The 139,448-nt window shown below is 46.4% G+C and overlaps 1 protein-coding gene and 3 long non-coding RNA genes across 10 annotated transcripts; 2 read left to right on the top strand and 2 right to left on the bottom strand.

Moving 5' to 3' along the window:
- Positions 1–27,170: 27,170 nt before the first annotated feature.
- On the bottom strand, positions 27,171–35,524 carry LOC138845472 (uncharacterized). Its single transcript, XR_011382757.1, has 3 exons — positions 34,334–35,524; positions 32,032–32,250; positions 27,171–31,262 (listed from the first exon to the last, which is right to left on the bottom strand). It is a non-coding gene; the product is annotated as an uncharacterized lncRNA (long non-coding RNA).
- Positions 35,525–46,119: 10,595 nt separating this feature from the next.
- LOC138845473 (uncharacterized) lies at positions 46,120–63,820 on the top strand. The gene is made up of 3 exons (XR_011382759.1): positions 46,120–48,688; positions 48,853–59,267; positions 59,348–63,820. It is a non-coding gene; the product is annotated as an uncharacterized lncRNA (long non-coding RNA).
- Positions 63,821–68,544: 4,724 nt separating this feature from the next.
- Positions 68,545–111,204, bottom strand: RAB11FIP2 (RAB11 family interacting protein 2). Of its 7 annotated transcripts, XR_011382756.1 has the most exons (7): positions 110,959–111,204; positions 110,285–110,589; positions 104,541–104,983; positions 103,376–103,844; positions 78,804–78,849; positions 69,921–72,970; positions 68,545–69,776 (listed from the first exon to the last, which is right to left on the bottom strand). XR_011382756.1 is itself a non-coding variant. In XM_051824211.2 (6 exons), the coding sequence occupies exons 2-6, from the start codon at positions 110,377–110,379 to the stop codon at positions 72,749–72,751; spliced, it is 1,275 nt and encodes a 424-aa protein (XP_051680171.2). In that variant the 5' UTR covers positions 110,380–110,589; positions 110,959–111,204; the 3' UTR covers positions 68,545–72,748. The 7 variants fall into 7 exon arrangements, 4 of the variants coding, with proteins under 4 accessions (XP_051680171.2, XP_069914407.1, XP_002718728.2 ...); XR_011382755.1 differs by lacking the exon at positions 110,959–111,204 and having other exon boundaries at positions 110,285–110,893; XM_051824211.2 differs by having other exon boundaries at positions 68,545–72,970.
- A 1,013-nt stretch (positions 111,205–112,217) lies between these two features.
- Positions 112,218–128,059, top strand: LOC103351436 (uncharacterized). Its single transcript, XR_011382758.1, has 4 exons — positions 112,218–112,833; positions 126,728–126,833; positions 127,077–127,318; positions 127,593–128,059. It is a non-coding gene; the product is annotated as an uncharacterized lncRNA (long non-coding RNA).
- Positions 128,060–139,448: the final 11,389 nt, after the last annotated feature.

The raw sequence follows: 139,448 nt of genomic DNA, 5'->3' as shown, positions 1-139,448 counted from the left end.
ACTTGTAGTCAGCCTACTGGGAACGCAGGCGAGCCAGCAGGGTGAGTCCCAGGCAGAATCCGAAGGCCTGCGAACCAGGGCAGCTGCCGGTTCTGATGAGTTGCTCAGGCCGGAGGCCCCAGGCCCCAGCGGCACAGTCAGGCAGAGAGAGAGGATCCAACCCTCCCCTGCTTCTCTGACCCAGTTAGTCCCTCGGTGGGCCAGACGATGCCCTGTCCCACTGGAGGGGCGATCGGCTGTCCTCGGTCCACCAACTGAAATGCTAATCTCTCCAAGAGATGTTTGATCAGACAGGGTCACACTCACATGTCCTGGGCCACAGGACGTGGACGTATGTTGACGGGGGCCGCTACTCGATCCGCAGCGGTGAGTGATGCTTGTGGAGGGTCATCTGAGAAGCGCCTTCCGTGTCCCGCCTGCGGCTCTAACAGCTCACGCTTTCTTCAGACCCAGGCGGATCACCAGCAAGGGCATCCCCAGCTCTGCCTGCTTTGGGTCCACAAGGAAATGGAAATGCTCTCCTGAGAAGCACAGTGCTCAGCGCTTGCTCCTCCTTGCTGGGAGATGCTGACGTAGAGGAGCGGCACGCCAAGTGCGTCCCTAGACGAGTGTCGGTCCTCGAGGCGCGCGCTCACTGGTCCCCACAGACGGAGGTGGGCGGCTGCTCCCTTTAAAGCCCGTTGAGAAGAGCTGCTGGGGGGGGACACTCTCCAGGGGCTTCTTGGAGGAACTTTCTCTCATCGACAGAGACCATGTCAAGCCAGAGGCATGCAAGCCGTCTCAGGACATTCATAGCTAAAATTTGTAAGCGTATTGATGATGAAAATGTTCTTTTTTCTTTTTTTTTTTTTTTTGACAGGCAGAGTTAGACAGTGCGAGAGAGAGAGAGAGAGAGAGAGAGAAAGGTCTTCCTTCCGTTGGTTCACCCCCCAAGTGGCCGCTATGGCCGGCAAGCTGTGCCGATCCGAAGTCAGGCGCCAGGTGCTTCTTCCTGGTCTCCCATGTGGGTGCAGAGCCCAAGCAGTTGGGCCATCCTCCACTGCACTCCCTGGCCACAGCATAGAGCTGGACTGGAAGAGGAGCAACCAGGACAGAATCCGGCGCCCCAACCGGGACTAGAACCCGGTGTGCCGGTGCCACAGCAGGCAGAGGATTAGCCAAGTGAGCCGCAGCGCCGGCCGATGATGAAAATTTTCAAACATAAAACATTGAGAGGTATGGTATGTATAATATGTAATATCATATATATAATTGTCATACCTAACAAAATTAATAATAATTCCTTACTTAATTTATATTCACACTTTCCAAATCCAAACCATTGGGTCTTAACACTTGGACAAAACAAAACCCACACATATCATTTGGCAGTTACAGCTTTCAAATCCCTTTTCTTAAATAGTGGTCTCTGCCTGTTTTATGAAATGGCCTTAAAAAACGTCTTTTAATCTCCATGTAGACAAAACAAAATGCAACCTCAGTTGGATTTGTCCCAGGGGCTGCCATTTTGTAATCTCAGATTGAGGCCCAGATATTTGTGTTCAACTTTTTTTCCCCCGCGTTTGGCTTCCTGTTCTAATTTCTGTGTTCCCTGGTGCGGTTCTTTTTTATTTATTTATTTATTTATTTATTTATTTATTTATTTATTTTTTACTTTCATTTATAGGTCACCGCTTCACTGTATGTGTTTTCGCCATACATTCTCAAATCCTTGACAGGATGATTTGGGATAGAGGTTAATTTCTGCTCATAAATAGGCATTTGTGATAGCAAAGTTCCCAGGAAGTGGAATCCCAGGGTTTGAAAGTCATCCCAAGCGCTTAGCCTGCCAGTTCACCAAGTGCTAATCAGATCTGATGGGTAACTTGCTTAAATCAGTTCCCAGCATGTGGTGGGGCCCTTTGGAACACCAGTAATCCCTCTGCTGGGAAGGAGGCAGAGCCAGAGGGGCGCCTCTTTTTCCTCTTTGTTTTGCGGTTGGGAAGAGGGAGCTCATGGGGTAGAAACCAGATTCTAGACTTTGGCATTTATGCGTGCGCTCACCAGCGCGTTTGATCTCAGGCTCTAGTGAAACCAACAGAGTTGGGGTAAGGAGCCAAGATCTCACTGGATTTTTATGGCATTAATTGCAGATCTTCAAACAGTATTCAGCAGAGAAATAAAATTATAAAAAAAAAATTCAAACAAAAGAAAAAACAAGACTTTCGATAAAAGCTTTTCTGTCGTCCCCCTGTTCTGAGAACTGGGACGTTTCCAAAGCCACTTTAGGATGCTTTTGTTAAAAGGGCCACGTGGGTAAGTGCAGAGAGAGGCTCTTCCCTTAAAATGATTCATGGCATGCTCTCCCGGGATTCATACGAAGTGTGTGCATGTGTCCTGACAACAGCTTAGGCTCTGTTCAAGTGGGAAGAACAATTAACACACGTCTGATTTTGACAACAGGTGTTCACTGGACTCCTGCTGTGTGCTCAGTGTTATTCTAGCTTTTGGGGGTGATTCAAAAAGTGCGAGGTAGTTTTTGCCATCAAGGAATTGACAATCCAGGTGGAGACAGGAAACGGGTGCCTGTGCACAGGATGCTGACTGGTGGAAGGAGTGGTAGAGAATTCCATGGTGTTCCACGGCCTCTATCACACCCCCAGTCCATCCCCAACAAGCTCCCCGGTGGGTTCATTTGAAATGAACATCTGTCTTCTCCCTCCAAGCCTACTCCTTCCCTCGTGTGCACTCACTGGACACCTCCCTGTTTCACTTTATTTACCTACTTAGTCTCCTACTTCCTCCTTTCTGTCACACACACACACACACACACACACACTCACACACACCACGCTTAAGCTTTCTGAAATATCTCCTCCAGGAGTTTGCATGCTGTTCTCTTCTGAATAGAGGATCCGTGTAGGTCAAGAAACAAAACAAGCTTTGGACCCAAACCATCCTGACCTTGAATTTCTAGCTTTTCTGGGTTGTGTGACCTTGGGTGATTCCTTCCAACTGTCTCCGCCTCAGTTTCCCCATCTACAGGGTAAGGATAAGAAGAATGTCCCCTCAGGGTTGAGGAGACGGGACACAGGTCACGTGTCCACTGCACGTCCTCCATGGCCTTGGACTTGGCCCACAGTTTGCTACTCCTGGCCTGACCCTACTGACCCTTCCTTCCTCAGCCACGAGGTCTAGGAGCATGACTCCAGACAGGAGAGTGAGGGGACCCAGGCCTGAGGCCACAGACTAGGAGAGCAAGTCAGAGACCCAGGCACACGATGGAGGTTCAGACCTGAGGGTCAGCACGGGGGAGCCCAGGTGGGCGGTGCGGTGCTGCCCCGGGCGCTGGTCTCCGCATTTCCTGGCCTTCTGGCTCCCTGCCACCCTCGTCCTCGTCCTCCTTCCAGAGGGGCCCATGTGAGACCCCCAGAGCAACCTCCCCTGCATTCTGTGTTCCCTCGGGTCTCTGCGGGGGCTGCTGACAGCCCTGACGTCGCCACTTGACTCCAGTTCTTTCAGAATCCAATTTCGTAACAGAGTGATGCGATGCCAGCGGCATTTGCGAGGTGTGGCTGCCTGTGCATAATCAGGCCCAGACCAGTGGGAAACGCACAGCGAGCATTCTGCTCCAAAGCCTCCAACAGCTTCCTGAGCGCTTCCTGTCTGTGGAGTCAAAGGAAGCAGCAAGTGCAGGCCTTGAAGTCTGGGACGGAAGTAGACGGCAAGGAGTCCATCAAGAGCTCCGATACCATCTGAGCAGTTACAAGCTGTGCTGAGACTCAGAGCTAACTCCTCCCAAAAATCACCGCTCGATGCTGGTATTACCCTGGATCTTACACACAACAAACGCAGTGTAGACAGCTGAACGTCTGGCTTCGTGAACCCCCTTTCTGGTCACGGCTAACAGACCGTGACCAGAATGACACATAGGATGTTCTTCAACAATGATCAAAGCCACAAGAAGTGATTCAGGTGAACGCTGGCACACGGCTCTGGTTGGAGATTGTGCCCGAATTTGGCCCGGTAGCAACAGAATTAGTCTTGGAAATAAAAAAGAGATTAAGGATCTCTGTGTAGCTCAGTCTTCTTGCTTCATTTCTGAGGTCACTTTTGTGCCATAGGGTTCAGTCATCATGCTAGAAGACAGCAGGGTGGGCTGTACTCCCCCCAGCGCACCAACAGTCAATAGCCCTCATTTCAATCCATTCTATGCATCAGGAAGGGGCCCAGGCTCCTGGGACTGCGCTCCTCTTGCTAGTGAGCGTTCTTTAATGAACACGCAGTGTCTGCACTTCTTCTTTTTTTTTTTTTTTTGACAGGCAGAGTGCACAGTGAGAGAGAGAGACAGAGAGAAAGGTCTTCCTTTTGCCGTTGGTTCACCCTCCAATGGCCGGCGTGGCTGGTGCGCTGCGGCCGGCGCACCGCACTGATCCGATGGCAGGAGTCAGGTACTTATCCTGGTCTCCCATGGGGTGCAGGGCCCAAGCACTTGGGCCATCCTCCACTGCACTCCCGGGCCACAGCAAAGAGCTGGCCTGGAAGAGGGGCAACCGGGACAGAATCCGGCGCCCCAACCGGGACTAGAACCCGGTGTGCCGGCGCCGCAAGGCGGAGGATTAGCCTAGTGAGCTGCGGCGCCGGCCAGCAGTGTCTGCACTTTTTAGTGAGCACATCATATATGTCAGACCCAGTACTAAGAGGCTTCCATCATGGCATTTGAAGCCAGTGAGAGGACTAGTATACAGTCGTCGATAATCATTAACACGGCAGCCGAGAAAGCTGAGATGCAGGAGGCTTGCAGGCTGTCGCTCCCCCTCTTCATGGAGGAACGACACTAAGTCCTGTCTAGGCTTCACATCCGAGTCACGGCACCATTATGTCGCTCCCCCTCTTCGTGGAGGAACGACACTAAGCCCTGCCTAGGCTTCATATCCGAGTCACGGCACCATTATGTCGCTCCCCCTCTTCGTGGAGGAATGACACAGGACCCTGCGCTGTTCTTTTCGTCTGCTCGGCCCTCCCCGGGTTTGCTGCTGGTTCTTCCCGGGTTGGCTACCATCCCTTCCACCTCCGTGGAGGGGCGGGCCCCCTGCCACTTTCCCCACTTCCGCGGGGGAGCGGCACACCGCCGGCCGGCTCTCTGGGGGCTGCACAGGTGTTCCCCTTAGATGTTCCCCCTAGCTGTTCCTGGTGCATGCCGTCTCTCTCCTCCTTTATAGTCCTCCTCCGCCAATCCTAACTCGGCTGCCCACACGCCGAGTACGCTGCTCTCCAATCAGGAGCAAGTCCTACAGTTTATTGGTTGAACTGGAGGCAGCTGGGTAGAAGCTGTTTTCTCCTCTCCCAGCGCCATATTGTAGGAGAGCAGATGCATAGAATAAGTCTTAATTCCAGTAACTTAGTCCAGTCCGAGCTGCTCCCCACAGAGGAGAGCAGATGCATAGAATAAGTCTTAATTCCAGTAACTTAGTCTAGTCCGAGCTGCTCCCCACAGCAGGCCACATGGATAGAAGAAGGGGAGTTGAGGATTGGAAGAACACAGCAGTCCCCTTGGAGGCTTCAGTCTGAGAGCAGCCAGCACAAGGCCGGGACTCACCAACCGAGAACACCCACCCACGCGGCCGTAAGTCCGCCAATTTGACATAAAAAGATGTCCAGCCCCCAAGCACCAGGAAAACTTCATCGCCCGGTGAGTTCCTCAAGTTCTATGAGTTCTCAAAGTGGTAACCTCATGGTTAGCTGCCCCGCTTCCTGGTCAAGCACCTTGGCTCTCTTGCTACCCATGACGTAGCTGCTGCTCACTGGGCATGGCCTGCCTCTGGTAGTGACTTCCGCCAGCATTGACAATGGGGCCCTGAACTGGGCTGTCCTGCCTTCCTCCTCATTATTCTGCCCGAAGCGCAAACCAGGCTGTGTTGGTCGGCCAGAGCTGCCATGTAACAAACAGCAAAGTCTAGGGAGCTTGAACGACTGCAAGCTCTGCCTTCTGGTCTTGTCCTCACACGGTCTTCTCTCTGCGCGTGTCTGCGTCCTAATCTCCACTTTTCACAAAGACACAAGTCATATTGGATTAGGGTCCACTTTAATGACCTCAATTTAACTAAATTACTTCCTTCAAGACCCTATGTCCAAACACAGTCCATTGTGTGGTACTGGGGATTAGGACTTCAACATAGGAATGTGGGGTAGACACAAGCCTGCGACAACATGGTCCCATCCTTTAATTTCCATCTCAGAGCTGCCACTATTCTCCCACTTTTACTATGACTTAGACAGCTGTTTGGTGAATGCGTAAGAAAGCACAGCTGTGACACCTGGTACACAGGGCTGCTTTCAAAACTCCTTAGTCTCAGGGCAAGTGTTGTGGGACAGTCGATGAAGCCACCACTTAGGACACCCACATCCATATTGTATGCCATACTGGAGTGCTCAAGATCAAGTCTCACCTCCACTTCCAAACCAGCCTCTTGCTACCCACCTTCTGAGAGGCAGCAGATGATGGCTCAAGTACTTGGGTTCCTTCTAGACATATTGTAGACCCAAATGGAGGTCCTGGCTCCTGGCTTTGCCTTGGCTCAGCCTTGGCTGTTGCAGGCATTTGGGCAATGAACCAGTACAGAGAAGATATTCTCCCTCTCTTTTCTAATTTTGGATTTCAAATAAATAAATAAACTTTTAAAAAGTGCAACAGAACTGCTTGTTGGGCTTACTAAAAATAAATATTCCAAGTCCAGGCCAGATGCCCTGGCAGCTTGTAAGGATGTTGGCTTGCTTGAAACACAACCTGTCTACACTTTTCAGTGGTCACTCTCACACAACTGAAATCAAAACTGCAACTGCAGCTCTCAGTTCTGACCCAAGCAGGAGGACCCGATGGTGAAACGTGTTTCTCTGCCTCTTTGCTCCGAAGTCTGCTTCTCCAGTTCTGCCTTCCTCTAGCAGGAGCAGCCTGGTCTAGGGTGACTAAGGGTATGAATAGCCATTCCTTAATGGACAAACATACCTACTGTACCCACTAGAGAGTGGTCTTCTTTTACAGCTCTTAGCTGGGCAGCTTAATCAGAACAGAACAGTTCAACAGCAGTGCCTTTTCCAAAGTCTAGACTGCGGACTCCAAACACCAAGTGTGCTGAACATGGCGGCAGAGACTGCTGGCCGCTCCCAGAGATTTCTGTTCCCAGCCTCCCCACCATGACTGATTGACCTTCTCCAACAGGATGTGAGTAGAGTAGATGCCTTTGGGGCTGAACTGGTTACGAAGCAGATGAGTCTTCTGCCCATCTTTCCCCACCCCTGGGCAGACATGAAGTTCTCCGAGACCCTAGGGAAGGGCAGAGCCACAAGGTGGGTCTAGGTCCCTGAATCATCACGTAGAATGTCAGGATTCATATACAGGTACGTTGAGTTAGACTAAGGCAATTCAGGATTGTCATGGTTCCTTAATGGATACAAGCACCAACAGAGCAACCTGCTTGGACCCTCACAGGCTCAGGTCCAGTTTCTCCCCTGGTCCTCTCCCACCATGATGACCAGTCACTTGTCCCTCATGCTGTCTTGCAAGTCTTTAGCCATGAAGCCTGTAATCTTACCTAGAAAACACACAGCTCCCCAGAGACAAGTGGTACGGTAAAGGCATAGCCACTCTGTGAAAAGCACTATGCCGACCCTGTGCATGGTCAACATTTAATGCTTGCCTCTCAGGAAGGTGAATCTTCTTATAGATCTAAATAACTGTTCACTGTAGTTCTTGCTTTGCATTTTTGTCAATCAGTGTGTTGAAAAGTCTTGCTACAGATGGACGATTTGTGTTCCCCTGCTTCACAAACTCCTTTGTCAAAGCCCTGACTCCTCCTGCAATGGTGTCTGCAGAGTGACGAGGCTGAGATGAAGTCACTTGGATGGAGGCTGCAGGACGTGACGAGCACCCTTACAAGAAGAGAGGCAGGTGTTGTGGCCTAGTAGGTTAAGCTGCCACCTGCGATGCTGGAACCCCATGGGGCACTGGTTTGAGTTCCAGCTGCTCCACTTCCAATCCAGCCCCCTGCTAATGCATCTGGGAAGGCAGCAGAAGCTGGCCCAAGTGCTTGATCTCCTGCCATCTAAGGAGACCTAGAAAACCTGGATTTGGCCTGGCCCAATCCTCGCTATTGCAGCCATTTGGGGGATGAACCAGTTGGAAGATCTCTTTCTCTCTCTCTCTCTCTCTCTCTCTCTCTAACTCTGCCTTCCAAATAACAAATAAGTCTTGAAGAAGGAGGAAAAGGACAAGGCGGAGGAGGAGAAAAAGAAGACAACAGGGACGCTGAGTAGAGTCTGTTCACTCTCCTTCCCCAGCCTCAACTCCACCATTTGAGGACACAGTAAGAATACGGCCATCTGCAGGCCAGAATGTGGACCCTGATCAGGAACTGAATCTTCCAGCACCTTGACCTTGGACATCTGAGCCTGTGAGAAACAAAAGTCTGATGTTTAAGCCTCCCAGTCTATAGTATTTTGCTGTAGCAGCCTGCACTAAGACAAATCCTCCGGTGAAATCCTAGCAGAACTCTGGCGCATTCTGTTCTTGGTGGAGATGTTCGCGTCCTGGGAGCTTTCTCTCTGCACTAGCTTGCTGAGTCTGTTAGTTCCCCATGGCCACCAGAATCTTAACCAAACAGACACGTCAATGGCAATGTCACCTTGCCATTTTGGAGGTCAAGATTCACTGAACTATCAGCAGTGATGTTCCTTCTAGAAATCTTGGGGAGAATTCGTTTTCCTTCCCTTTCAAACTTCTAGTGGCCACTTGCATTCTTTGGTCATGAGCGCCTTCTCTCGTCTTCACTCTTGGCAATGCTGGACTAAGCCCTTCGCAGGCTCTCTGCAGCCATCTCTCCAGCCCAAGCTCTGAAGGACCCTGGTAACTACACTGGGCTGGGGTAAATAGTCCAGGACCATCTCCCCACCTCCAGGTCTGTAACCTTAGTCACAGTTGCAAAGTCTTTTCCCGTGCAAGGTAACACATGCACTGGGTGAGGAGGAGGACACCTCTGGGGCACAGCCATTCATCCTCTCCCTAAACCAGTGTGTAAAAACCCAAACCAAAAGAACCCCCGGAACTCCCGCACCTGCACCTTGAATCAGTATCTGGGCCTCAATGTTCACAGAACTTTGGAACAGAACCCATGTCTACCCAACACCCACATGGTCCCCAGAACATGCAGAGAGGCAGGCGGGGGCCCAGGGACTGTGGCCTTGTAAAATGAAAGCGGAGATTGGAACTCTGGGTTGCATTTCAGGATCAATCCTGGGTTTCCTCCTTTGTGAGCTGGGGAGGCAGAAAGGGTTGGCTCCGTACCTCTAAGGCCTCTTCCATCTCCCGGCCTCCAGCGTCTGTGACGCACGGTGTTTGTGTTCTGTTCGCACCTTATGACTCTTCTCTCCACTCCCCCTTCTTCTGCTTGTCCGCTGCCATGGAAACACAACTTCAGGGTCCTGCTTCCATCACTGTATTCTCCCCTTTCATTTCCCAGTGCTTTTTTAAACTTGCCTCCTGCCATCCATTTCAATATCGTCTTCTGGATTCATTCCTTGCATTTTTTGTTTTCAAAGCCCCTCCTGGGACTTACACACTCACTCAGTTCAGGTGCCTGAATCATTTGAGACATGATCCCTCTATAATTGTGATATGCCTGGGCTTGTGCTTTCTGTATGATTAATCAGCAACACAGGCCTGTTCCAAACTTTTATAAGATGCCTGGGAGAGCCAACGCTATTTGGGGGAAGATATAAATAGGAATTGTTCATTTAAAAGTCCTCCCAGGTGTTGAAAAGCAATCACCCGGTAACACCAAGGTACAGTATTAATATTTTTGCCAGAAAGACTTTATGTCTACTTGCAGATTTGCAGATCTCATACTTTGCAAAGTTGGATGGAAGTCTTCATCCTCACATCAATCAACACTTATCTTTCAAACAACCTTCTGGGCCCAGGTCAGTGGAAAATTAATTTCATAATAGAACCATGGCTTTCTTCTTGGGAACTTGAGATGTTTGTTCATTGCCAAGAGCAGGGTTGTAAAAGATAGTCCTTCGTGTAACAGATCCTGCTTCATAAACGTGAGATCAGGGTAATCCCTTAGAACTCGGGGAGACGTTTCTAAAGTGGTGGAGCTGAGGGCCGCCGTGGGCCCTCTCTCTGGGTGATTGCCTCAGGCAACAGCCCACGCTCTTGGCAATGACTCACTCAGCAGTAACGTCCACACTTGGCGCTTCCTCATCCAGCACCAGCTTCCCTTGGGAGGGTCCTTCTTGCTGTTAGATTACTGGGAGCCTATCACATGGTCAGGAGAGTCAACATCCTGAACACCTAATCAACAAGTCCTGGGGTTTTCACCTCGGAGCGTTCTGACATCCCCACGTCAAGCTTCCTCCCGGGGCTACTCAACTTGGCCACTTCAGTTGCTTTGGTCATTAAGCCTCCTGGTTATCACCTGCCAGAATGTCTCCCCTAAGATCCGTGTGATAAAATCAGCTTCAAACCCAGCATTTCCCCATGGCCTCTCCGACAATCGCTCACCGTCCGGCCTCACTGGCTAGCACGGCCCATCTTCAGCCCTCGAGTCCAACTCTAGGCCCCAGCAGTAGGAGAAGTCAGGATTCTTTCATTGCCCTCGCACTTTGGGCCTGCCTGGCCTTTGTCCATGCTGATGGCTCCATCTGAGGTGGCTCCGCCCCCTCCTCTACCTTTTATATCCTCACCCTTCAAGGCCAAGATCCAATGTCACGTCCTCTGTGGCCTGTGACCCAGAGGTCCTAACTCTGCCAGTCACCCTTCCTCTGTAGGCCTGGGTCAGAGTTCACAGATTTGGAAAGCTGGGTAGGTGACCTCATTCTTTCTTGGGGTAATGACTTTGACTGTTTTCCAAGGCCTCTCAATCCACTCCCTCAAACTCTCCACAAAATTAAAAATAAACACACTAATCCACAATTACATTCCTGGGGTACTACCCCTAGACACAGAACTCCCTAGAACTTATGGTGAGAGCACATACACACATACACACGGGGAAAAAGAAGTGCCGATCAATAGCAGAGCAGCCGAATGAACAGCAAATCCATGGAATATTATAAAAGCACTCAAAAAAATGAGTCAGACCTACTGTAAGTAGATTTGGAAGGAATTCCAGTTTATGCTATTAAGGTAGGGGAAGTAAAAAGCTGCACACTCACACACAGAGCAATGTGAATAACATGACCACATTTTACCAAAAGAATGAGACAAGACTCCCAGGCCCTGCGCCATGGCTGCACAGGTTAGAGGAGCACTGAGAAAGGGGTACAAGGATGCACACCAGACTGTCAGCAATGCGGCCAGGCTGCAGGTTGGATGGGAGGTGGGGGAAAGGTGTTTTTTTTTTTATCTCACTGATTTTTGAAAATAAAGGGATATAGTATTCATTTATGTAATGTTATTTTTCCTGGGGCCAGCATTGTGGCACAGTAGGTTAATCTGCTGCCTGGGACACCAGCATCTCATATGGGTTCTGTTTGAGTCCCAGCTGCTCCACTTCCAATCCAGCTCCCTGCTAATGCACCTGGGAAAGCAGCAGAAGATGGCCCACGTGCTTGGGCCCCTGCGTTCACATGGGAGACCCGGATAAAGTTCCTGGCTCCTGGCTTCAGCCTGGCCCAGCCCCAATCATTGTGGCCATTTCTGGAGGAAACCAGCAGATGGACAGTCTCTCTCTCTCTCTCTCTCTCTCTCTCTCTCTCTCGTATCTCTACCTCTCTCTCTCTTCTCTCTCTCTCTGTAACTCTGCCTCTCTCTCTTTTCTCTCTCTCTGTAACTCTACCTCTCTCTCTCTCTCTCTGTAACTCTGCCTCTCTCTCTTTTCTCTCTCTCTGTAACTCTGCCTTTCAAGTAAATAGAGTCTTTAAAAAATTATAGTTTAAAGGGCTGGTACTGTGGTGTACTAGGTTAAGCCTCTGCCTGCGGCACTGGCATCCCACATGGGCGTCGGCCCGAGTCCCGGCTGCTCCATTTCTAATCCAGCTTAAGAAAAGTGGTTACTTGGAGCCGCTGCTGTGGCATAGAGGGTAAAGCTGCCGCCTGCAGTGCTGGCATCCCATATGGGCTCTAGTTCGAATCCCAGTTGCTCCACTTCCAATCCAGCTCTCTGCTATGGCCTGAGAAAGCAGTACAAGATGGCCCAAGTCCTTGGGCCGCTGCACCCACGTGGGAGACCCGGAAGAAGCTCCTGGCTCCTGGCTTCAGATCAGCACAGCTCTGGCCATTGTGGCCAACTGGGGAGTGAACCAGAGATGGAGGACCTCTCTCTCTCTCACTCTTTCTCTTGCTCTCTCTCTCTCTGCCTCTCCTTCTTTGTGTGACTCTGACTTTCAAATAAATAAATAAAGGATAGTGGTTACTCACAGTGGCAAGAGCGCAGACAACGCTGACTTTTCACCCTCACCCTGTTTGGAACCATTTGCCTTGATCTCAGTGAGTGAGCACGGATTGCGATCAGAGCAGCAAGGTGCAAAAGCACAGGAAGCACTCCCCACGGCTCGCAGTGGCACCTTCTAGAAAGCTCTAGAAAGCTCTCCTGTGCTTCTCACAGCCAAGACTCCACGGCATCGCTCCATCACCCTCAGTTTTCAAATGAGGAACCCCGTGGGAAGGTGACCCAGCGGTTAGGACTCAGACACCTGCGTCCCACACCAGAGCGCTCGGGTTTGATCCCCAGCTTCTCTTCCTGACTTCAGCTTCCTGCTAATCAGTCCCTGCAAGGCAGCAGCAATGGCTCAGACACTTAGGTCCCTGTCACCCATGGGAGAGACTGAGATTGAGTTCTCAGTTCCTGGCCTCAGCCTGGCATAGTCCTGGCCATTGGGGACACTGGGGAGTGAGCCAGTGCACGGGAGAGCACCCTCTGTCTGTCTTTCTTTTTGGTCTCTCTGTCTCCCAAATTAAAGAATGAACTTACAAATAGCGAATAACTAAAATAACATGAGGAGCCAGCACGCAGAACAGATCATTAACTTGCCCAAGTCACAGCTCACACCTAGTAATGAACCCAGAGTTCAGCACGAAGGTATTCACCATGCAAAACTGCCCTGCCATTTAGAAAAAGACACGAAGGCCACCTTCTTGCTGGGAACACACACACCCTCCCTCCTGGGGCTTCCCTGGCCTTGTGCCCTTCGTGACAGGTCAGTGCAGCCCACCTGCCAGATGCCTGCTTTGAACCGCCCAAGGGCGGTCCCTTGGCTTCTCCCCACCCAGCCCTGGGCACTGAGCCGGCTCCCAATAGAAGCTTACTGCAGGCAGATTGCTAATCCTCACTCTCTCTTTCCAGCAAGATGATGAAGCTGGGGAAAGAGTCTGAAACACAATCTCCCTAGTTTATGAGAACTCATATACATACAGAGAAAAAAATTGGTTTCTAATACAAACCTTATTAAAGTTATTACTGGGTTTTAAATTGCATTGTGAGGACTGAATCTAATGACTAGAGAAAGCCAGTAAGCCTTTATAGAGAGTGGAAGTTGTTATTTTTTTAAATGCACCTGCTAAATAACATACATCCTAAATGAGGGCGGTCAGAAAAACCGACGATTTTACAGTTGTCATTTATGCTGACTTCAAAACCAAGCCACTTAGTGCAGCTCCTGCCCGGGCAGCAGTGGTGTTGCACCCTGCAAGCTCGTAGCTTTGCTCATGTAAGCCATAATTAGCGTTGAAGCAGGCCTAAAATTATCGCCATTTATAGGGTGGTGAGTTAGCAAGGAAACTCAGGAGCTCCACCACAAACATCAGGTGGAAGCCTGCTCCGTATTAGTCACTGTGACTTTTGCCCATTGCAGAGGCGCTTGGGAAAAGCTGCAGTTTGAACTGGGGCCCCAACACGGCCCCCGTTGCTGTAAACCCAACAGCCCGATGGACTTGCTGGTGGAGCTGCTTCTGACGGCTCATCCTTCCTCACTGGCACTGAATACAGCGCACACAGAACTCCTCGCATTTCCTGCTACACTTGCATTTTAGTCCAAGTAGGAGTTAGTTCCACATCATCCCTCTTCCATGCCCCTCAGCTCTTTCAAGTTCTGGGATTCAAGTCCCTGGTAGGTCTGAGGCTCTTGTATCATCCGGTGTCATCCTCTCTTCATCACTTTCTCCTCTGCTCCATTCTCACAGCTGCACCCAAACCCAGGCCCCTTCTCCCCCATCCCTGGATCCCCACAGCATCCCTGAAGCTCTTCCCACTGTTGCCTGGATGCTGACGTCATTTCCTGAGCCAACCTCATCTCACACCCCTGCTCCAGATGCCACAGGGACTCAACGGACAGCTTCACCAAGGCTGACTTGCCCGTCTCCTCTAAGTCCCACATCCCCTGGTCTCAGACCACCCAGACAATCCTGCAGCTCCCACCCCGCTCTCTCTCTGTTCCTCTCAACTCCTCCTACTCCATTATCTCCCTACTGTTATCCAGACTCTGGTGCCTTTAATTATTTGGTTTTATTTACTTAGAACACTGTCCCGCTTGCTCTTTGCTTTTCCAACTCCTATCCAACACCATCTAATAGAAATAATTCTAAGTCAGGAGCTAGAAAACTTCAACTCAACTCCCAGAAACACATAATGGCAGTCATCTGTTGCTAAATAACAAATTATTCCAAAATGTAGGGGCTTAAAACAAGTCATTTGATAAAAATGCCATGGTTTTGTGTTACAGGTTTGAGGCAGGGCTCAGCTGGTGATTCTTCTGCTCACCTGGCCTGGGCTGCGGTTTCTTGGCATATTCAGTGAGTGGCAGAGTGTCCACGAGACTCTCTGTAGGACACAGCCCACATGTCTTGTGCCTTGGGGGAAGTGACTGGAAGTCTGGACTCAGCTGATCTTGTCAACACATGGGATCATCTACACAAGGCCCTTCAGCAGGGCGAAACCCCATCACGTTCACAAGTCCTGTCCACACTCAGGGAAAGGGGATTATACAGGCATGTACAGCAAAGGGGCAGGAAATGGGAGGATCTTAGAATTCTGTCCACCAATCATCTAGAAGGAAGTGACAGTGCTGTGATGGGAAGCCTGATGCACTCAGCATCAAGGTCTGAGTCCAGAACCACTCAGGAATACCCAAAAGATTAAGGAATGCTTAGGAGAACACCTGCAGGCTGCTAAGGGGATAGGAAACAGGGTCAGACATTACCATTTGTCATCTATCAGGGCCGGCGTGAATCCTCTCTCCCCTTCCCTGTGCCTGTCAGACCTCCCTGATCTTTGGAGTTTAGCCCACCCAAACTCCACCTTTGCTCAACTCTATTTCCTTTTATACCAAGTAGCTCACTTTCCCCTTTGTTCATTTTGTCTCCACATAAGTCTCTGCAGTAGGTTGAATAATGGCCCCCAGTCCTCAAAAAGGAGGCCTTCACAGATATGATTAGATTAAGGATATTGGGAGGTGGGGATGAATCCGAGATTATCCAGAGGAACCCTAATTATCCTAAGTGTTCCTGTAAGAGACAGGTAGATGGAGAAAACATCTACTGGGGCTGGTGCTGTGGCATAACAGGTTAAGCTGCTGCCTGCAATGCCTGCAACCCCTATAGGTACTGGTTCGAGTCCCAGCTACTCCACTGATCCAGCTCCCTACTAATGTTCCTAGGAAAGCAGTGGAAAATGACCCAAGTGCTTGAGTCCCTGTACCCACATGGGTGACCCAGATGAGGCTCCTGGCTCCTGGCTTCAGCCTGGCTCAACCCTGGCTGTTGCGGCCATTTGGTGAGTGAACCAGTGGATGGAAGATCTTTCTCTGTCCCTCTCTCTCTCTCTCTGTAACTCTGCCTTTCAAATGAATAAATCTTTTTTAAAAAATCTGAACATTGTCACTATATGGAGAAAGTTGCTAACTTATTTTAAGAGAAGGAGGTTCTGGTGGCTTCTTACGTGCCTTCCCTTCCTTAGTTATTATGTTGGTAAAGACAAAGACCCAGCTGGCCTGCGCTCTTACCCATGCTCAGCGCATCAGGCGAGAGAGGGGCCAGAACGGTCTTGCTAGCCACTGCTCCTTTGGTGCTTGGGACAGAGCCCAGTGCATCCAAGGGGCTTGTTTAAGAGATACTCCTTGACTGACAGTAGCAGGTGGATGTGTCTTTCCTTGAACAGTGGAGGTGAGTAGAATGCTCTCCCAGAGCCGGCTTGCAAACAGAAGACTCCCATGTTGACTGGATTAAGTAGCAGGTACTGTGGACTGAAAGTGCCTGTCCCTCTCCCCAGATTCATACATTGAAACCCAGACCCCAGTATTAGGGCATCAGGAAATGGGGCCAGTGGGTGTGACAGGTCATGGGGATGAAGCCCCCACCACTGGGATTGCATCCTTACACGAGTAACCCCCAGGCGCCCTCAGGCTGGCTTTCAGTCCACAGCCAGGAAGAAGGCCCTCACCAGAACCCCACCACGCCCGTCCCTCATCTTGGACTTCCAGTCTGCACAACTGAGAAAGAAGTTTCTGGCACTTCTGAGCCACCCAGTCTACGGGACTTTGCTACGCTGGCCTGGAATGACAGAGACGGCAGGAAACAACCAGGCAGGTCACGCGCGGTACGTGCAAACCTGCTAGTGAGCGATATCTGAGATGCTGGCACATCCTCCCAGATGAGCAAATCTTTTTCAAAAGTTTTTGGAGAGGAGGGATGGAGGGGCTTCCCCAGCAACTGAAACGCTGGACGGAAGTGTGTGAAAAACAGACCTCCTCCAACTTCAGCTCTCTCTGATGCACAAAGACCAGGCGGTGCCCAGCGAGGGAGTAAGCTAAAGATCTTGCTCAGAAAAAGACGGAACAGCCCCCAACAGGAGTTCTGAGAGCCACACAAGGGGAGCGAGCCTGCCTGTGGGCGCGCCTGCTGGCTTCCCCAGCACTGGCCACCCTGGCACTCTGCTAATATGTACGAAACAAACTCACGCATGAGAGTCCCGGATGTCCCCTGAGTGGTGATGAGAAGGGATTTCCACGTCCCTGTCTGCCAGGGGAGCAGGCACCAGCACCCTGTGGGGGACCCAGAGGTACAAAGAGTGGACAGGATGCGAACACAGCAGCGAGGGCTGAGCCCCCTGCCCCCCGCGGGGCTCCTGCTGGCCGGGGGCTTTCATTTCCCCAGGGCGGCCGCTGAGAGCTCCGGGGGCCGGGGCCCTGGCACCCAGTGATCCCTGAAAACCGTTTGACCTTTGGCTTCTTGATTTCCTCCCTCCGAGAGTAAAATGGGGAATTAAGAGTGACTTCCCATTCCAAGCTATTATTTACGGGGATTAACTAAATAAGACTTCAGCCTCCAGGCCTGAGACAGCAGGACGCTGGGGGGGATGTGCTTACCACCTGTGGGCAGCACGCTCACGTGCAGGGTCCATGCCAACGAGAGGAGCTCCCCAAGCCACACAGAGACTCGGTGGGGCCACACTCATGTCTGCAGGGAGCATGACACACTAACAGTGGTGCAAGCAATGGTGGAGGGAGGCAAGGACCCGTTTCCAGAAGTCCCAGCAATCCCTCTGATGGAGAGAGTGAGGCGGGGTGTCCAGGTCCCCATCCTGGCTTTGACTTGAGCCTGAACTCCAGAGGAAATGGAGTGGCTGGATGAGAGCTGGCTGAGGGCCCTTTCATAGACCGTCAGTGAGCTGTGGGCAGCACAGGCATCTCCCAGAAGCACGGGGGGCCAGTTGTGAGCCACACCGCATCCCAGATGGATAACCTCATCTCAGACTGCATAATTTGAGTTTTCCAGAAAATAGAGTTTGGAAACAGGAATGCTTTTGGAAGCAAAGAAGCAAAACGAAGGCCTGAAGTTAACTTGTTTTCTTCTGCTTTTTGGTTTAAAACAAAGCAAAGTAGCAGCAGGATGGGAATCAACAACCTTGGCGCTCTCGTTGTGAGCCTGGGCTGGAAGGGTCCCTGGATGATGGAACTTCACTGAGGGCTTCCCAAGACGCCCCTGGGAAGGGGCTTCGCAGCTGGGGCCGCTTTAATATTACTAGTTTAATTAATTAATAACAAAAGCACATGATTCTCAAGGCTTTACAAATGCAAAAAATAGAAATTTCTCTTCACGATACTTCTAATTCCTAAATCCTTCTACTACGAAGACAAAAGCCTTATATAAAAAAAAAAATCAAAAGCATAGGGGCTGGCACTGTGGCGTACTGGGTTAAGCATCGCCTGCAGTGCCAGCATCCTATATGGGCGCCAGTTTGAGTCCCAGCTGCTCCACTTCTGATCCAGCTCTCTGCTTAGGTCTAGCAAAGCAGTGGAGGATGGCCCAAAGCCTTGGGCCCCTGCACCCTCATGGGAGACCTGGAAGAAGCTACAGACTCCTGGCTTCGGATTGGCCCAGCTCCGGGCATTGCGGCCATTTGGGGAGTGAACCAGCAGATGGAAGATCTCTCTCTCTCTGTCTCTTCCTGTCTGTAACTCCGCCTCTCAAGTAAATACATAAATATTTAAAAAAACAAACACACATAATGCTTTAAAATCCAGATTCATCCCTGGATGGCCATCCCAGGAGTCCTGAGCACCCGAGAGTGTACATTTCACCCAACCATCTTCCTGCTCAGTTTCAGTAGAATTTAGCTCAAAGCATGGCAGCATCTTCAGAAAAGGCCAGCAGGGGCGAAAAGGCACGTGTCTACCGAAAACGCCCACGCCCGTGACACTGTCAGGCTGTGACCACGCTTGCAGCCTTTCCGCGAGCACGCGTGGGCCAGCGCACGAGCCTGTGCCCATGCGCATGTGTGTTGCTTCCGCCCTCTGCTCACGAGTGGAATCGCCACTCCTGCAAGCCGGCGGCCGCTGTCTCCGCGGGGCGAGTCCGGGGCACTCCGTGGAGGGCCAGGTCCCGGGAGTGCGCAGGCTGGCAGGGGCGTGCCGAGAGCGGAGAGCAGCGTCACTCAGCTTCAGCCGAGTCTAAATTAAGAGGCACGGCCGGCACAGGGGTCCCCGCTTGGAGGGCAACCTGATAGTGAGGCTAGGATCTCGGTCTATCGATGTACTAAATTGATGGCAATGAAAAGAATCCTCCGCAGACACAAAAGTACACTTGTTTTCAGATTAATGTATCCTGAATGCGAGCTTTTCAGCCCAGCTCTGCACGAGTGCACGCGTGCTCGCTCCTGGGCCCAGGCAGGGCCCGAGTCGTGTTCTTTGCGAAGGTATTTGCTCGCGGAGATGACCTGGCCGCTCGCTCATGAACGCACTGAAGGCCTATTCTTTCCGAACATCCCGTGATGCCAATTCCCAGGGACGCTGCAGAGCCGGTTTCAGTCGGCGGCGACACAGGGACAACCCGGGGAGGGGGGTCTGCACGGGTTCAGTCTAGAATCATCTTGGGGGGCGGGGGCGGGGGCATTTCCTCCTTCCACTTGCTGCAGGGCGTCTCAGTTACCTGCTGTTAACCATCTCTGTCTTATCTTTGTGTAACCAATGCCTGTTTCTCTTTTCCAAAATGACTAACAGGAATCCAGGGTATTGTGCAGAATTTTAATGGGTTGTTTTGTTTCTCACATGCTAGCCTGGCAGAGGCCCCATGGTGCCTTCCGCTCTTCCGTTCCCTTTAAAATAAGATTGGGGATCCTCAAGTCTGCTGATGCTGACCGGCATCTCTGTATCTGCCCGGAAGGCTTGGCGGTGTAAGAACCCTGGGGGACATCAGGTAGGAACCACTATGTTGGGTTCTTTGAAATGTGGAGTTGGCTTGAAGTTATCAAGTGGGCAAGGCTGGGGCGTGCAGGTGTGTGCAGGTGTGCCGGCCTCCCTCTCGGCAGATAGTGAGGGTTGCTAGACTGATGTTCCACAAGGTGCAAGAGGAACCTTGCACACTTTTTATTAAAGCCATCTCTAAGCAGGTGCACACTGGCGGAGCACGGACATGGCTTATGGAAATGTGTGAGCTGAGGCACTGGGCTTCCTCCCTCTCTCCCCCACCCCTCCATTCCTTCCCTCCGTTCTGTTCTTGAGAAACTACACCCAGGATTCCATTTTTAGGTATCTGAAATTTCCTCCATTCCATGTCACAAGAAAGATCCTGCCTTCCACGGGCTTGGCGGAGGCTGACCAAGGGCTGTCGCTGTGCCCCTTGCCAAGCTGGCCAGGAGGGACTGTGCCCCTGACAGCGCACGCAGGGCCCATCTTTCCTCTCGACAGAATCTGTCTCCTCCCAGGTGTTCAGCGAAGCCCTGTTGTTCTGGCGTGGAAATCGGGGCGGGGGGGGGGGGGGGGGGACAGGAGAATCAGCCCTCTCACTTATAATTCTTGGAGGCTTTTATATCATTGAAATACACTGTGCGGTAGTGGTTTTAGGCCATGAGACATCTCTTTTTACATTCATTTTAAGCCATTTAAAGTATTTTTTTGGGGGGCTGGGTAAACCATAACATTATTTAATGCATGAACGATTTTTTTTTATTGCTCAAAAACTTCTATGGACAACCTATATTTTGGACAAATAAGCCTATTTAGAGAGAAACACCTTTCATTCATTCAACAAATAATTACTCGGAGGATTCAATTTCCAGGCCCTATTGATAATTCTTTCTCTTTCCCGCAGAACTGTACCAGGTCAGCACCCCTCACACATAAATAGTGAGGAAAGGGTCGCTCGCCTGGGGTATTGCAGGAGCCAGCATTTCCCCATGTCTCTCCAGAAACCACTCCACAGCCCCTGCCCACTACGTATTCCAAGCAAGAGATACAGCTAACCCAAGTTCTGGCCAGAAATGTTCAATGGATTCCATCCATTATTAGAAAATTAAATAAAAGACTTGTGTTTGCTTTCACAGCCTTTGTAGCATGGACCAACAACCTCCCCATCATCTTCTCCCTTCTCCCCCTTTCTGAAGGTAAGGCCTTTGTCTTGCCTCAAACAGGTCCCACGCTTTCTGTCCGCAGCTTTCTGTTTCCGTCCCTTTCAGAGGTCTCCTGTCTTCTCCCTCCTGCTGGCTGAAATCCCACCCCCGCCCCCCCACTCTCCACACTGCAGTGGTCCATGGAGACTTCCTAACGCCCCTCCCAGATGCCACCTTGCCCTGCTTTGCCACCAGGGCTCCTCCTTGTCTTGCCCTTGGGACGGCCCTTCCTTCGCTGGCCAGAGCACGCCTACAAGATACACACACTGCAAAAGACAAGGTCCCCGTGGCAGTGAGTAGGCTCTCTGTCGCGTAGAATGAAACAGCACCACAGATAGCAGCAAACTAATCCCCTAACCTGGCCCAGCGTTTGATGCTCAACTTAGATCACAACCTCCTGAGGGCTTTTTCAAAAGACACAGTCCAGTGTCTTCACTCGTAGCCATTTGAAATATGGCTTTATGGGGGAAAGCACTTGACCTAGCACTTCAGACACCCGTGTCCTATATCCCCTACCGGAGTAGCTGGGTTCAATACCCTGCTAGAACTCCAGCTCCGTGCTAATGCACGCCTGGGAAGGCAGCAGTGATGGCTCAAGGAACCGAACTCCTGCCACCCACATGGGGACCTGGACTGACTTCTCAGCTCCCTGCTTTGGCCTGGTCCAATCTTGGCTACTGGTGGCACTTGGGGAATGAACCAGTGGAGTGAAGCACTCTGTTTCGCATGTCCTGCCTTCCTCTCTTCCTCCCTCTCTCTCTCTCCCTCTTATATAAAACTTTTTTTTTTTTTTTCAAAAAATTACGCACACTCATACATACACACACACATACATAAAATATAATCTGATTATTTAAAATGAGGATGGGGAGAAGAAGAGAAAAAGTGACAGTCCTGGCTATTGCTGGTGTGATAGAACAGAAAGAGGGTGGGCTTCAACATCAGATACACCGTCATTAAAAGCTTACCCCTAGGATGTTCCTCGGCCTCTCTAAACTGTAACTCCTCCACTTACCAATTGCAGAAACCACCTGTCCTAGGAGTTGTTGGACAACATAAGTGACAGGAAGCCTGACCTCACCCAGCAGGCCGTACAGTACACAGTAGACACTCTACTCTTCCTCCTCCCTCCCTCACAACTCCGTACCCTGTGTCTAACACAATACCATGCTGTAAGACCTCAGTGAGTAAAACTAGTGTTCATTCATTCTCCAAAGCGAATCGGGAGCTTCTATGGCTCTGGCACTATATTAAACAACAGTAACTCCCACTTCAATCCAAACATTCGCTTAATATAATTTAACAATGAATATGAAATTATGTCCCTTTCTGGAAACAACTGTCAGACCCAACACCTATCAGAAAGTCATCAGTTTTCCTAATGGGTGCTCTTGTTCACGCTGATGCATTTTAAATCAGCATGATAAGGATGAGTGCTTTTTTATATAGAAATAAAGGCATGACTAAGGCTTCAGGATTCTGGGAAGAGAACATTGTTGTAACCAATTCCAACTCAGTCAGCTTTTCACTCAAGCACCCCTCTCCCTATCTTGGCCTGGTCTTTAATGAAAGGTTTGTGAGCTTCTGTTTTTCTTATTTGGGAGACCAGAATCAAACTGAGACCACCATTTCCACGCATCCAAAATGGTGTATGCGAGTAGACTGCACACATTAGGACTTTGTAATGTGTTTCCTAATATCTATTTTCTTTCAGAGATCTACTTTGCTATTGAAAATTCAATCGATTTCCCCCAAATCTTGTTTTCAAAAATGTGTCAGTTCTTGGCCAGCGCCACGGCTCACTAGGCTAATCCTCTGCCTGCGGTGCTGTCACCCCAGGTTCTAGTCCCAGTTGGGGTGCCGGATTCTGTCCTGGTTGCTCCTCTTCCAGTCCAGCTCTCTGCTGTGGCCCAGGAGTGCAGTGGAGGATGGCCCAAGTGCTTGGGCCCTGCACCCACGTGGGAGACCAGGAGGAAGCACCTGGCTCCTGGCTTCGGATTGGCGCAGTGCACCAGCCATAGCAGCCATTTGAGGGGTGAGCCAATGGAAGGAAGACCTTTCTTTCTGTCTCTCTTACTAACTCTGCCTGTCAAAAAAAATATGTCAGCTCCTAGAATGTGTATTTTGCACTATTGTCAGGAATGGTTAAATTGATCAAATGTTCTTTGCCAACTGTTCCATTGAACCAGTTATTGGGAACTGAGAATGGCTTCATGTGTAAGTCTAGCTCTGGGGTCTATTCTCAATGTTGTCAGGTGCAATCATAAAATAATTCTAAGTTGGACAAGTAAAACTGTTTTGTACATGATTTGCTTCAATCTTATACCACCCCATTCTTTAAAATACCAACTAACACAGGGATAGCAACAGCAAAAGCTCTTTGCATTTTTCAAATGCTTTTGTATTATTATGAACTTGGTTGATTTGTCAGTCATCTAACAATTATTTGAGCATTTAGCTGTCTTTCTGGCACTGTGCTACGGGCTGGAAATACAATGATGAAAAAAAAATGGGGAATATGCCAGAACGGTCCTTGCCCTCCTGGAATCATCTCATGAGAGAGAAATCAATAAATTAATATATTACATACACTCCACGTAAGAATGGTGAATGGAAGTTTGGCAATCACAGAAGGTATTCAATGGAATAATTGAACATCTATAGGTACAACCAAAAATGAAACTTGACCCAAACATCACATGTTATATAAAAATTAACTTGCAATGAGTCATAGGTCTAAAAGTATAAAACATTAAGGAAAAAACTCATAACAATATATCTTTGTTACCTAGGATTGGGTGGTGTGTTTTCAGACATATCAAAACCATTATCCAGGCCTTTTGTCTGGAACCACTGTCTTCCAGTAATTCGCCAAGGTGACAAACACAATGGGAAAGAGGAGAGGCACCTGATATGTGTTCTCCAGGCCTTTTAGAAAACATGGAGTTGTTCCTTTGGCCACATACACGTGCAACTACAAAAAAAGGTGACATCGTAGACATCAAGGGAACAAATGGGTACTGTTCCAAAAGGAGTGCCCCATAAATGTCACCATGGCAGAACTCATAGAGTCTACAACGCTACCCGGCACGCTGTTGGCACTGTTGCAATCAAACAAGTTAAGGGCGTGACTCTTGCCAAGAGAATTAATGTGCATATTGAATACAGTAAACACTCTAAGAGCCAAGATGGCTTCCTCAAACCTGCGAGGGAAAATGAGCAGAAAAAGGAGGAAGCCAGAGAGAAAGGCACCTGCGTTCATCAGAAGCCCCAGCCTGCTCCACCCAGAGCAGCAGCTTTGTCCGTCCCACGAGAAGCAGCCTGAGCTGCTGGAACGTTTTCCCTGTGAATTCATGGTATCCATGTAACAACCAAACCAAACCAAAGCAAAACGAAACAACTCGCCGGAGTAGTCAAACAAACAAACACAATAAACACGTCCTCCAGAGAGTGAGAACTTAGCCTAGCCCGCATCCCATACCAGAGTCCCTGAGTTTAAGTCTTGGCTCTGTTCCCGATTCCAGCTTCCAGCTAATGCAGATGCTGGGAGGCAGCAGGTGGTGGCTCAAGTAGTTGGGTTCCTGTCACCTACGTGGGAGACCCAGATTGAGTACCGGGCTCTCAGCTTTCGGCTGGTCCAGCCCCGGCCATTGCAGATACTTGGAGAGCTGGAGAGTTAACCAGCAAATGGGAGTTGGCTCGCTCTCTTGCTCTCTCCTCCTCTAACTCCCTCTTTCTTTCTCTCTGTCTTTCTGTCTCTCTGCCTCTTAAATAATAAAATAAACATTTAAGAAAACATTATCTGTAAAATGAAAATGTATAAATTGGAATTAAAAAATAAAGAACTCTTGCTCTGAAAAACACCCTCTTGGAAAGTAAAAGACAAACCTCAGATTGGAAATAAAATATTTGGACATCACCTATCTTACAAAGGACTTGTATCTAGAATATATAAAGAACACTGTAAATTCAACAGTAAGAAAACGAACATCCCCATTAGAAAATGGGCAAGATTGAACATAGAGATCCATCACCAACAAAGGCATAGAAGTGGCAAATAAGAACATGAAAAGGTGTGTGGCGTCATTAAGCATTATGGTTATGCAAATTAAAGGTGTAATAAGACCCCACTGCACACCTGTTAGAATTGCAAAAACAGAAAACATTAAAAAAAACCCTGTGCTGAGGCTTGGAGCAGCTGCATCTCTCCCACACTGCTAGGGGAGAACACACAATGGAAGAGCCATGTGAGAAAACAGACTGGCAGTTTCTTATACATTTGAGAGAGCTTCAAAAAGTTCACGGAAATGGAAATAAAAAAAATGGAAATAAAAAAAAGTTAGCACTCCATGCACAGCAAAGACCTTCAAAAAGTACATGAAAAATGTGTGGCATGAAAAACTGTGAATTTCACATGTTTTGTACCCACCAAAATAAATTTATAGTTCAATTCTCTCCAGGAACTCCCAGAAGTACCCAGTGTACACTTGCTATACCACCTGGCATTTGCACTGCCTAGTAGTTATCCAAGGGAAATGAAAACATGTGTTCACACAAAAACCTGCCCTTGAATGCTCACAGAAGTTGTATTTGTAAGAGTGCCAATCCGGAAACAGTACAAATGGTCAACAGGTAAACGGAAAGCACACTGGATACATTCACACTGAGGAGCTCCACTCAGCAACAGAAATAACTGATACACACACAACCTGGATGGATCTCAGGGGCTTTGTGCTGAGCCTAAGAAGCCATTGCCAAGGGGTTCCATGAATCCATGCACATGACATTCCCCAAGCCACCAAACTGCAGTCAGTGGCTGCTCAAAGGAGAGTCCTTGTGCAAAGAACAGTTTTGAGTCCTGCCTGTGGTGACAGTAGAATCTACAGTCTCATAAACTCACACACACACACACACACACACACACACACACACACAGAGTATTTAAGTAAAGCTGTTGGGATCCCAGGAAGCCTTTTACCTGAATTAAGAGCAATGCACCAATGCCAGTCCCTCGTGTGATGACACACGGTGGTTATGCTCCACGTAGGCACTGGAGGGGGCTGGGTGAAGGTACAAGAGAATCCTCAGCTCTAGTATTGCAATTCTTGTGAGTCCCACTTATTTGTTTAGATGTATTAGAACTATCACATAAATATGTATGGAACTGCCATTCTGTGACGTGCGCCGGGGAGACCCACAATGCCACAGCAGCCTCCGATACAGGGATTGACCTGGCCGTGCAGGTCACACAAGACTGGAAAATGAGAAGAGATCTAAGGGAAGGGGAGAGGTTAATGAGGTGCAAAGGGCAGGGAGGTTGAGTCCAATTCTCTTGACTCAGGAAAAGTTCAATAAGGTAGGAAAATAGTTCCCTCCGTGAACTTGCAAGGGGAAACCCGGCTGAAGACGCACAAGCAGTGAGGCCTCCCCGTAGGTGGGCTGCAAAAGAGGGGTCCAGGAGCCGAGAAACCCCCAGGCTGCTGGGCAAACTGAAAGGGCAGGAGAAAGGGAAGAGAGGTGGTGGGGTGGCCCCACTAGGGCGGCTCAGGAGCCCTTGGCGCCAGACCCAAATCACTGCAGAGCTGCTGGGGTATCTGGTCACCCCTAAGTGCCCAGCCACGTTTGTGACAGGGAGAGGCACTTGGAGGAGCAGCCTGCAAGCTGCTCCTGACTTTGTAGAGAGCTAGTGAGAAGAGCGAGCAGAAATCAGACTTGTGGACTTCGCGGTGCACCTTCCCTCCTCACACTTCATCCCCCCAGCCTGGCCATCCGCCCCGGACCTCAGACGCTGTCCCAGCCAGCAAGTCGCGTTCCCTCTTGGGACAACACTCTTCCCCTCCACAGAGTGAATTTAGGCAAACGACCTTGCAGGCCGACTCAGTCCTCGTGTGCGGGGATTCTGCTCTCTGACTTTGACAGCTGTATTCAAACTGCACCTGTGTATGGCCTAACGTTCCCCCCCGCCCCTTTATGAATCCTGGGTGAAGTCGGAGGGGGACTGTCACATCTCTGTTGTAGGTGAAGCTTCCTTTGTGACCTCTGTGCATCTGAGTTCCTTGGTGACCTCAAGTTGGGTACGAGACACAGCCTGGAGATGATCTTCTTCGGTCAAGTACGAAGAATTGCTTCACTCATTAAGTCCCAGTGAAGGCTGAGAAATTGGATGGACCATCATAGAGCCTTCTGACTCCAAGAGAATTTAAACTTTCTCTTAATAGCGATTTTACTGAGCTAATATTTATACATTTAATAAAGTTTTCAACATTTTAGCTAAAATGATATTTTTCCAGTAGTCCTGCGATCAGGAAGATTTCAATTATGTTCATTAGCCGTGTCCTGCTCCATGACTGGAGCCATAATGCTAGGTGAGCTCCACTGACGGGCACAAATGTATTTGCTTAGTGTTAAAAAAAATAATAATGAGTGAGACAAAGGCAGACCTGAATAGGTTTTTTTTTTTTTTTGGGAGAGTGACATTTTTCCACTGATTTCCTGCTTTTCCATCTAGTCTGATAAAATATTCGCAAATATTTTGAATGCCTGCATTGAAAGACGGATTTAGAACATTCAGGGCTCACAATGGCCAGGTCCCAGGGTGCAGAATGGTTATGTATGGTTTCATTTTAACTCTCAACCAACCAAAACATGGGTGTTTATCTTTAAGCCTGTGGAGCAGAAGCATCTAATTGATCCCACTTGGGAGACAGACTATGAATAATGGGCCATTATATTTTGACGAGACACACAATTGCCTTGAACTTGTCAGGGTTCAGGTGTGGGGATCCAGCTACCTGGGGCAGTTGCTGGAATGTGATGGTTTGCTCGCGGCTGAGCACGCATCTGCCGGCTGCAGCCCTTGTAGGGCTCGGTTCCATTTCACAGGAATAACTCACCTATTCATGAACAATGAGGTTCAAATTGTACTTTTCCTTAACACAACATTAACTCTCAAAGAGCTGGAAATTCAGCACTCGGTTCCGTGAGCTTAGATTGCAAATCAGCCACTGAGAACATTATATGAGCAGTAATCCCATTAAATATATCATCTTGCAAATATCTAAATCCAGTTAATTAACTTGTATTGCAAAAGAGCTTGGAGATAGAGTTTTCAGAGAGCAACCATACATTTTAGGGCCCTAATTATGCTTAAAGCAAATTTCAGGCTCTACTTTTTCTACAAAATAGGTGGAAAACTGCCTTCTAAGGAAAAAATAGATTGATGGAGGGCTACACTTATGAGATTTAAACAGAAAAGATATTTAAACATCGCAAAAATTAACTGCTTTCTTACATAAACTTTTTACTTGCATTGTAGGGAGGTTTTTAATAAAAGGATTAAATAAAGTCTGCTATTTTAATTAAAATTCATAGCAATACAATGTCATCTTTACAATGGTTGTAGAAATTAACTAGCTCATGGATTTAGCTATCCTTCAGAGTTCATACTAATTTGACTTTAGCAAGATACCAAACCCATAAAATGTGTAGATTTTAAAATAATCACAGCATGGATTTAAAAATTAAAAAAATGATAATTTCTCCTAATGAAAATCCCATTACTGAGTTAGAAATAAACCACAACCATGTTTTAATATCACTTCAGTCAATAACCATCTGCAATATGTGTGTGACAATATCACTGTATGAAACAGTCATACACAAGGGTGCTTCAGAAAGTTCATGGAAAATCAGAATTAAAAGACCAATTTATTTTGATGCAAAGACATTGGGACCTTTGCATAGTTTGTTCATAATATGCATTCTTTGGGAGCTTTTTGAGAGAGAGAGAGGTTTTCCATCCACTGGTTCACTCCCCAAATGGCTGCAACGGCAGAAGATAAGTCCATCTGAAGCCAGGAGCCAGGAGCTTCTTCCAGGTCTCCCATGTGGGTGCAGGGGCCCAAGGACTTGGGTCATCTTCTGCTGCTTCCCCAGGCCACAACAGAGAGCTGGATCAGAAGTGAAGCAGCCGGGACTCGAACTGGTATCTACATGGGATGCTGGCTCTGCAGATTGCGCCTTTACCGACTATGCCACAGGGCCGGCCCCTATTCTAAATTTTCTTTTCCATGAACTTTTTGAAGTTCCTGGGTTTATACATGTATATATTTTGCATAAAAGTTGCATGAATTTGTGTCTAGCAGTACCCTCTCCTTGCACTGCACTTTCCCCATTCCACTCATCTGCAGTATTTGTCAATCAATCCACCCCACCATGCATGCTTTTCATTACATCTCATGACAAACCCACACCATGTGAGTGTGAAATTCAAGAGTGACTTATTTTGCAATCGTTTAAATTGTGGTTTCTCTAGACTATTGTTCAACACAGACATAAAAAAGAATAGCAATAAAATATGAGAATACTTTAAATATAAATAGTGCTTTTCTCCCAAATAGTTCAAATTCTTATCCTACGTGGAGATCCATTTATATGTATGAAGAATGTAAGAAATAAAATCTTTTTTAAAATGCTCAGCTCCTATTGAAGTCTGGGGCAGATAGCGTTTTGAAGAGGTGTCAACAGGATTGGATTTATTCCTGCTAAAATCCATGACCCCATTTGGGGCATCATGCTTCATTGTTAGGAAGAATAAAGTCCCGAAGATATTCAGAGATTCTTTGTAACACTATCATTCGCACTATCCAAATGTCACCGACATAAAACCACTACTCTTAGTAGGCAAATGTGTCTTACTGGGTCTTTATACAAAGATGTTCGAAGAGCTTATGGTATTCAAAGGGAAAATTTGGAAATAGAGAATTCGGTTCAGGCTTCGTCAGGTTCTCTGTCCCTGGAGTCCACAGAAGGTGAGCAGAATTTAACCTCAGAAGTAGAGAATCAGCTGGGGAGGTCTTTTATTGTGGCATCGGCAGGCATTTTTAATAGGTCAGTAATTTCAGGAAAATGTAGATCCCCCATAGGAAAGGCTTAGAGACCACAGCTTCGCCACTATTTTCTGAGTACTTGCCATATGCTTCCCAAGTGCTGTTTGGCACCATAAGCCAATCACGGCACTGCTTCCTCTGAACAGCTTCATGAGGCATTTTTTTTTTTTTTAAGATTTGATTTATTTACTTGAGAAGGAGAGTCAGAGACAGAAAGGTCTTCCATCTGCTGGTTCACTCCCCATTCGGCCGTGACAGTGGAGGTGGGCCAGACCAAAGCCAGGAGCCAGGAGCTTCTTCCAGGTCTCCCATGTGGGTGCAGGGGCTCAAGCACTTGGGCCATCTTCCACTGCTTTCCCAGGCCATAGCAGAGAGCTGGATTGGAAGTGGAGCAGCCAGGACTCGAACTGGCACCCATTTGGGATGCCAGCGCCACAGGTGGAGGCTTAGCCCACTCCACCACAGCATCAGCCTCTCTTACTACACTCCACCGAGCAGAAAACCTAGATTTATGTTATCTACTCGAAGCCAAAACCCTAGCAAGTTAAGAGGCTGGGATTCAAATTCAGGTCCATCAAATTCCAAAATCCACAGTTACAACCTCTGAGCCACACCAATCCACGAACATGGGACCCTAAAGTTTGTGGAACCCAACTTCGCTCTCATAAACTCACACTAGAGCCAGGGACACTGGAGAGCTGATGCTTGGTTGGTTAGTACCCAGTGGCGGGGTAACTTTTTTTTTTGCTTGTTTTAACATCTGTTATGTGCAACACGGGAAGCGGGGCGCAAAGCAAATTTCAAACTCTTGGGCTCCACTCGCGCACTCAGATGGAGTTGTGTCGAGGGAAAGGGTTAAGTGCTGCTCAGCCTTCCTGCCCTCACGTCTCCTGGATCATGTTGTCTGAAGGCAAGGCTCCCCGCACCACGGCAGACCCAAGCCGTATCCTAATGACAGTATAATTAGAAGTATCATTGTGGTAATGATTCTTTTCATCTGGAATACGGGCTACAGAGCAAAGGGCCCTCATTCAGCTAATTCCACCTGCCTGTCCTGCCTCTCCCGGCTTCTCCCCTTAGGTCAGCTGCGCAGGGTTAGTGCCAGGTGTTTGACAAGTCTTCAGACTTGGGGCTCATCAAACTAATTAAAGAGAAACACATCCAAATTCTAGTGAATTCTTTTACTTGAAAAAAGGCTGCCCATTCATCTGGCTTGGTGGGTCTGATTAATGAAGACGACAAAGGCGCTCTTGTTTCTGCAACCCACAACCACTTGGTTCGGGTTCAGTGGGCCCAGGGAGAGGCACCCGTGCCTTAATCTGGTCTTTCTTTCCGACTTAAAAATCCAAAGGGTAGAGAAGTTTCTGATTTTTATCAGACACGCCGAGGCAGGGGAAAAAAAAGACAAAAACCATCTTGATCCACTAACTTGACGTGGCCAGAATTTATTTGTTTAGCTTAAACACTCTTCAGAAGACTTCCATTGTTTATTTGCCACACGTGGAATAACACGAGCCTTGAGAAGAGAATTAGAATCATCAACATATTTTTAATATCCCTAAAACTGATAAACCCCAGAGAGAAGTTTGCCCCTCGGAGAAGCCTTGCAAGGCCCTGTCCCCCAGCACTGGGTCAGGGCCCTGCCTTGGCATCGCCGTCCCTCCCCGCACAGCCCCAGCCAAGGTGCACATAATGACTGTGGGAAGGGAGGGTGGAGGTTTTCATTCTTAATGAGAGATCTTTTTTCTTTTAAATCAAGAGTTTTAATTCTTATAGACAAACTGGCATCAAAAGTACATCTTGGATGGAGCTGTTTGCCGCCTTAGCGGAACGCGTCTGCATAATTAGCTAAGTGAAGCATTTGAAGACAAATTTGAGCATTTAGATTAAATTTAGATTAAAATGCATATGCTCCTGCCAGGTTAAAAATAAAATCCAACAGACAACTGTACTAATAAATTTAATATATTCAACAAAGCATGGCTATTTAAGATGTTGCTTTTAATAACGTTAACCAAATTCATCATGAGATTATGCTTTTAAAATTCATAAGCCCTAAATACTGGCTCCAAGTCTCCAAACCCTAAAATGCCAAATTATCCAATCTAATACAGACCCATTTGGTACTGAGACATTAAATGGCACTTCCGAATTACCTTTGAAATAATTATTTAGGAGTTTGAACTTCATTTTGAATTCCATCATTTATTGGGTGTTACAATTGAAGAGACATTTTCTTTCAGCAACTTTCTCTTTAAAATCGGAATTTATTTTCATGAACTTACCTGTATTGTTGATTAAAACTGTTTAATGAAAAACATCTTTTCCTTTTCCTGTACTGACTACAAATCTAGTCTTGTCAAGAGCACCTCGGCAGCTTGGACTAACAGTGACGATTATTTTGTCTGAGAAATGAATTCACACTTGGGACAGTCAATAGTTGCCAAGTTTAAGCGTCTCATATGTGATCAGCAAGCCCATATTCAGATGATTCTCTTGTTTATCTGAAAAGAAGAGAAACTCAATAGATAGTAAAATGGGGTCCCTTAGGGCACAATTTCTTACGGAGTTTTGAGAAATGGTAACTATAGAATATTATTAGGTATTGTGGGAAAAATGTAAAATCATTTTTCTTTAGCCTATTATTATAAATATTTTAAATATACAGACCAAAGAGTAAATAGTTTAAAAAAAAAACTGCAGGGGGCGGCCACCTGCAGGTAAAGCCTCTGTCTGCAGCGCCAGCATCCCATATAGGCGCCAGTGCGGTTCATGTCCCCTCTGCTCCTCTTCTGATCCAGCTCTCTGCTGTGGCCTGGGAAAGCAGTGGAAGATGGCCCAAGTCCTTGGACCCCTGCACCCGCGTGGGAGACTGGGATGAAGCTCCTGACCCCTGACTTTGGTCTGGCCCAGCCCTGACCGTTGTGGCCATTTGGGAGTAAACCAGCAGATGGAAGGTCTCTCTCTCTCTTCCCCTGCCTCTCCCTCTTTGTAACTCCACCTTTCAAATGAATAAATACATCTTAAAATAAAACAAAGCAAAACATGAAACCCTGCAGGTATGCAAACCTAAGAAGGTTCATTCATTACAGTACCGCTTCAGGGCCTTAAATATGGACAGTTTCCCAGACAACAGAAAAAGCATCACGTTCCAATTTAATTTGCAGCATCTTGCGCACCTCGTGTGCTCTGCAAGATACCTGAGAAACGCTGGCTTAAGGTAAGCTTGGAGGCAATATTATTTCCACGGAGAAGTCGACCCAAGAAAGGAGGGACCCTGATGCCAAACAAGTTTATAAGAAGAAAGATGCTTTGGAAAATCATGGTTTACAACTTGACAAACATTTGACAGGTTCACAGCGTCAAGTTTCTGAACGAGTCTGGAGGCATTTCAGTATGCTACCTTTTTTTTTTTTTTTTTTTTTTTGACAGGCAGTGTGGACAGTGAGAGAGAGAGAAAAGTCTTCCTTTTGCCGTTGGTTCACCCTCCAATGGCCTCCGCGGCCGGCACGCTGCGGCCGGCGCACCGCGCTGATCTGAAGGCAGGAGCCAGGTGCTTCTCCTGGTCTCCCATGGGGTGCAGGGCCCAAGCACTTGGGCCATCCTCCACTGCACTCCCAGGCCACAGCAGAGAGCTGGCCTGGAAGAGGGGCAACCGGGGCAGAATCCGGCACCCCGACCGGGACTAGAACCCGGTGTGCCGGCGCCGTAGGCAGAGGATTAGCTAAGTGAGCCACAGCGCCGGCCTGCTACCTTGTTCTACCCGGCAAAACTCTCCCTTCTCAAATGAGCCCACGTTCTCAAACCCAGGCAAGGATTTGAAACTGGCGAGCAAATAACCCAAACAAATAAAGTCTTGTTTCTCTTTCATCCTGCCAGTGACTTATGAAGTCCTTAACAACAACAGAGAAGGTGGAATGAAGCAGATTTTTGAATTTAATGTGAGCATTGCAGTGGAATTGCTGATGGTAAGTCAGCTAGAGGTTTTTGGCAAAAGCTGTTTTGAAATTCTCCATTAATTCTTGCTCCACAGCGCGGAACCCAGTCAGTGGAAACCATGCGTACTCCCACTTCTCAGCGTCTTTGCTAACGGTAAGAGCTGATTTTGGGGTGCATGGGTTTCCCAATTTGTGAAATTCTGTAAGACACAGTAAGGAAACCATCATCGAAACCTTTAAATAATGTTTTTATCATGATTTTGTCTCACTTCTTGTCACAATCCTAACAGGTACAAACTCAACCCCAACAAACGGCCTCTTAAAGAAATTACTAATACCTAGAAAAAAGATTAAAAAGAAGTATCTTTCACTCTCATTTGCATGCCAAACTAGTTTGTCTTTAAAATAATTTTTTTCCAGGATCTTCTTTTACCATCTAGGGAACAAAATCCCAACCATGGATTCAAAATGACAGATTTGGTGGGTTTTCCTTTTCAGAGATGATGTCATTTGTGGGGAACTGTTGGGTAAACCATACGCTCTTTTCAGAAACCTGCAATTATCTCTCTGAATAAAGAGATCAATGTCGTGTTTCTAGAAATAATGGCTAATGATACGTCTCTCGAAAGGAAGTGGCGTTATTAATTACCTCACTGTGAACACACAGTTCATAGACAGCTCAGAGGGCCACTCGCCCAATTAAGTATAATGACTGCGGCTTCGGTTAGTCCATCTGGACAGCCCCGGGGTCAGCGCGCCTGCGCCTGTGCAGGGCGGGAGGCATGCGCAGTGAGGAGGCTCGGGGGCGGACCTGGAGAGCTGACGTCACCGCTGGGCCCCCAGCTTTGCGGCGGTGTTAGCTACCTTGAGGTTCATCACCCCCTATTTCCAAGCCAGGGTGTGTGATTTATAGTCTACATGCAAATACATACTTATGCCAAGAATTAGATGTAGTATATGTTTGTATATTAAATATGTATTTAGAAGTGCATAACTGTATACAAATGTTCACGCTGTTTGCACATTTATATCTAACCATCTACGTACAACCATCTACAATCTGAACTGTGTTTATACACCTGTGAGAACTACAGAAGCATGCAGACTATACGATCATTTACATAGCATAGTCTACATTGGCATAGAAGTTATACAGGTGATTATGCAAGCGTATGTGTGTATTCTTACATACTGCAGTATATAAAATGTAAGAGAAGGGTGACCACAACAACATACCATAACCCCAGGGGACCAAGGTCAGAGCTGGAATTTACCTCGCCAAGGACAAAGCCCAGAAATTTGTAAACATTATGCTACAAAATATCCCCACAAGCATCCCTCAGTCTCCTGGGGGCTTGGGTCCAGGACCCCTGTGGATACCAACATCCAAGAACCCTCAAGTCCTTACATAAAATGGCATAGTATTTGCACAGAACCCACACACATGCTTCCTGTATACTTTAAATCATTTCTAGATTATCTACTAGCCCGGAAACAATATGAATGCTATGTGCATAGTTGTAACACTGGGTTATGAAACAGTGTGCATTTTACAGACGTAATTTTTAAAATATTTTTGATCAGCATCTAGCTGAACCTGCAGATGTAGAACCGGGGCTTATGGAGGGCCTGCTACACACACACACATGTATACACGCACATGCATGTACACACGTGCACACAGCATTATTAAATGCCCTTGTCCTTGTACGAAGGGACGCAGGCTGATGACGAGGGCCTTGCACACAAATCCATGTCTGTCATGGACGTCCTGCCTCTTCCCAGCAGTGCATCAACACCGTGCAGCCCGGTGGGCCTGGCCTGCCAGCTTCCTGCCCGTTTCCTCATTGACTTCAGAAGCGGCATGTGGAGCTCTGAAAATGACACAGGACCCCTATGGAGGGGGGGGGGTACTCAAAGGGTGGGGGCACGTGGCCCCCAGGACCTGGGCCTCATTCCCAGGCTCCCAGAGATATGATGTGAGCCCCATAGCCTGGATTTCAGGTCTCAGATCGTCCTCCGCTGCCTGGCTACTCTGTTCCCACAGTGGATCAGCCTGGCACTGGGGTCACCTCCTCCCCAGGGCTTGGGTCCGCTCCGCAGTACTTCCGTGAAGTGTCTGAAATCCTGCACCAGGAGCACCAGGGGTGTTCCCCGGGCAGGCACCAATGGGCGGGGCTGACCTCTCCCCTCCTGCCCTGCCGACTGCTGCTTCCCTCGAGGTCGTTCCAAAGGTCGGAGAACGCGCTGGCTCACTGAGGCCGGTGGCTGTGGCAGAGCTCGGGTCCTGCTGTGTGGACCAGGTACGAGGACCAGCAGGCAAGCGAGTCACAGGCAGACCCCGGAGCCTGCGGGGCTGTGTTTGCTTCTGTGGTTTGGCTTTGGTTTTAAGCAGTCTCCCACTTCCTGCCTTTCTCCTTCTTTTCATTTATTCACAGATCCTGGCAGGGCACCAACCAGGTGCCAAGCTCCGCCCACAGCATGGATCAGAAGGAATCTTGGGGCCAGCCTTGTTGCACAGCAGGTTAAGCTGCTGGCTTGAGACACTGTCATCCCATGTCAGAGCCCTGGCTCGAGTCCTGGCTACTCTGCTTCCTGTCCAGAACCCTGCTAGTGTGCCTGGGAAAGCAGAGCAAGATGGCCCAAGTACTTGGGCCCCTGCCCCGATGTGGGAGACCCAGAAGGAGCCCCGACCATCAGGCTATTTGGGGAGTGAACCAGTAGGTAGACACTCTGTGTGTGTGTGTGTGTGTGTGTGTGTGTCTGTGTCTGTGTTCTGTCACTCTGCCTTTCAAGAAACCTTGATGCAAGATTGGGGAATCACCTTCAGCACCCACTGCCAGGGACCTGGGATAAGCATCTCAATCCCTGTGAGCCCCCACTGTGGCCGCAGAATGGGGACAATGTTCTCCCTGTCCGAGGGCAGCTGTGATGAGCCCACGACACAACAAAAGACCGTATGTGAGGTGCCTGACGGTGGGCTGGGTACAGCTGGAGTCCTCAGCCTCTGTTACAACTTACAAATAACTGAAGTCCCAGGGTTGGGGGCAAGGAAACATGATGGCATGCATCCCTACATATAAATCTCAGAGAGGGGACAGTAGGTTAATCCTCCGCCTGCAGTGCCGGCATCCCATGTGGGCACTGGTTCGACTCCCAGCTGCTCCACTTCTGATCTAGCTCTCTGCTACGGCCTGGGAAAGCAGTGGAAGGTTCCAAACACACTCCTGAGCTGTGTCGGAGGTTCCCAGGTGCTTATTCATAATTGTTCTTCAATCTATTCATATGTGCTGTGTATACACACGTGTATGCTATATCTTACAGTAAACACTTTAATATTTCCCATTATATTTGATTTGTAAGAGTCAAGACTTTCCTAGGATAAATTTAAAGACATACGATCAAGGGTGCTCATTAAAGCATCATTTACAGGAGAAAAAGGAGAGAAAAGGGAAGCAGTCAGACTATTGGCATTTATGGAAGTGGTTCATCAGTTATGCTGCAGTAACTCTGTACCGAGAACGATTGGCTAAATACAAAGCTGGAAAACGAACGAGGCTCCCACCTTCATCCAGTCCACTCGGGAAAGACGAGGCTAGAAACTGGGAGGTGGGATTGCTCTTGCTGCCGGGACGGGACTATTTATCCACCAGAAATCTTCTCTTAAACTTGAATTCTGCCTCCTTCTCCAGCCACAGGAGCGCAACGGCAGGTGTCGCTAAGATCACTCTAGCGATCATGTTATTGTTGGCAGACACTTCTTACAGGCTTTCTTGGAAAAAAAGTCATACACAATCTAGAGAACCAGAGTCCCAGGCAAGAGACAGAGCCGCTGCCTGTCCCCGCAGGGTGGAGGATGCTGGGAGTGCAGGCAGCTGAGTGCAGGCAGGCACATCAGTGAAGGACAGTGGCCTGCCGCCTGCCACCTGCCACCTGCCGCCTGCCACCTGCCGCGAGAGGAGAGGCACGACTGGAGTTGGGAGACCCCGCAGCAAGCACTCTGAGACCAGCAGGTTCTGCACAGTCTGCTGCTATAACAAGACACCATGACTCGGCAGCTTATAAGCAACAGAAAAGCATTCCATCCCGTCTCAGCGACTGGAAGTGGAAGAGCGGGGCACCAGCACGTTCAGCCGTGATGAGGGCCCACTTTCTGGCTCACAGATGGGGCCCGCTCCCTGGGTCCCCACGAGGTGGAGGGGCTGAAAGAGCTCTCAGGGGCCTGGTTCCTCAGGGCTCCGCCCCCGAGACCATCACCTCGGGTTGGGATTTCAGCACAGGCTCGAGCTTAGAAAATATTTTTCCCTGGAGGTTTTTTTCTTTCGGTGGGAAGTTCTAAAGAGGGGGATGAGGAGGAAGTTGAGGGGCAAAAAGCACCACTCTCAAAAGTTTCGCCTTCGACAACTCTGGTAATATTACTTAGTGCTATTCCTGGCAGAAAGGGGAGGCAGTGACAGCTGTGGCAACTTGGTTAAATCTACAGAATGACATATCTGGGAATGGCTTTTACCAACCAGCTATCAATGGAGAATTCATGTTACTATAAAATAAAGAATGCTAAGCCATTCATTTCTTTACTGTCAGATTGAGATTTGATGGAAGAAACAAGCAGGCAATTAATTATATTTAGGAACCATGCATCTCGGCTTTGAAGTTAAACGTATTTCCCTGTGGCTTTATATTGGGAACAGCTTTTATTAAATTCAATTACTTTTCCCTCTGGCCGGCTCTATAAAGGTGCACTCGCTCACAGAATAGGATGGCCCTTAGCAGAGCTATTTCTACGGAAACGGTGGTGATGGCATGGGTTTGGTCACTACAAAGGGTTGGTTCTTTACAGGGAAAATAGCAGATGAGAAGGTAGGTGTCTGGTAGCCTTCAAGGTTCACCACTTTGGCATAAGCCAGCAAAACAAGTAACAAAATGGAAGGGACTCCTCGTTCACCACTTTGCCTCCTTCGTGCCTATGTGCCCACCTAATGCCCTTGACCTTCCCATTGTGGGCACGGGGCAGAGCCCTGCACACCTGCTCTGTGAAGCTCACTGGAATGTAAGTCAGCTCTGGCCTTGCTCTGCCTCTGGCCGTAGGAGACCTGGACATTTTTGTCCCATGAATCTCCTTCTCACCACCTGACCAGCAGGTGGGCATAACTCCACGCCTCCCTGTCCCATAGGGCTGCTCCAAGCATCAGACACAGTGGTGAGATAATAAACAAGCGGTAACTGCCAAGCCTTGATAGGATGGTTAATAATAAATTATGGACCAGCAAATTTCTGTTTTAATATCATTCAAAATAAGCTGTGGCTTTGTTTAATAATTTTCTTGCCCAAGTGTGCTGAGGTGTCTCTAAGTGGAAGGAAGGAGTGATTTTCACTCTCTCGAAGCAGCACAGGCAAAGATATTTTTAAAGTCTAATATATTATTTGGTTAGAAAGTGACTGTAAAAATTGACTGCATCATTGGCCAATCAGATGGCAGCTCCCAATGAGTGCATTTTCTAACTAAAGGATAATGTATTTCTGTCATAAAATGACCAAGTTTACAAGTCCCGAGCATTGCTTTAAAAATAGCTGTATTAGGATCAAAAGCTTTGGTGCCACCTGGGACCAATAAGTGGTCTGTTTCCTTCAGAAACTAGACCTCCTTCAGCCCTGCTCTTATAGTTCTGGCTTAGTGAAATTAAGAAGCCCCCCCAAAAAACCCAGGGCAAGCTCAAAGAGCTTGCAGAAGTATTATGTGGGTAAAACTTAATATTATGGGCAGGTAATTTTCCTCTAAGTTTGTCACAGAAAGGAGCCAAGATCTGAGTACGCCTGCTCCAGGAAGGTACTTCCAAAGCTGGATTCAAAGCCTCAGCAGCAAAATCTATAAGTTCCTCAGCCAAATGCCACTGCATTTGGTTGTCTCGGCTAAATGCCACTGCATTTGGTTGTCTCAGCTAAATGCCACTGCATTTGGTTGTCTCGGCTAAATGCCACTGATTTGGTTGTCTCGGCTAAATGCCACTACATTTGGTTGTCTCGGCTAAATGCCACTGATTTGGTTGTCTTGGCTAAGTGCCACCGCATTTGGTTGTCTCAGCTAACTGCCACTGCATTTGGTTGTCTGGGGTCTGCAAGGCTCTCTGTTTCCAGCACTGATGCTGTGGAAATGAGTTCTAAGCAGCGCCATTCCATGATGCGTGTCACTACCGTTACTTAGAGAAGACATCCCTAATGACAGAACATCATGAAGCTGCAGCGTTGGGACTTCAAGTGGGTGGGGTGTGTCTTCTGGTGCTTTCTTCAGGGGCACCGGGCTCTGCAATGCAGTCGGCTCTCAAAGAACGGAAAAACTTGGGTGTTCAGAAGTGCTGACATCATAGCACTGTGACTGATCACTGAAGAGCTCTGTACACAGGCAAACAAGGTGGTCCAAGGCAGAAAATCTGAAAGAGTTGGCAAAAATTCTTGTAATAAATAATTACAGGAATGTTGCAGGATATAAGGTTAATATAAAAAAGGCATTTGTCTTTCCATATACTGGCAAAGAACAGAACTTGAAATTAAAAAACACATTACCATTTGCATTAGTAACCAAAGAAATGAAAGTATCTTTAAGAAACAGTGGTAGAATAATTGGGCATTCACACACACACACAAAATGAATTTAGACATAGACCTCATATCTATTAGCAAAAAACCAACTCAGAATGTACCACAGAACAAACTGTAAAATGAAAAACTTGAATTCCTAGATGGTAACATAGGAGAAAATAGAGATAACTTGAGGGTAATGAATTTTTAGGTAAAATACCAAAAGTATGACCTACGAAAGAATTGTTAACAATTGTTAACATGAACTTCATTAAAGTTAAAAACTTCTGCTCTATGAAAGACACAGTCTAGGAAAAATATTTGTAAAAGACATATCTAAAAAAACACTGTTATCCAAAGTATACAATAGGTAAAAAGGACCCAATTCAAAAATAAGATATAAACAAGCTGATTAAAAATGGGCAAAAGACCTGAACAGGCCCCTCACCAAAGAAGATACAGAGGTGGTAAATAACATAGAAAAATAATTCAGCATCATATATTGTTAGAAAATTGCAAGTTAAAACAAGATACCTATTAGAGTAGCCAAAATTCAGAACTGACAGCACTAAATGCTGAAAAGAACATGAAGCAACGGGAACCCTCATCTGTTGCCGGTGGGATCCATAATGGTATAGCCACTTTGGAGTAGTTTGACAGTCTCTCATAAAACTAAACATACTCTCCCTATATGACCTAGCAATTGAGCATTTACCCACGTGAGCTGAAACCCTGGACCCAGATGTGGACAGCAGCTTTAGCCATAACTGCCCAAGTTCAGAAATAACCAAGACGTCCTTTGGTATGTGAGTGGATGAATCGACTGTGACACAACCAGACAATGGAATACTATTCGGAGCTAAAAAGAAACGAGCTATCAAGCCATGAAAAGACATGGAGGAACCTTAGAGGCAAGTTACTAAGTGAAGGAAGTCAGTTGGAAAAGGCTACACCATGGAGACAACGAAAAGATCAGTGGTCACCAGGGTTTATGGAAAGGAGGAAAATGTAGGCAAAGCACAGCGGATCCTAAGGGAAGTGAAACTATTCTGCACGGTGTTGTAATCGTGAGTGCCTATCATTGTATATACGAGGGCACTTCATAGAGTTAGTGGGAAACTAAAAGACAAGTTTATTTTGATGCAAAAAATCCTCTTGAAACCTATGCATGATTGTTTCATCTTATGCATTTTCCATGAAGACTCTTCTACACTTGTCAAAACCTTAGAATATGCAACGGCAAGAGTGAACCTCTGGATGTCGGGTGACAATGATGCATCAATGCCAGCGTATCAGTTGTAATATCCACCACCCTCTGGTGCTGCGTGTTGACAGTGAGGGAGGCAACACATGCGTGAGGATAGAGAGAGAGAAGTCTGAACCTTCCACTCCAATTTGTTGTTCACTTACACATTCTCTAAAAAATAAAGTCTATTTTTGCAGATAAATAAGTCTGACCAAGGTCTTGAAGGGGAGGCTCGCTATATATTCAAGGCCACTTTCTTCCCTGTAGCAGGACATCACCTCCTTTTAAAAATAATTTATTTTAATTTTATTTGAGTGGCAAACAGTGAAATAGAGAGACCGTCTATCTGCTGACTCACTCCCCCAATGACCACAGCTTCCAGGTCTGGGCCAGGCTGAAGCCAAGAGCTTGGAACTCAATCTGGGTCTCCCGCAGGAGTGACAGGAACCCAGGTACGTGAGCCGTCATCTTCTGCCTCCAAGAGTGAACATTAGCAGGAAGCTGTTTCAAAAGTGGAGAGGCTGGGACGTGAACTCCGATATGAGATGCAGGCATCCCAAGGCAGCTGACCCATACACGGAATGCCCGCTCTGGGATGTTGCCTCCAAAGCACCAGGAAGGTGTAGAAGATGCCATTCTGCCTTCCAGCAGCTTCCCACGCAGGACCGCGCTCAGCACACACACCATGAAAGAACTGCCGTGTGCCTGAACACCCCGTGTGCCTGCCTGGGTGATCTCTCCCCGGGAGATTCCCTTAGCCTGAGCAAAGATCAAGCCTCAGCCTATGCTCCACCTTGGAAAGAAAATGACGGAAAATAATCACTTCACTTGGAGCCATTCTCATGGGTCATCCTCTTCTTGAAGTGGTATCACTTGCCTTCTGAGTTGTTTTAACAATTCTGTTCAACTCTTTAAAATCCCTCCAGATTACATATGTCAAAAAAATCACCTAGTGCTATAACGCCAGGAACTACTTATGATCAGCCAGCTGATAATTCTATTTCACAGCGTACAATTTGTCACAACTCTTTTAGTTGGAATGTGAGCAGACGTAGTTGGAGACCACTGGTCTAACTAACATAATCACATTTCACTATTTAACAGAGAAAGGGAGGGTGGTGGCAGGAACTTGAGAGGGTGGTCCGACCCAAGCAAAGGGCTGAAGGGTCAAACCAGTAACAATTTCACCCCCCAAGGGCCTGGAGGATTATATTATAATTATAATTATATTATAATTCCTTGAGCCCCTGTGTCGCTCCCCCTCTTCATGGAGGAACGACACTAAACCCTGCCTAGGCTTCCTATCCGAGTCACGGCACCATTATGTCGCTCCCCCTCTTCGTGGAGGAACGACACAGGACTCTGCGCTGTTCTTTCGTCTGCTCGGCCCTCCCCGGGTTTGCTGCTGGTTCTTCCCGGGTTGGCTGCCGACCCTTCCACCTCCGTGGAAGGGCGGTTCCCCCTGCCACATTCCCCACTTCCGCGGGGGAGCGGCACACCGCCGGCCGGCTCTCTCGGGGGCTGCTCAGATGTTCCTCAGGTGTTCCCCCTAGATGTTCCTGGTGCATGCCGTCTCTCTCCTCCTTCATAGTCCTCCTCCGCCAATCCCAACTTGGCTGCCCACATGCCGAGTACGCTGCTCTCCTCCAATCAGGAGCAGGTCCCACAGTCTATTGGTTGAACTGGAGGTAGCTGTGTAGAAGCTGTTTTTACTCCTCTCCCAGCGCCATATTGTGGGAGAGCAGATGCATAGAATAAGTCCTAATTCCAGTAACTTAGGCTAGTCCGAGTTGCTCCCCACACCCCTGCACCTGCATGGATGACTGGGAAGAAGCTCCTGGCTCCTGGCTTAGGACCGGCGCAGCTCTGGCCATTGCGCCAACTGGGGAGTGAACCAGCAGATGGAAGACCTCTCTCTCACTCTCTCTACCTCTCCTTCTCTCTCTGTATAACTCTTTCAAATAAAATAAACAAATCTTTAAAAAAGTTTCCCAGGCAATAAAGGGACTTATTGCTTATATAAGTAAAATGTTTTACAGGTGTGTGAACTCCAGGTATGGCTTGATCCAAAGGTTCGTGACATTCTGGAAGGATCAGCTGTGCTTCTCTAAACTGTTCTCCAGTGGCGTGTGTGCAGAGTTCCTAACTGCACGGCAGTTAACATGCCATGCGGGACGCCTGCATCCCATGTTGGAATAAGCGGGTTTGAGTATGTGGCTGCTTCTAACCCCCTTTGCCTTCTAACGTGCACCCTGGGAGGCAGCCGATGATGGCTCCAGCACTTGCGTCCCTGTCACCGACATGGGAGACCCAGGTTGAGCTCCTCAAATGCCTACAACTGCCAGGACTGAACCAGGCCAAAACCAGGAGCCAGGAACTCCATCTGGGTCTCCCATGTGGGTGGCACGGACGCAGGCACTTGAACCGTCATCTGCAAGCCGAGGAGCTGGGACTAGAACCAGCAACTCCGAAATGGGATGCATGTATCCCAAGCAGCATCTTAATCTGCTGTGCCACACACCCTATAATTAGCCCCATTGTAAAGATGGGGAAACTGAGCTTCAGAGAGAATCAGGGGCTGCTCAGGGCTACACAGCCTGTCAGCATCAGAGTCAGGATTCAAATCCAGAGAGTCCACAGCCTTAACCACTGTGGCTCATCATTTTCACCCAGATTTCTTGGAAGAAAATTCAACAACATCCCTCAGCAATATACCTCGTGATGAAAGACGCCACTGACGGCCAACACAGGGTGCTTCCCGGGCAGGTGGTCTGGGCGAAGCACACGGAACACAAAGCTGTTCGTGTAACACAGCCACGCTAAGGAGGGAGGGAGGCCTAGGGATTCGGAAACTTGCTCCAGGCCACAGAACTCGTTCATAGAAGATCCTGGATTTGAACTCAGGTCTCGCCACTGATCCCAGAGTCGTGGCTCCTGGCCTGTGGGAGGGTTACGTTTTGGCCCCTCGGTTGGGCTTAGACTGAGGAGAGGACTGGAGGTTCTCTATTAGGAAATCTCGTTACGTTACCCATGACCCCAAGAGTTTGCAAGACCAGAGTAAGAGCGCTGGGCGCTTAACATTTCCCAAAACAGGCTCACCGAGCGCTGGCTGCTCCGAGGCTCACTGTGCGGATGGCACCAGCAGGCTCCGCACTGATCTCCGTCTCAGAGAGTCACGACCCGCTGGCTTCACAGAGGAAGGCGCATGTCCTCCTAACTCCTACCCAGTTGCGACAGCAGAAAGTCACACGACTCGGGGCACAAATCCGTGAGGCCCAAGCAAGAGTCCAAGCAGGGGCCTGTTAGGGTTCAGGCCGACCACTGCCAGCACAGGACGTCAGAAATGAAATAGCACGAAAGGAAGCGAGGGCCATTTCAGAACGGAGAGGGGAGGGTGAGCCATTCACGAACCACAGAGCTGCACCTGCTCCAGTGTCAGTGGGGACTGGCTGTCTCCCAGCTGCCATAACCGAAGCCCTTCCGAATCCGAACTTGACCATCTCAGCCTCCTCACTGTTCCTCCCCGGTCTCCCCCGCCTCAGGGAGGGCTCTACCGTGCTCCCACTCCCAGCCCCTACATTTTTTATTTATTTATTAAAGATTTATTTCATTTATTTGAAAGACAGAGTCACAGAGAGAGGTAGAGACAGAGAGAGAAGTCTTCCCTCTGCTGGTTGACTCCCCAGATGGCCGCAACGGCCAGAGCTGTACCGATCTGAAGTCAGGAGCCAGGAGCTTCCTCTGGGTCTCCCACACAGGTGCAGGGGCCCAAGGATTTGGGCCATCTTCTGCTGCTTTCCCAGGCCATAGCAGAGAGCTGGATCAGAAGAGGAGCAGTCGGGACTTGAATCGGCGCCCATATGGGATGCCGGCGCTTCAGGCCAGGGCTTTAACCTGCTGCACCACAGCACCGGCCTCCCAACCCCTACATTTTAAAAACAGAGGGCTGTTCCCCCTTCTCCTTCATGTGCTTTCTGCATCCGGTGATGGGCAACATCGACAAGTCTATCTGCAAAGTGCGTCTTGGCTCTGCCTGCTGCATCTCCACCCGCATCCCAACGGCTGGTGTTCCTCCTCAGATGACAGCAGTGCCCATCGCACTTTTCTCCTGGCTTCCCCTCTGCTTCCCTCCAATGTCTTTGCCAAGCTATGGCTGGAATCATAGTTTTACTATGAAAATTCCATCTATCGCCCCATTCCTAGGCTTCAAGTGCTGTAACAGTGAGACGGTCTCCCGAGTTAACCCTGGTGCAACTCAGGATTTTTTTTACTTTTGGAAGGAGCAAAAGTGAACCCATACAACCACTGTTTTTCACTTTCAGGTCAGTGTTCCATAAACTACATGGGCTAGTCAACATTTTATTTTTAAAAACCCATTATAAAATGCTTTTCTTTTATTTGACATGCAGAGTTTGACAGTGAGAGAGAGACAGAGAGAAAGGTCTTCCTTCTGTTGGTTCACCCTCCAAATGGTTGCTACGGCCGGTGCGCTGTGCTGATCCAAAGCCAGGAGCCAGGTGCTTCCTCCTGGTCTCCCATGCAGGTGCAGGCACCCAAGCACTTGGGCCATCCTCCACTGCCTTCCCGGGCCACAGCAGGGAGCTTGACTGGAAGAGGAGCAACCAGGACTAGAACCCGGCGCCCATATGGGATGCCGGCGCTGCAGGCGGAGGATTAACCAAGTGAGCCACGGCGCCGGCCCCAGTGCTTTTTCTTCTTTTAAAATACGCTTTGTGTTAGATGATTTTGGCCAACTCGCAGTTGCAGAACGTAAGCGTTCTGAATACGCGACAGGCTCTAAGCTAAGCTACGGTGAGCAGGTTCAGCCTCTGAAGTCACAGAGGTTTAACCTCTAGTCCTAAGTAATTGCATGAAGCAAGAGGACACTTAACCAAGGTGTTTAGGAGGTGGGTCTAGTGGGACGTCCTTAGGTCACTGGTGGTGTGTCCTCGGAGGGTCACTCTCACAAGCGGGTTGTTATAAACGCCTGACTTGGGCCCAGCCTCTCCCTCTGCTTTCTGGCTTACCACATGAGCTTCCCTGGGTCATTGCCACCTGCAGCCCTCAACAGAGGTCACACCAATGGGGCTGCCAGTCTTGGAACAGAACTTCCAAAAATAATGTTAACTGCCTTGGGTACTGCACGGTGGTCATGAAGATCTAACAGCATACGGGTGGGCTGATATGGACAGCACCACTGTAAGTTACAGGGAATCTGCATTTCAAACAAAGCTCATCCCCTTGGCCGTGACCTAGCAGCCCTGCACGGTCTGGCCACAGCCCGCACCCCCACTGCTGTCTGGGTCCAGTCCCCCAGCCCCTTCCTCTGAGAGGCCCCGTTCTCAGTCCTGAGCTTTCAACTCAGGGCCCCCTTCCTGGCCCTCCCCTCACCCTTCAGGCCTCAGTTCCAATATGGCCTCTTCCGAGGGGCCTCTGGCCATCCCGGTTACCAGATAAAACACGGGACAACCAGTCCGATTTGAATTTCAGATAAACATGTATTTTTTTTTAAAGATTGTATCTGTGTATTTGAGAGGCAGAGTTACAGACAGAGGAAGAGACGAGAGAAAGGTCTTCTGTCTGCTGGTTCACTCCTCAGATGCCTGCAATAGCCAGAGCTGGGCCAATCTGAAGCCAGGAGCCAGGTCCTTCATCTGGGTCTCCCATGTGGCTGCAGGGGTCCAAGCATTTGGACCATTTTCCACTGCTTTCCCAGGCCATGGAAGAGAGCTGGATCAGAAGAGGAGCAGCCAGGACAGGAACCAGCGCCCATACGGGATGCCGGCACCACAGGTGGAGGCTCAACCTTCTAGGCCACAACACCCGCCCCAAGCATGTATTTTTAGGATATCCAAGTCCCAAATATTTCATAGTGCACACTTACTCCCAAAATGTATTCATCGTTTACCTGAAACTCAAATGTAACTGGGTATCTTGCATTTTTACTTGCTAAGCACCCAAGGGGTTCCCCAAATGATTGCAGCCACATCGCTGTTTCCTTCATTCATCTGCCACGATGCAAAAGCATATGAGGAGTCTTCAAAAAGTTCACGGAAAACACACATTATGAAAAACCTACACGGATCCCAAACTGCTGTTGCACCAAAATGAACTTATCTTTTTAAAAATATTTATTTTATATAATTATTTGAAAAGCAGAGTGTCAAAGAGGGAGGGAGCGAGACAGGGAGAGGGAGAGAGAATCTTCCATTTCCTGGTTTACTCCCCAAATGCTTGCAACACCCCAGGCTGGGTCAGACCAGGAGCCAGGAATTCCATCACATCTCCCACATGTGTGGCAGGTGCCCAAGTACTTGGGTCATCTTCTGCTGTCTTGCCAGGTGCATTAGCAGGACTCTAGGTCAGAAGCAGAGCAGCCAGGACTCACACCAGCGCTCCTATGGGGTGCCAGCATCACAGGTGGCAGCTTAACCCACCGCAGAACAATGCCAGCGCCATCAATGTAGCTTTTAATTCTATCTGTTCACAACCTTTTTACAGTCCACTCACTTATGATTGCATTTGCTATTTTATTCTGCATCCCCACCTAGACTCTAAGCTCCTTAATGGGCAGCACCTAGGTTTATTTTACTGATTAGTCTAAACTCAGTATTTATCATAAGACTCAATAAGTGCCTAGCACATAATGAGCGTTCAATAAACGAACACATTTTATTGTAGCTAAAGAGCTAGCCTCCTTGTCACTTTCAACTTCTTCCCAGGTGATGTGGCAAGTTTTCACCTCACTGAAAACACACTTCACGGACCAAAGCAGTAGAGTGTGCAATCATAATCCATTTAGCTTACCAATTGCACGTTAATGTGAGTACGCTCAGCAGATGGTGCGCTGAAGAGACCAGGTGTGAGTCATGTTAATGCTACCCTTGACATCTTTCCGAATGAGAAAACCACTGGAAGGAAAATCAAAGAGGAGGACAGCGAGGGTGGAGAGATGCGTGCAGAGATAGCGCGGGACAGGAAAGTTCAGGTCAGCGGTTCAACACGAGAGAGAAGTAAACAGAAGTAAACACTGCCGCCAGCCGAACAGAAACACAGAGAACTTCAGGGCCAACGAAGATCAAGAGAGCAGCGTACAACGCCCAGCCAAAGCCAAGATCACAGAGAGGCTGGGGGAGCCAAGGTTGATAAGAAAAGCCAAAGCCCAAGCAGGAACCCAACCCGGTAAGTGGCGGATTTTCCCAGGCGAAGGGGAGGGAGCAGAGGAGGACGCCAAGAGAGGCGATGACTGGAGGCGAGAGCTGTGCTGGCAGCATCCGATGAGCTTGCTGGGTTATCACGGGGAGGTGAGCACAGGTGTTCAGGTGTTCAACGCATCAATTTTCCAGGAGTGGCTGTCACCCCAATAACAAAGAACTTGCTAAATTCCTGGCCTCTTTCACTCCGGCTTTCAAGACAGCGCCAAAACTGTCTCTCATCGAGACAGTGACAGCACGGAATTTACGCACCAGGGACCTAGAGGTTTGTGCTTGAAATGTTATTATTATTCTCTGATGGATGTGGGGTTGTTTCTGTGGTCGAGAGACGGATTTGCTGTAACCCAGGCAGGGTGTAGCTAATGCGCGTTTATAACCACCTGTCTCCAGGAAAGAATTTGCCGGAAATCCCCTGGAAAGGAAAAAAGGTTCCCTGCAAAACGTGGAACAACCTTGCCGGCCTCGCCCCCCATCCCTCCCAGCAAAATGTGGAACAACCCTGCCGCCCCTCCCCCGCCCGGCGGCTCAGCACAATCCAACCTCCTGAGGTCCCTGCCTTTGACGAGGCTTCTAGGGTTACTTGATTTCACTGAGCAGTGACCAACAAAAATGTGGGGGCACCCAGAAAAGATTCGCTCACTTTAAGAGTGATTTTTCGGGGCCGGCGCTGTGGCGCAGGGGGTTAATGCCCTGGCCTGAAGCACCAGCATCCCATATGGGTGCCGGTTCAAGTCCCGGCTGCTCCTCTTCCGATCCAGTCTCTGTTGTGGCCTGGGAAAGCAGTAGAAGATGGCCCAAGTCCTTGGGCCCCTGCACCCACATGGGAGACCTGGAGGAGGCTCCTGGCTCCTGATCGGCACAGCTCTGGCCATTACGGCCATCTGGGGGAGTGAACCATCGGATGGAAGACCTCTCTCTCTCTCTCTCTCTCTGCCTCTCCTCTCTCTGTGTGGCTCTAACTTTCAAATAAATAATTTTTTTTAAAAAAAGTGATTTTTCAAAGGAGGGCACTTCCTTGGAAGGCAGGGACACGGGGATTACCCCAGGACACCCACCTAAAACCCCAAGATGAAGCCAAGAACGACTCTGAGTAATACGTGCAAATACCAGGGGCAGCCCACGGGAGGACGGTGGGGCTGTGGAATGGGAGGAGAGCACCCACGCCCTCCTTGTAGCAGGCACACCGGGAGCATCCACCTCACCTGGAACAGCGACCGTGGGCTGGGCTCTCCTCCTCTCCTAAAGCTGCCCTCCTGAGTTCGCTCCAGACGTTTTTAATCTCTCTCCACCCCACCGGAAGCACTGGGGGAAGATTCGTGGGGCTCTTTTGGCCCCAGAGGCTTTGCATGTGCTTGTCCATCTCCTTTTTTGTTTTTTTGTTTGTTTGTTTGTTTGTTTGTTTTTTGTTTTTTTGCCTTAGAGCAATTTTGGACAATTCAAATTATATACATGAGTGAAAATGCATTTGAGAAAAAGGAACTCTTACATTAATGATAAAAAGCGTCTTGAGTGACCCAATGCAGTTTGCTGAGACCCAAAGGTGCTAACTTTGTTACTACAGGCTGGATGGGTCAGGGTTCTCCAAGGACACAGAACCAACGAGAGGGCTTCAAACAGTTCTCGGAAAATGGAATTAAAAGATAAGCTCATTTTGGTGCAAAAAACCCACAACCCATGCATAGACTTTTCATGATGTGCATTTCCACGAACTTTATGAAGAGTCCTTCATATATATATATATAGAGAGAGAGAGAGAGAGAACGAGAGAGAGAGAGAGAGAGAAAGGGGTTTATTATAAGGGAGTGGTTTCCCTGATCATGGAGGCTGAGGACCAGAGTCTGCAAGCTGGGGCCCAGGAGATCCCATGGCGTGGTTCCAGGCCGAGCGTGAAGGCTGCAGAACCAGGAGGGCGGAGGGGGCGGCGCAGGTGGGCAGGCAGGTGGAGTGCCCTCCTGCTGGGCCGTTTGGGTTGAGGGTTGAGTGAGGCCCGCCCAGGCGATGGAGGGTGATCTGCTCTTCTCCGTCTGCTGATTCAAATGGACTTCCAGGTCCACCTGGAGTAACATCTACTCAAGATGCGGACACGCAGAGAGCCGGGCAAGTTCTCACTAACGCGGCCACCATCAGCAGCAGGGAGAGGTCACGTGTTCTTCAGCCACTGCTGCATAGATTTCCCATATCTCCAGTTTCACCTGAATTTTCACTAAAATTGCTCATTTATTAAAGTTATTAAAAAACTTTGTTTAAGGCTGGCACCGAGGCTCACTTGGCTAATCCTCCGCCTGCGGCGCCAGCACACCGGGTTCTAGTCCCTTTCTGGGTGCTGGATTCTGTCCCCCTTCCAGGCCAGCTCTCTGCTGTGGTCCGGGAGTGCAGTGGAGGATGGCCCAAGTGCTTGGGCCCTGCACCCCATGGGAGACCAGGAGAAGCACCTGGCTCCTGGCTTCGGATCAGCGCGGTGCACCCGCCACGGCGGCCACTGAGGGGTGAACCAACGGTAAAGGAAGACCTTTCTCTCTCTCTCTCTCTCTCACTGTCCACTCTGCCTGTCAAAAACAAACAAACAAACAAAAAACCCTTCGTTTAAAATAATAAAGAGAAGGCTGTTGACGGCTGCAGCCCCGCTGTCTCCCCAGCTCAGCGGCCGGTGCCACCCTCAAGGGGCTACACCGCCACGTGAGACCGGATACACCTGTCCTGTTTTGCACGTTCTCTTCAACAGTTGTAACCCCTCCCCACCCCACCTGCTGACTGCAGCATGCCCCCGCACCCCACGCTGTTTGGGGGTCTCTGCAGCTGACGATCGCTCTAGAGCGCACGCACCAGCTGCCTTGCTCACCTCCCGCTCAGACAGACGGCCCCGCCTCCTTTCCTCCCACACTTGCCTCAGAGTTTCTTCCGCAGACACACAGCTTCAGCATCGAGTTCCCGATCGCCACTCTCACCCCACCTCTGGGGTCCCATCTTCACCACTAGCTGGCCAACGCACATCTGAGACGATTCGTGGTGGAAATGGGGCTCTGAACTTCTCCCCCATCTTGCTCCCGGCCTGGACTCCCCCTACCTAGCAGAAGTCCAACTCTACGTGGTTGCTTTCATGAAAATGAGGTGAGATGGTCCTGCGCCCCGCTCCTTTCGGTCTGTTGGAACCAGATTTCTGAGAGAGTGAGAGGTGTGGAGGGGGACAGCAGATGAGGACACAGAGCAGGAGAACTGGTCTACCTTCCGAATAAGTGGGAGCTGGCCCTCCTGTCACATACAGACACAAAACAACAGGCTTCCTCTCAGATGGGGCGAGTTGCCAAGCCAGCCGAGGCTTGATGCTTCAGCCCGAGCTTGCTCCATCTTCTACGGGTACTGAAGACCTGGATTTTAAATGTTGGTGATGGCCTCAAAGCACTTTCGTGTTCTGCATGGGCCAAATACCACCTCTGTGAGGGCCTGATGTGGCCCACGTGCTGCTACCTTGCAACCCCTTGTGGGTGTTGTGTGTGTTTGGGGCACTTGGTTGGCACTTGCGACACAGACTTGGATTCCTCCTTCTCAGTTTCCAGGGCACTGCTGTCCCTGTGCCCGGCCCCCGTTTTGGTATTCCTTAATTACATGAGTGACTCCCTTCTAGCCTCGTTCCCCACTCCCGCTGCCCCTCCAGTGCACTGGGCCCTTCTCTTTAGGAGCAGTCCTGTAAGGTGCAGGCTGCTGTTTTGCATACAAATGGTGCTAATTTACATGCATGGTGTGGCTCCCTAGATGTTGGTCTGTTTCTTTCTTGGGGGGTGGGGGCACAGGGCTATACATTTTCAAGTCCTTCTTGCTGTGCCTTGGCCTAGCCTGTGACTACCCCTGCTGCAAAGCACTCACGGTCCGCCCAGGCCAGGCGTGGCCTGCCCACTCGCTCCAGTTCTTTCCAGGTCCACGATGAACAAACAGTGCAGCGAGGAACACGAGACCACGAGAGGCAGGACTGCCGGGCCCTGCGGTACACGCAGCCTGCCGCCCGGCCTGCACAGCAGCAGGGTCAGAAGGTGCCTATTTCTACAACCCCGCAACACGAGGCATTGCCCAGCTGCCGCGTCCTCACAGCCTGCTGCAAAGTGTGATTTCATTGCTTTATGGACCCAATGATACTTCCAAGATTGACACAAGGAACTCACGAAAGACAAAACCTCATTGTGTCCACGCTCAGAGCCGAAAGTAGGCAATTCTCCCCGCCTACTACACACAAGAGGCAGGTGCAGAACCTCTCTGGTTGAAAACGAGAGCTTAGAGACCTACCCCTGCAGCAGGGAGGGAAGAGGACGGCGGCTTCTTCTCCGGGTATGACCCGTTCACCCTAGTATCCTCATCTCCGTCCGGAATACGCTTCTGGACTGGGAACCAGAAGACACACCAGTGGGGGCTTTGTCAGCATCACTGGCGCCCCATAACAATAGCCATAGGCTGTAGGGTCAACCGTTCCAGCCGCCTTTTTATGAAGGAAAAAGTCACCATCCCAGTTCGAGATGACACAGAGAATGAGTGACCAGGACGCCCGGCTGGGTCGGAACCTGATGGCTGTCGCCTGTCACCGTGGGTGCTCCCGGCAGATGCAATCCTCCAGCACTTAGGTACTTAAAAAATGTCCCCCCTAGAGCGGCAGGGAGCGATTATCACGAATGATAAGTGAATTTGTCGGCATTAGCACAGCACAGGCACTCCCCCTCATCTGCACGGAGACGGAGACGCGCCTGCAGCACCGGCTGCCCGCGCCCAGGACGGCTGCTGGCTGGGTGCTGGCTTGTGCTTTCCCTTTGGACATCGCAACAATATTATGTGTAATTTAATATTTACTAAAATGTTGAAAATCCCTTTAATGGAATACATTCGCTGAAGAACGTCATAGGTTTAAGTAGCCTTCCGAGTCACTGATTTCTTTAAGAGGATCCAGCTGTAACTTGCCTTGAGCGTTGCAGGCATTCTTTAGGGGAGCTGATGGCTTTTTTGGTTTTGTTTTTTGTCAGTCTAGTTGAAAATGATCCTCAACCGTTCTATTTATCAGCGGGGAGAACTTGTTTAAACACATTCACAGTGCTGCTCCTGTTTTTATTGAATCTAACTAATCCTTCGATGTCCCTCGTTAAGATGGTTTAAATATAAACACAATCAAATTTGTTCTATGTGAGCTGATAAAGCCCTACAGTAATACAAAGTGGACCAAAATAGCACTCCCAGAATGCATTAGAAATGCAGTGCTATTTATGGTTAAGGCAGGATGATAACACCTGAGATCAAAAGAAGAGTGAGGCAGGACCCTGTTCACCATCAGAACTAATTAAATTCACTCAGAATCCTCGGCTGCGCGTTCCTCTGGACAGGGGACCCCCCCCCCCCCACACACACTTCACAGGCCCGGGGCTCGGGAACAAGCCGGGCTCTCTGTTGGGCAAATGTCCGTCGGCTGACTGTGCCACTGCAGGGGCCACAACAAACAACACCTCTTTCTTTCCAACCTGAGAGACACAGGACTGGCCGACCATGGACAGAAAGTCCTGGCCTTCTGCAAGATGACACTAAGCCAGGAGACAGGACCGCACGCTGCTGCCTGCACTGTACACCAGGTGGAACCGGCTCTCTCCAGTAGGGGCCGCTGGGGCCAACTCAACATCCCCTAGCCATGCCGGGCCTGCCCCGGAGCCCACTGAGTGACGGAGACTTCCAGAAGCCAGGCATCCTGAGGACGGCTGGCTGCCTCCACGCCATGGACGCTCAGATCCCCGTCCCAAACCAGCCAGGCAGCAGGGAGACACCAAGTGTACCCACGCTTTTCCTTGTTGGAGCTGAAAGGAAACCGATGGCTCTTTGCGGAAACAGAAAGCCATGAAAACCCAGGTTTAGTAACGTGGGGGGAGCGTGCATTCAGACGTACGTGTTGCACTATTCTACGTGGGCTTCTCTGGGGCGACATTCTTGCGACAACCAGAGTAAGGCGAGAGGCAAGTCTCTCTCCAAGTAACGTGAACGTTCATTCTATGGCTTAGACCCATGTTTGCAATCTGCCTTAGATGCACATTAAGCCATGTTGTTGTCAAAGCAGTCACTTGATCATACTTTTACTCTCACGATGGCATTTCCCTTCTGTTCGCCACCATGACTTGGTGTCCCCTTTCTGGGACCTGTTGCTGTGGAGACAGCGATCCCACCCTTGGGCAACTATTTAACTCAGAAAACTGTTCGTTAATGACCTTAATTGGCTGGAAAGAGAAATCCTTGTTAGTGTGTGCCTCCTATTCTGTTTTGGGTTTCAGAATTTCCGGATGTGTGACAAATATTAAACAAACGATCACTTTGATTCGGGGATTCAGGCTCAGATCAAAGGTACCATCATCAAACACTTAGCAAGAGGTGATGAAACCAGGCCCGGCTCTGTAGCGCAGAATGCAGACACACAGGCACGGGCGTCCAGGCGCGTTCGCGGAGGGGCTCGGCTGAGATTTAGATCAATGGGGAAGACACCTCGGTGCTGATGCACTGCAGGTGTCCCCCCACGCGCCAGGCTTTGATTTCCACACAGTTCTTTGATATTATCCTAGCCTTGGGTTCAGATCCAGTTAGATTGCTCAAAATGAAAACTACGAGAATTCTGAAAAACACACAAACCTCCTCTCAATGTTTAAAAGGCATTTTCTAAAAAATACTGAGACAGAATGCAAAACCCCGGGCCCCCATATTTTATAATTAGGGAGGCTCTGGAGATCACCAAACCTACCAGCTCCCCACCCTACTCCCTGATATTACACCAGAAAGACACAGAAGCAAGCGAATTAATAACCTGATCAAATTATAAAGCTCATCGGTGAATCGGGGCTGTAACTCTTTCTGGCCCTGATCTCTCTCTAGTAATCTCTGCTTTTCAGACATTGGAAATTTGGGGGAAAATAACCAGGGGTCCAGAGAAGACGATAGTGTGAATGCTACCTGGTTATCAGCATGTGTGTCTCATACCAACTGGTGGAAGTACCGACTACAGCCTGCCGTCCGTTGCAGACCCGTTCCAGCCCAGAGCGTGGCTGCCCCTTGGTTCACACAAAGTCCCAGTGTTTGGCAGCTTTCATTCTTCTCGGTGTTTTTTTTTAAGCTGTAGTCGCCAGAAGATTCCAATTTCAATGGACGGACCACAGGTCCAGGCTGGGACATCCAGGTAGGAGTCGATTTCTGAATTTATACTTCCTTGCTTGAGTGGACCCAGAACCTAAACCATTCCACTGGCTTCAACAGTTGAGGGTTTGTTTGGGGAGCTGATGGAGGGTGCTGGGGTTCAGTGGAGTGACGGGGAAGGTTTGGTATCAACTTTCGGAGTGAAAATGAACGAGTGAAAGCAAGGGTGAGGAGGGCCCCCGAGGAACAGGGCAACAGCACCGCTCCCTGGCCTGAGATGAAGTCAGACTCCGGGGAGGCAGAGAGAGGATCCCACCACAGCCGCCGTGGCACCCGGATTGGAATCTTTGTCTGGAAAGGTAGCGGCAGTCTCAGCCAGGCCCTGTGAAAAGGCCATCAGCAATCCCTTGTCAGCTCACACTGGACACCTGGGCACGCACAGGCCCCGTCCTGGGGGAAGGAGGGCAGGAAAGGCCAAGGACGCGACAAGACACTCCTGACAGCCCCAGAGGGGGAAAAGGCACAGACCTGCCTCAAGAGGCCCAGGAAGCCTCTGCCAGGTGGCACCACCTCGGCTTAATGAGACAAAGGCTGGGGGGCGGGCAGAGACACCTGGGGAGCCAAGGCGGGGAGGGCTGGGGGCAAAGGTTGAGAAAAACAAGCCGCCGGGACCAGTGAGGGAGCACGCCCCCGGGGACACAACACGGTGCAAAGAGGCAGGTCAGCAGGCTCCCAGGAAGCGGATCTGGGGAGGCTGGGGGGGGGGACCTCACCTGGCTAAGGAGGGACACAGCCACAGCAGGAGGGTGGCGGGGGCACATGGGCTTTCCCTGGAAAGTCGTTTTCCTCTTTTTCAAACAATTTGGCTATAAAGCATGTTTCCTGGCAAATGATTTTGTGAAAGCCAAACCAGGTTTTTCCCCTCTCCATGCCTTCACTTTTAAAATATCAAACACACAGAAGAGCCAAAAATACACCCCAGACCCGTATACCCTTCACCTAGACTCACAAATTACCACTTTGCTCGGCTCCTCTTCGCTTTGTACCTTTTTCCTGATTATTTGAATATAAATTGTAAACATCAAAACACTTCACTGTGAAACATTTTAACATGCCATTCCCAAGAATAAGGCTATTCTATTCCATAACCATCAAGGTACCTAGGAAAATTAGCATCAATTCCATCATTCATATTCAGTTTTCTCAATTGCTCCCCAAATGTTCCTTTCTAATCCAGAGTCTAACAATATTGTATAATGCGTTAATCCCTGTAGTCTGTTTTAATTTGAAACAATGCCTTGTGTACTGTTTGTTTTCCAGCACATTGATGTTTGTGAAGACAACTGGCTGGAATGTACCATTTCCTTGTGATTAAATACGGTCTCTGGCAAGAATGCTCACCTACCTACCAGAAAAGTCCTCATGAGAGTGGAATTAAGTCTGTTTCTTTACAATTCACAGGTGGACGCCATGGTCCTGCCCCACCCCACTCCCCAAGATTGACAAGGCACTGTGGTCACAACCAGATCATTAAAAGTTATTATGGACTGAACCCTGAGTTTGATGCTAAGTAAAATTGCAGGCAAAGAAAACAACCTGCTAAGGAAACCGAATTCTAGATCATAGCTAGAATCGGTACAGGACATTTAAAATTGCTGGGCTGGATTCTCCGGGGCATCAGGAGAAACCCTGGCACTCACGACAGGCACTGCCTACCAGGGGAGGGGCCTCGGTTTTCACGCAGAGCCTGGCTCCGGTGGGCCGGGCCCCACGGGTTCTGGATGCCAGATGTGCGCGTGGGAAGACCGACAGTCGTGAAAGCAGAGAAGCTGCCTCCCCGTCCTGACCAGATGGTGAACCACCCACCCCTGCAGGGCAGCGGCTCACTGCAGGCTACATACATATTATTTTCCAAATACAGACCCAAAATTATATACAGAGAGAGCTGTAAAGTCTAAAGCCAGTTACCAATTAATCAAGCAGTCCCGAAGCTGACCGAAAGATGTCTCTTACCGATCCTCAACATGGCGCGTGCATCGGATGGAAAATTAAACCAGATCTAAGGAGTCTGTGACAACATCGTCTCTCTCCTGCGCGAATCCCTAATCATTTTCTTCAGCAATCAGCCTCACCTGGTCTGCCAGGAATGTTCCAGAAAATACACGCACTCAGGTTCATAGTTTACTATACAAATGACTAGAGCACTCACCATAGACTCCTGTTGCCTTTCCCTCCCGCTATACGAATGTACCGGGTATCTGGACACAGGTCATGATGTTTACCAAGAATTATTGACTAGTTGCTTGTTTTCCTGTTTTTTGTTGTTGCTGTTACCAACGATACAGCAAATATGAGTCTGTGTTCACGTTCCAGGACCTTGGTAAGACAAACCTCTGGAGTAAACCTGCTGGAGCGCACGGGGTGTGCACGTAAGGTATTAACAGACACCCTGTTAGCAAAATGGCACTCTGAAGAGCGGGTCTCCCTGTGCACTGCAAATGATGCTCTGAGACCGCCCACGTCTCTTCCTTCTGGCAGGGCTGTGTGTGAACACAGCCGAGCGGGAACGGCAGCATCTCCTTTGCTGTTTTCTGATTTGCAAATGTTGATGAGGCTCCTTGGGTTTCCCCTGTCTTTTGGTCTGTGTTTGCCGAATGCTGTGTCTCTTACGGCTCTACGAGCTCTGCTGAACACTCTTCCCTGCGTTGCCATCTGCCTTTGACTTTTTGTATTTTTTTTTTAAACTGTTGTGTTGTTAAATACGTTTTTTTTATCCTGTATAGAAGTGGGGTTTTGTGGCCGGTGCCGTGGCTCACTAGGCTAATCCTCCACCTGCGGCGCCAGCACCCCGGATTCTAGTCCCAGTTGGGGTGCCGGATTCTGTCCTGGTTGCTCCTCTTCCAGTCCAGCTCTCTGCTGTGGCCAGGGAGTGCAGTGGAGGATGGCCCAAGTGCTTGGGCCCTGCACCCCATGGGAGACCAGGAGAAGCACCTGGCTCCTGGCTTTGGATCGGCACAGTGCGCCGGCCATGGCGGCCATTTGTGGGGTGAACCAACAGAAGGAAGACCTTCTCTCTGTCTCTCTCTCTCTCACTGTCTAACTCTGCCTGTCAGAAAAAGAAAGAAAAGAAGTGGGGTTTTGTGACTTCTCTGTCCTGAGACTGTTAGGCAACAAAACTGGACAAGAACTCCAGGTTTTATCTGCCACTCAGCATATTCTAAAATGTGATCCCTCTAGAATCTCCTTTGGGGTCAGGGCAGAGGGAGGGATCTGAGTTTACAGACGGCATTCAGCTGTCGTGAGCCGTCTTTTCTCACTGATCTCCTGTTTTTCAGGTTTTCAATATAACTGTTTCATGTGGCAAAGGTAGTTATTCCCAAGGAAAAGACTACGTGAGGCATCGTTAGCTCTGTGTATGGAAGAGTCAGTTAGTGTTGTTCAACTCAGAGACACCAGAAAATACCCATCTCATATACAGCTCTAATCCATTCAGCTACCCCGTTTTTTTTTTTTTTTCCCAAACCAAAGATCCTGTGTATATGTTGATGAAAATTTCTTAAATTTACTTTCATTTCTAAATGATGTGGTTGTGATTCCGAGTAGAGAATGATATTGCGTTCTCTGCATTGTGAAAAAGAATCACTATAGTCAATTTACATTACTTAAATTATTCAAGAAGTGCCTCTGTAGTGAAGGTAGTTCACTGTTCTATCAATCTTGCTTAGAAATATATCCCAGGTTTCAACAACATTTTTTTGTGAACTCTGCTCAGGGGTTACCTGGGAGAGTCAGGGACAGACTGCATGTAAGTTCTCTGTTAGGTTTCTGGGCCATCATGGCTAACTCGTTGTCCAGGATCATCACTGGGGAGGCGACCTGTGGATCCCTCCCCACAAGGTCAGCCTCAAGTTTCATCCGCCTTTGCTGATATTATTAAACCAAGAGTACTTAGCTGGTCTGAGTGCATCTTAGAAGATTCAAAAGCAAGGACTTCACCGACCCTGGGCAGGCATCACTAATTGATCACGGCGCCACTTCTTTGTCCATCTTGTTTAACTCTGAATCACTAGTGTTGAGAGCAGTGCTTTGCACAGAGCAGGTTTCCATATGTGCTTGCTGAGTGGAAGGACGGAAGGATACATGCTGGATTGACGGAGGCTGGGTGGGGGGCCCGAATGAAGCCACACCCACTTCCACAGGCAGCAACTGCTGACTGAGTCACTAAGACCCGATGAAGTCTACATACTACTACTACGCCACTGCACTCAGGTCTTACCCTAGATTCATTCTTCCTGACTTCTCAGTGGAAAACACATACATTAAATAAAGCAGAAAAGTCAGGAAAGTCTGTCTTGCTTTAGGTTCTCATCAAAACCATATATAAATATGTACGCTGAGAGGGAGAGAAAAAGAGAACAGGCTCTCATCCACTGGTTCACTCCCCACAGATCCACAGCAGCCATGGGCCAAAGCTGGAGACAGGAACACAAACCAGGGCTCCCATACGGGATTCAACTCCTTGAGCCACCACCACTGCCTCCCAGGGTCTGCGTGAGCAGGAAGCTGGGGTCAGAGTCAGAGCCAAATACTGAACCCAGGGACTCTGATAAGGGACGGGGGCATCGTAACAGGCATTCGTAACCGCTAAGCCAAAGCCCCACTCCCTGCCCCCGATATATACATTTTTGCATCATGATAGAATTAATAGAACGCTTGATGTGTAGGTTCTCTACTACTCCTGAACACAAGTGGGCCAACACACTCCCTCTTTCAATTAGGGACCCCTCAAGGCTTCCTTCTTATTAATCACAAATATGAGTCAAATTACAAGGGGAACCCCTCCCTTCATCAAGGACAATGGAAACATGTTTCACAGTAACTGTGGCTGCGATATTTTATAGTGCAGGTAATTAAAATCTCAGCACGCTGCCATCCAAATCACATACAACCAAAGGGCAGAACCTCCTTTCGCAGTGTCACAGACCCAGCCCTTTTGCTAGCGTGCATCTGCGGGGGCCTCCACGTGGCGTGTGACCCAAAGCAGGAAGCAGGCAAAGGTAAGCAGAGGATCCCTTCCGGCCAGGGCACAGACGAGCACACAAGTAGCTCCTGGAGGTCAGGACGAGCCCTCGCTCCGAACAGGAGTGGAGGCGCTGACGAAGCCTGCTTATCGAACTGTGGCAGACCACCTGTGGATGGAAAAGAGTATTCCTTCCCGCTGGATCCCAGCTCACTTTGGCAAGGTTTCCGCAGCGTTCATTTGTCCCCTAGACTCAGCTCCCACCGCCTGCTCAAATCCCTGGTTTTATTCATTGAAGAGGAGGGTCCCTCTTACGATGACATCGGTGTTTTAACGGATTTCCGGAACAATTCCATGGATTGTAAGACAACTCGACAGATACTGAGTGCCAACAATTTAGCAGGCACTACCTTAGCCGTCTGTGCTGGGCCTACAATGACCACAGGCTTAAAACTCTTCTCTAAGAACTCTGGGTATGTTTATAAAATAACTATTAGACCCAGAAATGGGAACAAACCAAGGCACAAGGAGAGTCTGCAGAGATTAGACAGGCACTCTGTGTACAGTGGGAAAAGCAGGACTGGCAGCAAAAGCCAGACCAAAACGACGTGCTCAGAGGGTACCCCGTCCCACGACCAACTGGAGGTGATGGACAAACACAGGCGGAACTAAACATGATTATATAAATGAGTCAGGACACGGGGAAGTGCGGACATGAGCCTACTAAAGGCAGGAGCAGACGGCGTCATTTAGTCACTCTGGAAAGCCAATGCAAACTCAAAGGCAACTCAGCCCGTTCAGGGCTCCACTTGCTCAGCAAACAGAAAGAGCGAGGCACACGGACAACTGAAGGGCATTTACAAACCCACCGGCCCTCGGTGGGGGTCAGGAGAACGGACAGTCTGCAGACAGTTTAGGTGCATAAGAATAAACAGTGGCAGAGCCTGTAATAAGGCTGGAAGAGTGAGGATCAGACAACAGGTTGAGATAATACACTACTCTCTTAACGTAATACGCATCTGGGACAGCCAAGCAGACACTGCAATATGGGTGGAACACTGCTGTCGTTTTTGGACGGGTTTGCACAAGGAGATGTGCTTTGAGGGATGCCCGTGGGGTGGGGTCACTCTGCTATTATTGTGAGAGCATAAGTAGCAGGCACTAAAGAATTTTAATGGGATTTTAATTCCAAGGGGGTCTGCTGTGGAAGCTCCCGGCGAAGGAGTGAGTACTACAAGTGGCAGACACCGCCTGGGTGCGCGGGAAGCAATGCTGTGCCATGCAAACACCATTCTGGCACATTCTTCCAGGAGGCATCATTACAAGCCACAGCTCATCCAATGGGGTAACCTCAAAGTAACCAGCCTACCAGGTGTAGGGCAGGGCTCCCCAGAACCACTCACAGCTGGAAGGCAGCTGGGTCTACACACAGCCAAGTGAGTGACTTAGGAAATTGCAATTTTCCACCTTTCACAACATTCGTTGCTGCTCAACAAATCCAGAGGAAAGAAAGAAAAACACAACTTCAGTACCCTTCAAGGCCATGCACACCGTTCACCATATCCAAGGCTACAAATGACACCCAGGGCTCCCCCAAACACCTGCCTTCCAGGATGACCCAGGCACCCAAGCTGTCCCCAGGTCACAGCCTCCCTCCTTGGCCTGCTTTACAAAAGCAAATAATAGTTCCCACACACCTGCTACTCCTCTGCCCTGGCTTCTCCCCCTTAATGAAGAGCGCTTGGAAGCACAATTCTAATTAGCATTAATTCCCATTTTATCTAAAATCTTCTCACTTGAAGTGAAAATGACATCTTAATGCCTTCTCAGCACAGCAACTTGACCAGAATAAGGCACCTTCATTTTTGGAAAGACTGACTGCTCCAGTTCAGACATTTTTTCCCTAAATTAAAATCCATGGGCTGTCTCCATCTCAACTCTTCCTGAATATTTCATGTGTTTTGAGCTTTATTTGCTGTATGTATCTTCACAGCGTGCATGTTATTCAAATATTCCTAACAGATGGTCTCAAGTGCCACATATTCTATAGCATTAAGTGAATAGCTTGGTAAACAAATGAGTCAAAGATTAAAATATTTTACAACTTATAAATCATGAAAGATGTTCAATCACAGTATATTAGTAAAAAAAACCCTTTAAGTGTAAACATAAAAACATTAAATGCTGCTACCTTATCAGTCAACTGTTTGTAACACATCAATTTTTATTTAAAAGAGGGGTTTTTCCCATATGGGCTCCGGTATTCTACCCTAAGCTCATCTGAGGGCGACAAGTGTCCCAGAGAGCCAGGCCTACTGTTTCTTCTCCTGCCACCTCCCATGGCCTTCTCTGCCGTTGCCTCCTTTATTAAGCCCTTCCTTCCTAATAGGAAAGGAAAGGAAACTCACAGGCCAAGTTTGCTACTCTTTTATCTTTAGGCAAAATTTCCAAGTTTCAAACTACACGTTCGAAGTAAGAATTCCAAATTAGTTGTGCTTTTAATGACCTGTGTGCCATAGCTCCGCCCCTAAATTGCTTTCACTGAGAGCATGTGCGATGACAACACCATCAAGAAGAAAACACGGCCCCTTCCCCAGTGTTCAGACGTCCCTGAACCCATCTCAAATAGCTAATGTTCCAGACACTTCACTCATGATTAAAAACTAACGAAATACTCTCCCCTGCTGGATGCTCCTACACTATCTTTAAATTATGTCACTTAATCTAATCTACAGCCTTTCTCTGACCATTTAGTGTTCTTAATGTCTGATGTAAGAACTTACAAGATTTTACAATTTCACCTGGGGCTGGTGTTGTGGTGTAGCAGGTAAAGCTGCCACCTGCGATGCCTGCATACCATAAGGGTGTCAGTTCGAGTCCCAGCTGATCCACTTCCAAACCAGCTCCCTGCTAATGTGCCTGGGAAAGCTGCAGAGGATGGCCCAGGTACTTGAGCCCCTGCCACCTACATGGGAGACCTGGAAGAAGCTCCTGGCTCCAGGCTTTGGTGGGCCCCAGCCCTGGCCATTGCAGCCATCTGTGGAGTGAACCAGTGGATGGAAGACCTTCTTCTCTCACTTTCAAATAGGTAAATCTCTTTTTAAAGGTTTATTTAATGTTTTTAAAGTCAAAGTTAGAGACAGAGATCTTCTATATGCTGGTTTATTTCCCAAATGGCTGCCAACAGCCAGGCCTGGGCCAGGTCAAAGCCAGGAGCCAGGAGCTTCATCTGGGCCTCCCACATGGGTTCAGGGGCCCAAGCACCTGGGCCATCTTCTGCTGCTTTAGCAGGCATATTAGTAGGTTGCTGGATCGGAAGTGGAGCAGCTGGGACTCAAACCAGCACTCATACAGGATGCCTGTGTGGCAGGCAGCAGCTAACTCACCAGGCCACAATGCTGGTCTCATAAATAAATCTTACAAAAAATTAAAAAAAAAAAAAACCCTCACTTGTTTCTCTAGAAATGAGATCTTGACCCTGTTCTGATGACAAAAGGAACATGAGTTTTCCATGAACAGGTGATTTGACAAAATGATTACTGCCATGGCAGAAAAACAAAATCAAAAAACACGGGTCAAGTAAAACTTCTCACGGGAATCACAACTGGGCTTCCTTTGGTATCTCAAGGTCCATCACACAACCTCGGGCACACGCTCACGACTTCTTTCTAGCACATTCCTTGTGGGGCTGCTCTCTACTTCCGTTCCTACTCTCTAAGTGTCTTCTAGCACAGGGAAGGCTTCCTCAGGGCCGGGAAAGTTGCCCTTCTTAACCCAACTTGGCAAAGCCACGTCCCAACAGACTGAGGGACATCCTGGTAGCTCTACATTAGCGCCCAGGGTATATTCCCCTCCTTCGCAATCACCAGATCAAATCTTACTGCACAAACAAAAACATGGATCAATAAGCAACAGCAGTTAGCACGAAGCTACTCTGCAGAAGGCACTGTGTGTATCTCAGGAACATTCAACCTGGATGAACTTTCATATTTGAAATTTTTCTTTAAAATACATTCTTTTCTTAAAAAAAAAACTGAACAAAAAGAAAACATGTCTAAACGGCTTCCATATTGGCAAGGAGGCTTACAATAAGCCAACAAAAGAGAGGATTCTTTATACTACACCAAGCTGAAGGAACAAAGTAGTTGGGGGAGGAGCAGTCTTTATCTCGATGGTTCTAAAATGTGGATCTGCTTTAGAACCACCTGGGAGGCCTGTTTGGCCCTAGTGGCCCAGGTCTGGGGATCCAAAATCTTAGCAACTCCCAGCGGCACTGACGGTTGCAGCTCTGCAGACAAAACTTCAAGAGCCAGCCATCTAGACCATCCTCCTCTCCTGAACTGGCTGTGCGAGAAAGGACGGGAGAGAGTTAAGTGGCTGGCGGATAAAACCGAACTAGGGAATCAACGGCCATTGTATTTTAATGAAAATATGTATTCTGCCGGCGCCGCGGCTCAATAGGCTAATCCTCCGCCTTGCAGCGCCGGCACACCGGGTTCTAGTCCCGGTCGGGGCGCCGGATTCTGTCCCGGTTGCCCCTCTTCCAGGCCAGCTCTCTGCTGTGGCCAGGGAGTGCAGTGGAGGATGGCCCAAGTGCTTGGGCCCTGCACACCATGGGAGACCAGGAAAAGCACCTGGATCCTGGCTCCTGCCATTGGATCAGCGCGGTGCGCCGGCCGCAGCGCGCCGGCCGCGGCGGCCATTGGAGGGTGAACCAACGGCAAAGGAAGACCTTTCTCTCTGTCTCTCTCTCTCACTGTCCACTCTGCCTGTCAAAAAAAAAAAAAAAAAAAAAAAAAAAAAAAAAAAAAAGAAAGAAAGAAAGAAAGAAAGAAATATGTATTCTATACCCTGAAGATCACAAGAGAAACATGCACTTGACCTTACTGAAAACCGGCAGGCACCATATGTGGTTTGATCTTAACACAGCACAATGGTACATGAATTGCTTCTGGGGACATTAATGGTTTTCATACGATGTTTTTCAACAGGGCAAAACTGTCACAAAGATACTGAAAAGTTCCCAACCCCCAGGAAGGGAGGTTGCATGAGCTCCCGGGATAGCGTTCTGGAATGCTCGAATCCAGAACGAACGGCAGCCCTCGGGGACCGCATTGGCTTCCCCTAAAAGGCACAGCCCAGTCAGGCTCAGGCACAAGTAAGCTAGAGAAGTTGTTTTTTGCAAGAAAACTTGTCTTTACTGTGGCGGCAGGAACATGTGCCATGAGACCTGTCCGTTTAACAGATGTGTCAATGCCTAGCACAGCGCTGCTGACTGTGGGCATGACGTGGTGCAGCGGGTCTCCTGACCCTCACATCCTGTCTTATGGTCACAAGCACCCCACCTGCCCCTCGCCAACCCGGTTTTTGGTTACACACAAAATCATCTGTTGGGCAGCAAAACCACCACCCTGCTCTGAATTGTTCTTTCCACGACGATGCTCATGAGGACCACGAATGATGCTTCATCAGAAACCTCGACTCTCAGTGGAAGATGGAAAACTGACGGCTCTCAGGTTTTGGTTGCTTCAAAAAAAAAATCTGCCAACATTTGGAACTCATATTTCACACAGAAATCTATTATTTTCAGTTTTCTGGAAAGATTGGGTTTAGCAATTCCGCCGCGGCGTTCGTTACACCAGACCTGCCCTGCAATCCAGCGCCTACCTGGCTCGGGTCTGAGCTGGCGAAATCCCTACACTGCGGCTTGCAGCACAAATGGGAATTTGCTGGGAACTGCACAGCAGGGCGGAATCACACGCTGCTGTTACCCGCCGGAGCCTGACAGAACGCACTGCTGGAGCAGCGATCATCTTGAGTGTGTTCTATTCTGTTTTAAAAGATTTATTTATGGAAATGCAGAGAGAGAGAGAGAGGGAGGGAGGGAGAGAAATCTTCCATCTGCTGGTTTACTCCCCAAATGGTCACAACAGCGAGGGCTGATCAGGCTGAAACCAGGAGACAGGAGTTCCATACGGGTCTCTCACCTGAGTGGCAGGGCTCTAAGTACTTGACCATCAGTGCTGCTTCCCAGGTGCATCAGCAGGAAGCAGGATCAGAAGTGGAGTGGCCAGGACACCAACTCTGATATGGGATGCAGGTGCCCCAGCAGTGGTCTAACCCACTATGCTACAATGCCTGCCCCTGTCCTAATTTACTTTATTTTTTTTTATTTTTTTTTATCTTTTATTTAATGAATATAAATTTCCAAAGTATGACTCATGGGTTACAATGGCTTCCCCCCCCATACCGTCCCTCCCACCCACAACCCTCCCCTTTCCCACTCCCTCTCCCCTTGCATTCACATCAAGATTCATTTTCGATTATCTTAATATACAGAAGATCAGCTTAGTATACCTTAAGTAAGGATTTCAACAGTTTGCTCCCACACAGAAACATAAAGTGAAAAATAAAAACTCAACTGCAAACTTGGGTATTAACATCAATGAGAAGTCAGACCATGAGTTACATCTGAACGCATAGACCATACCTGAAAACCCTGGCAAAGAAGTCTGATTTCACGCTTCTCAGAATCAAGCTGGCTTTTTAGTATGCACAACAAACGACAAAACCACTGAACACTTAGAGACCAAACTTTAGGGTGCACGGAGTATAAGAACAAATTAAGCACTTCCAGTTCATGTAAATAAAAATACTGCCCATAAATATTGCTTCCAATCATCAACAATTTGAAAGTATTAAGTTATGTGATCATGCAAAATTATTCAAGGAAAAACGTAAAATGTTGGGAATTCATATCACAAAATCAAAAATTTCTGATACAGGCACTATGACCTACATGAAAAATGGTCGCTGTCACAGAATATAGCTGTGTACTCCCAAATTATCCCAAGTATCTTTGTCTCCAGAGACGAAGGAGGAGAAGATGTGCAGTGACAGACAGAAAGGACAAGATCCAGAGGGGCTACCGTGGGAAGTGGCGGGGCCGGTTAGACGGGCCTCCGGAATCGAGAGCCACTGGAACCGAGACGTCCCGTTCACCCCGACCACACGGGGATCACATCTCACGACCTGAACAACTCAACCACCCGCCACGCTGCCAGGCGCACTCCTCCGTGGACGTGCATGCACACAGGGGACACCCACGTTCCCCTCCGCTGCCGTCTCACGTGGACAGGTGTGTACCCACTCAGGCTTCTACCGAGGGGACTGGGGCGGCGGTCGACTGGGGGCTTCTGCCAAGCCAGGGGACAGAAAGCGATGAGAAACCCTCACTGTGGCTCTTTCTCAAGCACCACAAATCATATTTCCTCAGTAGTCTTCAGATTTCCTGGGAGACCCTGGACATTCCTTACTTCACAGGGCTGTTGTGAGGAAGAAATGAAAAAAAAAAAAAAAAAGGCAGAAACAGAGCCTGGGCCTGCAAGTAAGCATTCCGACATCACCGGCCACCAATCCCCGCCCCGGGGGGACACATCTTCCAGGCAGAGAGCACGCAGCGCCAGGGCTCTTCTGGATGGCTGCTCGCACAGAGGTGTGTGGGGCATTGCCAGGAGAGGAAGGGGTTCTGTTCTGCAGAGAAAGCCCCTGCTCCACACGCCTGCAACTCACAGGCAAGAAGCCCAGAGCTCACATCTCGTGGTCGGCGGCAACACAGCCACCCAGTGCACTGCCCCACGCACACCCCATGCACTAACACACCACTGAGAGGCGTTCTAAGGATTTATTAAAAGACAAGTAGAACACATTATAACACTATTTTTTCTGCAATAAGAAATGCTGACAGCAGAATTAAGCTTGAACACTTTAATCAACTATAATAAATCAATAATCATATATTACATAAAATCCTGATTCATGCATCAGAATACATAAATTATGCAACTGTCACATTTTACAAGTATGCTTACATACTTTTGAGTTTGTACCTGCAAAAACTGTACACAAGTTACTAGAGCATTTACTTAGGAAGTATAATACTCTTCAGTTATAAATAATGCTTGTATCTTTCAAATACCTACTACATATATACATTCCTAGATCTGCAGCATTTTTTGTACCTCAAAATACAACCCAAATGAAAGCTTCAAAGATGAATGTGTCCAAATAAATCATTTGTTGCAGACTTCAATTCCATTGTAAGAGTAGATTTCTTGATAGAGAAAATAAATTAAATAAAATGTCAACTCTAGTTTAATGCTTGAAGAGCTTCTTCGCTTCTTATTAAATACATCAGAAAACCCTTCATATGCAGATTAATTAGTTAAGGTGCTACCTATTGCATATTAAATACTCCCAATGATTGCATCTGCATTATTAAAGTTACACATCTGTGAAAATGGGACCTTCCACGTGTGCTGACAGACCCTCACATCGGCCACCACAAACCAGCAGCATCCCTCTCACTTCCAAGAGGCCAGGTGGACGCGCATGCTTTATACTTCACTTGCACACACACAAGCGACACCTACCACATCTCTAAGACATGTGAGTACATGAACATCAACGAAGTTTCAGCCTGACTTGGGAATCCGAGGCAGGCTGCTGCCTCTAACAACTACAGAGGAGAATAAAAGCTCTGGTGTGACAATTACTGTAGACACACTAAACAGCAGTTCTTATTATTTAATTTTTATCTTTAGATTCTCCTCGTTAAAGAATAAGCACCCTCCAGGGGTGGTAGGCAAGGGGCATGGGGGGGGGGTGATGGAAGGACATGAAGAAAGCAAGCCTATCACTAATGAGCTTAGTTTTACTCAGGTCTCCCTCATGAAACCCTTTTAAATACAAGGCAACATGTTCACAGCTGGAAAATCACAACTAAATCTTGATTTACTGCAGAAAGCAAGAGATGCAGTTACGTGTAATCTATGGGTAATATACAGTAATGGGAGTATGTGTAATCTATGGGTAATATACATTGATGGGAGTTATGTGTAACCTATGGGTAATATACAGTAATGGGAGTATGTGTAATCTATGGGTAATATACATTGATGGAGTTATGTGTAACCTATGGGTAATATACAGTAATGGGAGTATGTGTAATCTATGGGTAATATACATTGATGGGAGTATGTGTAACCTATGGGTAATATACAGTAATGGGAGTATGTGTAATCTATGGGTAATATACATTAATGGGAGTTATGTATAATCTATGGGTAATATACATTAATGGGAGGATGGCAAAACCAGGCTCAATACAGAGGAACACAGCAGCAGAAAGCCATATTTACCGCATTCCTCATCAACGTGCTGCACATTTTTTATATACAATGCCGAGATAGGACCCTGGTATTCAATAAATGGAATTTGCAGCCTAAGTAGTAGGATGGCATATTTAACACTTTCAAAGCTAAATTTTAGATCTAGGGGTGGTGGGGGGGGGATAACTGGTTGTTAAGCAATACTGTTTTTAAAATAATAGCTTAATGATGTAACCTAAGTAGGTCAGGTTGAGACAGGCTTGTGAGAAATACCAACACTGTGATCTAAAGAAACACTCCTATGATGACAGTGTTTCGGAGCACGCATTTCCTCAGCCATCAGAGTGAATGTGACATGTGTCTTCCTAAGACTCTTGTGCCGGGTACTATTTAACTAGCACATGGCTCTCTATTTCCAACATTTCTCACAGCAAAGATGGATATGTTACTTGGGAACTCATTTTTAGTTTACTTTCTGTTTTTAGTTCATTATATAGACTATGAAAACAGGTAATAAGTAGACTCCAGGTCATGAACGAAAATTCATAAACACCAGAACAAAACATTTTCAGGCAGTGATGAATATAGATCTGATCTTAAATACAATTCTTTTCTCAGATTTAAAGATAAAAACACTGATTCAGTATAATCAAATCACTCATGTACAGGTAAGTCTAATCCTTAATGGTTTTTTGATAGGCAAATAATTTCTTCTCAAATATGAATTTTAAAAAAGCAGTACTTGAACAATACGTTTTAATGAGCTCTATTCATGTAAAATATATCCCCTGTACAAAACTGGTATCTTGGTTGATTCTACAAAGAGCAAATTTAGCCAAAGCATATTAGAATATCTGTAGATATCTGACATAATACTGAAAAAACATGGAATTTGGTTTTATAAAAAGTATAAGAAGAGCTTCAGTAATACTATCAGAAAAAAACAAATGCTAAGAATTTGAAACATTTAAAATAAATGCTAACTTAAAATGGCACCATGTTAAAAAATAACACTTACCAGGACCTCAAATGGGGAAATAAAATTCTGTACCAGATTCTGAAGCTTATTATAGAACTTTAGTTGTAAGTGGAGGGGAACCTTGATATAAGCTGCTTTTCCTTCTCCATTTCTTAATTTTAGAAAAGCACTGCATTTTTGTTACTCAGAGAAATTTTTCATAATTTCAAAATGCACACTGTCATAGGGAAACTAAAGAAACTCAGAAATACAAACAAGAAGAGATTTTAGTTTACAAATATAAGCTTAACTAATCTGATTTTAAAAATTTAAAGTAAGCAAAACTACCATAGTGCTTTTTATTTAACTTTCAATAAACTCAACAAAGATAAATATCAGAAAATGCAGTTTTGTAAAGGACTGGAGGATATAGAAGTCTCTATATAGAGATTCAGTTTTCACTTTAAATTTGGAGACACAGATACACTCAGTGTTTCACGGTAAGTACTTTAGATTCTTAAAGCTGCAAAATAAGAATAGCAATATTCTCAATACCAGTTTTTTCAATTTATATTTCAGAATAATTTTGTGCAAATATATAACAGGCTTGCGGACTCAAAGACATATAATTTGGTGATGAATCAATTCTTTGGGGGTGGGTGTAATGTGCCTGCCAGGCTGGTACAGATCTGCTCCAAAAACTCATTCCTCCTTTAGTAAATCTTGTTTTGGTTCAAGACCCAAAGGCAACCATCTGTTCTATTATTTATGTAACCCGAGACCAAGCCTGATCTTCAGGGCTAGAATGTGCCCGTTGCTTTGCATTATCAGGCACCAGACCATCATCTATTTTTCCCCCCAAGATTATTTTCAGATATAACTTCATATTGTTTTGATAGTGATTTAAAGGCATGCAAAACTGCAACAAAACAAGTTGCATTAGCTTATCATCTTCTTATACCTTACACAAAACTCAAACGTGAAGATAATTCAAAGAAACTGCTGTGAAGTTAATGAAGTTTCCTAAAATTCGTCATTCTTTAAAAAGGGATTTTAGAGCATTTGCAGAAAGTGGAAACTGGACGCTGGCACAGTACCCAGCAGCTCACCTTGAAACCCAGGCTCACGCAGTCGAGAACTGGAGGCAGTCTCCATAGCAAACAGGAGTGACAATGACTTGTCTTGCGTCGATGGAGCATACGCTTTTTCCAGCTATGAAATTGGTATCCTAACCTTAGAGGCAACCAGTTGTTTTTAAATGTTCTAAAAACACATGTATACATGAGGTATATGCATAATTTTATATACAAAGATTCATGAGTGTGTATTCATGTAAATCTATGCATATAAAATATGAACTGATTTTCCGTAGTGTCGTATGAGCACTGTTCCTGAAGCTGCGTGTCTGTAAATTGACTTGAGAAACCAACCACAGCATCAGTTCTGCTTCACGAGAAATCTATTCCTGAGGAATAACTCATGTACTCCTGAAGCTGTTTCTAGGCCCATGGCACATGAGTGGGCTGGCCTAGCACCGAAGAGGATCCTAAGGGACTGCGTATTCACTGAGCATCTGGCCCACTTCTAACTGATTCTAAGTGATTAGCTCCCTTCAAAGGTCACTGGTGAGAGGCCCTGCTAATCTTTACAGGTGACACAGTGTCCACAACGAAGGTGAGTGGTAATGAGACTGGCGGCGCAGTTTCTTTAAGCAACAGTCTCCTTTCCTTCCCTCTCTTGCCAACGCTAAGTGAACTTGCCGGCCTTCCGGGACGGCTCGTAGGGCACTCTGAGGATGCTGGGCGTCTCCTCCATCACCCGCACCAGGAGGTTGTCGATGTAGTCCTCCAGCTCCCGGATGTGCGAGTCCTTCCTCCTCAGCAGCTCCTTGTGCTTCAGCAGCTCCTGCAGGATCTCCTCGTAGGTCAGACCCCGGTACCCCGCAGAGCTGTCAAAGGGGTTGCTGTCCTGGAACGGAAGAGCCGTCACTTCAGTGGGAGCACCACCAGGGATGGAACACTGGCACCTATCTCGAACTTCAACTGATGCTATTTCAAACCTTGACCAAGTTTCCTCCATCTTTGGCCACAACTATTTTGACAGTTCACAGATTGGCCAGCCGGTCTGTGGCAAGAACTAGGGCACATGCCCCAAAGCCTTGATTACAACTCTCAATTCTGAAACTGTTCACCCTGTTGACAATCTCCTGATATCAGAGACCAGCCACATTAATCCCACACTCAATTAAGAAATGAAATGTTCTATAAAAAAATGTAACTGAAATACATTAAAACTAGAAATTTTGAAGAATTAATTCAAATGAACTACAGGAAGTCACTGGAAGCTATCCGTTTGGACGTTAGTGTTCATGGAACTGTTTCTACTGCCCGTGGTTTAACGTTATGCCCTGGCCTTTTACTGAAGGTGGCCACAGAAACAGCCACACAGAATCTGTTTCTCCAAACTGTAATAAAATATCGAGCACGTGGAATTAAATCAATGGGCGTCCTTACACAAAACCCTACGGGAGTCCCTTCTGTCGTAGAGCAGGCAGAACCTTTTCTTCCCCACTTCCTCCTCTGAGTAGTAATACCCACCTAATTGATCTTGTTTCTTTTTTGCCCTGTTTATCAGAAAACTCAGGAGTTGAATTACAACCATGTTAAATACTGTGGCTAGTATGTTTGCATTTTCTCTCATTCATTTACTTAGTTAGCCCTATTCTATTAATGAAAATTCAAAATGTAAATCAAAAAATGAAAAGGCACACATTTAATATAAATGAATTTTCTATCAGAAATTATAATACTAACATCAATAATATCAATGTAATACCAAAAGCTAAGAAATACTTTTCACAAATCAAGAATGGCCTTATAACAGCAGTTTTCACTTGTGTAAAATAAAAATGCCCCCCAAAAAGTAACAATTTTTACACCTTTTTAAAAACAGTTACATTACTAAGCAGGACAACTTAACACAACTGTCACTGCTTTGTTTCAAAATATTTCCATTTGACTTTAAGGAAAATCAACTCAATTATTCAGTTGCTTTTCCTTACTCATAAGGCCCAAGAGTACTAAATCCATTCATTGGAGAACAGGGAATGAGGGACCGACAGACAGACATCTCTCCCTGCAACCTTCCTCCACTGTCAGCACCTGCTTCTACCTCTGCTCTGTGTCTAGGCGCTTCCACCAGTAGCGCCTCGCTCTTCGCTCCTCCCTCCCCGAGTTCACCGTGGCTTTGGAAACAGAAGCCAGAGCACAGACTTCAACCGGGTGTTGGGTCACGGGAGCACACGCCCTTCCCCAAGAGAAACAACAGATATTGCGGGACTGAAAGGCTTCTCCCATGTCATAGTGACTCCGAGGCCTTGTGGAAAGGACACAGCTTGCACGGGGCCTCCAGAGACCGCAGGCAGAAATGCCGACCAGGCGTGCTAAGCAGTGGGGTCTGCTTATTCAAAGAAGGAAGTAAGGTTCAAGGCACAGTGGCCAGTAACGGGCAGTCGGTGGCGCAGCTAGAAAACAAGGCAGAAGGTGGGGAGCAGAGAAGCTGAAATGCGCCGGACTCCAACTAGACCACCAAGGATGCGGAACGCCATCATTTAGGATCTTACACTTCTTGCTATGGGAAGCAGGAAGTCATTGAAGGTTTCTAACCAGAAGAATGACACGATTAAAGCTACGTACGCTCTAGGAAAATTAAAGTGGCAACAGCGGGCCAGATCATTTGGAGGGGCTGACATTAGTTATGGGCTACTGAAATAATAAAGACTAGAGTCAGTAAGAATGAATCAGGAGGGTGTTAAAGGGAAGTCAGTTTACAGTCTGGAAGAGACAACTGGTTTTATTTTGGCATTAGAAACTGGGAACAGATGTAATTTGTAGGTTTATATTACTTTCCTCACTAAAAACATTTCAAATATTACTCTAAACCTTTAAAGGATGATTCTAGGATAAGTGTTGGATTATTTTTTCTTTTCTTCCCTTCAGATCAACTAATCTTTTTATAAGAGTAACTACACACAATACACATACAACATAGCGACCAGTTTATGTAACTGGTCAGAACAGTTGACAAATACACACCTACAAACTCAACGCCTCACTTTGCTTTACTGACAATTGAGATTGCCAAAGTCCTCCTCAACTCTAACATTTTCTGGTCACAAAGTGAAGTTTCTCAACTGTACTTTTAAAAGTAATAAAGTCTGGGGCTGGTGCTATGGCCTAGCGGGTTAAGCCGCCACCTGTAGTGCTGGTATCCCATACGGGAGCCGGTTCGAGACCTGGCTGCTCCACTTCCTGTCCAGCTCTCTGCTATGGCCTGGGAAAGCAGCAGAACATGACCCAAGTCCTTGGGTCCCTGAATCCGTGTGGGAGACCCGGAGGAAGCTCCTGGCTCCTAGCTTCAGACTGGTGCAACTCCGGCCATTGTGGCCAATAGGGGAGTGAACCATCAGATAGAAGACCTCTCTCTCTTGCTCTCTCTCTTTCTGCCTCTCCTCTCTGTGTAACTCTGACTTTCAAATACACAATCAATTTTTTTAAAAAGTTAATAAAATCCAAGTAATGTGATTTTATTTTTCTAATAAAACACTTACATAAATGAGTTCTTATGAGAATTTTAAGGATTAATGAAATCAAACAAAATGAGGTTTGCTGATTGGTTTATGCTTTGTCTCAATCTAGCAAAATAATAGCATCTGTTCAAGTCTCTCTAGTCTAAATAAAATTATAAATACATGAACCAAATTCTTCAATTAAGTGATGAAATATTCTTTAAAAATCATTTGTACTGCTACAATTACCACTAACCAGTACTACCAACATAATTTAAACTTTTCTCTAAAGACACTGAAAATGAAAGGTACAAAAAATTTTATTTCAATTTGAGCAATCTAATGCTGTGATATAATTCAATCGAGTAATTGAATCTCTTGAAGTAATCAATTATCTCAGAATACTGTTCATCATTTTATAGCCATAATCTAGAGTAAACAAATGTATCATTTGGCTTTTTTTCCCCCTCACAATGATCTAATACTAATGAATAAGACAGATTTGCTGGAAATATACTTTTGGTCTTTTCAATAAATTTTCCATTTGTGAAAATTTTACCCCAAATTTCAGTATCAAGTTTCTAGGCAAGAAAACATCTTAGAAACACATGTACTATAAACTATATTCTGGAAAAGAATATAAAATAATTAAAAGCAGTTTCATGCTTAGTTCCAGGTTTTATACCATACTTGAAACCCTCTGTTAAACCTTCTAAATTTAGGATTAAGATTCCTAAATTGACCAATATTCTAAATAAATATTAAATAATCTCTGTTAATATAACTCCAAATAAAATAATAAAAGATTACTTACAAATACCTAATAGAAAACGAAAGTATTTTCTGGTTACAAAAATCACTTTCGCTTAAAAACTCTCAGGCCAAGACTAACTTTCCCGAAAGGTGCCTTTACTACTACTTTTGTAAAATTAGAGAAGTCTCTAAACTCGTAAAAACCGACTATAACCGACAAGGAAACTGCTAAGTACTCAGTACCTTTCCCCACAGTACTTCATGCACTCAACGCATGTTTTTAAGATGACCTCTTATTTGGAAATTTAATGCAAAATTTTCCTTCTCCTCCCCTTTTACAATCAATGCTTTCTCATTCCTACCCAGCTCCATTTAGAAGGTCCACACAGATCCAAGACAGTGGGGACTGGGTGAGAGAATAGTGACGTAAGTTTCACTCACAGGAATTCTGAATGATACAGTTGTGCATAGAACCTTGAGAATTACTAGCAATCTATCTTTACCCACAGATAAGTCTTTTAAACTAGGAAATGTATATTTTCTACAATACTTAAATTTAAACAAAAGCGAATTATCAGGACTCGAAATAACTGCAGATTTAAAGAAAGGTTGTCCTGGTAACCAAATATTGGTGGGGCAGTAACTGACAGGCCAGGCAGCGAGCGGGGAGCGGGGAGAGGAGATGAAGGCTTGGCATTCTCGGATCATCTCATTATTGTTCTAATGAGGAACTCTGCTCTGGGAATATCATCTCAGCTACTTTCACATCTTTTGTCCGACTCCCTTCATCTCCCTTTCAGTTCTTAATTAGGCCTTAAAGAGCTCACACTGCCCTTTCAACTGGCTACTGCTCCTGTTTAAACACTGCGCTTCCACAGACAGGTGTTGGCACTCGCATGGAAGACACACAAACTTAATTACAAAAACCACGTCCAGGAGGGGAAAAAATAACGCGGTGGATGGCGATTACTGGAGAACTTAATGTAAATTACTTCAAACATCTGATAATCTTCAACAGAAAAATTGTTCAAATACTTTTCCTCAATAACAATCAGAATGAAGATGAGCTTTCTCCTCTTAATTGTATCATGCAGTAAATTAACAACACCTAGTAATCCTTAAACTGTCATTTAGAATAGTTAGTATTCCAGAGAAAAATAATCACACATCAAGGGTTCTTTTATCACCTTTAAATCCTTTAACTAAAACAATTTTCACATTTTATTTCTTTAAAAGAATTCTAAGGATGCTTTTATAGCAATAAATTACAAGATTTGGAAAAGTACATTTACAAGCACATAGAAATTGTAATTAAGGTTATTTAATAAACAATAGCTACACATTAAATCGATTTTTTGATGTTGCACTTTGTTTGAGATTAAGTAGCGTCTGATAGAATTCATTTTACTACCTGATCAAAGGCTGACTCCATCTCTTCTGACATTTCTCGCCAGACTGCTGCATTATAAAGACTTGAGTATTTATGAAACATCAAAACTTACAAATCATTTACATAAAACAGCAAAAACACAGTCCAACGTCCTCTGCTTCTATGTTTTCTGCAATTTTAACGACAGACAACTGCATTTAGAATGGTTTATAAAATAAAGCCTGACCCCACTTTGGCTAGTTCTAGCCATATCACATCCTAGAAAAATTGTTATGTGATCACTTAAAAAAATTCTTATTATACATCTGGATCACACACATTCAGGACAGATGGCTAAAACTCAACCACAAGCCCCCTGGAATCAAAGCTCTGTTTCTGTTACTCGTGAGAATTTAGCTTTCTACTACGACCATTTGCCCGTATTTTTGTACAGTAACAATGCTCTAGGTTTAATAATATTTAGAACTGACTGCAGTCGCAATGGAACTCAGAATAGACACCCAACACTGGACTTCAAACAACAATAAAATGAAGCGAGGAGCTGAAGAATCCTCACAGAACCCAGGAGCTATCTAGCTGGCTGCTGCCTATCCTCTAACATATCTGGTTTTGTTCTGACCAGCCAGACAGGTGTCCTCCACTACTTCTGCTTTCAAGTACTTTCTGGTTAACTGGGTCTCTGCCAGGATGTTTCCCCATCGCTGAAAGCTAACAAGCGGCTTTATTCTGTCTTCGAAATCCTTGTCCCAACAACCAAAAATGTTAGTTTTCTCCACGTGCTCTCTTTTCTTAACTATGCTGTTGATCTGCACTTACAGCTTTCACATTAATTTCAGGATACTTTGCAAACAAAATATGTATGTTCTAAACTGGCTTCGACTGTAGCTATGTTTACTTGAAGTTTCATAGATCCTATACATAGATCTACGTACAGATGTCACATTCTATTGTTTATTAAAGGCAAAACCTGAATCTCACAAAATTACCACGCTAAGCCCTTCTGAGGCACAGAGGGGAGGAAGGCACCTTCAGACACATGAGCCAGAGACGCCAGCTTGCTTCAGTAATTCTCTAGCCCCTCAACAACTCACCGGGATTTTCCTGAGGTCTTCATCGCTTGTCGGATTCATATGAAAACTAATAAAACACAAAGATAAACGTTAAAGTGCGTCAAAGTCCTTAAGAAACACAAAAACATCTTAATGAACACTGTGGCAAAAGTTTCTTAAAATCTTCAACTGCCCGAGTAAAATGTGATCCAAGATAGAGAAGGAAAACAGTATTCAACAATCTTAAAGCACCTAAAATTTTAAACTATGAAAAGAAAAAACCTGACGCTCCCATTAGAACTGTACCTCTATGTCATTTCTAAAATCTTTAAACATAAATATATTACCCAGCAATGCAGTTTACAAAACTACTTCTGATAACGTATTACTCATTTTATACACCCACAACTCACCGTAAACCTTCTGATAAAAAAACAACGGGAGAATTAATAAACTTGGGTTGGAAAAATCACAGAAGAAATGAGTTAAATCAACCTTTAAAATGCTACAAGTACAAGAAAAAATAATTTTCAAATATTGACCTATCAATGAAAATTATTTCAGAGTTGTAGGAACCATTTACATCACTAATGTGATTTCTAAGTAGCTAGTCTTCAAAATTTAAATACCAAAACAGACCAAAGCAAGATTTCTCCCATGCAGAGAATAAAACACATCACAGCTGAATGCTGTAACCATTTTCTTCTTTGAAACATGTCCATTAGGAAGGCGACTGCAACCCCAAAGAAGCTGAACTTCAAAGCCATCTGATGAGTCAATATTTCATCAGTGTTGCCCAAGTTTAATTTTTACCCAGCACTTAAGATACCAGCCTTAGAGCCAGCCGCTACTCAGCATTACTGTGCTAGCAGCCTTTCTTTCCCACACTCACAGGGAGACGTTGGTGCACAACAGATTTGTTTTTCGCTATCTGCACATCCTTTTAAGAAACCCATTGTTAAAACTTATCATTGTGTGACAAAAAGTCTGGCCACTGGATAACTCCTGGAAAACATTTACAGCGCAGGAATGACAGGCACGTGTATCTAACCACCTCCGGCGCATTTCCCACGGAGCCAAGGCTTCGTCCGCTGTGCCTGAGACCTGCAGTACCAGCTCCCAGAACTGGCGCTGACCTGCTCTAGGTGGAGCTCCTGTGGAGAGACTCTGTATTCTACTAGAGCTGGGAGACACAGAAGAGGCAAGCATGCTTCAAACACCTACATTCATCACTTACACACTCTGTGCCTGACACGTCTTCTGCTATTTTGCATGGCCCTGGACCAGCGGAGCGTCAAGAGCCTGGCGAGGGCACCTTAAAAGAAAACGATGACAAAGGCGGACTCCAGGCTTTTGTAGAGTCCACCTCGGCCCGACAGCTGCTAACACATGTGGTTCCCATCCCCTGCAAGACAGGCAACATCAGGGTCCAGGGGGACTAGCCTCTCCCTGCCCCATTATCTCAGTGTGTTCTCTAATGGGTCAAGAAACACAATCTGCTGCATTTCACTCCACTGATGGCCATGCCCTCAAGGACAAAATGATTTACATTTGGGCCTGACAGTCTCCGAGGTGCTGGTGAGAAGGGGTGAAGGACCCTGAGCTGAGCAGTGACTGCAAATCCTCGCTCTGCGGTGCTTGCTGCGAGACCTTGCGCAAGTGAACTCCGATGGTGTCTCGGTCCCTCATCTATAAAACGAGGGTGCCGACAGTGTCTCCCACCTAAGACTACTGCGAAGATTAACCGAGTTCACAGCATGCAAAACACAACCCAGGAACTAGAGAGAGAACACGTTCCTAAATTTATTTCATACATTATGTGCACAGCACTTGAGCTGCGTCACACACTGTTCTCAGGCCTTCACCAAACATAACTCAATCTTCATGACCCTTAAGGGGTCCTATGGTCCCAGACCTTTGCATCTTCACTTTAAAAACAAGGAAATGAGTCCCAGACAGGTTAGCTGACTAGCAGGCGGTCACAGGGCCGGTGACTGGTGAGCTGTCCAGCTGGGACACACGGCCCCAGCCCCCTCCCCTGTGTAGAGGCCCCCTTCCTGAGCAGGGCTGCACTGTGAAGCCCTGAATCTCAGCCAAGTCAGCATCGCTGCAGTCAGTCAGTCCAAGGTCTCACCCACGGGAACAGCAGGACTAACTACACGAGGGACAGGTGTGGCAGGCGGAGGAGGGGGTTCTAGATGGCTGCCGGCGCCATGGGACATCAAAGACACTGGAACACCAGGCAGGGAGGGGCGGGTGGCGGAGGCCTGGAGGGGTTCTGCAAGGGCTGTAGATCCAAACCACTGAGCAATGGGCAGTGTTTTTGCCAATGTCCCCTTCTCTCAAAAACCGTAAGTAAATGTGTCATGTTTGGTGGCATAACCCATCCCATTGCATCCTTGAGCATGTTTGATGTTATGACTGTATACATTTCAGTACGTCTCAGGAAGAAACTGAACTAAGACACAGAAATACTGGTACATTTACTGTCAAGGGTTGTCAAGCAACAGGCATTTAAGATAAGGATTTTAACCAAAAAAAAAAAAAAAATCACAACACTAACAATACGGAACTAGAATGAAACTCAGTGACCACCTGACAACCGCTGAGAATGGTTCAGGAAGACAACATTCACAAGGTCACAACTCTAAGGGGGAACAAAGGTGCCCGTGGTGCCTGAGTGACCTGGGACCGCTGCAGCCCACCACGGGGCAGAGCACAGTGAGCGCGCTCCGGGGCAGGCCATTGTCTGCAATCTCCAGCCAGAAGCCCTCTCTTGGGGTCTGCTTTCTATTCACACACTGACGTGTCAAACACAGGACAAACTCGGTCATTCACGGCTGCCTTTTCTGATCCGTCCTTTAGGGGGAAAAAAGAGCAAGCTGAACTGGGTTGAATTAGCCTGGCGCAAAATAAAATGTCTCTATTTATTGACGTGTGGCACCCATTTGTGATATCTTTCTCTTTGGGCTGCCATCCTGTGTCAGACAAGATACTGAGTAACACAATCTGACTGCTCAACTGAGCTGTCGACAGGTTAAGGAAAATGGTGTTTTTAATCAGGTGTAAGATACACTCAGACATGCTCACACTAAAAAAGATGTCTATATAAATTGAAATTCCAGAATTTAAAAAAAATTAATTTTAGAAATGAGGAGTCAAAGAGTTTAGAGGGAATTTAAACGTAACTTTTAAACTAACAAACATATTTTAAATTGCTATTTAAAAAAGATTTCAAACTGAAAAAATGCTTTGCCCTTAACAGCCTTAACATTAACTTTTTAAGCAGAAGCTCAAATATTTTTACTTTATGGTATTTTCAAATTCTAAAAAATTTTCCAAGTAAACTCTAATTCTAAAATCTGAAATAGTTTCTAAGTATTTCCAGGAATTATTGGTGTCTCTTCTATAATATCACTCTTTAATTTGACTCAAAGTTGGAATAAATAACGCGTGAAGAAACAGGAAATAAACGGAAGAGAACCTGAAACTGTCCACCTATCTTGCTGAGGACTGGCCTCCTGTATGCTTGCCTCGGCCAGAGAAAAACCCAATCCCTACACAGTGACGAAGCTGGTCACTACTGTTTTCTTCATCCTTTCCCTTCTCTTTTTAAAACACACATACGTTCTTTTGGAGCAAGAAAACCTAAAAAGAGAAAGACTACTCACAGTGAAAAAAATATGAAGGGTTTATAAAGATGGGAAGACCCATTCTAATACAACGATGTATTAGAACTGGCTCCCAGCACGACTGAAAGACAATGCACGCTGTGTGCAACTCCTGGAGGATTTGAAACCTTTCAATGAGAATTCATGGAGCAACACACACAACTCTCATCTCCTTCCAAAACCCATTACTACCGAAACCATAAAGCAAGTCCATTTTGGCCTACAACCTGACCTATTTTATATTTAATAAGTGAATTCAAATGATCTGCCAAAGCCAGGCAGCGTGCCACCTAGTGGGGAGGGGGAGGAGCAGGAAAGGGAGGGGAGGTAGGAGTCAGGTGCCCAAACACCAGCAGGTTTCTTGTTGTGCTAGAAAAGGGTGTGACTACCTACCACAGGAGAACACCCAGCAGTGGTTATTTTCCAAGGAGAACATCTATTTGTCTACCTGTGTAACTGAGAGTGGGCTCCAGAGACCTCCACTTCCCTGAGGTGACAGAGGCAGCTGGGAGGGGTGTATGCTAAGAACTGCAACACCTGGCCAGCGCGTGGCTCACTAGGCTAATCCTCTGCCTGCGGTGCCGGCACCCCGGGTTCTAGTCCTGGTCGGGGCGCCGGATTCTGTCCCGGTTGCTCCTCTTCCAGGCCAGCTCTCTGCTGTGGCCCGGGAGTGCAGTGGAGGATGGCCCAAGTGCTTGGGCCCTGCACCCCATGGGAGACCAGGAGGAAGCACCTTGCTCCTGGTTTTGGATCAGCACAGTGCGCCAGCCGTAGAGGCCATTTGGGGGGTGACCCAATGGAGGGAAGACCTTTCTCTCTGTCTCTCTTTCTCTAACTCTGCCTGTCAAAACAAACAAACAAACAAACAAAAAAACACAACTGCAATACCTTTCAAGAATCTGAAAAAAGGACGCCCATTTCTGGTTCGTGGCAGAGCACTTCCGCTGGTCCTCACGACAACTGGTATTTTCTGGACTTTACCTGTGGCACCAGAGACCTGAGGGCTTCACACACTGACCTCACCCTAATCCTAGTAACTGTCCTAGGAAGCGCCTGTCGGAATCAGCTCCATTTACAGACGAGGAAATGAGCAGAGATGTTGGGCAGCTTACCCAAAGCAACACTCATTAAACAGCAGAGTCAGGAGGCAAAGAGAGGCAACCAAACTCCACGGTCCACGTAGGGCTCCTCCACAGAGGTGCCCACGGTGGGCTCAGAGGCAGCAGCTTTCACGAAGTCCCATGCAACTTCCCGAGGCTTCTTCCATCCAAAAATGACTCAGAAAGACTTCAAGACCGGCAGTCTTAATTAAGGAGACAGAACAATGGCTAGGAAGCAACAGGACTGGAGTAACTGCGCCCTTCCCCACCTGCCCCTCGGCAGGCTCACGTCTGCAGAGTGAACCACCTGGGCTCCCTTGCCCACTGGTGCCACCGGGAGGCCTCGGCAAGACCGGAGCAGCCAGAGGGCAGCCGGGGGCGTCTGCAACGCGGTCCCCAGTCCCCAGGCTGCCTGCTCAGGGCCTCCCTGCTGGGCTGCCCTGCGCTGCACGAGCCCCTCCTGATGCCCCTCCCTGGGCCGCCCCCTCACTCACCCGCCTCCTCCATTCAGCTGTTCTGGACACGTCACTTGCCTCCTGCTGGAACTCGCTCAGCTGACACAAGAACACACAGAGAGCACCAGCAACTACTCACTTAAAATGTAAACGCTTAATGACAATGTCTGTTCTATTTCTGTTATTAGACAGAAAAAAGCACCAAAGAAAACAAGGCATCACAACCGCCGACACGGCGCCCACGTTCCCTTCCCTTCCAGTTCTGGCTGATGTTCCGGAACTACCGACTTCTAACATTACTTTTTCTTCTTCTTCAGTCTTCTACTTTGTAAATGACAACACACTGCTAGCTAAGAGGAAACTCCTGGCCTTCCTATAACAACACTTTTCTCATCTGGAGGGCTGGACAACTTGATGTTTAAAATTATTGTCAATTTAGGATTTTATTTTTAAAGCCTTACTGCACCTGCATTTTTGAAATGGCATTACTTATTGTGTCTTGCATTTGAGTAATGCCACCTTGTATTTACATACTGCCTTACAATTTTTACACGTTTTACACAGAGTTTCTCTGAACAGGGTTCCAAAGGAATAGTAATCAATAAGGTAGGGTACAGTTACAATCAAAATCCCACCCTGATTCTTCCAGTCCCTCACTCCCACAGCACCCTGCTGTACAGAGCCCACTGTCATCGCAGCTGTCACTGAACCCACCTGTATTTACTCACATCTTCACCAAAGCATACTAACAGTCCATTCATAACCCCTTGGATATTCTACCACTTTCATTCTCCCAATCTCTAAACCCTCCCAAGCAACCCTGGCCAACTCTGTGACTTTTACTCACTCGCCTCCTATAAGCTCAAACACATCTCCCACCACCAACACTCATGGCGTCTTCGATGAAAATCACTAACAAGTGATCTTGGCTAAGGCAACAGCCCGTCTCCTTAACCTCTCAGCTCCCTCTGGTAACCAACGACTTTTCCTTCCTGGACTCTCTTCCATGATGTCTGGTGGCAGAGGTTTGCGCCTAAGTCTCTAACTACTTCTTTTCCTTGTCATCTTCCTCTTTTCAACCCTAGGTGAGAAACACTGGATATTTCTTAAGGTTGTTTTCAGACCTTTTTCTTTTGTCTCTTTTTAAAGATTTATTTATTATTCAAAGGCAGCATTACAGAGAGAGGGAGAGGCATAGGTCTTCCACCCCCTAGTTTGCTCCTCAAATGGCTCCGACAGCTGAGGCTGGGCCAGGAAGAAGCCAGGAGCCTGGAACTCATCTGGGTCTCCCATGTGGGTGGCAGGAGCCTAAGCACTTGGGCCATCTACTACTTCCCCAGGCACATCAGCAGGGAACTGGATAGGAAGTGGCACAGCCAAGACTTTCACCCTCAAACCAGCGTTCATAAGGGATGCTGGCGTTGCAGGTGGCAGCTTAACCTGCTGTGACACAATGCTGGCCCCTAGACCTTTTTCTACTTTACCTTATTTCATATTCTCCCATAATCACCACTAGACAGATGGATGACTAACACCGTTCAATCAGAATCTCTTTATCCAATATTATGTTTATAAATGTCTGGTGAAAAGACATTGAAAATCTTACCTGTGCCTCAAAATTAAGATCCCAAAGCAGCCCCCATCTGGTCTTGCAGGTCAGCTCAGTCTGGTTCTCCTCCCAGCACACTGTCTCCCGGGTACACCAGGTGAAGCCTCAGACAGCCTGCACTCCAGCTTGCAGCGTGAGGGCTCAGAAACACGGGGCCAGGTCAGGATGCAGACCTTGGAACCCTTGGAACTCCCTCACTACTCATTTGCAACACTACCATTCTGATCACAGATTTGCCCCTCCCCACCTACCCACTGCCTCAGCCCCTGGAGGCTCTGCCCACGCCGGCCAGCACCTGGCTGGATATGGCGCCCTCAAGCTCATGTCCAGCCTCAGTTAAATGTCAAAACAATTCTGGCCTCTAACTTCCCCTGAAAAATGATGAAATTTGTTAGTCCGGCTTTTAAAGCCCATTAGATTTTACCCAATTTCTCTTTCCAGTCTCACTGCCCAGCACCTAGTACTCAACTTACTTAACTGCCCTAATTTCATATACATTTTTATTAATTTAAGAAATACAAACACCACTATCTATTTCAAAGAATGAGGATTAAGAGGGGATTGACACTGTGGCAAAACATGTCCTACAAGCAGGACCTCAGTGGGTGAGACCCCAGTGGAAAGAAGTGGTCACCAAAGAAAGATGTGCTTTTCTCTGAGAGGAGGAGAGAACTTCCACTTTGCTTATGGTCTTGTCTAACTACTGACAAAGTTTGTGGATTCAAAAGACTTCCATAGCCTAGGCATGTCAAGAGCCTTGGGTGACCACTGATGTCACAGTGCTGATTGTTAAATTAACAACAGGAGTCACTGTGCACTAACTTCCCATGCAGGACCTCTGTCCTCAAAGAGTTGTATTATGAGAGTTAACAGTAAAACTTGTTTTCAAAGATCTATTCCATTTTAGCATACGAAGTAGAGGATATTCTTAAGTCTCCTAAGTTTTAGTTATGCCTAAGTGTCCGACTCCATTGCTTGCTTTCTTAGGTGCTTCCTTAGTTTATGACAGAAATTGTTCTCAAGGACTTACTTTCTTTTAATGTATTAAGTGGAGGATATTCTTATGTCTCATAAGTTACAGTTTTGTCTAAGTGCTCACAAAAGATGTATCATTCTTGGGTGCTTTAATCTTTAAAGTTAATTAAGTTTCTCAATAAAAAAAAAAGAGGAGATGAAATTAACTTCAAGATGCAATGACTTTGAACAGCCCTTGTCTTGACTGTTGAGGAAGAGTTTTTTGGTTTTGTTTTTAGTGCAAATGGTTGAATTCTTTACTTAGTATAGAGTTGGTCTTCTGTGTATAAAGTTAACTGAAAATGGATCTTAGTGGAGAATGGGACTGGGAATGGGCGAGGGAAGAGGGGTGGTGGCAGGGCAGATATGGTGGAAAGAATCACTATATTCCTAAAGCTGAACTTGTGAATGCACGAAGTTTGTATTCTTTAATTAGAGGTTTCGTTGGGGTCGGGGGAAGAGTGGATTGAAAGAAATGAGTATGAGAATGTCCTGTATGACAAAATGCCTTTTCTGTATGTGTCTTAACTGGTAGGGTTCCCATCTCCTTTTACTGGAAGCCACTAGAGGAAGGAACTAGTATCTCATTAATCTTTTCAGTCATAACCTCTGGCACAGTGATGCTCAACAATCAAATGCTGAATAACTTCACAGCCAGAGCTTACTAAAACCTGGCTACTAGCTGACTGAGTGAATCGATGAAAGGCCAATACAAGTTCTGCCAACAAAGTATCAGTCCCCCAAGGGCAGAAGAAACCCTGTTCCTGATTAACAATGACCACTCATCTCAAGACCTGACAGCACAGCAATGGGATGTTTCTTTCAGTTCTATTTAAGACAGGAGGAAGTACTTCAATATTTCTATCTGCCAGTAAGAAATGAGGAAAGGTTCCAAAGCAATTCAATTAGCCAGTTTATCCAGTTTACCAACCAGGTCTACCAGACCAGGTATTTGACTACAATAAAGATCACTTTGAGATTTTTCTGATAAATCTTAAACAGAACTGTTTCCACACGTCTTCTTCCCTTAGACTATGGAAGAAGAATTACATGTTAGATTGCATGTTAATAAAGATTTTTTTAAATGTCCTTTAATACTCCTCTTCCCAAAGCTCTAAAGAAATGGCGTGCCTAAAGAGAGCTTTCACTAGTTAATACAATCTTCAGAAATTTCCACTGTGCTTATTACACATGAAAATACAGCTTAAAAGGCAAAGTGAAACTTGGTATTTTTTCATTCTTTTTAGAAAAAAGCAAAGACCAGGTAATGAGAATATAGATTAAATACTATGTTCTCTGGGGACTGGGCATGCACACTAAACCCTTGGATGACAAAACAGAACCCAATACATAAACATCCATGGGGATTAACAGTAATTTACTCATTAATATTCCCACAGGGTACCTTTTATGAGATCTCAGAGGCAAAACAATTAAAAACTGTGGTCAGTGACATCAAGCATCATGGACAGCACTTTTCTATAATGAACAATGACTATGTCGTTGGAGAAGCCCTAAAACCTGAGGATTTAAAAACATCTATGAAATTAAGGCATGTTTCATCAATAATATAATATTTAAATCCAGTTTAACTTGCTACTTTTTCCTGGTAAGGAAAAGAAATAATTAGTTCAAAGACTGTGCAAACTACTCACCAGACCCAAACATAAGCCCCATGGATTCCGAAAGTCATCTTTTAAAATTAAGCTTCTCAAACTTTTCTCTTTAGTAAGCCTAACACATGAGAAGTATAAATTCAGCAACAAGCATAAAATTTCTTTGACATCTGAAGCTTGACTTGAAAATGCAAGTGAATTTTCCCATTTTATTCTGTAATATAATCATGTGTCCCTCAACACGGAATCTTTTCTCCCAACATCTTTGGGAAAATTCTCTGTGTTTATCAGGCTCTGGGCAGACCCTGCCACCACACGCCACATCACCACCAGTCGTCCTCTGCCTCTAGGCCTGTGTGGGTGCATGACCACGCCCAGTTTGTTTGGGGTCAAGCAGAACTGAATGTGGGAAGCAGTGATGAGGATACGGGGCCCTCTGGCAAGGTCAGACCCACCATGGGCTCAGTCTGTCTTTGTGATCAAGGACAACCCTGCAGCCTCGTTCAGTCTACTCCTAGGAGTGGGTCTGCAGACAGCCTGGCCAGAGGTCACCTTTCCACCAATACGGGGATGAGGCTCCCCTGGGTGTCTCTGGAGCAGGTAAAGACAACCAGGGGACTCATAACGTCCTTGGCCAAGAGCACCCCAGGCTGACTGTCCCTGTCTGGAACAAAGCCATGTCCATGGAAGGGAAGCCAGGTGCTGTCCCCAGGGAGGCCTCACACGCTCAAGGACAATCTGTAATCAGGCCCAATCAGGCCTGCTTTAGCAGGACTACGGAACTATAAAATGTTTGCTGGAAAATGACATAATGCTTGTATAAAACTTCCTCAGAGATGAATAGAGATTATCAGAAATACATTATAGTACCTCTCATTCAGCTATTTATGAATGTTTCTTCATGATGGGAAAAATATTCAAAACCAGTTAAAACATAAGCATCCACTTATTTAGAAAATGTACCTGGTCGGCGCCGCGGCTAACTAGGCTAATCCTCCACCTTGTGGCGCCGGCACACCGGGTTCTAGTCCCGGTCGGGGCGCCGGATTCTGTCCTGGTTGCCCCTCTTCCAGGCCAGCTCTCTGCTGTGGCCAGGGAGTGCAGTGGAGGATGGCCCAAGTGCTTGGGCCTTGCACCCCATGGGAGACCAGGAGAAATACCTGGCTCCTGCCTTCGGATCAGCGCGGTGCACCAGCAGCGGCGGCCATTGGAGGGTGAACCAATGGCAAAGGAAGACCTTTCTCTCTCTCTCTCTCTCTCTCTGTCCACTCTGCCTGTCAATAAATAAATAAATAAATAAATAAAAATTTTAAAAAAAGAAAATGTACCTTTAATATTGGGAAATTCCTGACGCCGTAATCATTTCTCCAGTGTCCTGTCCCTATATATTACATAACAGATTATTTTTCACTGAAGAAAGTTTTTGTCTGAATCTAAAACTGCACTTAGAAACACGGTCCGTCTCACTCACATAGTTCTCGGAGTCTGCATGTCCGTCATCCCAGGCAGGCTAGCACCCGGCTACTGCCACTGTTCTGAGTTTCCTAAAAAGAGTGTCTCATTACAGCACCCACGTGCTGAAAACTCTCCATAGCTTCTACAGAATTTGATGGGAGTTCTTCACTGTTAAGTTCCCACTGCTAAGGTTTCATCTCCACTACCAATTCAAACTTGCAGGAGTCCCAGTGTGCTGGGGACATGAGAGCCACAGAACAGAACGCTCACTCTGACTTCTCCGCCGTGTCTCGTTTTAACCTCCCTTCACAAACGCCCTCTCCTCTCTCTGCACAGAGGGAGACTCTTGATCTGACCTTTTCCGCAACGCCTACACTTCCTAACTTGCTACATCTCAGCTCCCATCTTTTTTTATCTCCACCTGCACTTCGCATATCATCCATTAGGACAATCACACACCCTGCATCTCTCAGCTGTGACCTGAAGATGAGGCTACGCCTTACACATCCCTTCTATCACAGCATCAAGAGAACTCTCCTACGAGAAAGGAGGGCAACACATAACCGAGCAAGGGCAGAAGTCTCCATTCCTTTTTAATTCTGAGAACAAACATCTTCCACTTTAGCAAGTCACCCTAAAACATACCAGCTGGTAAAGTCTAAAGATAACTGGCACAAGATGACCTGCCTTCCCACCTCTTGCACATGCAACACGTATGAAGTCCAATAAAAGAAGCTGATGGCCCAATAGTATTTATCACCAAATTCTGGTTATGCATTTTCTTCTGTTAAGTGAGGAATATTTTGTACAACCAGAATGACAGGACATTAAAAACACAACTAACAGTATTTGGTTCATATTATAGAATCTAAAGCCCAGAAACTACTCAAGTAGAAACTTACACTCTTGGTTACAAAAACAGAGAAAAGAGGGCATCTTCAATTGACAAAAAATGAAGAGCCCAACTCCAAACTGTTAGAACATACACAAGCGCTCCTGTGAATTCCCCTTAGGGACCCTGTTCCCAAAGGGAACTCCGAAACGTTCTGGGGCGGTTTCAGCGGGCAGGATTTATCCTTAAACTGCCTTCTGTAACAGCTCCATCTGAGCTCGCTGTCTGAGTTTGGAAGCCGCCATTGTGCTTCACTGGGAGGCAGAGCTCAGCTATCCGCCGTGCACTGTCCTTGCTAGTGCTTGCAGCAATTTCTGAACAAGACTTTACTAGCAATATTGTGACAGTTTTGCCTTGTAAAGTAATACACTCTCTACTTAATGCAGGAAATACTTCCATTTAATTTCAGTGTGATTAATTTATTCAAGCTTACTACTGGATATATGTTTAGAAAGACACTAGAAAATACTATTTATTGTTTCTTGCCAAATGTGTATCTTTTATTAACTGGTAAAAAAACATGAGTTCCTAAATTCTTTCATTTAAGATGATTTAACTTGAGAATATAGTATTTGGACTAAGTCCCACTTTTCTCCCAACATCTTTGGGATGTTTAAAGCAAAGGTTAAGTATTCAGTAGCCACCGTGTGATAAGATCAGAGCCGGAGCTACCACTGCCGGTGTGCCGGGCTACACTCGCCCTCTGTGTGCGGGGTGCTATTTCACCAGTCCACACCAGGGCTGTTAGCCCCACTTTACAGCTGGGAAAAAAAGCAGCTTTAAAAGGTTAACAAGTAAGGTCACACAGCTATTCACCAGAGACTCACACCCAGTCTTGCCTGACCCCTAAGTCAAAACTTAACACCTATCCTAAACTCCCTTCAAAATATTCTTGTATTAGTGTATTTGTATTTTCATGTTGTTTTAAAATCCTTTATTGGAAGAAGGGAAACAAATGCATCTTCCAAATTAAAAATTAAATTATGTTCAGTATGATTTTTTCTTTTTTTTTTTTTTATTTGACAGGTAGAGTTACAGACAATGAGAGAGAGACAGAGAAAGGTCTTCCTTCTGTTGGTTCACCCCACAAATGGCCGCCACGGCCGGAACTATGCCGATCCGAAGCCAGGAGCCAGGTGCTTCTTCCTGGTTTCCCAGGCGGGTGCAGGAGCCCAAGTACTTGGGCCATCCTCCACTGCACTCCCGGGCCACAGCAGAGAGCTGGACTGGAAGAGGAGCAGCCAGGACTAGAACCCAGTGCCCATATGGGATGCAGGTGCCTCAGGCAGAGGATTAGCCAAGTGAGCCACGGCGACGGCCCTAGTATGATTTTCAATTTTAATTATTCTGGACAATTTCTTTAAAGATGAAAAATCTATATGACATACATTGTATACCTCCACTGTAACAAAATGCATGATTAACTGGAACATCCACATTCCCACACCTGGCTCTGAAACCAGAGAGTTCATTACACTCCTGGTAGCCTAACGTAGCAAACACACTTCCTGAGCAGCCTGCCAGGCAGGGGACCGCAGAGAACACAGTTCCACACCTCCAACTATAAAATAAATGGTGGAATTACTAGGGCGTTAGTAAGGAGCTAATGATGTAATAGCATGTAGTCACCACCTATAAAACACTCCTTCAAAATCACATCCAACCATTCTGTAATGAGCTTCCTTGGAATTTACAAAAAGAGCTGTCTATCTACTCATTCTCCAACTTATAACAATCATGTTCAAAGGTCAAGGGCAAGCTCAAATGTCTCCTATTTAAAGAAGCATCTCCCAGCTTCCAGCAGACTTCTAGTACTTCTGTCCAGCCCAGTCCACTCTGCTGACTGCATGTCATTTCCTGAGAGGCCTCCCACAGCCGGTGAGGGCACAGCTTCAGTCCCCCAGGAATCCCGCTTTTAAACCAGCCCCCACCCAGCCCCGGAGGGCTTCACACGTAAGCCACCAAGAAAAACAGGCAACTTGAATTGTTTTACTCTATGGTGGCCAACCTCATTCAATTAATTGCTATTTAAGCAATATTAGCACTTTAATCAAAAAGATTTCTAAGCTCAGAATAAGTACACAAAATACATTAAAAGTTTATTTTAAGTACATTTAAGTATTTTAATATTTACTTTATATAATATTACACAGTGAGCTATTTGACAGAATAAATTGGAGAGTAATAATTCATCCTTAAGTTCAAGGAGACAAATGTCAAATGTCTGGACACTGTTGTTTATAGAGACCAGTTAGATGTGTAGAAGAAAAATTATTCCACAATCACATTAACTGTTTTCTTATATACCACCAACAGCTAATTAAAACACCCTGGACATAAGGTAACACTACTATTATAAATAAACACTTACAAAAACACTTCTTATATTTGAAAAGCAAAGCTTTATTGTTAAAAAAGTGACCATGGGTGATATGGCCATCACTGCCCATGTGGAAACGTCCTGGCACAGAAGCAGGAGGCCGACACAGCACACCAAGGCTGCAGCTAAGCACGTAAGATACAGAAGCTCCGCTCTTGCTGAGGAACTGACAAAGACGTCCAAAAGGGGCACGGCTTCAGATCCCCTGGCGAGTGGCCAGTGTGGCGGCGCAGCGGGTAAAGCTGCTGCCTGCAACACTGGCATCCCACGTGGACACCAGTCTGAATCCCGGCTGCTCCACTTCCAATCCAGATCCTTCCTAACGGCTTTCGAAAGCAGGGGAGAATGGCCCAAGTGTGTGGGCCCCTGCACCCACATAGGAGACCAGGATGGAGTTCCTGGCTGCTGGCTCCAGCCTAGCCTACTTGTCACTGCAGTCATCTGGGGAGTAAACCAGCAGATGGAAAATCTATCTATTGTGCTAACTCTGCCTTTCAAATAAATAAACTAAATCTTGAAAAAAAAAAAAAACACACTGGAGAGAAATACGTGTAGACATTACAATGATAAGGTGAAAGACTTTAAATGCATACAGTTACCAAAATTTACACTTTTGTGTTCAAAGAAGTTAGTGTTTTCAGCATTAAAAAACACACATTCAAGAACTGTTGCTGTTTTGATACTAACTTGCTAGCCTCAAACTATTCAAAACATATAACTCCTAATCTCTACAACAAAAATCTACAGTAAACAAGAGCAACTCACTTAAAAGAGCCAAAAAACTCAAACCTCTCTATTAAGACTAAAACCCTGCATTTGATTCAAAAGACTACAGATCTGACATTACACTAAATAGTTCTGAAAATCCTGTTTCATCAAATTTAAGACATCAAATGAAGACACATCAAGTAACCATTTCTTCTCTCGTCTTCTCCTGTACCCATTTCCTATTGTTGTCTCCACCACCACATCCAAAAAACAAGTAAATCCTGCCTATTTTAACTAAGAAGTATTTCTCAAAAACCCTCTCTACTTTTCCACCGTTAACTGCCAAATCACCTGTCAACTCCCAACTGAACAGTTAAAATAGCTTCTTAACTAGTCTCCCTGCCTCAAATTCGCCCCCTCCCCTATCTCCTGTCCCCAGCAGATAGTCCAAGCCAGCTCACAGCTGTCTAAGATACTAGTTTGATCATATCACAACTCAGTAATAGTCATCATTCCCTAATACCCACACTGTGCAGTCCTTAGCATAAAATTCAGACCTAATATTTACGAACATTTTTCCATGAGTCACAGTAGGATCTATGTCTTAATAATCTTATTTCCTTATATGCAGCAAATATTCAAAAATAATGACAATTAAAATATCAGTTCATTATTAGAGGTGAAAGAAAAAAAACACCCTGATGGACTGGAGTGGCCACCCTGAGACGGGAGGCCATGGAATGAATTAGGGAAATCGCAAGGGCCCTCTTTATATTCTTAACCTTTAGAGTAGAATATGTTTTTAATAAATATGTGTAGAACATGGGAGTTTTCTGAACCAAAACTCAAGATGCATACACCAGTGGTATCAAATTGACACAGGAAATAACCAGACCAAATATTTCCAACTGGGAATATCAACTCCAGCTTACAGGTAGCACAGGAGCGTGGCTGGAAGAACCTGTGCCTAATATGTAAAAACCAACCTGGCACCAAAGCGGGCTTCCTCCCTGGCTGAGATCCTGTTTTGCTGACAAAAGGAGCAAGGCTAATGTGGAACAGGCAATTTTTAGCCAACAGGCCACAAATTAAAAAAACACTAAACAATAAATGTTAAGGTAACTGAGAATCATATAATGTATGAATTTTCTATGCATTTTTCTCAAAATTTACATGATCATTAATGGCAATTAACAATGATTACTAACCTACATGTAAAAAGCATCCCTGCTTTTTGGTTTTAAAAAGAAATAATTCTCTTAAATTCTATTGTAAAAGTTAGACCAAAAAAACTTACATATTGATTTACAAAAAGTAGCGCACTGGGGTCACTGGATATCACCTTAATATTCTCCTATCAGAAGCCTCAAGAGGAGGTGCACACTCTATCTCACATTCGATCGTAACAACCTGTTCTCTTTAACTATCGGACTTGCTAAGTGCTATCCTGTGTCCAGTGCCTAAGAGCTCGTTAATTACCTAAACTCTATCTCCATAGGTCTTGTTAATTACCCGTCTCCTGTCTCAGAGGACCTTGTTAATAACTTGTACAGTCTCTCTAAAGAGGTCCTAACAACACATTAAAATTAAAGATGCTTTTCTTTTAGCACCTGTCAAGTGCTGTAAATTGAGAAATTTTCACATCAGTTTATTAGCCTACAGTAGTTTTGGTGGATTTTTTTTTTTGGCTTGTTTTCTTCTCTCTAACAGAATCTCTCTGTATTTCAAATCTCTCAGTTCAAAAAATAGTAATAATTACTTAGCAAAGTGTGTCTTTTCTGTTACAGACTTTTTTTGGTTTTCAATTTTGAAGTCTGTAAGTATCAACCTTGTACGAGTGAGTCCGAGGAAGGATGGAATGGTTGGTATCCGCAAATTAACCCATCGGGAGACACACCAATTAATGAAAGCCAAGTAATGAGTATTAGGATGACAAAGGGTGAAAAAGTTTCAAGTAGTATCTGGGGAGTCCAACGTCGAAGTCCTAGTTAGTGTTAAGGGAACTCATCACATTGCATATTTCATGTTCCTAGTCACTGTTTCACTGGAGACATTCTGTAAATCCCTAGACACTAATGGATTAATGGCTGTAAAAATTATCTGAAAAGTTTTTGTTTTCTATCTCATAAATGAGGCTACATTTTCAGCTATGTGAAACATTTATGGCCTACCAAGAATAATGACAAATTATCTTTAATATTAGATAGACACGAACAAAAAGGAAACACTACTATTAAAATAAATCTCTTGTATGTTAAAGACTGAGCTTTAAACTCATTAAGAAAAGCAATAAGCCATAGAGCACACTATAATAATGAAGGTTTAAAAACTATGACTAGGAGCTCTATTTTAGGATCATTGGTTTACTACACCTTTTAAAATCCACTTGTAAGCCTCCAGAAAATAGCCCATCATTTTTATGGATGTTACACACTCCTAATAATGGTTACATGCTTACAGGCCTGTGACTTTTAATTTGTTAAAATCAGAAACACTCTTGGTAATCAACTTTTTGTGCCTCCTAAGAAAGGTGTGACACAGCCAAAGATAGGAAGGACCTGGGTAAGGGAGGGAAAAAGGAGAGGAAGGAGGTCAACCCAATGTCACAAGTAAAACGCACACTATCACCAAAACTACAAAATATCAGTACAAACATGAAGTCCTGGTCCCAGATACTGTTTCTGTACTGCTCTAAAATGTAACTTCCTTGGTGTGAGTTCATTTGCTCAGAAGGAAACAAGCTCTTCCACAACAAATACCGCAACCAGAAGTGCGTGCTCCTATAGTTAGAATCAACCCGTTCCAACCACAGTTACGCAGAAAGTACTAGAAGAGCAAGCCCATCCTGTCACAAATAGAAGGCCGTTTCCCAAACAGTTCAATGGTCAAATAGCTCCCCAAGGTCATGCTCTCTACAATCAGCTGCTCCTCCCACATCAAACATTACTCTGTACAGACTAGACCCACGCTGAGTTCTAAAATCTCAGGTGACGACTTACACAAGGGTTCTCTCATGTTAACGGATTCCACGCACCACGTGGAGTCCTCAGTCCTGAATGTTTCTGCAGAGCCTACACCTCTTTAGAAGCACACACATCAGTGCAAACAGCTCCCGGCTGAAGCATCACAGCCACTCCTGAAGCTCACAATCGCCCGAGTCCTGAGAAACAGTTCACCCCCAGACCCGCAAACGTGTGCTTGTCAGACACTTCTGACTCCCAGTGCCCACTACAGTGGAGATGTGAGCTTGCTGCCCATCCGGTCAGATCTCCCACTCCTCTTCGTACCTGTTTTAGCCAAGCTGATCTCCTTACTGTGCCCTGACCTTGAGTCCCACATACAAAGCTAATATGGCAACGCTGGCTGCTCAAGTGTGAGACAACCAGCACAACTCCCGAAGCCTCGTCAGCAGGAAGCACCTGCCAGCTGCTCACAGACCAAGTGAGAGTTAAACCTGGCTGACTGTCAGTGGAAAGCTTTTTAAATCTTAATTTTCATTTCAGTGTCCACTAAGGATGTTTTATTCTTTTAAAGATTTTTATTTATTTATTTGAAAGGTTGAGTTACAGAGAGGGAGAAGGAGAGACAGAGAAAAAGGTCTTCCATCCACTGGTTCACTCCCCAAACAGCCGCAACAGCCAGAGCTGGACCAATTCGAAACCAGGAGCCAGAAGTTTCTTCCAGGTCTCCCACGCAGATTCAGGGACCCAAGCACTTGGGCCACCTTCTACTGTTTTCCCAGGCCATAGCAGAGAGCTGGATCAGAAAAGGAGCAGCCGGGACACGAACCAGCACCTACATGGGATGCAGGCAGAAGCTTAGCCTACTACGCCACAGCGCCAGCACCCACTCACTAAAGATTCTAACTCAGTTTGAAGTGAGGCCCACCAAAACTGTAGTTTAACCCCGTCCTCGGGCATCCTCGACAGTCAGCCCTGAGGCCAGCACACTTTAGGTGCTGGGAGGAAGATTGCACAGCTGCTAAGAGGCGTAAATGCACAGAGACACTCAGACCTTGCTGGGATGTCTTGTCATGGGGAGGACGTCTTCTACACCAGCAGAAATCCAAAGGAGGGAAACACAGGTTCTTAGAAAGGGCAAGGCCAAACAGGCTTCTGACACTCAGAGAAACTGAAGGGTGCGTCTCACCATGGAGCCAGGAGTAGAGATGGCACAGCTGACAACCTCAGGGTAGGGGGCAGCAACGAAACACACGCACCCGGGGTGGATGGGTGAGGAGCTAGAAACAAAGTTGGATCAATGAAAAAAATCTAAACTACAATAAGCCTAAAAAGCTAGAGAAGAGTTTGGATCTGGTGCTGCAAACCAGTGAATCTTAAAATGTTAACTGGGTCTTTCTTAAACAGAATGGAAGGTACTATGGCCCATGTGCCTTACTTAGCAGGGTAAGTAATGCTAAGTGCTGTACCAAATGCAAAATTCCCAGTAATTTGGTATTCTGAGAATTACCATCCAGACAAGACCCAGTCGAGTATTCCTGATCTGGTGCCCTCCCACGAGCAGCCAGGGACCCAGCGTGCTCCTGTCTTGGGCAGGATTCTCCTCAAGGATCCTCTCCATTCAACTAGTGCAGGGGTCAACAAACTATTTCTGTAAAAGACCAAACAACAAATGTCTCTGGCTTTGCAAGTTATACAAAGCCTGTCACAGCTACTCAACTCTAGTGCTCTAGCACAAAAACAGCCACAACCGAACGAGCACAGCTGTGGTCCAGCAACACTTTATTTATGAAAACGGGCAGTTTTCCAGGTCTGGCCCAGGACAGGGAAGGAGAAACAATATGACGGACTGCAGGAGAGGTTTTCATGGACTAGATCCAGAAGGGGTGTACATCCCTCCACCAATTCTGCCATCAGCCAGAACCTGGTCCCAGCTAACCATCAATGGGTTTAAGCTACACTCAGTTTAAAAAGAATTTAAAACCAAAGTTGGTTTGGTGAACCTATTGATCCATTTCCATTTTTCAAACTACTTACAGTTCATTAAAAAATAATTCACAGGACGAGCACTCTGGTGCAGTGGGTTAAGCCACTGCCTAAGACACAGGCACCCCACTGAGTGCAAGTTTGAGTCCTGGCCATTCTAATCCCAACCCTGTGCCTGGGAAAGCAGCGGAAGATGGCCCCAGTGCTTGGGTCCTCACCACCCATACACAAAACCCAGACAGAGTTCCAAGATTCTGGTTTCAGCCTGGCCCAGCCCCACCCACTGCCGCCATTCAGGAAGTGAACCAGCAAACCAAAGATATCTTTCTCTCTTTCTTTCTCTTTCTCTCTCTCTCTTTCCCTCCCTCCCTCCCTCTGCCTTTCAAACATATAAACAAATCTTTAATAATTTGTAAAAAGTATTAAAAATGGTATAACAAGCATACAGGTATATTTGTTTTCAGAGAATGATATTCTGCTGATAAAAACAAAGCAGTGTTTCACAACTTGTGGAATAAAACAAATGAGTTGATAATTTGATAAATGATAAAATCAGTTGATACTGATGATACTAAACTACCTGTGATTTATCACTGAAAAGCAAGAGCAGGGGCTGGCCTGTGGCACAGTGTATAAAGCTGCCGCTTGTTGACGCGACACCCCATATCAGAGTACCAGTTCTCGTCCCAGCAGCTCTGCTTCTGATCCAGCCTCCTGCTAATGCGCCTGGTGAGGCCGTGGAAGATGGCCCAAGTCCCTGGGTCCCTGACACACAACTGGGAGACCAGGATGGACTTCAGCCTGGCCTGCACCTGGCAGTTGGGGCTATTTGAGGAGTGAACCAGCAGATGGAAGATTTCTCTCTCTCTCTCAGTCCCTTTCTCTCTGTCTCCCCCTCTCAAATAAATAAACTTTTTTTTAAAAAAAAGGCAAGAGCAACAGCGATTTTAAAACACAAATAACTCAGTACCTACAATCAGATATAACCATGTGTTTTTCTCAGAACTCACAGGACCTACACTTAGGTGCACATGGCTTAGGAAGCATTTTGCAGCATGTCAAGCAGTGGGCAGCAACCAGACTTCTCAGCAGAAAGCAGAACAGGCATCAGCGGCACACACCAACGCTCTGTACTCACCAGACCTTGTCCAGCTTCTTCTGGGTGCACAGCTAAGCCCTGATTCTTCACTGGTTGCAGTGAAGACAGGACACAACTGAGCTCTGGCTGATGGGACATACGTGGAAGTGACCCACACCACTGCCAGGCCTGGCACATAAAAACGTCCTACCTCCTACCTTCGGTCCTTCCCTCATCCTCTGCCGCGCTGACCCCGGAGGCCACATGTTAAATGACGGCATCACAAGAGGAAGCCTGGTTCCTGAGACGCTGTGTGGAGTCAAATGGCTGCATGCAGCAAAGCACCCACTTTTCCTACCCCTGTCTCAGCGACCAGCTCATGACAAGTGAACAATACATTTCTACTGTGATAAGCCGCTAGGATCTCAGGTCGCTGCAGTTTATAACCTATCCCAATACGGAGTTCTTAAAAGATGCCAGAAATGTGCATAGGTTCTAAGCATTAAATCTTAGCAACCCTTGAAAACTTGCTTAGATTTTCAACAATATTTAGAGGTACTCAGACAAAAATGCACACATTTGCATTGATGCATCTGTTTCTAGTCTTTCAGAAAGATCTTCAGAAAGATCTGGGCTGGGAACAGGAGAGTAACAGGATGAAAGTAGCATTTCAAGAAACTTCTCTGCAATTCTGTGTTCATTTATTCAAAATGTCTAACACCTAGTGCCGACCCAGCAACATGCTGAAGACTAAGGGCGGAAAGATGCACGCAGTGCAGGTCCTGCCTTCCAGGGGGTCGTGGTGACTGAAGAGGAAAGTGACTGAGCCGCTGCTGATCAGTGAGATGTGACAGGTGATGGACTACGCAGGAAAACGCACTGCAGCTTGTGATGCTGATGTCTGTCTCGGCGCATGGCTCTCATGCCGGGGACAGAGGAGCAGAAAAGACTTCAGCAAGTCACTGACTCTAGGGAGAGACGTTTCAAATAGCCTTGCTCTTCGCTGAAGTCAAAAAACACAAAACCTAAGTAATCTCCTCTACCAGTTTTATGCAGAACTCTGGGAACTTTTCTAAGAACAGATGCAAAATGCAGTATTTTTTGTGATATCCAAAGTGATTTCTTCAGGTGGATTTTACTTATACTAATACATAAAAACAGTACATACATAATAATACGTAATATAATAATATATTATATATTATTATATAATATATATTATATGTATAATAATATAATATATAAATAATACATAAAAACCAAAAAAAAAAAAAGTGTTCCGTTGCATACTTAAAATGCTGAGGCCTAAAGAAAACCTCCCAGATTTAATCCTACTCATCCCCCACTCAGAGGAGAATAGCACAGCTCCACACACCTGCAACCAAAGGTGAGCCACGGGCTCATTAAGAACAAAATCCAGTTCCACATTCTCACAAATGCTAGTCACAAGAGTCCAGGAACCCCGTACATGGGTTTAACACTACTGGAAAAGTAACTCACAGCACGTGCCCTAGGGATGTGAGTCGGTAGCTTCAAAAGTATATTTGGTTTGGGTACTAACCTGAGAAATGTAAAATGTCCCACACAACAGAGGGGTAATATTTGGAAAATAAATGGGAATACACTGTTCTATAAAGACAACACTTCCGTGACAATACTCTCCCAAATTCCACTTGAGATCAAGCTGCTTGCCAAATATTCAACCTATACTCCAAGGTCTATTTGTATTCAATCCTTCCTTGTACTATTAATTAGAGCTACGGCTTGACTGCAAACGTTTTAGATTGTCCACAAAGATAGCTTGACACAAAAAGAGTAATGTTCCAGAAATCCACAAACGCTCTGTTCTCATTTTTGGCATCTTATACAGATAGAGGCAAGTCTTGAAACATAAAAAAAAAAAAAAAAAAAAAAAAAACACCACTATTTTTTACATCACTGTAATTATGCTTTTACATGTATCAGGACACAGCTCTAATTTTGATGGGGACAGCATTAATACTGAAGTAACTCAATAAAAGCCTGTATCTGTGATCTGTGGAAACACCACACTTGCCTTCACAACCCACGGCAATCCACAATCCATGCAAACAGCCCCAGGACAGGGCGATGAAAGACTGGAGGATACTCACTTGACCGCACGCTGCCTAAATGTGAAAACGTTTTCCAACCACTTCCCATTTGGACGCTGAAATTTTCTAAATTACCCAGTCTCAAACTATCTCAGACAACTGTGTTCAGCAATCTACTACCAAAAAGCAAATACATTTATATTTACCCCTATAATTTAAGATTTAATTCATTATGTGAAGCACACTACGTAAAATACCAAAATATTGTAGAATAGCATATCAAAAATATAATCTTTTCAATAAAATATTGACACCACATGCTAAAAATGCATTTTTTAGAGTATATATAGCCTATAAACAAAACTGAATGATACTTTTTAAAACCATAGGAAATACCAATTTACTGAAAAAAAGTAATGCACACTTCCTTTGAAAATTTTAAACGTGTGTTTTCTTAAGACATCATAATAGATACACAAGAGAGAGGTGGAAGGCATAGCCTAAAAGGGTGACTGTTAATTGTGTATTTTCTGCTTATAATGGAACAAAACAGATCACTATTTTTGAATGAAATAAAATATGACAATACACAGCTGCCATTCATGGTTTCCCTGTTGGGGCTTGCCTTCACATTACATACCTTACGTATCATTTATCATTAGCAAATCCTACAAGTAGGTATAATTTTCTTTGTCTCAAAGATGGAAACAGTAAGTCTGATGAAGTCATATTACCACTAAGCCAGGATTCCCACTGAGGTCTGTATGGTAATTATTGCCTTGGAAAAACCTGTTAGATGGCAAACATCCTACCATGATCTTCCATGATAACCACTGAAAACGTCAATAAATCTATCTACTTTTTGCTTGATGTTTCCTTAGTTAGCTATTCCATTGTTCACATTAGTAAAATCTGTAATTCTATCTAAATTCATGTAGTTCCAACCTCTACTAAGCAATGAGAAAAGTACCAGTATACACACAACTGAAAACCTAACCTTCCTCAAGCTGGTGATTCTTTCTGTGAATATAAATCATCACACAGAGCTCTCTGGTCTATTTATAGTATCTACAAAGGCAATGAATTTCAACAAATATTAACAATGAAAATTTTCTTCTAAATGGTCATTTAATGACAGTTTAGATCCATTATGAAAACCATTAATAGTTAAGCAGTATTTTGTAAGAATAGCCCATAGACTGCTATTGATCCACTAATTCTCTCCAGATAGCCCAGACTTAATCCCTAGAAAATATCAAGAAACACATCATCTAAACTTCTGGCTTGAATTAACACCCACTGCTGATTTACTCTCACCATGTCTCATCAAAAGTCACGCCATTTTCTTCATAAATTTCAGTGAATTTCTGGCTCACATAAATGGAAGTAGACTAGAGAATAAGAATCTTTCATCTTTCTAAGACCAAAAATAAATAAATAAGTTCAATCCCAAAGATACATGCAATGTTTCCTGGCTCTGCAATTCATTACAAAAATAAGACTTTTTGTCAAGTAAAATAAGAATAATTTAAGATAGCCATATATTTAAAAGGAGTATTTGGTACTTCCAAGTACAAGATTTCCCCAAACACTACAACGTCCTCCATATTAAGCTTACCTTGAAGATGGCATTATACTTGAGGCCCTGAATTTTGTTGTAAACGGATTAGTTGACTCATAATCAAAATAGTCCTGCCGGTTTTCACTAAACGCATTGGGTGATTTCAAATCACAAGGGCTATCTGATCCCCCATTGTTAAGTTTATCAGATCTTCTGCTATCTTTTTTTCCAGTCACTCTTTCAAACAGGCTAACTTTCTCCCTTTTCTCTCTTTTATTTTCTTTCCTTACTTCAATTGATTTTGAAAATAAATTCATGCTGCTGTCCCAGGATTCACTGCTTTCTTCAAACGGATTTTTCTTCCTTGGCAGTGTTGCAAATTTTTGGGGTAATGAAGCAGTCACATTTGTAAATGGGTCATTCTGTCTTTCGAAAGACGATTCGCCTTCATCCACAATGCTGTCAGGTTGGTTCATTTTAGAAGTATCAAAGCTTAATGTTCTTCTGTGTGGAGATTTGAGACTTCCTACAAACAAGTTTGTGGTTACTACACAATCAGTGACACATTACATCACACTATTTGACACTCTGTGTGCATTCTGTTGGTTTTAAAATGAGAGTAATTAGCTATTTAAAGGTATTAACCTTTAAAATAATCAAGGAAAACAACCTTAAAATGCTAAGGTATAGCAGCCTGAAGTATCTGGGCCAATAATGATTAGCGTACTGCTAGACAAGTGCCAACGTACTGGGCTCACACAGGCAAACTGACTCAAAACCAGAGGTTCTGCTCAGTGTGATAATGCCAGAAATCCTCAGACTTCCTTTCATCATTAGCATTAAATTTACATCCTCGCTTCTGAACATGAATGTTTTCTTCTAGGGATTTTACGGTAAAATGGAACATTTATTTATGCATCAGGCTTTCAAGAGAGCAGAAGCAGCAGGAACAATGTTTAAAAAGCTAGGCCATGAAAGGAGCCTGGGACGCATTTTATTATCAGTTAATCATCTAAACACAGAGCAGACAAACTCCACTTTCCATGAACTTGACCAACCTGGGGTACAGGAGGTATTCAAAGTTTGATGAACGACTACACTTGGAAAAGGCTACCAAGAAACTGCAGTTTTTTAAATTTTCCAACTTCAAAAGTTAAACTTTCAAAACAAAAAGGGCACTTTGGCCCACTGAGGAGACAATGAGAGAGAACGTGCCACTCACCACTCTCTGGAACCGCTCCGAAGGCATCTATCCGGCGTCCCAGAAGATGTGTCTGACTCAGGGTGCCAGGCTTCGCTTTCTCAGAGGACGTGTGGGGCCCAGTCAGGTCAGACATTGAATGCGCAGAAGAGAGTCGCTGAGGACCCAGAAGAAAAGGCTTTTTTGGTTTGGATTTCATGTGGCTCTCACCACTTGAAAATTCTGTACTGGCATCAGGCATGTGAGTACTTGGAATGATTGCAGAAGACGTATCAGAAAACGTGCCATCATTTTTTCTACCTTTCATCTTATCCTTTAATTTTGCAAAAGGAGATCTTGTTTTGTCCTTCATTGACAAGTCAAACATACTCGCTGTCATATTGTTTCTCATAAATTGAATATTCACCTTTATCTCACCCCTGTTTTTGGCTCTTTTTCCTTGTTTGGATTCCAACCTAAACCACCTTAAGGACAAAAAGTAAATAAATAAAAAATGAGTTGTAACACAGAACGAAGAGAGGATACAGAGTTCTGTTACATACAAACTGTTTTTTAGGCAAAGCCACTACAGGACATCAAGCCAACCTAAACACTGAATGATACTCTAGTAGACAGAATACTTCTGGTTTTACTCACAAATTTTTAAAAACACATCATTCTGCATATGATGTGACATAAGAAGATAATTTTTAAAGTTTGTAGAAAATTGAATTAAAAGATTAATTTATTCTGGTGCAAAAAACAACTGAAATCCATGCAGTTTTTCACCATATGCGTTTCTCATACTTTTCAAAGACCCCTCATATGCGTAGACTTCAATTTTTTTTTTTTTTACCAAAATAAACTCATCTTTTAATTTCATTTTACCAGACATTTTTGGAAGTAGCTACTGAAGGAGTAGGCCTTTGGGGCACTGGAAAAGGTTTGTAGGTAACCTTTTCTTTCACAATTTGAAAATCACCAACAGAAATTCTTATCAACAATACCTAATGCTTCCACATAGGGTATTAATAATGGCCTAAGGGTATTTCTTAACATTAAAACACACTGAGGAAGGGACACTGAAAGAATGCATCAATACGAGTGAGTTCTGAACACTATAATAATGCCATTTTAATAACATATTAAATAGCCCCATCCCAAAATATTACTTATGTAAGAACATTAAAAGAATTCTGTTAACATTGGAGACTACTACCTATAGTTTGGTAATTATTAAAACTGGATATAATTTAGACTCATATCAAATGGATCAAAGTCTCTTCCTGAATAAAATAAATGAGTAAAACACAGTAAGTGACAGTAAACCTTGTGAAGAGTTTTTGAAGAACAAAAAGCTGAATGCTTCCTGTTAGAGTCACTTGCGTCATTTACTGCCACTGCTGTGACAATACCAAATCACAATTATTTTATAAACAGAGCCAAATATTTTGCTTTTAGTCACTTCAAAACTGCCTATTTAAAAATGATGTATAAAAAGCAAAGTTTTACTTGGTTTTGTTTATGGTATCTTTATCCAAGAGAAACTCTCCAGTTGTTGGTGTCACAAGAGATCAATTTATAGGGCAAAAAGCCAAAAACTGCCAAACCAAGTCTAGAGGAGCACTTCTACAAAGGAACTCGGATGTAACCTTACATTAGTTCTTCCCTCACTGTCACAAACAGGGTATGCCAAGAGAAGATTATGTTTACTGTACATCAAGTGGGAGACTGAGTCACCAGGTCTTTCCAGAAGGAAAAAGAATCCACATATATTATATGTGTGCATGTGTATGTATAAGATATGACAGGTTTATACACACACAAACACACACACATATATATAAACCAGCCAGAGCTTAGCAAATCACACACATGAAATCATTTCTTAACTAAAGTGGAGCAATTCAATTAAGTAATGCAGTTTACCAAGTGACTGTTTAAATATTTTATAATAGAAAACATTAACTAAATGAGACCCTAAACGGAGACAATCCATTATGTGAGGCAAACATTAAAATTTGAAGAAATGAGCTGGACATAAAGAAATGATACCAATAAATTTTGTGGAATAGAGAAACTTAACTACCGCAAGACAGAGCACTTCAAAAGCCTGGAGAGAAACAAGGTTATCCTCCTGCTTTAACTCAATTTGGAAAACAGTCATTTTTGATGGACTGGGGAGAGGGGAGTGGAGTGGGGAGACTTCTGAGGCACAGTACCTCAGAGTGCTACGTCAGCATCTCAGGCTATACCAAAAATAGTGAACACACTTCACAAGACAGGGACCAAGAAAGAAAGAAAGAAACCAGGCATTCAGGACTCCATGCATCCAACAAATCAAAGCAAGTCTGAGAAGAAAATAAAGTAGTAATCCAAAAAATGGATGCAGTCAAAATTCATAGCATTAGAGAAACAGAAACCAAGTAAGTCAGCGATTTCAACATTCTTATTTTGCAGACGAGGAAACTGAGGCACAGGGAACGCTACGTCACTTCCCACTGCCAGATGGAAGCCGCTGAGGAAAACCTCCAGCTGGTGAAGAACAGCTGCGGGACAGTGGAAGCTCCTTCTCCTTTGACGACTCACACGTGTTCCCAAGGTTAACATCACAGGACACGGTGCTTCATCAGGCGACACAGCAGCCATGATGAGGCAAGGCGGGTTTCCTGGTGCTAGAGTGTAAGCTCCTTGAAGGTATGTGCCCTGTCCTAGATGTTCACCCGATTTTTATTCCCAGAACCATATGAACAACCACGCTACAAGCGAGTGCGTGCTTTGCAGCGCTTTGTCTTTTAGTAGGAAGCTCTACAGACCCGGGTAAGCTCTGAAGAAGGGGCGAGTCAGTGTTGGAATACGGTGTCATCTCCTCCCCCGTGGAAAACGGTAATAAATATATTAATTTCAAATGTAGGCATGGAAAATAACTTGAGCCGTTTTGTTTTGAAGCTGACATAACAGAGAGGTCTTAATGAGACGTTCAAGAATCATTCCAGAGGCAGCATTTGTTTTTCCAGGCTTCAAAAAGATAAGATGAAGAACGATAGCTTTGGGGGCTTACTGGATTAATACTGATTTTTTTTTTCACCTCTGGAGTGCTGGATTTAAACTGTATATGGCCTCTGTTCAATTTTTAATGGGCACAGGTCCATGTTCAAAAACCACCACACATGTGGGAACTATTCACAAGCAATTGGTGCTGTGTGGTCAGAAATGGGACAAGATTGGCAGTAAGGGTGCCAGAGGCCAGGATGCAGGTGCACTACAGAGACCCACACAAAAGTCCTAAAATCTGCATATGTCTGAGTCATACCTAACTCTAGGGACTCTGATTGTTATTACTTTTCATGGGCATTAAAGAAAAAAAATCTCCTAGTTCTGTTGTAAAAAATCAATGCATATTACATAACAGCATCAACGATTTTACCATTCTATTATTAAACACTGTATTATATCCTTAAATCTCGTGCCAGAACCAACCCAGACATCCATTAAAGGGGGCGATACAGAAGTTCTCTCTCCATGCCCCACTCAAAGGGTTCTGGCTCAGGCTCTTTACCCCTTCTCCTTACAAAGAAAAAGGGGGGGGGGGCATTAATTTTCAAGGTAAGTAAAAGAATGGTTTGAGCCATCCTACTTCTTATTACGGCACAACTGGAAGACAAGCTGTAAGTGACTGTCTTCAGTGTAAAAAGTAAGAAGTGCCACACCCAGCACCTTCGCGGGACTTGTGAATCAGCTGGTAGCTCACCACTCCACCAGTTTTCTAAAAAGCGCTTGGGAGAATGCCGCCAAGGTTCAGCAACGTGCGGGCTAGTAAAATCCTTCTTGCAATATACTGGTGGCTCAAGTCCCTCTCTTACTGTGCCACATGTACAGCTGTGCTGGAAAAGGAAGCTATTAACTATATTAAAAAACTAGAAATATTACCAATAAAGATACTTCATCAAATACGTGGTCCCCCATTTATCCACAAAGAAAGAAAATGGTAAGGGTTTAAAAACACATGAAAATCATTTGGAATGCAGTAACATCACATGCCCTGTTGATAATATTTAAAAGTATCCCCCTTCAAGTTCTAATCAACTGTATTCGGCAGCCAGTGTAGAATTTCTGGAGGGAGACACTACAATGTAAGCGCACTGCCCATGGCCAAATCCATCCTTAACCGCGACGCTGCCAAAGACAAGGGACAAAACAAGAAGAAACTCCCAAAAGGTGGTTTCCCCCTCAGACCCCTCGAGTTTGCACCTGGGACTACTTCCACTCAGAAAATTTACGTTTCCGAGAGAGCCCATGATCCATTATTCATTAGTATTAAAAATTCTGTAGATGCGTGAAGAAATAAAAGTTGCACTGTGCCCAAAAGTTCAGAGTCAAAACACTTTAAATACCATACACTGTCACCTGCAGTTGGCAATCTGAAACAAATGATTTGGTGATTATTTATTTTTCATTTTAAACTCGGCAGAGAACCTCTCAGAGGAAGCTAAATGCCACTTTTCAAATATCACATAGTTTTGTGACTTATCACTGATAAAGATTCAACTTTACACTTTAAAACTTTTTCTCTCCTTTTAAAATACTCTCATTTCCTCAAGGAATTTAAATACTTACCACTTTCCCCCTTGCATTTCTAGAATTTCTTCTCTCTCTCCCTTTTTTCCATACATATATTAAACCTTAGGTAAAGATGTGATTCAAAGCAAAACAAAACTCCCAGGGAAGCCTACAAGCACATCATGTTTAGAACAAAACCAGAGAGTTGCTTTCGAATATAAGGAATTAACACCAACGGCAAGAAATCATTGAAAAGTTTGTAAAAGGGTAAAATAAATTTGTTGTGATGAAATACCGAAGCTATTTTGGAAATCTGAAGTTCTCTTTGTGAATTCAACCCATCTTTCCCTCAGCAATTCTATTAATTCTAACCTCACCTCAGATTAGAAAAATCCGAATTTTAAGGTAGGGTAAGTAATCCTCTCTCTGACAACACACTATTCTTTCAAAGTAAGACATAATACCCTGTGTTCATACTTAATTTTGGAAAATAAAATACATCGAACTCGAGCTTAAAAGCCACGTTCTCATTGAAGGTGTCTGGAAATGAGTTCCTCCCCAGGATTTCAGACTCCACTCAAGTCAACGCAGCTCTGCAGACTTCTGCAGCGACACAGGAACTCCAACACCCCAAACGCAAAGGCAACAGGCGCGCTCCAGGCTGAGGACGTCTGGACGCACTTTCTAAACTTGCCCAGGGCAGCTCTGGAGCCCAGCAAGATGTGCGCGACCAGGAGAAACGGCGGGGGTGCAGAAGGGCCAGCGGGGCCCCCAGTGCCGAATGCAACCCCGAGTCCTGACCGCCGGGGCACCGGCTTCAGCCCGCAGGTGGACAGAGGGAACTTCCTGACAGTGGTTTCGGGACCAACAATGAATACCTACACTGCATTCTAGCTGGTCAACACTGGCACCCGGGCCTCTGGGAGTGAATAATGTTCACCTCCTGAAAACCCAGGGCAAAACACTCAATTATTTAACAGAAATTTGCCTCAAACGCAAAGCCGGGCGATGACTCCTCAATGACTCCGCTGGAAAGAAAAAAAAAAAAAAAGCTCTGTCCCAGGGGCTATTTTTGCTTCAGATTCCACGCAAAGACGGTGCTTCAAACTGGGTCACGCTGCAGCCGGCGCACCCCCAGCGCCCCAGGAATCCAAATCACCTCCAGGAACCGCAAATCCAGGCACCGCTCGGCTCCCCCAAACGCAAAACCAAAGGGCGCGACTTACTCTGTTTTCCTTCTTTGTTTGTCCTCAAAGATGTCATTGAGGTTGATGGCCACCTGCCCTAGAAACTTGTCCAGCCCCACCAGGGACCTGTGCATCACTATCAGGAAAAGGATGTACTTCTCCGGGCTCCCCTGCACCAGCAGCCCAGGGAGCTCGAAGGAGGCCTCCTCCTTCCAGACGGGCTCCAGGGTTTTCTCGGCCACCGAGGTGGAGTACTTCTCCTTGCCCAGCTGGATGATAGTGTACGTGTCATTGGTGCCACTTTTGCCTTTCGGCTTCAGCTCTCTGGCTTGCAGCACTGTGACCTGCACGTGGGTTGGAAACCACTTTTGGGCTTGCTCGGACAGCATGGCTCTGCCCTGCGCGCACCGAGGGCGCGGGCGCCGGCCGGGGGAGAGCCTGGCTCCTCATTCACTGCAGCCGCAGGGCGCTTCCCCGCGCGGGCAGCCCCGCCGCGCCGGCCCCGGGGCGGCCCTCGGCGGCCGGGCCTGCGCGCGCGGGAGGCCTGGCCCCCGGGGCGCGGGCGCAGCGAGCCCCCGGCCCCGTTCCGCGCCCCCGGCCTCCCGCCTGCCGCCTTGCGGCCGGGCCGCCTCCGCCGCTCGGCGCCTCCCGCCCACCCCGCGCCGGCCCGCGGGCCCGGCGCGACTCCTCCTCCCGACCCCGGTAATACGAACCGCCGGCGGCTCGCGCGGCCTCGCTCCCTCTCGCAAACCTCACCCTCCTCCTCCTCCTCCTCCCCCTGGCCTCGGCTCCTCCTCTAGGGCGGGGGCGGGTCGCCGGTGGGGTGGAGTGGGCCGGGGGTGGGAGATGCGGCCGCCCCGGCGCCGGCGGGACGCGGGGCGGGCCGCGGGCTGCAGGGCGGCGGGCGCGGAGCTCGGCCTGGCCGGGCCGGCGGCTCCTAGCACCGGGCGGGCGGCGGCGGCGGCGGCGGCGGCGGCACTTCCGGGTTGGCCTTCTCCATGTTGATCTGCGGAACGTGAAGGGGCGGGGCCGGGCGGGGCCTCGGGGTCAGGGGTCAGCGCCTCCCCGGTTGCCATGGCGACGGGGCGCGCGGCGCGGGCGCTGCCTCCGGGTACCTGGTGCTGCCGAGGCCTGGTCCGTTGCTGGGCGCTGGAGCCAGAAGGGCCTTCGATGGGAGACCCCGGGAAAGAGCTGGGGACGGCTCGGAAGAGGGGGCCCGGGGCCCGGGAGACGGCCTGAACGAGGGCAGAGGCCCAGTCTGCGTCTTCGAGGGCTGGGCACTTGGCCTATGCAGCCTCGTGCTGGCACTGGCCGTCCACGGTGGGACCACTCGGACCCCTCGGTGGCCGAGAGCTCACGTCGCTCTCTTCTCGCCCGCCCTTGTCTTCCGAAGACGTTTGCGGGAGGCAGTCCCTGCCCGGATGGAGGGAGAGACCCTCGGCCCCAGCGGCCTGCGTGACTGGCGGGGCCATTTCCGCGCTAAGCCGCGGTGTTCCCGCCGAGCAGTGGGGCCCCCTGGTTCCCACCCGGCAGCCGGGGTCCCCGCGTTCCCACCCCGCAGCCGGGGTTCCCTGGTTCCCACCGAGTAGAGGGGTCCCCTGGTTCCCACCCAGCATCTGGGGTCCCCGCGTTCCCACCCCACAGCCGGGGTTCCCTGGTTCCCACCGAGTAGAGGGGTCCCCTGGTTCCCACCCAGCATCTGGGGTCCCCGCGTTCCCACCCGGCAGCCAGGGCCCCCTGGTTCCCACCCCGCAGCCGGGGCCCCCTGGTTCCCACCGAGCAGCGGGGTTCCCTGGTTCCCACCCGGCAGCGGGGTCCCCGCGTTCCCACCGAGCAGCGGGGTTCCCTGGTTCCCACCCGGCAGCGGGGTTCCCTGGTTCCCACCGAGTAGCGGGGTTCCCACGTTGCCACCGAGCAGCCGGGGTCCCCGCGTTCCCACCGAGCAGCGGGGTCCCCGTGGCGTCGGCCGCCGGTTTGCTGGGCTCCTGACCCGGCCTTGGACACAGCTGGGGGCGGTGTTAGGATACTCCTAGCTTTGCCAGCCCCGGGTAGCGGGTAGCGGGGTTGAGCCCCCACCTCCGAGGCCTTTCTCTCCTGTCTTCCCAGGTAGGGTCTCTGGGGGCCCCGTGTGTCCTGCAGCTCCTCCGGACCGGCCGGCGTGCAGTCAGCGCTCATTCATTGGATCTCTTCGTGCCTTGATGATCCCCTTAGATAAGACTAGTTCTGAGAGTCAAGCAGTATGATACACTGGAAACCACTTTTGTTTTTTAAGATTTATTTATTTATTTGAAAGGCAGCATTACAGAGAGGCACAGAGAGAGAGGCACAGAGAGAGAGAGGTCTTCCATCCGCTGGGTCACTCCCCAGATGGCCGCAACGGCCTGAGCTGGGACGATCTGAAGCCACGAGCCAGTCGGATCCAGGGACTTGGCCATCTTCTGCTGCTTTCCCAGGCCGGAGCAGAGAGCTGGGTGGAACCGGCGCCCATTTGGGATGCGGGCACTGCAGGCTGCAGCTTTAGCTGCTACCCCACAGCCTCTGCCCCTCGAACCCACTTTTTCAACTTGGAATGGCCGTCAACCTGTAAGGTACTGTGGTTATTATTTTCACACAAGGTTTAAAACTTGTACATTGGAGGCAGATTTTTCCATCTTTGGGAGCCAGTGTATGAAAAGGCCACGTGTGGGAAGCAGCACAGAGCCCTCGTAGGTCAAACACAGCATCTGGATCCCAGAGTGGGCAGTGTCAGCTTTAAAGAAAGATATTCTTAAGGATTTTTTAAAGACTAGCTTGGAACAGTCAGCGTTGGAATTTCACCAGCATCTCCAGGGAGGAACAACTTGACACCTGAAATTCAGCAAAACAAAATAAGCATCAGGAAATCAAATTTCATTAAGTTTAGAATTTTCATTAATGGCATTTTAAAGGCTTCGTGGCTCTGTTAAAGGTTGTGCTTCAATAAGCAATAGGCAATTAATTGTCCTAGTGGATGTGTGTTTCTAGAGAGCTTAAATTGTTTGGTAAGCTTTGTTAATGATTATAAACATGTTTACATGTGTGGCTTCACTCATCTCTGAAATACAGCCATCTAGGGTGGCAGTTGACAGCACTAGTTCCCAGCAATGCAGCAACAAACTCCAACACAAGTCAGAGGGTGCTCAAGGCTCAGCAACTGGCATCGCTGACCTCGCTGCTCAAGTTTGTTTTGAGTTTTCCCAAAACCCAGCTAGAGCCAAAAGTCCTTAGCTTTGCTAACTGGCACCATCAGAAGTTAGCACTTAATATCTTGAAGCCAGGATAAGAAAATAGCAAGCTTTTGCTGCCCCCCCCCCCGGAAGGAGGAAGCAAATAAATAAACCAAATGAGTTAAATAGAATCTGGAATTATATTATGCAACAGAAGTAATTTCCTGTAGAGTGTTTCTTTCTTTGATTCTATTTAGAGAGTAAAGACATGTCCACTGTGTCAAGTATCTGCTTGATTTACAGTGAAAAATAACGGTAATTACTCAAGACCTGGGACCCAAGTGGTTCTGCCCAAATGTTTATTGTCCTAGCGTTTTGAAAATTCTTTTTACTCATTTTAAGAGCTACATGGACAGTAATGTGAAGAGGGGAGAATGGCGTGCAGCAGAGTGACATACCAGAAGCAAAGAACTCTGCTCTTATTATTATTATTATCCTATGACTAATGATATGTCCGGAAATGTTTGGTACAATTCCAAAATCGAAGGCTTGGGGAAAAAATATATTTCATAGGAGGAAAGTGCTGAAAATTCTAATTTTAAACTTGTTGCAAAGCCTGCTGTGTTGAATAAGACTTGACCAGAAAGTTAAAATGGTGACTGTTTACACCCCAGGAGCAGAGGATGGCACAAATAAAAATATTCCCAAGTGCTGCAACTCGTCCCGCAACGAGCCTTGTCCCAGGGTGGTGGAAGATTTGCTTTGGACATCAGCATCTCACTATCTGTTGTACAGCGGTTCTAATGCCCTCCACATTTAAACCCCCAGCTGGGCTGAGCGTGTTAATGCTGCCATTTACATTAGGGAGTGGGTAGTAATTATTTTCCAGATTGAGGTTCAGAAACCTGCGGGTAACAAGAGGCTTTCTCAAGGTGTCATTACAGTCTCCAGACTTCAGACACACACCCCTTAAATATGTAAACGGCTGAAACGTGTATAAAATTCACACAGGAACACATAGAGCAGAGCCTCTGAGTTACGTTAAAGCTACATGGATTAGTCTGGCGCCGCAGCTCAACAGGCTAATCCTCCGCCTAGCGGCGCCAGCACACCGGGTTCTAGTCCCGGTCAGGGCGCCGGATTCTGTCCCGGTTGCCCCTCTTCCAGGCCAGCTCTCTCCTATGGTCCGGGAGTGCAGTGGAGGATGCCCCAAGTACTTGGGCCCTGCACCCCATGGGAGACCAGGAGAAGCACCTGGCTCCTGCCTTCGGATCAACGCAGTATGCCGGCTGCAGCGCGCCGGCCGCGGCGGCCATTGGAGGGTGAACCAACAGCAAAAGGAAGACCTTTCTCTCTGTCTCTCTCACTGTCCACTCTGCCTTTAAAAAAAAAAAAAGAAGAAGAAGAAGAAGAAGAAGAAGAAAGCTACATGGATGATAGACCAATTTCCACATGACCAATCAGAAGTAAAACCGTATTTAGGGCCGGCACCGTGGCTCACTTGGCTAATCCTCCGCCTGCGGTGCCGGCACCCCGGGTCTGGTCCCGGTCGGGGCGCCAGATTCTGTCCCAGTTGTTCCTCTTCCAGTCCAGCTCTCTCCTGTGGCCCGGGAAAGCAGTGGAGGATGGCCCAAGTGCTTGGGCCCTGCACCCGCATGGGAGACCAGGAGAAGCACCTGGCTCCTGCCTTCGGATCAGCGCAGCAAGCTGGCAGTAGCAGCCATTTGGGGGGTGAACCAACGGAAGGAAGACCTTTCTCTCTGTCTCTCTCTCTCTCTCTCACTAACTACTCAGCCTGTCAAAAAAAAAAAAAAAGTATTTGGAAAATTGATCTGAAGTTGTAATAACAGGGGCTGGCACTGTGGCATAGAAAGTTAAGCCTCTGCCTACAGTGCTGGCATCCTATGTGGGTACAGGTTCAAGTCCCGGCTGCTCCACTTCCCATCTTGCTCCCTGCTAATGTGCCTGGGAGAGCAGTGGAATATGGCCCAAGTGTTTGGGCCCCTGCACCCACGTGGGAGACCTGGATGAAGCTCCTGGCTCCGGGCTTCAGCCTGGCCCAGCCCTGGGCTTTGCAGTCACTTGAGAAGTAAACCAGCAGATGGAAGATTCATATTCTCTCTCTCTCTCTCTCTCCTCTCTCCTTCCCCCATTCCCTCCTTCTCTATCCGTATCTCTGCCTTTCAAACAAATAAATCTTTAAAAACAGAAAGTTGTAATAGCAACTGACTAGTGAGGAGGGGGACTGGTGATTCGTGTTTATTTCCTCACTGGACTGACTGTTGGCACACAGTCTGCGATGCAGGAGAAGCATGTAATATGCAGTGAAAACAGCTCTTACCAGCAGACTGGGGCCTGATCCCAGGCTGCCCTGATCTACCCAGGCATCTGTAGGGAAGTGATTTCTTCTCTGGGCCTCTGTAAAATTAGAGTCTACAGTAGCAGCCACGGAGGCATCCTCCATGCTTTCGTAACTCCAGTACATCCGCAACACAAGCAGACTGCATTATAATTATCTAATTGAATCCGGTCCATAAACTAAGGCAGGTTCCCTTATTTATGTGACTTATTAATGAAAGATCTTCTAATCGAGTAGAAAAAAAAAATCTTGAAGATGTCCTGAGAGCCATCTCTCAAATGAAAGTCATTAGTGATCCCCGACAGGAAGTGAATATAACTTATTAATAGAGCCTGCGTGAGGAAAGGCACGTGCCATGTAAGTGGTTCTGAAAAGCCTTGCACTTGTCACTTGTAGCAATGAACGTAGCTTCCAGTCATACTGTATGCAGTGGTTTGAACCGTGGAGACATGCTCAGGAGGGTGAGGATTTATGGAGCAGAGTACATACCTGCGGGGAAGAAGGCTCACCGGGGCTGCTGTCCATTTCCTCTTCGTGGCATCATACTATTACGTTGTAGGGTTTCCGTTCCTTCAACAAAATCAGTGCATACTGACGCATAGAGCGCGACTGGATGTTCTCATTGGATGAAATGAAGGAGGCCCGTTTGACCCTCTTCCCTCCGTTGTTTCTGTGTTTAAGCTCCCATTAACAACACAGCACAGACATCTGTTTACGTCTCCTGAGCACATGTGCATGGGTTCCTTCCTTCCTTCCTTCCTTCCTTCCTTCCTTCCTTCCTTCCTTCCTTCCTTCCTTCCCTCCCTCCTTTCCTCCCTCCCTCCTTCCTTCCTTCCTTTTTTCTTTTCTTTCTTGCTTTCTTGCTTTTTTTCAATTTTTTTTTGACAGGCAGAGTTAGACAGTGAGAGAGAGAGACAGAGAGAAAGGTCTTCCTTCCGTTGGTTCACCCCCCAAATGGCCGCCACGGCCGGTGCTGCACCGATCCGAAGCCAGGAGCCAGGTGTTTCCTCCTGGTCTCCCATGCAGGTGCAGGGCCCAAGCACTTGGGCCATCCTCCACTGCCTTCCCGGGCCACAACAGAGAGCTGGCCTGGAAGAGGGGCAACCGGGACAGAATCCGGCGCCCTGACCAGGACTAGAACCCTGGGTGCTGGCGCCGCAGGCGGAGGATTAGCCAAGTGAGCCGCGGCGCCAGCTTTTTTCCTTTTTTATACCCATACCTCTTTTGCTCTTTGACAATGAAATGATGGGGAGTTGGTGATACTGTGGAAAACCTTCTGAGCATCAGAAGACCTGAGTTCTAATCCGATTCTCCAAAGTCAGGACCTGGAGACAGGCCAAGCCCTCTCTGTCTACGCCTCCGAAACCCCTTCCAGCTCCAGAATTCTCCGAGTCCTCCTGTTGTAGAACGGAAGGCAAAGACGCTTGCTTTCAGGGAAAGATCCTGTGAACACATCGCTGTGCGTCTTCTAATTTTAATTGCCTCATCATCACGATTCTTTCTGGATTTCAGTGAAGGTTAACAAGGACTGGAGGAGTCTGATCGTTAATAAACGATTACCAGAGTTACATAAGCTTATCCTGGTATTTTGTAAAGATCTGCTTATTTCACGTTCAGTTAAAATCCAAGACAGGAAATCTTAAAAAAAAATAAAGGATTAAGTTTATAATATTTCTGGAATGTATACTATTTCTAGAGTACTTTCTGGAACACGTCCTCTGTGGAGAGCTGGCAGAGCCATCTAAGGGCATGGCTCCCCTCCACGTGAGATCTGGAACGCCCCGTTCCAGGTATTTGAGCCATGTTACACAAAACAAAGGACTAACGAATTACTCGCGACTTTCGCCATACTTTAGTTGTGTTTTGTGTGTTTGATATAAAACCCAGGGTGGGGAAATGGCGTTTTCAAGGATGGGTCTAATGCTTTTTATTCCAGGACCAGATTTTTAACCTTTTCTCCTGAAGCAATTCTCGACTGGTATGAACAATGTTTTGGTCCACTTGAATAGCTGATAATACAAATATTTTTCACTTAGAACTGTGTGTTTATCTTAACCTCCTTCTGGGGAAGTCACCTTCGGAGCACCGATAGCTTATCACACAGCAAAAGGACTATTGCAGCTCCATGTAATGACCATCATTGGAATAATTATGGGTGCTTTGCATAGCCAAAATTAAGCACAGAACTTTGTTTGCCCATGTAGACCCAAAAGAAATGCCATCTTCCAGGAACTTCAGTAGTGTAATGGAAAGAGTATTGAACTAAGAGAAATAATCTGGCTCATTCAACAAATACTATGTATGACCTTGAACAACTTACATTCTTCTTCCATAAAACAGTGAATTTTAGGGGCTGGCACTGTGGCATAAAGCTGCTGCCTGCAGTGCCGGCATCCCATATAGGTGCCAGTTCGAGTTCTGGCTGTTCCACTTCCGATCCAGCTCCTTGCTAACACACCTTCAAAAGTAACAGAGGATGACCCAAGTGCTTGGGTCCCTGCACCCCTGTGGGAGACCTAGAAGAAGTTCCTGGCTTCAGATCAGTCCAGCTCCAGCTGTTGCAGCCATCTGGGGAGTGAACCAGTAGATGGAAGACCTCTCTCTCTCTTTCTCTGCCTCTGCCTCTGCCTCTGTAACTCTGCCTTTCAAATCAATAATTGAATTTTCTAAAAAATGAATTTTAAATTTATCTCCAAGCTTGGATCTTAGACTATCCAGGATGCTTCCCAGTATATTCAAGTCAATTATCAATGGTGTTTTACTATGGTTATTTATCAAATTTAGGCAGGAGGAAAGGGTATATAGGTTGTGTGATTCATACATGTAACCTGAGGTCTAAAGAAAAAAAAAATTTAAAGATTTTATTTGTCTATTTGAAAGTCAGAATTGCAGAGAGAGAAGAAGAGACAGACAGGTCTTCCATACCCTGGATTATTCCCCAAAAGGCCACAACTGCCAGTGCTGGGGTAGGCCCAAGCCGGGAGTTTCATGTGGGTCTCCCATGTGGGTGCAATGGGCCCAAGCACTTGGACCATCTGCTGCTTTCTCAGGCATGCTAGGAGGGAGCTGACTCAGAAGTGGAGCAGCCGGGACTTGAATTGGCACCCACATGGGATGCCGGTGCCACAGACAGCAGCTTAACCTGCTGCGCAACAGTGCCGGCCCCTCTAAAGAAAAATGAAGGGAATTTTTCCAAAAGTCCTAACCCAAGTATGAAATGCATTGCGTGAATTTCTAAGGTAAGGTTTGCCCTAAACCTTTGTCATTTTGAGGGCTTTTGTTTTCCTTTCCCGTCTAATCAGATACTGGAAAGGACTGGAACGAGTTAGCTTTGTAAAAGTAAAGTCTCACGTTTTACATAAGAGTGGGAATAAGAGAGGGAAGAGAGGTATAATTTGGGACATGCTCAAGCTGACTTGCCCCAAATGGTAGAGTTAGAAACATACCAGGGGATTCCAATTCAATCCCATCAAGGTGGCATGTACCAATGCCATCTCACTATTCCAAGTGATCCATTTCAGTTCACAATTGATCATAATGAAAGGACTAAGAGTCAAAGGGAGCACATAAACAAGTCTAGTACCTGCTAACACTAACCAATAGAATAAATAAAGGGGAGAGTGATCCAACATGGGAAGTGAGATACTCAGCAGACTCATAGAATGGCAGATGTCCTAAATAGCACTCTGGCCTCAGAATCAGCCCTAAAGGCATTCGGATCTGGCTGAAAAGCCCATGAGAGTATTTCAGGCATGGAAAGCCAAGACACTCTGGCAAAAGATCTCTGTGAGTGAGATCCCAGTGGAAAGAACAGGTCTTCAAAGAAGGAGGTACCTTCCTCTGAAGGGAGGAGAGAACTTCCCCTTTGACTATGACCTTGTCTAAACAAGATAAGAGTCGGAGAACTCAGAGGGCTTCCATAGCCTTGGAAACTCATGACTGGAGCATAGGGAGATTAATGATGCCATAGACAGGAGTGTCAATTGGTAAAGTCAACAACAGGAGTCACTGTGCACTTACTCCTCATGTAGGATCTCTGTCCTTAATGTGCTGTACATTGGGATTTAATGCTATAACGAGTACTCAAACAACATATTTCACTTTGTGTTTCTATGGGGGTGCAGACTGTTGAAATCTTTACTTAATGCATACTAAACTGATCTTCTGTAAAAAAAAAAATATCAATTCCCAACTTGACTCTCACTGGGATTAAACATGACAATAGGTCTGATCTGATTTCATCATCATTTAAAAAAATCATCTATTATTTTTCACTTTATGTTTCTGTGTGGGAGCAAACTGTTGAAATCCTTACTTAATGTGTGCTAGGCTGATCTTCTGTATGCTAAGATAATTGAAAATGGATCTTGATGTGAATGGAAGGGGAAAGGGAGTGGGAGGTGGGAGGGTTGTGGGTGGGAGGGACGGTATGGGGGGGAAGCCATTGTAATCCATAAGTTGTACTTTGGAAATTCATATTCATTAAATAAAAGTTAAAAAAAAAAAGAATAAAGTCTCACATTTTAGATACCTCTGGAATCACGGACATCTAACATTCCAAAACAAAATTTATCCCAAACTTCCGTGGATAGTGGTAACTTACTCTGTGGGCTCTGTGGACTGTTCATTCTCTGGTAGGTTCTGTCCCTGGACATAACTACAGAGTAGCACTGGCCAAGCCAAGAAACTCCTCTGCGTTTGACGCTTCTTCATCTGTATAATGGGTTATTGGGAAGATTAAATCAGAGAATCCAGTAAAGGCACAAGTGGGACCTGACAGATGAGAAGGGCTCAGAGGATGCTGTTGCTGCCCTCTTGGTGACGTGATGCTGCTTCTCTGCGCAGCTGCCTTCTTCCTCCCCGAGGGCAAAGGCGAGGCAGGCGTTGTTCTGCCCCGTTCCTCACCCAGTAATCAAGGATCCCAAGCCTTAGCAGGTGCACCTTCCACCCAGCAGGTGGGAGCCAGCACACAGACAGCCTGAGTTAGTTCTGTTTCTACCCAAGCCCAGCATTTGTGGACATCCTTTTTCCAAGCAAAAAAGTAAAACTCAATAATGTTTCAAACCTCTCTAAAAAAGTTGAATAATGACTTTCTAGATGTTATTTTAGCAACTTCATAAGAATTAATCAGATTAACCTTTATGAGAATTATTAATAATCAGATTCTTGAGTAAGAAAAATGAGAACTCTCTTCTGTCTCAGTATGAGGATACTTCAGAAATTCATGGAAAATGAAATTAAAAGATAAGTTTATTGGTGCAAAAAAAGAGGATTTTGAGATTCATGTAGACAAGTATGTAGCTGAATTTTAAAAAATTAAGTATTAGATTGTGTACCAGATAATATTTTAAGATACTAGAATTTCAGATAGGAGACCATTGATGGTTCCAAAAACGTGTGGCTTCCTTTAGCCAATGTCTTAGCAAACATTCTGCTAACTATTGTTTTCTAACCCCCATTTGCTACTCTAAGTCTGTTTACTCTATTTTAATAATCATACTAGCTAACATTTGCTGATCACCTACTAGGTGCTCAATTCACTAATGTCACTATCTCATGTAGTCTGAAGCTGCAGCCAACACAAACATCACCACTCTCTGCGATGAGAGTGTGCAGGGCACTCTGGGGCTCTGCTCACAGGGCTGGGGTGTGCAGGACACCTGCACAGCACATCCTTCAGCTCCTGTGAACAGCTCTTGCCCTTCGATAGGTTTGAAGCACTCATCAGAGCGTCCTTGACAAGATGCCAGGGCCTAGCACTGCTTGAGTGAGAGCAGAGAGACCAGCAAAAGATAATCGATCTGTTTGGCAGCTCAGGGCAGACGCAGGGAAGTAGCAGCCCGTAAGGTGTTTTGGCATTTGCACACTGCAGTAGGGTGGAAACAGGTTGACAAACCCCATTCGGGGAAAAAAAGTCAGCTGGGACGTCACGGAACTCAAAGCACAAAGCGCTAACAGTCTGTCCCTTGTGGAAGATGCTGGGTTTTCATTCAGGAAGCCAATATCCAACATTGACTCCACCTACGTCCAACATTTGCTGGGGAATAAAACACAGTAACGTATGCGAAAGCATTTTTTACAGATATGAAATTGTATCTGGTGTCAGGCTGGAGCCTGCTGAATGTACACACGTCAGCATCCGCACTTTCTCCTCAGCATCAATTTGCTTCAGATGCTAAGAGCTGGAACAGAGTTAAACACAGGAAAATTCTAGTTACCTTCATCCGCGCTACGTTCAATCAAATATAACTTTACAGAGTAAGGCACACGTGAAAGATCAATGAGAACTTGATAGTTAAGTGGATAAATACATGTAGGGCCAAAACTGTGCAGAGCAGAAATAATGTGCTGCATTAAGTGAGGCTAAATTCTAATTTATTGTGGAATGGCAGACTCAATGCCTTCTTGGAAAAACATGCCTTAACTAGCTCGTAAGGTTGCTAATACCTTGGTAATGGCCTAGGTGGTGCTCAGTCCTCGTAATTGCTGGTCCCCTTGTGACCTCCCCCTGGTTTGAGGCAGCAGCCAGGAGAGCCAGGCCCACTGCTCCAGAGAATGAGATGAAGGCATGAGAGAGAGTCGGCTCTCAGCTTTCCCACTGCAGAGCAAACAGTCGAGGAAGAGGGTACAAAAGCCCAAGCAGATGCAGAAGTGGGACTGATGAAAGAGTAGGACAAGACACAGATTGCGTTGGGTAGAGGGAAGAGCAGGGGAGATCTGGACAGAAGGTTGAAAAGGCTGGACAAGCGGAATGTCTCCAGGACTCCTCCGCTCTCCTAGGACAGAGAGCTGAACATGGATACCGAGCAAACTGATGAGCGCAGCTCTGGAGAAACGTGGGGGTGCGAGAGCACTTGTGCCTTGTTTCCCAGGGAGGACCTGGAAAGGGAGCAGAGTTCCCCAATCCCATTTGCCTGGTTGGCTTGGAGAAGCAGCAGTAGCAGTGGAGTAGCAGGGAGGAGGGAGTCTCAGTAGAGAAGAGTTGAGGCAAGCCCTGAGCCTCCAGGCCCCAGAGATCGTCTGCAAATGTCATCTCCTCCTGAAAGGTGTGAAAATGCCCCCCCTCCCCCTCCCAGAGAGGCCTGATGGGCCCACAGGGTCCTCCAGACCAGGCCTGGGAAGATTCAGTACAGGGATCAAAGAGCAGAGACTGACGGTGGTGGGCTCCACACCCAGTGATTCGCACGCCTAGATGCCAGGGGAATCCAGGCTGACAGCCATTGACCTGCCTGGGGTTTTGCCCTGAGGCCTCAAACTTCAGTCTCACCCTTTCAGAGAGAGAAAGATGGGGAGGCAGGAGTTCCCAGCTGTGTTTAAAACCTGAAATGATTGCATTTATCCAGATGACAGTTTCCAGATAAACTTTTATAGCAGTAAAAAAAAAAAAAAGGCAATCAAAATAGAGATTATGTAGAGTAACAGGAAAACAGACTTATACAGCTTCCCTGTCACTCGACTGTGTGGCCTGAAATATTGTACCTGGGGCCAGGGTTGTGGCATAGCAGGATAAGCCACTGCCTGTGACACCAGCATCCCATATGGGCGCCAGTTCTAGTCCTGGTTGCTCCTCTTCCCATCCAGATCCCTGCTAACGTGGGAAAGCAGTGGAACATGGCCCAAGGGCTTGGGCCCATGGACTCAAGTGGGAGATCTGGGTGGAATTCCTGGCTCTGGCCATTGTGGTCCTTTGGGGGAATGGACCAGTGAATGGAAGATCTCTCTCTTTCTCGCCTCTCTCTGTAACTTTGCCTTTCAAATAAATAAATAAGTCTTAAAAAAGAGAGAAACATTACACTGCTACAAGGGATGAATCATTGTAAGCCAAGTGGGTGATGGCCAGAGCCCAGGGACTTGAGGGGCCAACCGAGATGTAGGGAGAGGGTCTTGGGTTCCCCATCCTGTCAGCAGGGGTGGAACATCTGGCTAACTGTTATATACTTATTAACATAAACCAAAGTGATATCTCCAATGGACCTGGTCCTAACAATGAACTGCTGAGGATTAGGCGAGCCACCAAAGCAGGCTGGAGCTGGGGTGATTCTCACTGTAGGGGAAATCGATACGGCAGAGTGGCTGCTTGCAAAATTAATGCAAATTTTGGATGCATTAATAAAAAGTTCACAAGTTGCCCCAGCGCTCTCTGTCCTGTTGCAGGGAGTGGTTCACCTTCAGTGCTCCCATCTGAGGACAGCGCAGACTCCGTTGTCATGTGGTTTCCGAAACCATCCAATCACAGCCTCTTGCCAGGCAGACTCTGGTGCCAGCGGCCATCTTGGCATGGCCTTCTCATTCCACCGCACCCAGGTGAGAGACCTCACCTGATTTTGCCTTCTCAAGGACTTTGCATCTGGCTTTATCTCTTCCCCCTTGTGCATCTCCATCTGTCTTCTCTGCCCGATCAATCGCACCAATCTACAAATATTCTCTAATAGTCCTCGTATTAAAAAAAAAAAAAAAAGGAAAAAGCATGCTTGAGCAAACATCCCCTCTGCTGCTTTTTGGAGAAAAGCTTCTTGCAAGTTTTGTCCATACCTGCCCACTCTCTTTGCCATTTTCTCTTGGACACACTCCAATCACAGTTCTCTTTTCTCCTCTTCATCTCTATATTGCCAGGGTGCCCGTTTCAGCCTTTATCTGGTCAATCAGCAGCACTTGACATTGCTGATCACCTAATAGTTTTCATCCACCATGCAAAAGTGATGTTGAAATTCATGAGGCAAGAATGTGTTAGAAGGACTCAAAGGTTCAGCATGCTGGCCCACTCTACTGTAATATTTGGGGTATTGTAGTCTAGTGTCATTACGACAGATGGTGATAAGCAAGGAAGACATAAGCCAAGAGCCGGTTGACTGTGTTCATTTTGTATATTTTTTCAATTATGTTTAAAATATGTTTTATATTCATCCACTGCACCCACCATAAAATTTATTAGGTAACTTAAATTAGCTGTTTCTCTAAAGAGCATGACCACTAAAGAGAATTCTAATTTGGTAGCCCTTGCAAAAACTTGGAGCTTGGATTTCAAACATGAATGTTTGAGTCCTGGAAACTTTCTCTAGTTTTTATATAGCATATATAAAAGCCTACAATTTTATAAGCCTGATATATAAATATATGGCATATATACTACATATAATTCCTAAGTTTTAGTGTTATATAAGTATTACATAGTATGTTGTTGTATAATAAATATAATTTGGAAATACACAATATATAACTATATAATCCATAATACCATACACTAATTAGTAAGTTATATATGGGCTATATACACTTGATAGGTGTGGTTTCATACCCATGTATTCAGTTGATATCTTCAGTAGCTAATTTGGTTGGCGTGTTTTTATCATATCGAGGTCTGAGAGGCACAATCAGAGCATGGAGTGGCACAGGGAGCCACTCCCGGGCGAGGCCTCCTGGAGCCAGGGCTGAGGTCGGGGACCTGCCATCGGGAGGGACTCCTGCCAGCCTCAGCACCTTCGGCTGCCTCGTGCCGCCTGCCTGCGCCCCGTGACCTGGGGCCGCACGTCCTGGCTCTCGCCTCTGCCCCGTCAGCTTCCTCATCTTTATTTTCTTTTTAAGGACAGTCTTTAGATTTTATTTATTTATTTACTTGAGAGGCAGAGAGACAGACAGCGAGAACTCCTCACCACTGGTTCACTTCCCAGATGCCCACAACGGCTGGCAGTTGACAGGGGCCTGAGCCAAGGTCAGGGAACTCAATCTGGGTGTCCCACGTGGGGGACAGGAACCCAGTGACTTGAGCCCTCACTGCCTCCCAGGGTCCATGCTAGCGAGAAGCTGGAGTCTGGGGCCAGAGGCAGGTATGACGCAGGCACTCCGGTCAAGGAGATGCACATCTCAATAGCATCGTAAGCACTAGGCCTAACGTCTTCTGCTTCCTCATGATGCCCCTCTCCCACTCCTTCTTTCGAGTAGGCATCTACATGGAGCAGACATCTGCTCCTTCTCCTTGCCAGGACTCCTTGTGGCACTGGCTTTAGGCTTCACCTCCCGTAGCCAAGAGAGAGGCCGTCTGACTTCCCTCAGTCAATTTTTCTTGCGGCGGCTGTGCACGGTGGTTCTGTCTCCGCCACCTGCAGCTATGGCTGGGCGGAGGGGAGAGCTGGACTCCGAGTCGGCACAGGGTTCCCCCTACGGTGGGGGCGGGAGTGGGCCCGGGTCTCTCTGCCTGGGCTGTTGGTAGACAGATGTGATGACTGACACATAAAACATGAGAGCACAGACATGGAAGGCTTTTGGTGTGGTTCACATTTCAAGGTCAAGCTTCATTTAGGAACTCAAATGCATTCTACTTAGTCTAAATGAAATAAAATGTTCAAATATCGAAATGTAAGCCCTTGTGATATTGATATTTATGATATAAGCACATACTACTCCAAGTATTTCCTTCTATATTCTATTAATATTTGTAGATCTTTCCCTTGTAATTGTTAGACACATAAAGACTTTGCAAATTATAATTGCCAGTGTTTTCTAGAATAGGCTTTTCAGATCACCTTCCAGCATTAAAACCGATTTTACAAAAAATAAAAAAAGAAAGAAAACACAACTGAGTTGCACTTGGAATTTCTGCATTCTTCTGTTTGTCATGCAAATATTCAGCTCTGTTCTTTTTATGATAATATGAAATAAAGTAGTTTCTCATAGTAACATTGTAAATCATTTGCTTTCTATTACATGCAGCTGGTTTTGTTACTGTAATGATTTTCTACGAGTGCATATTGCAGAACACATAAGATGCAATGTGATATTCCTTTATTCAGAATTTATATGCAATTATTGTTTGTCCAGAAATAATGAGACAATTTGGAAATAAAGTAATTTATTCTAATACATTTCTTTTGAGTAGGTATCTACATTGAGGGGGGAATCTGAGTTTCTAGAAGTGACATGCCATCTCTTTGTGTTACACAGACTCGAGTTTTCATCTCACTGAAAATTCAAAATCAAAATCAAAACCAGCTGAGATAGTTACTCGGGTGCCTTCCTTCAGCTTATTCAAAAGAACACAGAATGAACGGTAAGAATTAAATAAACCACAAATTATTTCGGAGAGTCTGGTTTGTATTATAAATAAATTTTTCACTGCTGGTTGTTTTTTCAAAAATATTGCCTGTATTTTTGATATTCATTCCTGTGATCTAATGTAAACTGTGTCCTACTAGTTTAATGTATTGTTAGTTCATGATTACACTTTTTATTACACTCATATGCTATAAATATTTCTCACTCTGCTCTTTGGATCTCCCCCAAATCCTAATAGGCTTTAAGACATGTCATGGAAAATGTTAAGAGAAGACGGTCTCTTCTTCTGTGTTGGTGCCTGTTAATTTCACACCTTGAAGAGAGTCCTCATATCAACAATGAAGCGTCTATTTTTAAGACACTGAATTAAAGATTATTTATGAAGAGGTAACAACAACAAAAAAGTCAAAACGGAGTGTCACTCTGGCATCGACATGGTGTTCCTGATTGCTCTTGACTAGGATTTTTAAAGGCTTAATGGTAAATATATGCTTGTTTGTAGTTTAATGAAATCACCGTTGGTTCGTTTCTGATTTTGAAGTATAAATGTTTGTGAACCTTTTCTTATATTTTTAAAAATAGTGCATTTACATGCTATTCTCATATCTCCCTTGTTACAAAGATAGTATCACCGACACAGTGCACTGCACATGACGGAGAAGAAAGACAATGACTAGGTGCTGTCTCCGTGCCACGTAGTTTAGTGATGTTTACTTCTCCTTGCAATGTTCTGCCATTACTCTCCCCTTCTCAGTGGTTCCTGCACAACCTTTATAAGAATGCGGCAGCACTGCTCCAAGAAAGTACTCGGGGGGCAAGAACGGATGGAGACAGCAACCCCAGAGGAGTGGGACATGGACAATGGCGAGGTAGCAGAGTGCAGCTCTGTCCAGAGAAAGCCGTGTCCACCCGCCACCTGCACAGGGGATGCCATGTTGCTGGACACAGAGACCCATGGAACCTGCCGGAGCGGCAAAATGACAAAGAGCCCTCCTGTCCTGCTGAGCGGTGACCAGTTACCCAGGAAGAGCCTTCCTCCCAGAGCTGCTGGGCTTGGAAGGGGCGACTCTCAAATCATGCTCCTCCCCCTGCCCTGCCCCACCTGCGTCTCAGAGGGCCACGCTGTTGCCCCATCCCACCGCCCTTGGTAAGGCTGGGTGGGTACTTTGAGGAGGATATAAATTGAAATGTGCTATTTTTACTTTCACTTGAGAGACAGAGAGACAGAGAGACAGGTGACGGTGGGTTGGGGGAGATCCCGCCTACTGGTTCACTCCACAGATGCCCGTGATGGCCATAGTGCTGGAGTTGGGAGCCTAGAACTCAATCCAGTTCTCCCATGTGGGTGGTAGGAAGCCTATCACCTGAGTCATCACTGCTGTTCCCTGCAGTCCACATTAGCAGAAAGCTGGAGAAAGATACTGAGCCCAGGTACTCAGTTACAGGGTGCTGGCATCCTAAGCTATGTCGTAACTGGTAGGCCAAATGCTTGCCCCCATGTATGCTTTAATTCCAATGCGCTAATGATACTGTAAAACCTACTGAAGATGTCTAGGGATATGCCAACCATTCACCCTCTTAAAAAAAAGCCCCAGAGAGTGGCTGACATGAAGTAGTGGGTTAAGCTTCCACCTGTGATGCTGGTATCCCATATGGGTGCCAGTGGGAGTCCTGGCTTCTCCATCTCTGATCCAGCTCTTTGCTAATATGCCTGCGTGTGGGGGACTTCAGAGGACGGCCTGAGTACTTGGGCCCCTGCCTCCTGCATGGGAGACCCGGATGGAGTTCCAAGCTCCTGACTTCCACCGGGCCTGGCCGTGGTCGTGGCTGTCATTTGGGGAGTGAACTAGCAGTTGGAAGATATCTCTCTGCTCTGCTCTGTCTCTTTCTCTCCCTCCTTAGCTCTGCCTTTCAGACAGATGGGTAGATCTTTAAAAAAAAAAAAAAAAAAAAAAAAAACAGAAACATTGATGGAGTCAAGAGAATACGGTCAGTTCGCCTGCAGTAAGAGAGAACATCTCTCTTTACAGGGCTTTAATGGTGCCTCAGATGGGGAAGGGGAAGCGATGATTTTAACGTGGCAATTGCAAGGCAGGGCGGGCATCGCTGGTGGTGATGGGTCCGTGTGTGACATAATGGCTCAGGATAAATGCAGAGCAAGGCCAAGGTCTCCAATGGAAACCTTTGAGAGTAGATAGTCTTAACCAATGAGCCGCTTCCTTGACACTTCCGGCTCAGAACTGATGTATAGTGTTCTCTCTCAAAACGGCTTCTTTCTGGACCACGTAGTCAGGTTGTTTTGCTTGATCTCAGGATCATTGGCTCTTGGGAGAGAAACCGGTTTCTGATCTCAGTTCTGTTCACAGAGGAGCAAGAAATTATAAGGGTTTTAGCGCTCAGATGAGAAAAGTAGATTTGACCCCTCAAACAATGCTGAAAGCAGTGATTGGACACAAGCAAGAACTTTATGTTTCTGCTCCCACTCCACTAGCCTTTGAAATAAACACAGCACCGTTATATTGTTATTATCCTCATTTTGAACTGGAAGCTCAAAGAGACAGAAAACTCATCCAAGTCAGAATTCAAACCAGGCCTTGTGAGGGGATCTGGTGAGACGTCTGATGCCCCGCTGGCTACCTGGCTTGCCACTGCCTGACTCTCAGTCTCTGTTGAGTTCTGTTTCCCCCACCATCCTGTACCACCTCCGAGGAAGACAGCACTTGGCTGCTTCTCTTAGCATATCTGACGCAAAAATAAGACATTACCACTGCAAATAGAGCTGTGGTCTTCCCCCACCCCCCACTGGAAAGTTTTTCTCTTATGTTCAAGTCTTTAAAAATAGCCTGAGGTCTCAACTGCATCAGAAATAGAGATAAGAGTGTACAAACACATGTGAGCCAAAGACCGACGGCTTGTCGGCTCCAAGACACTGGGTTTGTCCATCAGGTGCTACTCAAAGATTATTTCAGCTCCTGGCCTCTGGGTTGCGGACAGCAACTTAGGGGATGGTGGCGGTGGTTCACAAACACGACCGCCTCTTCTATCCCAGGGCACACAGTGGGGCTGAGCACAGGCCGAACGCCTTTGTTTTCACAAGTACATTCTGTATGTGAGCCGTGGCCCAGGACCACCTTACCACTGCTCTGCCAGGATTCTGCAGGGCTCCCGCGAGCGCCGTGTGATTCCATTTTTTTTTCCCTGGGGGATCTTATTCAGTGATTGAATAAGAAAATCCAACGTGCGTCCAGGGACACTCAGAGCTACACTATTCTGATTAAAATTGTTTGCCATGAAGATTTGAAACTGTTAGAAAATAGTAGAAATGAACATGCGGTGGCCAGATTACTGAGTGTTCTCAATGGTTTATTTATTTGTTTATTGAGATTTATTTTATTTATTTGAAAGGCAGACTCACACAGAGAGAGGGAGACACAGAAAGAGGGAGAGACAGAGGTCTTTCCTCCACTGGTTCACTCCCCAAATGGCAACAGTGTCCAAACCTGGGCCAAACTGAAGCCAGGAGCCCGGAGCTTCTTCCAGGTCTCCTACGTGGGTACAGGGGTCCAAGTACTTGAGCCATCTTCTGCTGCTTTCCCAGGTGCATTAGCAAGGAGCTGGATTAGAAGAGGAGCAGACAGGACTTGAACCAGCAGCCATAGGGGATGCCGGCGCTGCAGGCCATGGCTTTACCTGCTAAGCCACAGCGCCAGCCCCTCAATGGTTCATTTTGAAGATGAGTTAGATGGGGCAAACTCGTTGGCATTTGTGCGATGCTCATAGGCTGTGCTTCCTCTGAGGAGACAGAGAGGCAGGTGGAGGTGTTGCTTAACCACTAGAAAAGAGGCATCCGCCCTGTTACAGACAGCACCACAGATGTGGAAGGTGCATTTCCCTGTAAGATGCCATTTGTCTCTGGCTTGCGATGAAGATCAGCTGGCAGAGGGCAATGGGAAACTGGGTCATTATTTTAGGTACAAGAGCTTTCATTTAAAATTACCCCCATAATGTATGCTTGCATTTTTATGGTTGTGGTTGTGGCTGAAGCAATCCTGTGAATTATCTAGCACCCAGCTTTAATTACACATCTTCCTAAGCTAATGGATTCCGTTGTCCATAATGGAATTTGTAAAACATCCAGCCCTCCTTGGTGGGGATAACTTTCCAAGCTTTGATTTTGCGACAGCGCTGGCTGCTCCTATGTGGCAGGTGCAGCCTGCACCCCAGCTGCCCAGGGGGGCTCCTACGGCCCCTCTCCCCTACTTCTTATTTCTTCTCTCTTCTCATGTCTCCCCTTTCTCCACCGACTCTCTACTTCCTATACAAACTTAACAGTTTTGCTGTTTCCAGAATGCCCCGAGCTGTGTAGACAAAACATTTTATTGTTTGATTCAAAAAGCTAATAATAATTCTATTTTTATCCAAGGTCACGTAGTGCCTGCTAACATTACCACCGTGTCTTCCTTAGTATTTACCTCCTTCAGAGCTTCTGTTTGTAAAGTATGCTCTTTAAAACAAAACAAAACTACACAAAATTCTTTGTTCTAGGTGGACTCTGAATGAGTGAGGGCTTTTTTTTTTTCCTGGCAAAACCCTGCTCAAGGTCACGTGAATGTCACAACTTCTCGGGTAAGATGGCTGAGATGGTCTGAACACAGAAGCCCTGAGAGGGTTTGGTGGCTAAGAAGGAACCCACAGGGTCCCTCCCTGCCGGCATTTATCTCTGTTTGGTTTTCAGGGTTTGGCTTCAGCTGGGTGGAGTTCTTGTCCTTGTATGTGGCTCGACCTTCAGGCACCCAGATCTTTGCGTGAGGCCTTCACGGTGCCCTCTCTCTCCTTTGTCTCCTTGTCTTGACCTTGGCTTATGAACCCCACGAACTCAGGCTCCTAAGCCTGGGGCAGGGGCAGGGGCCGGCGCAGCCCCTCAGGCTCCAGCTGCCCCAGACACCTTGCGGTGGTTAACATCTTCCCTCGGGGAGCTGAGTTGAGTTCAAGCAGGTTAAAGCGTTACATTTGTAAATTTGTAAAGGATCAAGTTGTGAAAAGAAGGGCCATCTTGTTCTTTGAGACTTTATTAGCCAGTAAATGCAATGTGATACATTTATAGGAGTGAAGACCCGGATTTTCTGAATTTCATTGAGCCGGAAAGATGTGTTTGATTTCATAGAGTTTATGGAATGGCTGCAGCACAGGTATGCTTTTCCCAGGCGCTGCGTTGACTTGAGGCAATCATAGGGTAGAAACGGGCGCGGGACACTTGCTGGTCTCAATGTAATTTATGTACACGTTTACCCAAGCAAATGCCAGGATCCAGGGCCATGTGTTTTTAATTTTGGCTTTAATTTTTAAGCTCTTTAGTTTGCTTTGCTGATGTGAAAGAAGTGTGACTAACTTTTTGAAAAATGTTGCTTGCTGCTCTCCACAAAGCAGATTTCGTAGTGAAAGGCACCAACGGCGGGGCCAAACGCTCCTATCAGCAGAAAGTGACGCGAGGTCACCTTAGAAAGCTCTCCGCTGTGACAAAATCAATCAGATTGTGGGGTGAATCCCTTCCAGCTTGTTGCCATTTTGCTGAGAAAACAGAGCCACTGGAAACTTTTACAAGGGGAAGCCAGACGTGAATAACCAAAGCTTTCCCGATGATGCCAAACTCCTAAGATCTATTTTGACACAAATCTGCTCTTTCTTGTTATCTCATGGATCTTGAAAACTAAACCGTCTGAGGAAGAAGAAGTAGACATTTTAGGATTGGAATTAAGAGTAGTATAAATTATCAAGGACAAATAGAAAGTAGAAAAGCAAGGACCGAGAGTTGTCAGATAGGCAAATAGACATACGGATGATAGAGAGCAGGTGACAAACATGGAAGTGCTCCTTGCTGTTCAATCTCTTGCTTACATTTCTCATAAGACAGAAACTTAGCTGACCCAGTAGGCAAGCAGATCGCAAAGAAGGACATAATTAAATGTAGGTGGTTTAAAAAAAATTCACGGGCCTGGCCTTGTGGCACAGCGAGCTAAGCTGCCACCTGTGATGCCAGCTTCCCATATGGGCGCTGGTTCGAGTCCCTGCTGCTCAGTTTCTGATCCAATTTCCTGTTAGTGTGCCTGGGAAAGCAGCAGAAGATGGCCCAAGTCTTTGGGCCCCTGCCACCTATGTGGGAGACCTGGATGGAGTGCCTGGCTCCTGGCTTCTTTCTGGCCCAGCCCCAGCTGTCGTGGGCATCTGGGGAGTGAATCAGCAGATGGAAGCTCTACCACTCTTGTCTTTCCCTTCCTCTCTGTAACTCGAGCTTTCAAATAAATAAATAGATAGATAAATCTCTTTTTTTTTAAAAAAGTCATTATTTTTATTACTAAAGTGTTTTGTTTTGGATCCTTCCTTCCTTCCTTCCTTCCTTCCTTCCTTCCTTCCTTCCTTCCTTCCTCCATTGAGAGCAGTAAGTGAAAGGTGGTATGGATTTGTTGCTCCTATTCTCAGGGTCCACAAGTAAACAGGTGGAGTTGCACAATGGGGAGCGGGATGCTCTCTCTGGTCCCCTGTGCCCACGTCTCACCGAAGCTGGGAGGGGCTCAGAGTCGGCCGTGTGCGCTCTCAGTCCTTCCCACAAACGTGTGCGGACCCATGCCTCTCCTGTTTCCATAAAGAGATCATAATTTGCTTGTCGCTCTTCACTCTTCTCTGGTAGTGGGGCCGTGATGTTGTTCTGAAGCAAATATGCTTCTTAAGTCAGTTTCTCCGTGCGTCAACTTCCTCTTCTTCCTACTTGCTGACCACATAGAATCTCATGGCGTGGTTATGTCCTATTTCAGTTCTCTATTGTAACACATTTATTTCCAGTGTTTCACTGTTACAAAAAGTGATACAGTGGATATCCTCACGTATTACTTTTTTAAAAAGTGGGAGTATTTTTTATAACCACTTACCAGAACTGAAATTGCTGGATCAAATAGTAAATCTTTTTACTATGTTGGGGTTTTGCCACATTAACTTTCAAAGGCTTGTCTATCCTTCTCAGTACATCTGTAAACCTCTGCTGTCTCGAGTCCTTGAAAGCATGTGGCATCACAGATCTTCTTCTACCTTTCTGATTATGAGTGAATGTATATTTCATTATTCATTATTGCTTTGATACTTGCTTACTTACAAGTGTGATTCTGTATTTTTTCTTTATCTACTATGTATGTTCTTTCTGAATGGCCTATTCTATATTTGTCCATTATTCTTTGCGATTGTTTTTTTATTTTGTAACTTGTGGTAGCTTTTTATGTATTTTTGACTATTAATCCTCTCTCTGTTAAATATGTTGCAATTATTTTCTACCATTTGTTGCTTTTTTTAAAAAAAATTTTATATGAGAGTTAGAGTTACAGGCAATGACAGGGAGAGACAGAGAGAGGTCTTCCATCCACTAGTTCACTCTCCAGATGGCCCCAATGGCTGCAGCTGAGCCAAACCGAAGCCAGGAACCAGGAGCTTTTTCCAGGTCTCCCATGTGGGTTCAGGGGCTCAAGCACTTGGGCCATCTTCTGCTTTCCCAGGCCATAGCAGAAAGCTGGATCAGAAGTGGAACAGCCGGGACTCAAACTGGCACCCATATGGGATGCCGGCACTGCAGACAGAGGATTAACCTACTGCACCACAGCGCCAGCCCCTGTTGCTTTTTTTTGTAACCTTTGTTTATTTCTGGATCCTGTTTCAGCATGGAAAAACATTGCAGCACTTAACAGTTCAAGAAATCAGCTGGCTGACATACTTTTTCAGTTCCATATTGATTATTTAGATAAATTGAAAATGGAAGTTTGAATTTTATTTATTATATTCTGGAAGTTTATTAAAATGTCTTTTTAAGTTTTTTCTTCTTTATTGTCAATATTCCAGTCTCTATTAAAACACTATCGGCTGGCGCCGTGGCTGAATAGGCTAATCCTCTGCCTTGTGGCGCCGGCACACTGGGTTCTAGTCCCAGTCGGGGTACCGGATTCTGTCCCGGTTGCCCCTCTTCCAGGCCAGCTCTCTGCTGTGGCCTGGGAGTGCAGTGGAGGATGGCCCAAGTGCTTGGGCCCTGCACCCCATGGGAGACCAGGAGAAGCACCTGGCTCCTGCCTTCGGATCAGCGCGGTGCGCCGGCCGCAGCACGCCGGCCGCAATGGCCATTGGAGGGTGAACCAACGGCAAAAGGAAGACTTTTCTCTCTTTCTCTCTTTCTCTCTCTCACTGTCCACTCTGCCTGTTTTAAAAAAAAAAAAAAAAAAAAAAACACTATCACACATTATCGCTTTGCTGTTTAAATTATGTCTATTTTTGACATATAAAAAGACATCTGAAACCTGAAGCATGAAAATTTACCTTGGGGAGATGATGCCGTGGTGTAGCCGCTGCCTACAGTGCCGGCATCCCATATGGGTGCCGGTTCTATTCCCGGCTGTTCCACTTCTGATCAAGCTCTTTGCCAGTGGACTGGGAGAGCCATATAGGATGGTCCAAATCCTTGGGCCCCTGCACCCATGAGAGAGACTTGGAAAAAGCTCGTGGCTCCTGGCTTCAGATCGGTGCAGCTCCGGCTGTTGTGGCCATCTGGGGAGTGAACCAGCGGATGAAAGACTTCCTCTCTCTCTCTCTCTGTCTCTCTCTGCCTCTGCCTCTCTGTAACTTTGCCTTTCAAGTAAATATATAAATCTTAAAAAAAAATCTACCTTGGTACCTGGCTCAGATATACCCTACGGTGACCTCTGGTGATCCCTGTTCCTGGCGCTCACACCGTTGTGCGTAAACCCCTGTCTTTTGTGTGTGGTCAGGACCTGTGGTCTGCACCTGACCATCAGAATGGGACAAAGGCCAAGAGACGTCCCTCTCAGGATTACACCATATTATATTAGTCTCCAACTTGCTGGCTCTCACCCTCGTGCGGCTCTTGAAGAAGTGAGCGGCCGTGTTGGGGTTGCGACTTCGCCACGGAGGAGTCGTGTGGCAGGGACCTGTGGGAGCCTCCACCTGAATGATCCTGCACACCGGTGGGCTCCTCCCTACGTGAGTCTCCATCACAGCCTAGCCAGTGCCTGGACTGCAACTCTGTTTAAGCTCTTAGAGACCCTAGGGAACCTGTGCCCAGAACCTGGAACGACAGAAACTGCAGGACAATAATTTCTACTGTTTTAAGATTCTAAATGCATAGTAATTTGTTACTCATCAATACCTAACTAATATACCACCCACATTTGAAATATACCCAGACACCTTTAGGGAGAAAGGTAGTAAGGATTACAGAACTGAGTGATGACTACATTAGCACTACAAACAATATTTCTAACATAGTATCAAAATGTGCTTTATGATAAAATACTTTATGATACAGGAAATAGCCATGTTTTATTAGCCATGACAATGCAATTTCAAAACTTTACGATTATATTATTAATGTGATAAGGCAAGCTATTAGAAACTGGGGAGAACTAATAGATTAACCTCTAAAATTCCTGGAAATGTGTTGGATAAAATGGCTCGCATAAGCAATGATGAGTTTGATTACTGGTATTTCAGCTGTGCAGACACTGAAGCAAATGGAGCCACCATCCTGAAGGCTTCCAACCACAGCCATTTAGATTTTGTGAGCAAAGGTGTGACAATAAGGAGAGAGAAAACCAAGCTTCCTGCTCAGTGGGGGGATATTTTATTCATCCATCACCATCCCTTCTCTGCTTTTTCTATCACCTGTTTGTTACTTTTTTAAAAGGATTTATTTGTTTAATTATTTGAAAGGTAGAGTGGCAGAGAAAGAGCGGTCTTCCATCCACTGGTTCACTCCCCAGATGGCCGCAACAGCCGGGTCTGGGCCAGGCAGACGCTAGGAGTTCATTACTCCATCTGGGCCCCTATATGAGTGGCAGGGGCCCAAGTACTTGGGTCCTCTCCTGCTGCCTTGCCAGGCCCAGCAGCAGGGAGCTGACTCAGAGCTGGGGCAGCCAGGACTGTAACCAGTGCTCAGAGAGAGGACGCTGGCAGCCTCACAGCAGGTGGCTTAATCTGTGGCACCACACAGTCCCTACGTCCTCCCCTCCCCGACTCCTGCCAGGGTAACTTCTGTGATTTGTCTTTTTTGTTTTCCTCTTGCGTATTTATTTCCTTTCATCCTTTTGTTAATCACCTATATAATCCTTGTATTGAGATACTACTTTTAAATTATTTATTTGTTTGCAAGTCACAGATAGAGTCACAGAGAGAGAGAGGGAGAGAGAGAGAGATCCCATCCACCGCTTCACTCCTCCAAATGCCCACAATAGCCAGAGCTGGGCCAGGCCAAAGCCAGGAGCCTGCAACTCGACCCAGGTCTCCCATGTGAGTGGCAGGGCCCCGGTGTTTGAGCCGTCTGCTGCCTCTGCAGGTGTGAAGTAGCAGGAACTTGGGATCACTGAGACACGGGATAAAGGCACCAGTGGCTTAACCGCTGGGCCCAAATGCCCTCCCCAAGATACCAGTTTGAAAAAAAATTTAAGGATTCAGCTATTAAAAAATTCGGTATCAGATAAGTCTGTGATGAGGCTCAATAATTTTTAGATTCATCCTGGAAAATGTTTCACTGCTAGCCTACTCAAAAGGAGGGCTAAGTGACTTCATTTTCACTGTGCTATGAGGTTCCCCCTGAGACGAGTGTTCTGGTTCCTGACTGCGTCTCGTTACACTTGCTGGAGAGTAGGGCACCTTTATGTCAGCCATAAGAATCTCTGCAGGGCCGGCGCTGTGGCATAGTAGATTAGGCTTCAACCATGCAGTGCTGGCATCCCATGTGGGTGCCGGTTCATGTCCCAGCTGTTCCTCTTCCGATCCAGCTCTCTACCAGTGGCCTGGGAAAGCCATATAGGATGGCCCAACTCCTTGGGCTCCTGCATACACGTGGGAGACACAGAAGAAGTTCCTGGCTCCTGGCTTCTGATGGGCACAGCTCCGGCCATTGTGGCCAGTTGGGGAGTAAACCAGCAAATGGGAGACCTCTCTGTCTCTCTGCCTCTCTTCCCTCTGTGTAACTCTGCCTCTCAAGTAAATAAATAAATAAATAAATAATCATTTTTAAAAAGAATCTTTGCTTTTCTCCAAACTTCACTCTTGTCAACTTTGACATCAGACTCCTTTTCTAGAAAGTTCTAGCTGGTGACTTTCCTCTTTCATCACTTGATATCTCCATGCTCACCTTCCTCAGCTTTGCCTGTGGTCAGAATAAATTTCCAGTTTATTTACCAAACTTCACCCAGCACTTTTCACCCTCTACCTTGCATTATTATTTCTGCACCTGTCTTAGAGTCATTTCTGGAGGGCAGAATCCCATAATGCTTATGACTGTGCTTTGCCCATAATAGACCCTGAATAAATGACCAAGTGAATGAATAATTATTAGACTTTATGCAAAGATATTTAATCTAGTAATTCTTGGATTTGGGATGTTACCTATTATACAGGGAAAAAGAAAATTAGGAGGGTCACCTAGAATTGACAGTGTCTATTTTGCTAAGTTCAAACAATTACCTGTTACCATCATCATTCTCAAAACCCAGTGTAGAAGAACACAGGGCTCATAAAGAAAGTTTGACATCCGTGCACAAAATCCGAGGACCACGATGTCAGAAGGAAAGATCGGTCATTGCCAAATGGATCAGTCACCTTCAAAATGACTCAGGTCCTTGGGCAGCCGTGCCTTTCTCCTTCAGCAATGGATTTCATCTCATCCCAGCACAGTCCGTGTCCTTTGGAAATCACGGAAGCAGTCCTGCCCTCAATGAGCACAGGCAGGGCCCGCTTGTTCCACACCCCGTCTGCAGGAAGCTGCCCGACCCCGCAGGTGATTCGTGGGCAGTGGGAAGAGCATGGCAGCAGGAGCCCCCCACCCCCACCCCCACCCCACACCCAGTGTCTGCCTCCTGCCTTTCTGGCGCTTAGCAAAAGGCGCATGTGGTAAAGACAGAAGGACTTTGTGTGCTGCACAGGGATACAAGACACTGCTTTACATTCTCTGTTGTCTCTGCTTCCGTTTTTGGAAAAAGGTAGCATCTCTGGTAAAACGATTTGGGGTCTTTTTTTTAAAAAAAAGTTATTTATGCATTTGAAAGTCAGAGTTACAAATGGGGAGAGTTAGAGGCAGAGAGAGACACAGAGAGAGAGAGAGAGAGAGAGAGAGTCTTTCAGTCACTGGTTCACTCCCCAAATGGCTACAACAGCCAGGACTGGGCCGGACAGAAGTCAGGAGCCAGGAGCTTCTTCCTGGTCTCCCACGTGGGTGAAGGGGACCAAGGACTTGGACCATCTTCCACTGCTTTCCCAGGTGAATTAGTAGGGAGCTGGTTTGGTAGTGGAGCAGCGGGGACTTGAACCAATGCCGATATGGGATGCTGGCACTGCAGGCAGCAGCTTTGCCCACTATGCCACAGCACTGGGGTCTTGAAGGTGATTTCTGCCTATATTGCCAACTAAGTCCCCAACCTGAGCAAGGTTATTCCGTTGAGTTTATGAATAACCCTTACATATTTTTAACCTTTCATTTTGAAATAAAAATCCCAAGAAGTTGCAAAATATAATACAGAGAGTTTCCATACATTCGTTTTTTTTTTTTAAAAAAAAACTTATT

The sequence above is a fragment of the Oryctolagus cuniculus genome, chromosome 15 (assembly GCF_964237555.1).
Source record: "Oryctolagus cuniculus chromosome 15, mOryCun1.1, whole genome shotgun sequence".
Taxonomy (NCBI): domain Eukaryota; kingdom Metazoa; phylum Chordata; class Mammalia; order Lagomorpha; family Leporidae; genus Oryctolagus; species Oryctolagus cuniculus.
The sequence above is the reverse complement of the archived record's forward strand: the minus strand, read 5'-3'. Positions and strand labels throughout refer to the sequence as shown.

What these genes read in the sequence shown, in the direction of transcription:
- RAB11FIP2 (XM_002718682.5), bottom strand. Translation starts at nt 110,634, where the DNA reads ATGCTGTCCGAGCAAGCCCAAAAGTGGTTTCCAACCCACGTGCAGGTC. An exon ending in AGTATAATGCCATCTTCAAG is followed by an intron (nt 78,850 to 103,375) that starts GTAAGCTTAATA and finishes GTGTTTTATTAG; the next exon opens with TTTTCATATGAATCCGACAA. An exon ending in AAGACCTCAGGAAAATCCCG is followed by an intron (nt 72,971 to 78,803) that starts GTGAGTTGTTGA and finishes CTTCCGTTCCAG; the next exon opens with GACAGCAACCCCTTTGACAG.